The 144179-nt window shown below is 39.8% G+C and overlaps 1 protein-coding gene and 1 long non-coding RNA gene across 7 annotated transcripts; one reads left to right on the top strand and one right to left on the bottom strand.

Moving 5' to 3' along the window:
- The first annotated feature begins 12127 nt into the window (after window positions 1-12127).
- Window positions 12128-14707, top strand: LOC136790476 (uncharacterized). Its single transcript, XR_010830464.1, has 3 exons — window positions 12128-12233; window positions 12386-12444; window positions 12837-14707. It is a non-coding gene; the product is annotated as an uncharacterized lncRNA (long non-coding RNA).
- Window positions 14708-26479: 11772 nt separating this feature from the next.
- On the bottom strand, window positions 26480-78409 carry MAP3K7 (mitogen-activated protein kinase kinase kinase 7). Of its 6 annotated transcripts, none has more exons than XM_048049481.2 (17): window positions 77769-78409; window positions 66215-66325; window positions 64571-64636; window positions 63584-63629; window positions 62592-62730; window positions 61332-61456; window positions 57433-57561; window positions 55118-55248; window positions 54618-54699; window positions 53292-53443; window positions 52463-52622; window positions 49823-49903; window positions 42436-42503; window positions 36011-36119; window positions 33141-33202; window positions 32495-32610; window positions 26480-30133 (listed from the first exon to the last, which is right to left on the bottom strand). In XM_048049481.2, exons 1-17 carry the CDS (start codon window positions 77856-77858, stop codon window positions 29953-29955), a joined length of 1848 nt encoding a protein of 615 aa, XP_047905438.1. In that variant the 5' UTR covers window positions 77859-78409; the 3' UTR covers window positions 26480-29952. The 6 variants fall into 6 exon arrangements, with proteins under 6 accessions (XP_047905438.1, XP_047905439.1, XP_047905440.1 ...); XM_048049482.2 differs by having other exon boundaries at window positions 42436-42500; XM_048049483.2 differs by lacking the exon at window positions 49823-49903 and having other exon boundaries at window positions 77769-78408.
- Between the last annotated feature and the right edge of the window lie 65770 nt (window positions 78410-144179).

Genomic DNA, 144179 nt, shown 5'->3' with positions numbered 1-144179 from the left:
GGTAAGGGTAAATGTGATGACACTATGCATTTAGGGTTTTGTAAGACACGTGACTTCACTGCGCATGACACTGTGAAAATAAATGATAAATGCAAAGTCAAAAGAGCTCATAATGAACAGATTAAATGTTGCTTGTAAATGAGATTTTATCACCCTGGGGGATATTCCTTGCAGTGTCCCACAGGATTCCTTTCTGGTCTTTGTGGAAAGTCTGCAGAAAAACAGAAAAAAATGTTGAAGTGTGAGGGATAGGTTAGCTAGAAAAATTGATCTGGATTACTTGTTAAAGGAAGGTCAGTTAAATAGTATCCATTTTGACAGCCAAATGAAAATCCGTGAAGCTAGGGACAAATAAAAGCAGCTTTCCTACAGGAATGGGGGCTCTGTTTCAGAAAGTGGTGTTTTAGCAAAGGATTTAGGTGAATTGGCTAGTAATCAATCCTGTAGGCACTCTCAGGATAGCTCATAGCATAAAGGCCAATTTGGATCTCAAAGAAGAGCAGTGATATATTTAGCTGCCCTACTCAAGTGCTGGAGAAAGCTCAGACGAAAGCAACAAGACTGATCAGAAGTTTAGGAAATGTCAAGTTGGGGGGGAAAAACTGAACCATGAGAATGTGTCTAGTCTGAAAAAGACAAGACAACAACTTTCACACACATAAAAGGTAGCGGCAACAGAGACTGTAACGAAGTCTTGTCCATACCTTCTGGTGATAACACAAGAAGTACTGAGCTTAAATTGCACCAAGGAAGATTTATGCTGTCCTTCAGGAACTTTTTCTAGTGACAGACAACCGAGCACTGGAACATATTGCAGGTTACCATAGGATTAAGAACTGTTTGGGCCAGTGGTTTCCAATCTTTCTTTTGTACCTAATCTCAACTCAGAAAACCAGCAGCGTTCTGCCTCCCATTGTTAAGTGGTAAAATTGTTTTGTCTTAAAACAAAGAGCCTTAAAGGTTTTGGCGCACTGGAAATAATAGTGATGATGATGATGACACACACAAAAGACATTGCATGGGGAATTCACCAGCTTGATTAAAAACAAATGGAAAGTTAGCTTGGGATGTAGCCACGTTTCAGAATGGCCTTTAAGAGCAGGAAAATACTCGAAAGCTGGCTGGGGTGCACAGGAGCAGACGTGGTGGTAGAGACTGTGGGGCTGTGCAAGAGGAGTCATTGCAGACAGCTGCAATGAATCAGTCTTAAAGTAAGCAAGACATAACTGGGTTTGGGGATGAGTGGAAATGAAGGGAAACTGAAGACTCGGGGGGTGCCCATGGGTTACTGGCAGGCCACAGGGCTGGGAATGGAGAGGGCCAAGGTGAGGGACACAAGATAAGAATAAGGCAGAGGGCACAGACTGGGGCATGACTGACCCAGCCTCAGGTACTCAAGCAGATCTTTTTATGACTGCAAATACCTACTGAGCAATCTTTGTCAGATATACTGCACTTGCCAGCCAAAAAGTGATGCAGAGCTGCTGACAAAAAAAAAGGGGGACATCTTTCTGTTTTCTGTTTGTGTTGCTTAAACTGTCTGAAGCCTAAGGAAATGTACACTGAAGCAGATACGCTCACGAAATCAGGGAGACCCTGCTCAGCTGACCAGCGAGGAGTTGTGTGGATGGTGCCCTCAGGTATTCATTTCTCAGGAGCCGAAGGATGTGCCCTCAGGTCATGTCACTCATACCGCCCCATCTGGAATCCCTCATTTCTCATGTTTGGGAGCTAGAGTCACGATCTCAAATGTTGTCGCATTAGCTGGGTAGAGAATTGCCAGGCCTCCCACTAAGTATGCGTGGGCAGCCCCTTTCCTTCAATTAGTTCAGAATACTTTCCAACTGAAGTTAACCTTCACGACATGCTCAACATTATCCTCTATGTTACTGCTTGAGCCTGGAAAAAAAAGTGTGTTATTTCCTTCCCCCCCAGTATGTTGCTCTAACCATTAAAACACACTGCTAGGTATAGGGAAGAAGCCAATCGGAAATACAGTTCCTAAACAGTCTCCGTACATTTTAGAAGGCCTTACTGATACCATAAGTTCTGCCTGGATGGATCCCTACATCCTCTCTCACAGTTCCTGGCCTGGCGGGGACTTGAAATGAATGTCTGGCTGAAGTCACAAGCACTGCTCCAGCGCTGTATATACCAAAACTCCTCTTGGAGGGAGTCCCAGCCCACGCTCAGCACTCTGAGATTAAGAAATGTACAGAACTGTAAAAACACAAATCACAAACAAGCTCGGTGAATTTTGAAGAGCAGTTTTTGAACACCCCAGTGTGGACGGTAAACCACAACAACAGTAACAGGAAAAGCAGCACCACAAACGAAAACCCAGTACTCCATTTGAAACTAAATTCATTTAATAAACTAGAAGAAATTGCTCAGCAATGAAAAACTCCAGCACCACCACCCTGACCACATAAGATACATGAGAATAAACAGACTTGTGGGCACACCTCAAGCAAGCTTAAAACAGAAGCCTGCTTCAAAACAGTCTCCACACTAGCAAGGTGATCTCACTGTCTGGTAGAAATAACGCTCATCGGCCAACTGTAATCAATCAATTTCACAGGACTGCTTACTATATATAAAAATTGAGGTTGGTAAAAATGTACAGGACGTTTGTTCCAGACCACTGTCTTCTGACCTCGATGAGCAAACAAACTGAAAATATTTCTCACGGAAACTGGTTTTGGGTTACAGGTCAGGTAATCACTTGGGAACTTCAGCAAAGGACAAACAGCAGATCAGCAAAGCCTTCAGAGGACATTTGCGGTGACGCTTTTGATTTGCAAGTGAAACCCCACTTGGGGTCTGGTTTTCCAGAGGGGTCCAGGAAATGAGTTTTATTCTTGCTGATGCCTGGGCAAAACAACTTTGGAAGCTGAGTGACTCGTGCTGGAGAGGCAGGTTGTGGAGGGAGTGAAGGAAGGACAGCTTGCTGCAGTGGATAGCAGGTAACCAAGAGCTTCCTGATGCTCGGGCACAGGACTGGTTGATTGAGCAGGGAAAACATCTGACTTCTCCATCACAAACAAGACCGTATGTATAGACAAACACATATTCTGTGTCAGCAAATGGTATATTACAACTTTTCTTATTCCCCATGTGAAAGCTCATTTTTCCGTGATTTGTGTCAAGCAACCGTTGGGTGGATGTGGAAAGTCAATTAAAAGTATACAAATCATATCTTTTATTACAATTTTATAATAATAATAATAACAATAATAATAATCACCTGTTTCAAACGTGTTTTGTGGGGAAGGTTGGATAGAAGATACATCAAAACAGGTTTTGTACTTACATCTAACGGACATATTAAATAAGGGAAGTAGCAAATGTAGTTAATGAGCGGACAGGATGCTTCTGGTCACTGTGAACTCTATATTCAAAGATATAAAGTCTCATAAAGATAGAGAAAAGTGCTCTGTGCTGTTTCCCATAGCATCGCCCTGCTGCTTGCTATGGAAATCGGTGAGTCGTGCGAAGTGGGAACGGTACCTGCTTGAGCGGTTTGGAAAATCTCACCCCACTTCCTTCACATTTCTAAAATGAGTGTATCTTGACCTTGCCCACCTGTTTCTATTCACAGGCTGGAAGAGGAAATGAGCTTTGATGCTTCTTCCACTCCCGACTGATTTTTTAACTGTGAATGAACTTAGTCCAAATGAAGAAAGTGCGCTCTTCGCATCCATTAGCTAAACTGAAACCAAAAGTCAGTACTTGAAACACTTTTCTGCATAACAGAAACCAAAACTCTTTGCATTTAAAGAGGGTAAATACCCAGCAGAAAAAATATATATATATACAGATAACTGCATGATGTTTCAAACCAGTCTTAAGGGTTAATATCGTTTTCTCTTTTTCCTGTGACTTTACAGCTTGCCTTGAAAGTCACCGTTATCAGACTGGCAAATCAAGGGCAGCAATTGCTGGAGCTGAAGAGGAAGGTATGTCTCAAAGTGAGAAATCTCTGAGTTCACTGTGTGACCTCTTCTGCTGGGCAGGTCAGCCGGTCTCCACCCGAAAGCAGGGCTCGATGGCATTAGGTCTTCTCTGTACATACAAGAAGTAACGGAGAGTGCACATGGAAAGGCCAAAAGGAGAGGGAATGGAGAAAAAGAAGGATTCATGAGGTGCTGGCAGGTTAGGCGCCTTGTCCAGGGCCACACAAAAAATTCATGGCAGGCAGGTGAACCAGCTGCTGGCACCAAGAAGGGTATGTGATGGGTTAAGTGCTTCTTCCTCGAGAAGCTGCTAAGGAAACAATATGTGGATTATCAGCTGTCACCCAAGTGTTACTTCACAGTAATATTGTCATTCGTCAGCTCCTGAGATAAATAGGACAGATGGCATGAACTGCCCTATGGAGATGCCTGCTGCTCTCCTCTCAGTATAGAGAGCCTTGGGAGACCAGCTTGGACTTACGTGGCCACCTTCTCAGTGAGGAGACATAAATCCTCCCCCTGCTTTCATGGGCATACTTTGCACCATATCTGGCCCTGGGATGGAGGAGTGAGAGGTTCCTTGGGACCAGCAGAGGTAACTTGGGCCCTGCTGGACGCTGTGTGTAAAGAAGAGCTGTTCACCACAGCTCAGTCCATGTTCCTCTCTCTCTGCATGAAAAAGCTTACCCAACTGAGAAAATCAGCAAGGAAAATATGGTCGTTTATGCTAATTGATGTTCTGTTGTATTTTACACAATGCAGGAGTGTCCTGGTTCCAGTTAGGACAGAGTTAATTTTCCCTCCTAGTAGCTGGTAGGGTGCTATGTTTTGGATTAGGATGAGAAGAGCGCTGATAACATGCTGATGTTTTAATTGTTGCAGAGCAGTGTTTACACCAGGCCAAGGACTTTTCGGCTTCTCGCTCTGTCCTGCCAGCGAGCAGGCTGGGGGTGCAGCAGGAGCTGGGAGGGGACAGACCCAGGACAGCTGACCCAAACTGGCCAAAGGGGTATTCCATACCATCTGACGTCATGCTAAACAATACATAGGGGTGGCTGGCCGGGGTGGGGGGCCGGCTGCTCGGGGATAGGCTGGGCATCGGTCAGCGGGTAGTGAGCAAATGCATTGTGCATCACTTGTTTCTTACACATTATTATTATTAATACTATTATCATTATCGCTATTATTATTATTATTGTTATTATTATATTCCTGTCTTAATAAACTGTCTTTATCTCAACTCACAGGCTTCACTTTCCCGTTTCTCTCCCCCATCCCAGAGAGGGAGGGGGGAGGGTGAGCGAACGGCTGTGTGGTGTTTAGCTGCCAGCCGGGTTAAACCACAACAAGGAGGTACCAGAACTTCTAGCAAAAACTGGAACAACTGGAAGTCATGTAGTCACCTACTCACATCAAGCCATGTTCGAGACCCAGCCATAACTATTCCTCTCCAATTATTGACCAATTCATCCCAAACCAGGCACATGCAAGCTGCCAGACTTGATCAGAATTTGCAAGATTGGTGCTTAATGTGGTAGACAACTTAGCCTTTATGGTGGCAATCATTTGGCAGAAGATGCTGTAAATTACTCTATCTTGTGGTAGCTGCATAGGAAGGATTCTCTGCATTGACAGCAACTCTGCTATCAGGAGAGGACGCTATGAATCTTAGTGTAAGCAAAGACTACAACAATAGACCTAAATAAGTTTTAAGATACACAGAATACTTGTAAGCACAACTACTCTTGGGCAGTTGTTATCATCAGGTGGGGAAAATGAGGCAGAGAGTTACCTGGCTCTGCTAAGGACATGAACGTAGCACTGAACAGACGCCTGATCTTGTTCACAGAGATCCCCTAGGTTTCTTTCTATCTTCCCCACACAGACTCCACAGCATCCTTTAGGTGAACTTTGCGAAACAGTGAGCATCAGGCATTATTTTAGTGCTATCAGTGTTGAAGAGGGGAAACAGAGAATGAAAGAAAACGCAGTATCTTTTTCCCCAGAGAGGTAGGGCAGTGCTTACCAATGGAAAACAGTGGGTTTCCTTTTGCAACGTGCATAAATCTGGACTTCCTTCCCTCCTGGGAGCTTATGCTGCATTGTAGCTCCCTTGACATGTCCCTCTGAGCAGTGTGAGGCTTTCAGCCACGGTGTTTCTAGCTCTCTTTGGAATACAAACTTTGGGCTTCATTCAAGAAAGCACTTAGGCATGTGTAATTCCTTAAATTTCAATGTGACTATTCATGAGCATAGAGTTAGCACATATTTAATTGCCTTCCTGAATATGGGCCAAAATAGAGAGTATCCCAGGAGTGTTTGGGAAAGAGACTTAGTTTTCATTACTTTAATAAAGATAGCTGCTCCACTTCGAAATATTTCACAAATGGTTTGGAAAGGTTTGGGACTTCTTGCTAGCACATCTCAAGGGGGTGAGGCAGGCAACCAACCCTGCTGCAAATGAGATGAGGATTGTCTGTGTTTGCACCACCCCAAGGGAGAGGACCCACCTGAGAATTTATCTTTTCATGTTAATTTTTCCTAAATGGCAGCCCAGCAAGTGCTCAGATCCAATGTTCTCCACATCCGTTTGTGAACGCATCAGTTTTTATTACCATCATTTGGGAAAGAGCACTGGATTTAGAATATTCAACCGTGCAGGTAAAAATTACAGAGAAAACTCTTTAGTGTCTCATTTTCTAGAATCTGCTTTCCATTTTAAAAATGAGTGCAAGATGATAAGCAGAAAAACATGCTTTTTATGTTAGCTCTGATATGGTAACAAACTGAAGGTACGACACCAGTAAAGATGGTACATTTCATTAGTCTCATTAAAATTGCCACTCGGATTCCACAGACCGTGGCATTCATCCAAAATTGTTACTGAATGTGAAAAGCACCTAAATCTTCAGTATTTACAACCATTTCTTGACCAAGTAGTGCAGATACCCTCTTTATTTTTCAAAACCAGCTTTAAAACTTGATGTGGGTTGTTGGCGAGTATCGGCAGATTTCATTTAGCTTTTCAGTTGTAAACAGTCAACATCTGAAATTGCTGGAATTTCAAAATTGAAGCATTTTGCCCAAGACCTATATTCATTTATCCTCTTGCAGGTAATAACAGTGGAGGCCTCCACATCTGTGATGAGACTCATCTCACCTTAAAATAGACGTCTTTTTAAAAGAAGGGAAAGAAGTGTGTATTTCTTTTTCCATTGCCCAGAGAACTTTTAGCTGGTGAGCTCACATGTGCGCATCCACACTTCTGACACCTCTACAGAGGTGAGATGAGTCCTACCTCACACTGCTGATTTCTCCACTGACCTAATAACAGGTAATGGACACAACGGAGCCTATAGAGCTGCAGTGCGAGAGTACAGATAGAGGTTTCTTTTCTTTTCCTCCTGCAAACAACCTTGTTATTTTTTGGCTTGAGCATAACTATGAAAGGGGAGAAGGCAGAGGCTGAGAAATCATTTCTTAGTTTTCAGACCCCAGTTTGCAACATTGGCAGCTAGCAAGAAAAGCCTCCTTGGCCTGCAACTGTCATGACCCATATATACACCAAACTGTTTGGGTGATGCTGAAGATTAGCACACTGACCGCTGCTGCAAGCTTCGAGGGTTTTGGGTTGAGTCATATGTGGGTGGGGGTAAGGCTTTCTCCTTCCCAGGCAGCGTTGTTTTCACTGACAGCCTGGGCTAGATGAGGGAGGAAGGAGGTTAATGAAACAGCATGTGCGTCCTGCTTGTGGCAGCATCAAACACGGCTGCTCAGCGTTTTGGGGTTGAGGGCGGGTGTCCAGCCTCTGTGGTGGGGATGGTTTGGGGGCTCGGTGCAGTGTCTGGGTGCTGCCGGTGCCATCTCTCCTCCTGCCCTCTGTGCAGCTGAGCTGCTCTGAGTGGCACAAAGGCTCCTTCACCTGAAGGAGCCCGGGCCATTCCCAGTTTTGCAATGGCAGAGCTGCTTTGGGCTGTAGGGTGAAAGTAGACTGAGCCATGGTCTGTTCTTGCAGCATAGGAAATGGGGTTAGTATGCAGAGGCGCGTGTGGCTGAAGATGTTACGCAGCAGGGTACACTGCTGATAGTGCAGTACGCTTCTCTGCTCGAGGTGACACAGGAACATCCCCCGATGGAGGTGAGAGAAATGCTTTTGAAAGGCGTGTGAGAGATCTTCAAAGATAATTTCTGCTTTAGCCGCTCATGAGGACAAAGGGCCCAGAAAGGCAAAATAGAAGGGGATACTCATATTTACACACGAGTACTCACATTCTTGTGTAAAGATAGTGATCATACATGGAAACAGGCAACCGAAAGTTTCCCCGGTAAAAGTGTAATTCTTGTAAAGCGGGGCTGGTGTGTACAAAGATAGTGCACTCTCACTGAAAGGACTGTTTTAAAATTAGCAAAATGTGACCGGCCACTTTGCTTTATTTTAGATCTTATTTCGAAACATAAGGCCGTGCTTATAGTGGCATCTAGTGGCTGCTGTGCTTATGGAGGCCTCCTCCCCGACACCGCTGTCAGCACAGGACACAGGGAGCTAACAAGAGTTGTTTGCCTTTAGGTCTAAGACTCCAGCAGCATTTTTCTTGTGCTTCTATTGGAGCAGTGCAAAGGTCAGTACTGAAGTCAGAGGAGTCCCAGATGTTAGGGTGAATGTTGGCTAGAGCACCTTATAAATAGGTGAAGTTTTGGGTTCAGGGCTTTATTTTATTCCTGAATTGTAGAAAAGCCTAAAATTAAGGGTGCTTCCGATTGACAGCAGCTAGAGGTAGCTCAGACCCAAGTCTCGTTTCATGTGAAGTGTTGGTATTTCAGGTTCAGCAAAAGGGAAATGCACACTTCCAGGTTTACCAAAGGGAAAGAGAGCTGGGCTCTGCCCGTGTCTCTGTTCATGCTGTTTGGCACAGTGTGCTCACCTAGTGGGACAAAGTCAGGGCAATTGCTGAAAGACGGGGCATGAATTCTCCTGCTATTGGGCTTCCTAAAAGGGGACACTACTGTCAGGTTGCTGATAAGATGACCCATGAGCTCGTTCTCCATGATGTGGGCAACACTGATGGAAATCCTGGCGTGATGCTGTTTTTTTCCAGTGCAGGTGCCTCCTCCTTCTCATCTGCTGCTGTGTTAGTTGGTCTCTCCACCTTTGTTGACTTTTATACCAGGAATTTCAGCTCCTTTTCACCTGATCTGGCCTGTGCCCAGCTCTTTATCCACCCCATTCCCTGCTGCCCCTTTCTGCAGAACCCGGCAGGCTTTGCTAAGAAAAACAGTGAGATCCGCCGTGACCTATCTCTTCCGTTTGACCCACTCTTTCCTTTAGTCACAAGCACAGCTTTGACTAATAATGTTGTTCTGGGGACTACGGCTTCTGTGAAATTCAAACACAACAGCTATGCTACTGCTACAAGAATCAACAGGTCAAGGGAAAGGGCCTGAGCAGTGGCCTGTTGTTGTTGATGTAACTAATTAGCAAGGACCGGGCACATCCGTGCTCTCGTTAGTGTTGAGACCTAGCCTGGGACTACTCCTGACAGGCTGCAGAAAGGGGTTACCTGTGTGGTGTGAGCAATACCCTGCAGGTTTGTGTCAGACCTAAAAAGCAGTCTCAGGCCCATGTTACTTACTAAGGTAGATGCAATCAGTGTGATCTAAACTGTCGTGATGAGTGACTCATGGGCCAGAAGATGACAACAGTCCTCACTGAACACCACCTGGTCCTTCCCTCTCAGCAAGCAAGGGCTGAGCCCCAGCAGCTGTCCCGGCACCACCGTGCACCTCCCGTGAGACCTGCTCTTCCTTACTGCGTCTGTTGGAAAGCTGCAATGGATTTGGGAAGCGCTGAGATAAAGTCATGGCAGAAGGACCCACCGAGGGCCTTCAGACCCTTCATGGTTTCTTCAGAGTTTCCCCAAGCCCCAGGTAACTGCAAAGAGAGATGAGCTATGGCAGGAGGAGGATCACCTCATGCCGGCTCTGCTTCGTGCGTGGTTCCCTGAGCATCCCCACACATGCTGATCTTGGGGACGGGCTGGACCTGCCCTTGGTGTGAGCCAGGGTGTCCGTTCCTCTTTGTTTGACCTGTAAACAGAGACAAAAGTGAGCTCAAGGGCCAAAGGGTGGTGCTTCTTCAGTGTGAGGGCAGCCAGATTTACATACTGAATTTCTGTGTTAAAACAATTCAGGCAAAAGTATGGGGGAAGACCTAGAGAGCTCATGCTCTACAAAAACCCAGGGGAGCCTCTTCTTATGTGCATACCTTATATTGTAATGTATGAAATATTGTAGCTAATGAGTCCCATTTACCTGAGATGTTAATACATCCACATCCTGTACCACTTTTATCTTTTGACATTTTAGGTTTTTTTTTTTTTTTTTTGCAAGTGGTAATTTTCTTGAGTATATTATCATGAATTCATTTAAACACCTAAAAGCTTAGCTATAGCCTAATTGTGACATAGATATTGGTAATATGAAATCTGCTTTTGCAATGCAAATGCCTGTCTATTAGCAGAATCTTGTAAATTTGATTTTGAGTTGGGAGCAGCAGCTGTTTATTCAGTTCGCAGGTTTCTTGTGGTTTGTGGTTTCTTGTGGTTTAAACATTTGCAGGGTGTAGACACTAACGAGAGCACTGAATTGTTTATGGTGATCTTTGAAGCAGCATTGCAGATTTGTTATGAATTTTTGCCAGGCCAGCAGAAATGTATTAGCCTCTCCTTATGCAAAGTCCCACGTGCAGAGTAACCTCATTAATCCAACTCTTTGGGACCATGCCACCATGCAGGTTAGCGAAAACTTACCCTGCTACCATGTGGCAGTTGGTCACATCCTTTCTTCACATCTGTTATTTGGAGGATTGTCTCTTCCCCAAAATAGTGCACTTAGGCATAAATAAAAACAAAAAGAAAACTTATTTTATAGCTCCTGCAACAAAAGCCAACGTGAGAACAATGGACAAGGCATCAGGTTAGCAGTCATCTCGGTGGCTTGTGAACTAGCTCTCTAGTGCTGGGTCTGCACTGGGAGTGCATGAATGGGCTCTCCTAGTTGGAAACCCATCTCTTACGGCAACACTCTCTTACCAGAAACTGTGAAGCAGAGCTCCTTTCAGCATTTATTTGTTTATTTTTTTAACTTTTGCAGGTACTTCCACACAAGTTCTATCACTTCATGTTTTCCACTTCAGTACTCCGCAAAATGTATTTCCAGGAGCCTGGTCAGTTCATGCTGGTTAGTATGAGCTATAGGGCAAATGGGCTGTTTCTCCCAAACTCAGAGACCACGTGACCACATTTCTCCTAATAATGCCTAGCTTAATAAATACTAGTTGCAGAGTGGTCCATTAGATTGTTATCACCTCTTTAGGGAAAGAGATGAATTTAATTGAAGTAGGCTGGGCAAATCTCTGAAGAGATACACTTGCAGAAACAATATAAAACCATGGAGGAATAGGAAAATTAATCTCACAGTCCTTTCCCCCTAATTGTTCTTCATGATATATCATACTCCTTACGTAGATGGCAAAAGGGAGCCCTCTAGGGTAAGTATTATGTAGTAAGACCTCCGTTTTCAAGGTGCTTTGCAGCTGGTTTCATTTTGTATTTCAGCAGCAAGGAAGGTTCATGAAATATGGTGACTTACATTGCAAATTCTCCCTCAAAGAAAACCTACACTGCTGCTCACCCAAGCCCCGGAGACCTTGTGAGCAGAAAGATCTCTGTACCTATGCCCTGCCTCTCTGAGCATCTATCAAAGGTTGGATGGAAGGGCTGGAGGGCCTGCGTAATAGCTCAGACTGGCCATTCTCAGGCTCCCCAAAATAGGGTGTGAATGGTTGAATGGAGGCCATCCCTCTTACCAAAGTCCCATGCTGGCCTTCACATTTTTGCACTCCTATGGATGTTTCACAGCTGCCGAAGCCTCACATTAATGTACTGCCTCTCCTTGTCCCAGTGTTATCCCTCATCACACCGCTGCTCCCACTCTCCATTGCTTATGCACTGTCAGTACTGCCAGCCAGCGTGTCCTATCTGTCTACTTTTTCTGTAATTACCACATCTTTCCCTCCCACTGCTCTCAGACTCCTTCAGCAAGCAATCAGACCCATCCTGCTCCGCTCGTACACACTGCAGCGGGGCGAGGAGCACGGAAGGGCAGGAAGAGGAGAGCAGCGCCGTGTGGGGCAGAGATGAGGCAGGAAAAGGGACAGCTGGAAGGAGTAGGATTGTTTGTGATCTTTAAAAACACCAGGAGGTCTTCATACCTAGCAAGGTCAGTGGCTTCTGTGGTCTGTTTTATGCAGTGTCCTTTCCTTGCTATTGACTGAATGCAAGACCCCGTCCAGCCGTGGCTTGGAGGCACCGTGTCCGCCGTGCCCTGTGGCCTCATGCTGTTTTCTCAGTCAGGATTTACCGTCGTTTCAGGTCTAATGACACTCTCGGCCCTTCCTGCTGTTTTGCTGAAGCACACGGCTGTAGCTCAGGTAAGTTACAGGCCTGCAGCAGAAATGACTGGGTGTAACCGCCTGGCCTGCGTTGAAAGATTGACAGACCCCGGGACTGCGGAGCCTCCTCCTGAGCCTGAGAAACTATGAATTGGCTTGTGAAGCCTGCGGCTTCGCAGAGTACTACAAAGGCTTCTTTTTTTTTCAGTCCCTTTTGTTTACCACCCCAATGGCAGTGTTTTTACTGGCTCTGGCAGTTGCATAGCTAAAGGATCATATGACTATATATTTTGTGGTCTTTCCTTCTAATCCAGAAATACCACAGGCAGTAAGAAGTTCTTGTCCAGGAATTCCTGTCAGTGAGAAAGTGTAAAGCATTTTCATTTTTAATGGGATTTCTTGTTTCTTCTTTTTCAATTCTTATTCTGAAGAAATAGAAACAAGCAATTTTGCCTTGGGCGATGACCTGTGGTTGTTTCCTCTGCCATGCATAGCAGCTCAGCCTTGTGGTTCCACTGGGACTGTGTTTTTTGTACAGCTTCTGACTTCGGGCAACGAAATATGAGGTGAGAGAGTAAAGCTGTTTGTTTGGGTGAAAAGGCACAAAAATTGATGCTTTGCTGTGCCTGTTAATATTGGGCTAGAACAAGGGTAGCAACATCAAAATTCATTTCTGTTTCTTCCCTACTCAGGTGCCGTGGCAGTGGCAGGGATATAGTTATATCAAAACTTCCTTTCACACTTCACTACTGGCCTGGATTTTGATTTTAGATTTTTTAATTCCCCTATCCTACAAGGTTCATCCAATTTTGAATTGGCCTCATTTGGGTCAATTTCTATAATAATGAGCCCCTCTGCTGTCTGCTGGGCTGTCTGATGAGTGCTGTGGGCTAAGTTTGTTACGCTCTGCTCTCTGCAAGGATGCTTTTTTCTCCCTGCCCAGACTATGCCTTATCATTTCTTGCATCTGACTGAATTTCTAAGGCGCATCCTGGTGGCTGTGTGATCACAGAGGTGCTCCAGTGTGGGAACCTGGCTCATGGGAGCACTCTGCTTGGCGCAGCTCATGGTGAACTCCAACTGGATGAGAAAGCAAAGGCAGCACTCACCAGCAGGGCAAAAGGTTTGCAAGAGCTATCTGGTGTGCTGCCGTCACCTTGCCCTGATAGGCACAGCCTGTCTCCATCAGAGAGGCATGAAGGCTGTGTCTTGAGTCACCAGTTAGCATCTGTCTTCCAAATACCCTCCTGCTTCTAGTCCAAACCTAGTTAGTGCGCCAAGTGTATTCAATACCCAGTAAGTAGCACCAGAGTTTGGCTGTCAGAGATGCTGATTGCAAAAGGCTTCACCTGGTAAAGAATTGCTCAGTTAGTTCACTAGCTGTTTTGAAGTAACAGAGAATGGTGAAAGATCAAATATGGGACATAGGCTGCCTCCTCTGGAGTGACAAATTAGAGTCCAAAAGGCAGCACACAGTGTGTTACGTGATGTTTCCAGCCAGAGTCCTGGGTCTCTCAGCTAACAAGTGGAAGCGTCATGGGCTTTACCGCAGCAGAAGAGAAGGGGTGGAAACTCCAGGAGCTCCCTCAGGACAGCGTTTCTGTTGCCTGTTGAACTTGGGAGACTCAGCTCCCACGTGGAGGGACAGCTCCTAATGCCTCGCTAGGTAGCAATGATGTCTCCTCTTCATCCGTGTCATCCGCTGTATTACAGAGATTGGCTACCCAGATGCTCATACAGATGCTGTAGCTCCAGAGCATTTACAAGAGGCAAAGAGTGACTTAACAGCTTCAATTAGCTTCTAGAAAAGATTGCACAGTGCTTAAGGTATGCCAAAAAGGCAGTGTGTGACTCCTCTGACAAAGCAATGCTGCTGCTCCTTGTGATGCTTTAGCCTCCTGCAGTGCCAGATGTAGCTAGTGTTTTACTATTTCTTTCTTCAAATAGCAGTGCTCAGGGGGGATAAACTTTACTTAACCTAATTAATTTTAATCACAGCTTTCAAATCTCATACTGTGCAAAGAATTACAAATTGGAATACATTAATAGAACCCATGGTTTATGCTGCAAGCTAATCGGAAAGTGTGCATTTACATTTTCTGCATGAGTTTGCAATTACCATTAAAATAAAATTCAGTTATGTCCTTTTAAATTACTAAAATGTGAAGAACAGATTGAGCTGGTCCCATTTGTTGTAGAAAATGACTTGAAAATGGCCTACATTTCAAAGAATTAAATGATTCTTCCTGAATAAGAGGTTTTAGAAAATGACTTCCAGTTGTCTAGAGTTAAGGTGCTTCCAGGCATTCTGGTTTAAACAATCTTTCTTTTACAATAATGGATTGCTTAATGTTTCCTACCTGCTTCGGTACGGATTCATGGAAGGAACAAGGAGGGTTCTCTCACAAAGTCAGCAACGACTAACAACCTTTAGGTGTAAGCTGGAGAAATAACAACTCAAATGGCCACGTCCAGAACCCAATGCTGAGCACTGAGAAGCAGTTCAGAAAATTTACTTCCCAATGGAGGGGCTTCTCATCTGATGAATGTGAGGAGGAATATGCCCAAATCCTACAATCCAGCAGCTTTGGGGTTTCATTACGAACACAAAACTCCCCCAGGTGTACCATAATTTTGGTAGGGCCAGGTTGAAAATTTTATACATACCCAATGATTTGGAAGCCTGTGTCTCATTTAAAATTGGCAATGGTATACATAGGAAAGGTTAATCCCCTCAGCCAGTGGTGGTGACCTGAGCCCATTCCCCAGCACCTGGCTGTGGGATTTTTGGGCCACTCTTCTGCAAAGCCCACTTTTGTAACTATGTGATTATACAGGAAGGTTAGGTGCCATATTTCTGTGGCCCGTGTCACCTTGAGTCCAAGGGCTTCACTTTTGGGATGCCAGTGACTACAGAAGGAGTCAAAAAAGAAGTGGTCTTGGCCTTGCTCGCCCATGCCAAAACAGCAGATTTTTTTTTTTTTTTTTTTTTTTTTTTTTTTTAACGGGACTGTGATGCCACATCAAAATGATGTGGCTGACTATCTCCTATTCTCAAAAGCACTTTTGAACTTTTAGGAAACCAAGTCCCATTCACGTCAGTGGAAACCCAGGTTTCAAGGAGCCAAGAACCCCCCTGAGCATGCAACTCAGACACCTTATTCATTTGGCTCTTTTGAAAAAAATGTTACTTCAGTGGAAATGACCTCATTTTGAAGAAAAGTTGAATTGCTCCCGAAAGGATCATTGTCTTCAGGAACTGTAGTCTATGTTACAGTGTGACAGGGCCCCAAACAGTTTTTAATATAAAGTTTGACATTGTATTATAATGACAGTGTTCAAGACAGTACAGTAGTGTTTGTATTTGTTTTTCAGCACAATCCCCTGCAACTTATTTATTTATTTTTTTAAATTCAAAACCATGCAATGCAAGCGGTGCAAAAATAAAGAGGAAAACCACAGTCTCATAGTACTTTGTACAGACACAGAAACAGCTTACTCCTTTGTATAGCAAAAAGGTCAAAATGCATTGCTTTTGGGAAAACATAAGCAGATGTATATATTATAGATGATAACCTTTAGCTAAGTTGTAAGCCTAGTGCTTATTAAATAATTGATAGTACATCAGAGCTTCATGAAAGCCATGTTTTACATGCTGAGTTTGAATAAAATGCCTTGTGATAATGATTTTTGTAAAACATAATATGAAGTACAAATATTGACTCAGAGACCAGAGGATGAAACATTCCTTTTTTATTAAACAGGTTATTACATCTAAAATTGCACTGAACCTCACTGAAAACTCTGGAAGACGAAAATGAACTATGTTATCACTCTGAAATATCACTTCAAACTTGTATTTGCATCAGAAAGCACGTTGAGGGTTTCTTCTCTTTAAAAATGCAGCTGAAATGCTGCGTGGAGTGCTCATAACCACAGAACGATATAAGTAGCTTTAAAGGAAATGATGAGCTGATTCTTGACTGATGTAAATCACCAGAGCTCTGCTAGAGTACGTGGAAATCTACTCAATGGACAATTTTAATTTTAAATAAGATACAGACTGCGGATCCACCAAAATAAGTCTCCATGCACTTCCTTTAATCTGCAGTGAGAAGAGGAAAATTCACTTCTACACGCCTCTGGTGCCTGTAGGTGAGATCTGTGGGATCACATGCCCGTGTGGCAGAAGGAAATGCACAGACACACCTTGTCTTCCTTTCCGTCACGCTCAGGTAAACTCAGGGAGGTTGCACTGCTGCAGAACAGGCAGAGGGAGCGTGTAGCTACACCCAGAGCTGCCTTGTCCCAGGGCTGTCTGCATCTTTTATGCCAGGTAGGAGGATGAGAGCAGTGCGAATGCCCCTCTCCTGCCTCCAGCTGGGCACTGCCTGCTGCTGGAGCAGAAGCTGGGCTCTGTTTCTGAGTCATTTCAGAGTTGAAGGTAAGAAGCCAGTATGGTTTGAGGCCATGGTGGTAATGAATCCCTAAAGTACACTGGGAATTACCCAGGGCAGTCACTACCTGAGCAGAAGAGCGCTGAACTTGCCCTCCTTTTGTCTGCTAGCAGCTGCAAATACTGTGAGCATCCCGTGGCTGCTTGACTGATTTCAAATGCTGGTTTGGTAACTCATCTGGGATTTTTATGTACTGATATTATTTTTTAATATGGAAAAAAATGAAGTAGAAGTAGCATCCAAGTTTTTTTTTTTTTTTAAAGGCTAATTTCTGATTCTTCTAGTTTTACTGGTTGCTAACTGCCATAATCCAACTTCTCTGCAGCTGAGCCTGTCCAGCTCTCATCCAGGTCAGCTGTGGTTTTACGTAGGCTCTTTGCAATACCTGGAAACCTCAGCCTCTACCCAAGCTGACGTCTTCTTTGCTCTTAAATTATTAACTTTGTCTAATTTCAGGCATGAAACCACTTTGCACCCATTAGAGCAGCTCTGTGCATCGAATAAGACTATGCATGATGCTCCTCACAAATTCATATGAAAATGAGGAACCCACTGCAATTCCCAGTTCTAAGCCGTAAAACAGTTTTCAGCACCAACAGCTGATGACTTAACACGGTTTAATTAGCTTCAGAGCATTTCCAGGCCACTGTGTTGAAATGAAATGTGTGCACAACTTAAGGCTCGCTCATTGACAATCAAAATTTTTAACTTGCCAGGCCTGGGGAGTTTTCTCTGCAGAGCAGAGCTGCTTCTTCAAAAGCAGTGACGTTCCTCTGGAGGCTAGGGAAAAAAAGCCACATTTTTGCATAATCACAGCTTTCAGTAGTACAAAATTCACAGCTCTGTGAGAAATTACAAAACAAAAAGTCTAAGTACGAAGTCCTCACTGCACTGACATGTGAATGCAAGAGAAAATTGCCTTGCTCCAAAAAGTCCATGAGGGCTGTTTGGCACCGTTTTTCTCTTGCCTGGCCTTTATTCAGGTTCTTGTTGCAGTTACCACCTCTGAGCTGCAAACTGCTGCAAAGCTCCTTCTACCCAACCAATATACAAATATACAGGTTTGTGGAAACCTTGAGAACCTGAGTGCTGACAGCAGGTAGACAAAACAAATAGGTTTTGACCTATTTTGGTCAAAGGTTTGACAATCTCAAACTTGTTAACATAATCTCAACATTTTTGACAATTTACTTATCCTTGCTTGCCTGCTTTAAGTTTACAACACAGATAAAATGAAGAAAAAAGAAATGCACATGCCATAAGACCATTGAAGCATGCTGATAGGATCAAAACAATAGCCTAGATATTAAAAATGTCAGCTCTGTATGTGCCAAGCCACTTGGGAACTTGATAGTCCATCTCTTCTTCTAGCCTTCACAGTAAATGTTCTTCTCCTCCATGTGCTGAAAAAGCCTTTTAGTTGTTTAAAACTTAAACTCTCAGGCCTTAGCATTAGCTTAGCTCTTGCTCTCCCTCTGCTGAATAGGAGGAGCATTCTAGCATAACCATTTATATAAGAAGTGATTTTTAACAGTGAAAAATTTAAAAAGAAAAATGTGAAAAAAAATATTTTACACAATATCAAAAAATCTAGTCTGCGAGCTCTCAGGTGACACATATGATCCATTCATACCCAGGATGGAGGTTACAGCACGACATGATTTAGCCTCTACTGGCAGTCTCAGTATTTTTTTTCCATTTTTTTTTGGTGGTTTCTTGCAGATCCAGCCCTATTCCTACCTGCATAAATGCCCAGTCTTGCCTACTGCAAAGCTGACACAGAAAAATTGCAGAAAGACTGCATGTATTCATTACCACTCTCACGGTGAAAACATACTGCTTTTCTCCACTAGTATGCAAAATAAAGAGCAGAATAACACATTTTTCTATTTCATCTCACTTTAATTTAGAGGAAAATCTGTGCGTATAATGTATTTATTTCTATATCAGTATCTGTGTATGTATAAAAATCGCATATTTAGCAAAATCAGGAAATAAGCTCAATAATTAGTTTAGAACACATCCATGCGCATGCCCAGCCTTGCTATGGAGATGACAAGGCGAAGATGACTACACAAGATCTCCGTACTTGCCTAAATTTCAATAATGAGGGAAATGGAAAAAAAAAAAAAAAAAAAAAAAAGGCCAGGCACGAAGAAGCCACTGGTCAAAAAAAAAGACCAATCATTTCAAAGGGCATAATTTAGGGTAGTGGTGACCCACGTGTCCCGCATGTCCCTCCAGCTGGGCACTGGTGTTGGTGGGCTCCCTGGCTGGGGCTGAGTGAGAGCCCCAGCAGGGTACGGCCTCCCTGAGCTGGGCAGGTTCACAAGTTTCTGCGGGGTGCAGCGAGGTGTCTCCCCCAGAAAGATGACAAATCAGATCTTCAGTAAAACAGCAGTGGTACATGGAGAGCAAATACAGAACGAGATGCCTTTTTTTGTGCTGTGATGGCTTTTGGTTTTGCTCTTAGCTGCATTTTCTGGATTGGAAACTCTGCCTTTTTTTTTTTTTTTTTTAAGTTAAAGAGAGTTTGGTTGGTTTCTCAAGCCAAATAGGCTCCAGCTCTCTCAAAATGATGGGACCCCAGGGAGCCGAGAGCAACTGAGCTAAGTCAGGAGACTAGCAGAATTTACTCTTTTGTAGAGCTTTAGAGGTTTTCTCTAGATACCATGTGAAACAGGTATTTATTTTTCCTTCGCTCTTTCAGTGGTGTCACAAGAAAGTAATGTATTTTATTTATAGATTTGCAGTCAGTGCTGGATTTCATAAAAGGAAGATGAACTTGCATTTCCTGTGTTCTAAATAACAGAAAAAAAAAAAGAACGAACTTGTTGAGAAATTCTTTCTTCATATATGCATTACATGTGGAGACACAGCTTTAGGCACATTCTTCAATAATTGCACAGGATTTAAATGTAACAAAGTGCAATCACTTGTAAGGAGGATCCTGAAGTATATAACATAAATGCACCTCTGACAACTTCTTATTTCAACAAAAATTGATATCATGATTTTCAATGGTTTTACAGATTTTTTTTAGCAAGTAACAATTTTTTTTGGTTTCGAATATTTTGTTCTTGAATTATAAAGCTCCTTCAGGCATTTCCAGAAAGTTGTCTCTTAAGATTGTTTTATTTCGTCAATAGTTATGATTCTGAGCAAGATTAAGCAGAGTCAGTTAGTTTGTAGCAAGCCCCCAAACCACGGTCTTTTATTAAGACCTTCTTATGTAGGAGACATATCTCATGTTAATATGTAATTTCTTCACCCTGCTACGTCTCCAGGAGATATATTCATTCATTCATTGCTATCCCACTTCGGCAACAACAGTCAACCTGGTTTGCAAGTAGCTGATGAACTTCCATTCGTATCTGTCTAATCAACCTAGAAAAAAGGAGCGAAAAAAAAATGCCCCCAGTCCTTGCTGGCTTAAAGGATCTACTCTCCAGCAAAGCTAGATGTAGGCATCCTGCCCCAGATTGTGCTGCTTACCTGCTCTTTCATCAGGAACAGAATCGCTGGAGCCCACTAGTGAAACTCTTTGATGAACAGGCAGGAGGCTTGAACCTTACCCCCCCCCCCGTTGGGTACTGATCTTTCAGAAGCCCAGCTGCACTCCCTGTCTCTGTTGCCCTGTAACCCTGCTTGTCAGCTTTTTGGAAAGCTATTCAGGCAAGAACCACTCTGCAAGCATTACATATCATTGATAAGAGCAGGTCCGATGACCACATTCATATCTTTTTCCCCTAAAGGGCTCCCATGGGACCAGTCCCCGCCACCCCCCGAGACTGTCCTGCAGCCTCTTGCTGCTGTTTTTTCCTTATGAAGTGTCGTGAGATGGGCTCCAGTCACTGGGTTGTCATTACAGACCCGTGCTGGGACTTGTGCGCCTAAATAACCAATGGAAATCCAGTCATTACTGTAAATTTTCTTATTACTGATGCCCTATACATTGCCAAATAAGCTTTTGCCTTCTGGTTGCCACACTGACGTTTTGACGAGATGCTGCTGCCTGCGAGACCAGATGACAGTGCTAATGACCCATGTCCTTGTTCTCTGCTTCCCTCGCTTATGACTCTTGCTTCTCCACACTCAATTAAGGAAGGGAATTGAGGTTAATATTCCTGTCTCTGAAATTAAATCTATCCTTGCCCCACAGTGCAATTAATGAAAACAATTTGGATACAGAGCCTTTCGTCTCTAGGTCACGGGTTATTTAGTAGGGGTTGGTGATGACTCACGCCATTAATTTGTCTGCTGGGTGGCAAACATCGAGCAAATCGGCGACATTAGCCTAGATTAAAGACGTTCACCTTGCAAAACCACTGCCACAGCTTCGCATCCCCGCTGCTCTTTGAGGTGGAGTTGTGGTGGCTGCAAGACGTCTCGTACCGCAGTTCCTCCTGCAGCCCGCCTGGAGATGCGCTGAGGGCACACGTGGCTTTTGCTGCTCGTGGTACTCCTACTGCCAGCGACAATTAGAAAACACTGCCTCTTGTATCTCAAACCATGAACTGTGTTCAAAATAACAGGGTAAGTTATGCTGTGCACTCTTAAAGTGAAAACTGCAGGTCAGTTTTATGTTTGGCTATTTCAAGGCCCAGAACACATTCAGCATCACAAACACAACGGTTGGGTCAAAATGGGTGTATGTATCATCTCTGGTTTTATTCATTGGCAGATGGGGAATCTTGGGGTATTCCCAAATGCTAAGTTCAGACATCTGAGAGTAATCTCTCCCAGATCCATCTGTACAGCCGATAGTGAGGCTGAGGTGCAAGGCAGAGCATTCTTTGTTCTGCATCATTCACTTCAGGAGCCTAAATCAGGCTCATAATTTGAATTCCTGCCTTGCCAGGAAAGCAAGTGGGAGCTTGTGTCTTGGTGAATACTCCCAGCACCCCTCCATCCAAGGCTCATCTCTTCAAAAAGAGGTCAACATGGGAAGAATAGTCATATAGTGAGTACAGATAGCATCAACCCTCTGTAACCCTGATCCTTGTGGAGCATGCTGCACATCTTCAAGCTTCTTACAGGCGCTGCTGTCCTAGATACACTGCGGCAGGCTTTACAACCCTGTCAAGTACATACAACTCTTGAAATTAAAGAGAAACTTGTAGATTTCTTTTCCTTGTCTCTTCAGAACAAAACAAAAAAGATCCCCAGAATCATGGATTGTTTTTAATCATGTTGTAAAATTTTGAATTTTGCTGTGCCTGAAAGCAAGCAGAGCCAGCATTAGTGCATTATCATCACTCACACTGTAACGATTAGGTCTGAGCAGATACCAGGGGGCACATTAGTCCAAGTAAACGCCAGACATAGGATCATAAAGGTTCAGGAGAGCTCAAAGTGCTTAGTGTTCATCATCTGATTCTTAAGGGATTTGTACCAACGCCAAGTTCAGAAGTGAACAGCATAGCCTGTGATGCACTGCCATACTGTACAGCAGTATTTTTATGCAACTAACCACAGCGACACTGATGCTGCATTCAGCTTCTGACGTGCCTTGGGATGCAGCCACTTCTCTGAGTGCGCTCGGCTGGGCAGCAGGTCAGACCACGGAGCTGGTAGCAATGAGATTTGAGAGATCAGTTGTGATGATCTTGCAAAAATATTCACCACGTAGAGCGCTGCTGTGGTGGCTTGAGCACAGATGAATAAATGCCTCGCCTGAGCACCTCCGCACTTCAGGCAGATTTCGGAGCTGCTGCATGCTTGTCCATTACGCAGCAGGAGGGAGCACAGCGTAATCACTCAGCACTTCTAAGCACCTCTTAAAACATTCAGCTCATTCAGTCATCCTGAAAAGTAAAAGGCTCTCAGGAGTTGGCAACGCTGGCTGAGGGAAGGCTATGGTGGGTAATTTTATACTACGCTGCCAGCATAGAGATCTCTGCTGTTTTGTTTAACAAGTGATCTACACCTCAGATTTCTTAAATGCTTTATATATATATCTTTAATTCTAATATATATTTCTGAGGAGGGTAAGGGTGATAACCAATTGTGAAAAAAACCCACCTGTCTCTTGGTGCAAGAAGCTAACTCAAGGCAAGGAACCTTAAGCAGCAAGTTCCTTATCAGTATAATTATCACTATAAACCATTCATAAGAAACTCTTCCCATTGCAGATACGGCTGCTGTGAAGTTAGTGAGACTTTCCTGCAAACGCAGAGAAATAGGAAATACGGAAGATCACACACTCTCCCTTCTCCTGCATGCGCTGCTACGGATCAAGGACTGTGCTGTCTTGGGGGTCTGCTTTTTGCTGAAGAGCCTTGCAAACAGCAGGCAGCCGTGACGCTGTCTGTAGCCATGGCAGCGACAGGTTCTCAGCCCCTCAAGGTTTGTTGGAAAGTGACCGCCTCCCACCAACCGACTGCCTGTGTCCAACCAACACAGTTGGAAAAACCTAATTTTTAGGAACGTCATCCTGCTGCAGGTGTGAGGACAGTACCTCATTTGCTTCCCCGCTCAGTTTCAGACGTCTGGATTAACATGCCCATTTGACTGCAAATTCGTTTTTCTCATTGGCATTCTTTCCCTTTCTTGCAAATTTTTGAGATTTTGGCATTTTTATTGAGACTTTGCAGACTTGCTTCTTGTGAACCTGATATTCTGCTTGCCCCCCAGCAACTTCAGTTGACCAGACCAGAAGTAAGCACTTGGGGAAATGAAGACACAGTGATGCTTAAAACCTTGTAAATATGTAAATGCCTGCTGTTAGACTGACTCTCTCTCTTACTGATGGTAATCTGAAAATGACTCACTTCACTGTTACAAAACTGGTTTCCAAATAAATCAAGTACAGACTAAGGTTTTCTAGACTCATTTTCTTTTGCAATTAGATTTTACTGCATTCTTTAGTAACTATCTAGTCTCTATATGTGGGTCTCACTGGCAGGGACTAAATTTGTGGGAGCTGAAAAAGACACAGAAAGGTGTATTTGGTTATATCTTCTATATCTTCTGTGCTATTCTTCTAGCCCAGAGACTAGATATCAGGGAAAAAAAAAAACACAACACAAATATGAGCTCTTAAACAATTAAAACCCAAATCTGATTGTCACTGTTCATCCTCCTTTGCACCTTTCATGATTTGTCATAAGAGGATTATATTGAGATCAAGTTCTTAGCCTGAGGTTCTGCTCCAGAAGCAGCTAAACAGGCCGAAGACTTTTTCTGCCCCTCCACCTTGCTCAGGTCACTGAGCTGGCAACAAGAAGCTGTTGCTGCTGGTAGTGCTCACAAGAGTACACACCGCTGGCTCCATCCACCGTGAGCAAGGAATGGCCTCTTAGGCTGCGTCTGAGCAGAGCCAGCGAAGGCTGAGGGTTTGCCCAGGTGGTGCAGGCCCTAAAACATCAGAATTGCAACAGTCGAGACTGAAAACTCAGCTTGACCTACAGCACTTTTCTGGGGGATCAACTCAGCTCCCCAGCAGTGTTCGTAAGGCTTTTTACCCTTTCCTTTCAGTCCTGGGAAGTCACAGCACTCAGGAGGAGAGCAACCATGAAGTAAAACCAGGGCCTCCATTGTGCCACTTCTTGTTTCCCCATGCTGCTCCTTTGTCAGTGCTCTTGGAGCAGGACTCATGCCAGGGCTACAGGTGTATTTCCCTGATCGAGAGGCAAGACACAGTATGCTGGGGATCCTGGCCTATTTTTTTTTTTTTTTGGTAAGTCTTAACAAAAATCCCAGCTCCCTCCTCAGCCATCTTTTGGTACACAGTGCTTTTGATGAGCATGAGAAGACTGTCCCAATCCTCAAATTTTGCTACAGATTCAGTGTCTCCCAGCATTCACGGACACCTGGAGAAGTTTCTAAACCCCCCTAACAAAAATTACGAGCCCTCCTCTCCCCACCAAGGCTGCCAACATGCAGCTATTGTGCTTCACTCATTTAAAGCACAGCTGCCGTGATCAAAATGGCTCCTTGCACTGCCTCTGTCTTAGGTCCTATCTGCGCACTGGAGTGACAGAAATATTTTGTGCCTGGCAGCCCCACAGGGCCCAGGCTGAGCTCAGAGGACAAGCTAAATTAGCTTCACCTCCTACCTCCCAAACCATTCTCAGCTATGCTCTAGCCCCGCTGCCGCTGGTGATGTAAGAAACTTTAATAAGAGTCTGATTTGCACGTACCAGGTTTAACTTTTGGGAGGCAGCTGTCCGAGGAGCCCTCCGGCGACTGGCAAAGGCAGAGGCCTCTGGAGCCTTGTGAGAACAAAGACACCCGCAGCATCCCTTCTGCAGTGGTGGCTGGGTGAATACAGACGTCCTCACATCACGGGACAATGCAGTCCCTCCCTTAGGCTGGTGTTTGTAACTCTGCCCGTTTTCTGAATGGAATCTGAGCAGTCCTAAAGGCATATGGGGTTGGCACCAGTTATGCTGCAAAAAGGGCTCAGAGCAAACTATACTTGATAGGATTTGTTTTTCTTGGATTTTCTGCTGCAAGCTACAATTGTGACCCATCCTGTGTGCTGAGCCAATATGCTATATGAATGAATGCAAGTCACTCCTTGGTCCTCTGCCTAAATACCTCAGGAGAACAGCCTACACAAGCAGCTGCTCCACTGCCTCTCCCCTTTGACACTGCTGGGAGGAAAAAGAGTGGTTGGCAAAAGGCAAAATCCTTGCATTTCCCCTGGTTTGCATGCCAGTGTTAAGAGATTTGTATTTACACTGGGAACATCAACTGCTTAATAACAGGGAGAGGTCTGAGGGAAAACAGCGCTGAGTCTGGTAGGGGGATGGCACAGCTGGGGCACACTGCATCATGCCCCATCTTCTCCTGGCCCCAGCAAGGAGCTGCACTTTCACCCCAAAGAGGCAGGGGCTCCATCCTGCCCATCTCCAGCTCTGCCTCTACCACTGCCTTTTGCTTGATAAGAAGTTAGAAACCTATCCAGCCTTCATGCATCATTCTGCTCCTCTTTCCACCCATTAAAGGCAGCAGTTCCCAAAGCTGCCTTTAGCTAACCACCCTGCAAGCTGGAAAAGGGGTAATGGCAAAGCACGCCTAATGATGCGAACACTAACCTATTTTATCCTTTAAAGTATCGCAAGTTTTTAGCTACTTGATGTAAAGCACGCAGCTACGAATATTTTTTTTTTTCATTAATACTTGTTTAGGTTAAAGTGCTGGGATTAGCGGTGATTTTAAAGTATTTTAAGACAGCTTTTTATTACTAATTATAAATTATTTGGTTTAAATTCAGTTTTGCTCTTTCATTAATTATGCTCCCATGACTAGAGTCAGGGTACAGGTGTGAAGTCAAAATATTTGTAGCAAATCTCTCAAAGTGCAGTGGGAAATCTGAACTGTCCCTGCAAGCAGAAAAGGGTCACACAGGCACAGAAGATAATCAATGTATGTTCTTACATGCACAAATGTGTATGTATCTGTCTTTATGGAACTTTGTCCTCACAGGCAGAAAGTGCTGCTCATCTAGTGACATATTTAAAGTAAAAAAAAGGTAACTGCAGAAGGCTTACCTGTCTCAGCTCAGCAGATTTTGGAAATAAAAATAGATCTATCAATGTGGATTTGATGCTTGCAATTCTCCATACCTATACACATTAGCAGTATGCATAAATGCACATAAACATATACACGGACTTATTTTTTTAATGATTCTTCTCCTCAACCAGGTCAGCACATGGAAACATATTCTGAGGGGTCAAGTGGGTACCTGTAATGCCCAAGTTGTTCAAAGCAGCTTGGAACAGATCTGAAGCAAGATTTTGTCTTCTTCACAGGCAAGGAGACAGTTAACAGGTTGCATCCATCTGTGGTATGTCAAAAGAAACTCTTAAACAATAAAAGCCATTATGACTAGGATAGAGAAGTCCCAGGGAAAGGAATTCATCCATACTGAACAACAAGAGAAGATCGCGCTCATCTTTTTACAGAGCACCAGTATGAAAGATGTGGCATTCTTAAAATATCTTTATATTCTGTCATGACCAAGACTATTCATCCAACACCCTACTTCAGCACACAGGAAGGGAAGAGCTAATAACAGAAGAATTTTCTTTTGGTGGTGGGAACAACTGCATGATGATTATCCCCCACCCAGTGTGGGATTTCATCAGAGATCAAGGATGTCCTGGCAAGTGTTGGGGCACTATTACATGTTTGTGGAAGTCTCTCAGCTTTTATTAACTAGATTCCTGATAATGTAATAAAACCCTCCAGCAGAAAGCCACACTGCTCATTCCTGAATCATATGAAATCATTCACCATTTTATATACAAGTTTTGAATTACAATCTTCAACTTCTCATCAGAAAAAAAACACAAATAAGCCTAAAAAAGCATTTTTGGTAGAACTGCACAGTGTACAGAAGCATACTTTCAATTATACAATATCTTACAGAACACATACTTTAACAAAAAGCAGAGCCTGTTACTTTTTCTGAGAAGGCACTGCCCAGACAAAATTAGATGTTTCACCTCCATTATTAGAGGAATGGCTTTAACTGGACAAAAGAGTACATGAAAAACTTCCTGAACACTCCAGATAGTTTAACAGAAAAATAAAAGTACATTTGTAAACAACTTTCAAACAAGAGCCTTAAGAAAATAATAGAAGTCACTAGAAAATTAAGCTGTTAAACTCTTAGTAGCCCAAACTGCTATGTTCTACACTTTTTTTGATACACAAGTTTTGCCACACAGAACACCTCACTGAAAATTATAGGCAAATAATTAAAGAAAAGGTGCAATTAAGAAAGAGACATCTTGAAAGCCAAAGGTCAAACTCCAAATTCCCTTTGTAAATTGCAAGAACAGCAATATAACCTAAATATTGAATGGAGCCGAGTTCAACAGCGCACTGGTAGCACAGCACTTATTTTACAATCTGAGACCCTTTTTAATGTAAACTCTGAAAACTCATAAACAACTGTTAGAAGTGACATTTGTATTAGGTACCATAAAGCTAGCATTGCGTTCACTTCCATTATTCAGAATTTGCCATAAAATGACTTTTCATATGCAATGCTGATTTATTTTAAACAAATCTGTTTTATGATGAGGCAAACCATAAAAACTGTCCTGGGAAATGATTTTGTGTATGTGATGATTATCAACCAAGCATCTCAAGTCGAGCGTTGGTATTTATGCTGCCCTACTGAATGCTTAAGCATATGTTAAGCAAGCTGCTGAACATGGAGCGTGTCCATTTTGGTAGATGGACAGATGTATGCGAACAGCAATGCTTTGGATAACTTGTGCTATTCCTAATACTACAGTTATTTTCTCCACCAATTACATTTTGCTATAAATATGTGTGCCCTTAAGTTGATCCCAATATCAGTTTCAGCTAACTAATCAAATTATCTGCTAAGGTTTGGGGAATGATAACCCTTCCTTTATTTAAGTAAAAGAGGGAAGCACTTCTTACTCCCAAAGGTTTACCAACAGTAGATTTATTTTCAAGACAGAATGACACCATTCAGTAAACTGTCAGCTACTTTTGTTGTTGACAGATAGGTTTACAAGATGTTTATTATCAGGTAGGCAAGAAGGGGAAGAGAAAAATACTGTGATATTTTTACCGTGAATGTTTTTTCCAAGTTCTGCTAATGGGCTCCTACAAATAATTATTAATTTCAAGTACGCAGAAATCAAAGTTCAGATTACCTCTCATATTTTGAGGGCTCAGCAGCTAAATTACAATTTTCTATTTTGCCTTTGCAAAAGAATGTTAAAACCCTGCCCACAACTGAGTACACCAGGAGCTTATGTAAGGAATAATTTCCTATTATATTTAGAAATGCCTCATTTCTTTACCAGTTAGGAGTTAACTCATAAACCAAATAATCAATCTGCAATGTAAATGAGTAGTTATTTTCTCCCATGTAGAAATGGTAAATAATGAGACTGATAATTATATATTCCGCTTGAATTCATTAAATGCAATTCTTCAGTCACAAAGGCAGCAGGCATTCTGAGATGGACTTCAAAGGAACTATGTTCAGATGAGCGGAATAACTGAGATTCCTGATGAAGATTGAAGCCATTTCCCTCATTTTCTTAATAGCTTCTGCCATTTCCATACTTAACTCCATTGCATAATTTGATATTTAAAATAAATTCATTTCCCCGAGTCTCTTTCTTCCTATCCAAAACAAAGTTACTTGCATTTATGGCAAATACTTTTGAGGAAATAAGTTGTAAAGAAAAAAATATTCCAGTAAGTGGTATGAAGGAAATACTTAAAATCTTGTTTTAATTTGCTTTCTGAGTTTCCTTTTAAGAATGTTTCAGTGACAAAAGCTTTGAAGGTTTAAGACACTTTAGCACGTTTTTGTTTCCCTCTTTTATACAGGGGATAAACTTTGCCCAGTGAATCACATTCATAACTTCCGCCCAGTAACTAGATGGAACTGCATGGCATTCCCCCCAAGAAAGGAAAGAAAATACAGCCTTTTACTTCAAATATTTTATGAATGCAAGGTTACAACAAATATATTAGTCAAAATGCAGGGCTATCAAGCACTGAACCAAGGATGCTGGCATCAGTTTGACTATTATTTTGCATGTGGAAAAAATATACTACGTCTACAGGTAAAAGGCATCACTAATGCATCATGAATTACTCTGGTCAGCCAACATCACCTCTGCAGCTTGGTGCATGTTTATATCCTGAAAATAATCATCATTATAAATTTGAGATGAGACACTGGAACAAAACCATTCTTAAACAGGAAAGTTTTTGTTTTGCTCTTATCGAGGTAACACCAAAAACTAAAACCAAGATCTTACAATTTTGTAGCCTCTAACATTTGTTAGGCTAGCCTTCACACAAGGAGCATGCATACAGCCACTGTTCTTGCTTTAAATTGAGGGCTGTTGGTTAATTCAAGTCACTATTTTCTCACCTTATCTGATTAACCTGTTGAACTGGATGTCCACCATAGGAAAATGAAAAAAATTAAATGATGTTAAGTGTAGCAGACAAATACAGACCACACCAAGAAGCTTACACTCATGAGTTGTCATAATAAGGGATAATAATAACAATAAAAAAAAAATCAGTCTTTTCTGTGCATATTTTCCATTTGAAAGGTCCCAGGAAATCATGATGTGCCTGGCCGTTTCTGTTGCTGATTTCTGATGACCTCTAATTGTTTTTTGCATTGCTGATAGTAAGTTGAGAGACTCTTATTTTCATCTAAGAGCTTTTTATGTTCTTGTACCAGACGGGATGTGTTTTGCTGGTCTTTTTCATCCTGGTCCAGTTCTGCTATTAGTTCTTGTCTACAGTTAAAAAAAAAAAAAAGTAATTGTCATTTATAGTCTACTTCTATTTGTGCGTAGATGACTAAATATGCTTCAAATTTTTATTTGATTATCCGTCTGAATTCATGGCTGGTGATATCTTGTGCAATAAAATTAAGTTAACAAAAAATCTTATTCTTTACTGTATTCTGAGGAGAAATTCTCTTCCAAATCAAATCCACATTTAAACCTTAAAACAGCTGTAAACCATAGACTCAATCTCTACATTTTTCCTTTTTATAATAGCTTTCAGATGTAATTCTACAGGTCACAGCAGAGCGTCTAAGGATCCACACAGAAATTTATAAATTTTTTAGCTCTAACTTTGCTTAGCTGTATGTATATTCAAAGATTCAGTAGGCAACTTAAAAGGCAAAACAGCAATAACTTAGGTAAGGTTTTAGTGAAGTGCTGTTTTCTATTTGGAGTTGAACGTCTTGAAGGTGTGGAAAGCAGAATCAGGCAGATCATTTTTACAACTGTTATTTGCGCTAATTTTTGCAGTAACTGTTCAAAATGCTTTTAGCAACTACTTTTAGAGGAACATTCTCTACAACTGTATCTCTTAATTTCTATCAAGTATATTAATGTTACATAAAACATGAGATTGCAGTTTTGTTTTTTTCCAGCATACTAATTATTTACAGGCAGAGCATTAAAAAACAAAAACCTAAAACCCCCAAAACCTGGAGTTGCCCAAGCAATTCAGTTAATGTTTCATCGTGTAAAGTTCAAAGTTGCAGGAACACTGCTTTGTGCTTTACATACCCTTACAACCCAACTTCTTGCTAGAGCAGAATTTGACTCTTGGAAAAAACACTGCAGTAACTCTGGCAACTTTACACTGAAACACTGTTTTGTACTTTGAGCTGTATATTTTAAAGCAGTGCAAAACAGAATCAGGCAGATTATTTTTGTAACTGTCATTTCACTTAATTTACGCATTAAGAATTCAATATGTTTTTAAGCAACAATTTTAGATGAACAAATGCACTGATAAACTTGCTAAAAATTATCCTACAAAACTGATGTAGCTAAATAGAATGCAGTTTGTTTTACTATTTGTTTATGAGGTGACAAGAAGGCAAGCTGCCAACAATATTTTAGCAACAAAACAGTAGAGGAGAAAGTTCCTCATGATAATTAATTGTTGCCATATGGTTTGTAATTACAGCTAAAGAAAACTTCATTAGTTCAACCTTTATAGAGTAATTACTACCTCAAACAGCATTAAATACATCAATCACAGTACTATTTTTTGTTTCAAACCTAAGGGCAATTCTGTTCTAAGAAAAACCAACTTGGAAACAGAAGCTTATTTTTATATAATTTATTGATCTAGAGGGACTATAGAAACAAAAACACAGTTACGATCTTCATGCTAGTTTCAGCATCACCTCAACGAGGTCTAAAAATTCTAATCATACTTGAAAAAAATTCTTCTCAAGATACTAAGACAAAATGAATAGATGATGTAAGGTCAATCTTAAAGTAGCTTTTTCCACATTCTGTCTGTTATTTCTCAAGTAGAAGAGGTTTAGACACACATTTTTCTCATTGCCTGTTCCACAAACGCTGAGGCCTGCAGTATCTCAGACTCTGGTGGGTAACAAGCTGGTTACTTGGTCTAGAACATGAGTATGTAATGACCTCTCAGAACTGCTCCCCAGCATCAGGAAATAGAAATGAAGGGAAGCAGAACACGACAGAATGCATTGCAAACTGAAGTTCTGAATCAGCAATAACCTTGGCCCCAATCCAACAGTACATGCAAGCAGTTGCTTCACTTATATGTGTGCACAATGTGCACTAGAAATAATCTCTTTCCTCTTACGATAAGAAAGTATGTAACAGCTTTTATGTATTAGGTGCTAAAACCCTGGTAGAAAACCACAACACGTGTCTGGATAACACTGCTATAAATGTGATTATTAACAAAAGTCAGATATAAGATAAAAACCAAATGGTTATCTACAATTTACAATTGAAAGTCTTTTATTGGACAGTGCGTGAAACAGAATTGCAAAGTTCCTCAACATTCCAGGTCTTTCACTCGAGATGATACAAACATTACTACGATGGAATGTACGCAAAGCTGCCACACACTTTAATGTAGGACCTGTCCAGAAGAAAAGTCTTAATATTGCTTAAAACTTAAGTTATGGGCTCTGAATACCTCACCTGCGGTGACTACCTCGGTATCTCTACGAGATTAGGTCTTGAAAATAACCATGCTCTATGAAATTTTACTTCATAAAGCCTGAAACAGCAGTCACAGACTTAACTAGTGTAAAAGAAACATACAGAAGAACAGAAAAAGGTTTGAGACATTTCACTTACTTCCTCTGCAACAGCAATGCAATTTCTGTCTGAACTTTCATATACTCTTGTGCCATTTTGCAGTGCTGTTCAAACACAGCCATAGATTCTTTAGAGTTTGGACATGGTGCTAGAGGCTGAAAATAAATCAGACGTTAAAAACTAATGAACTAATGAAGTCTCTGCGGTGTATTTATAACATCTTTTAAAAAACAGTAGGCTTTTAAAAACAAGTGTCAAACCATGCCCTGGAAAACTTTACTGCACTGATGCCAAAGTTGCCTCAAACCTCCAATCTGCACTTATTAATCTGACAGTCACTTTGTCACAAGGATCAAAAATCAAACTAAGGTTTAAACACACACACCCCAAATAAAGCGAATGCAACAATTTGATGCAGTAATACTCAAGCAAAAAATATCTTATTTTGACAGTCAAACTCAAATTACATTTGGTTTTAGAGATCATGTTTCCCAGGGCTTGTTTTTAATAGCTTGATCAAATCTGAGTCAACCAATCTCAGATTACATAATATATTTTTTTTAGCCTTGGTCAAAAGTTAGACTATAAACACTGGTAAATATGTGGCACTATATTTTGCAGTCCCAAATTCACACATAAGAATGTAATGCAAAACAAACCATCTAATGACACATATATTTATTACCTGTAACTGATGATCTAATGTAAGATATGCCATTGGGATGGAGTTATCTGACCCATTGGTCTCTGTAACAACACCAAGAACATTTTAATGCATTTTTAAACACAGATAATTCTATCTTTATAGGACAAAAACGAGAAAACTACATCATTTCACAATACACAATCTGAATGTGAAAAGGCAAATGGAAATAGCAGTGTTCCAATCCCAAGGCAGATGACTCTTTTTGCTTTTCTGATAAAGTTAAGAACTTCAAAATTATGGTCTATAACAGCAAGAAGAAACAAATATTAAGGTTGTTATCCTACATTTCTAGAAGCCATGTATCCACATACACGTTCTTTAAAATATTATTTTTGTACAGTTTGCTATCATGTTCTGTTTATAAAAAAATTGCCATTTCATTCTTGTTTATGAAGGATCAGCCAGCCAGCCATGCATCTAATGATTTTAAAATTAGAAGCTGTGCAAACCAGCTCTGCCAAAATAAAATAAGCGCAACCTCCTGCTCAGTTTCAAAGCCTACTCCTGGTGAGGATTTTATGTATCTTCCTCACAACATGCTCTAGGGCATTTCCTTTACTCTGCAGAGACACTTTATGGGTAGCAAGGGACCCAATACCCAATCCATCTCCTGGGCCTGGCTGCTCTCTTCTTACACTGCAGTTACTCTGGATTTCTCTAGATCTTTAATCCACATTTAACATGTTTCTGAATTCTTACAGGTTATATCTTTTGGTATCCCAGAATCTGGGGATCACAAGGTTACTGTTAAGCTTTAAGAGACATAGGAGTAAAGACACATTGAGAAACTACTAATTTTATGAAACTACTGATTTCATAGCTGCATTATTGCTACTAGAGGATTATATGGAGGAGGGTAGGTGGGAAAAAAAAGGGGCTGCTTACCCATACCCCAAAAGCACCTGCCACAGAGTAGTCGTGGTAGAGAAACTAAGGTGTTGCCCTCAAAGACTATGCTATCTCCAAGAGCAGCTTCAAAAGGAAACAGAAATAAGAGGGTGGGAATGGAGAAAAAGTGGTTAAGTGTATGCTTGTAAGGAAACTGGAAGGTGGTAAAAATAAATAAAAATAACCAAAAAACTAAAACCAGAGAGACTTAATCACCACAGAGTCTTAAATCAGAACAATATAGAAGGCCTTCCCTACATTCAATTACTGCCATTTATGGAATACTGCTACAGCAAAGGAATTACTGCAACGTTTCAAATACATCAGTACATGCAAAATATTTCAGATTGCATTCCTTAGCTTTTGGCTGTGTCACAGAATTGTAACTTTTCCTGTGATTGATTAGATTCGGCTGTGTCCTCATTTTATCACTTTGCCCGATTAACTTAATGTATTTTCTTTTACAGAAAACTAAAATTATTTATCTGTTCAGAAATGCAAATAATCCTTTGTTAATGGACTGCATAAACCTATTAAGAAAAAAATATAGGTGTGGTATATTCTGTATTTACCTGAGTATAAGGTGAGGGATTTCTGCGAACAAGAAAGCCACCATAGTAACGGACCTTACTTTAGCTCTAGTGGTGTGCTGCGTTTAAGGCCAGAGATTTAGGACAAACTGTCTTTGCACTGGCATAAGATCAGCAGCTTTCAGTTCCCAATGAATTATCTATTTAACTAATGGGCAAGAGCTTGCTTCTGTGTGAAGCAGCAATTCCCCTAAGTGCTCACTGCCTAAAGAAATTTGGAACCCCAAGTTATACGAGAGAAGGAAGGCTGTGGCAGAGGACAAGGGCTTTGGGAATTTGTGTGTTACTAGGCATAGAGTGTGATTATGCAAAGTGACAATGGACAGAAAGAAGAAAGCACAGAAGCAAAGAATAAGAGTATGCTGCCCTCCCCTCCTGCTAAAGCAGGGCAAAAAAGAGAAGTACACATCTTACTTTCAGAATCACCTTATATTTGGTAAAATATGAGTACGCATATGTACGGATATATATATATGCTGGCACAAAATCAGTCCATATGTGAGTTTCCATTTTGCAGTTGATTACAGGAAAAGAATGGCAGAATCTAATCAGTCAAAGATGAAACGGATTACAAGCAAAAGATTTCAGAATTTAAGGCACTATGAAATACCAACTTGAGATTAAGTCTAAGATTTAACATGTACATTCTGGTAATGAAAATGTAATTCTTATGTTCTAAAAAGGAATTTGTGGGCATCCATTATTTATATGCAGTCCAGTATCGGTCCATTTCATAATGGTGTGCATTATGACTTTTAAGATTGAATTCAGCTATTAAATTATGTTTACTCAATCATATTTTGTAACAGAACAACAGCGATGCTTCAGTAGAAGTATTTACATTTCTGTAGACACACTTACATTTGTTCATTTAAGACCAGTAACTTTGTGTGCACATACACATTCTGCATAAGCAAAATTACAACACGCAGATAAAGAAAAATTAATGTATTCCAGCTGATACTCACCTAAGTAGCACTTCATTCCAGAAATCAGAGCAAGAAAGCTTTATCTGTGCATTCGTAATACAAATGCACAACACTAAAATGCTGCAAGATGCCCACTCCCCAACCACACATTACAGACAAAAACTGGTGCTCTCTTAAATAGAAGCAGCACTGCACACATACAACACTTTGTAACAAACAAAATTCTTACAAGCTTACGTAACTTAACATTACCAATATAAAAAGTTTTTAAAGCCGTTGTCAGAAACAAAGCAATAATGTAATGATTTAACCTAAGCAGCATTAAAATGGGATGACACTTTAACTGCCTAATTTTCTTTATATCTAGGCACATACCCCACAGCATAATCAAACATTTATTTATTTTTAAAGGCAAAAGGTTAACTAATGAACAAAGGATTACCTGCATCATCAGGTGTCCATGGATTACGAGTTGGCTTTTCAGAGGTTGGTCCCGAGGTAGTGATCATTCTCACACTAGGACTAGATGATCTACTGCTGTTTCTACTCTCCTGAAAAGATGCAGCAAAACAGAATGACAAGGAAAGTTAACATTTTTTTTTTTCAAAACGTTCATTTTACAAAAAGGTATTAAAATGAAAAAAAAAACCACAATGTGACAAAGCCTTAACCTATATTCCTCCCAAATACTCCCTGCAAACCTTTCTTCCTGAAAGCTTTCCAGATAGCTTTATGAACTCTGTATGCATTGCAGGAATTTCATCCTCATCTCTACCATAGAAAAAGAAATGGATATAATTTTGCTATTCAGCATAATAAAAAGCACTGTTCAACAATGCATTCAAGAACTTTATATGAGAAGCACAATACTACACCTGGTAATTTTCACAATACTGTTCAATGAAATCTATCAGCTCCATAAAATAAGGAAGGAATAAAGTTTTATTTCTGATATTTAGCTGATGAATGGAACTACATTCAACTAAAAGAATGCACCTTAGTAACTGCACTAGACTGCAATGTATTAATCTACAGTTTTTATTGTGGTTCCTATGTTAACTCGGAGGTTATACAGTCCATCCTCGGAAAACATGAAGAGGTATTTTAACAAAACAATCAATTAGAACAATCAATTAATTGATTAAAACAACGAAATTAAAAATCAGGAAATTCTCACTCAAAGCAAATTAAAAACTAAAAATTCTGTAGGAACCTCCTTTACACTGAAGGAGTACTTTTACTACTTAAATCCTTTTCCTTATCAAAGCACAGAATATCTGATACTGACTTCATTATTCTACCTAGCTTCTTTTTCAGAATACTTATTTAAAATATAAATTATTGTATGCCATACATCTTCTCACAGACATAAAAGTAACATAGTAAAGGACTTAAAAGTGTAGACCCCACCGTGTTTTACAGGAAAAAAAGTCAAAAGAAAAGATGCTATTTAAAAGACAATTATTTTCAATATGGTATGCTTTCTATGAAATTATTAGCTAAATGTCCCTATTTTTTAAAAGAACCACTCAAATATACATTACCTGGAAGCTGTATTTCTTTATGACCCTGATTTCCAAATATCGTATCTTAATTTAATTTTAAAAGCCAGGATTTCAGTCAGTCAAGCATCAATCCAAAGAGTAGTAAGATCCTACACACTGAAATACCCATTATTTCATCTGCATTACAATACGTTTCTCCGGTAATTGCTTCAGTTTAAGAGGCTAGGAAAACACGCTATTAGACTGCACACACGAGACCTATAACAGTAAATGCCCATACTTTCTAAAATGAAACATCTTTAAAACAGCAATAATTTAAGTCTACTGGGTAAAACAGGGAAGTCAGAAACATGGCTCAATTATTACCTTCTCAGAGCTTTAAAAATTGTTTAAAATGTAAACCTTATTTTGCAGCAGTTAACACTGTCCCTGTGCCAACACTGAACACTTCAGTCTTGCTTGCTTATGTAATGGAAAAATGTTTCCAAACAAAGTACACAGCTTCAGTACCAATAGTTATTAAAAACGATTTTTTTTGAAGTTTCCTTACATATTTGCTTAAGCTATCTATGTTTCTCAAATGATTTCAGTCTTCACATGCTGAGGAAACTCATATGTGAGTGCTGTCTGCCTTATCAAGGGAAATACATTCATAAATATAAAGTGACATGAAACTCTGTAAGAACAAAGAAATTGCCAAACTGGGACTGAAATTTATCCATTAGTCTTGTATTCCTTCTTTGACAGAGCCACCGCAAGCAACATGAAGAGGAGTAGCTTCATTTTTTTATTGACCGTTTTATGTTAGTAGCCAGAAAGTATCGTAGAAATAATCCAATGGAATGATATTATCGGGATGACCACATCAGATATTTTGAAAAAGCTTTTGTGTTGAAGTCTTTGTTGACATTATGAAGATTTAAGTGGCCTAGCTTACTGTTTACTGTCAGTGTGCTCGGATATGAATGAAAAATAAATATCAGAAGATAGAGCAAGCATTTTTAATGGGGTCTAAGTCCTTAAAGCAAAAAGAGATTTGTTGAGTACGTAGTTGACAGCAAGGGGGACCCAAGAAATGTTCTAGCTAGGGTAACTAGCAAACCATGCTATACGGGGGGTGCTTGCTGTACCGGATTGCTTTGGTCCATCAGCACAGTAAAACCACTTCCGCGATAACACTGTTTAGATGAAATTACTAGAGACAAAAGTGAAGGATTCCTATCTGGGGCACATTTTAAAAGCACCACAAAATCCAAGGGAAGTTCCCCAAACTGAATAGCTGCTAGATTACAGTGGTTGAGTGTGCTAAGTGAGATACTTCAGCTCTCCTGGCATCGCACTAGACCACAGCCACCTTCCCTGACACCAGCTTTGCTGACAGGTAAGCCAGTGACCGCTTTTCAGCAGCCGGTTTCTGTCATTCCCTCACGGATATCCTGCCATCGTTGCCTCCTCCAGGTATCACAGTATGCAAAACACACTTTCTGTAAGGTTTCTCTCAAACCATCTTTGCCAGGTGGCCAAACCTTTTAGCTTCTTAGTTACCATTTCTCAAAGGCTTAGCATCTTGAAAAGCTGACTTGCTCTAAGAAATAACATCTCCCCCTTCTCGGAACAGCATGTTTTTTTCTGAGTTTAATTGAAACAGGCAACCAAATTTAAAGAAATCAGCGGTACTAGCCCTTTCTCCTCATTTTCTGCAGACTCTATCTCCCTATGAAATGAGAGAAAAAAAGTGCGTCTGTGACCAATTGCACAATCTCATGGACAGAATGATTCATCTGTATGGTTTCAGATCCCATGAATTCTCACACTTGCATGCAGGCATGTATACTCAAACCCTGCCTCTCAACTGTTCAATATAGTACACACTTTTCTTTAACACATTAATTTTTTCCACTTCAAAGTAAACTGAAAGTAGAGAGGCCCAGTGACAGTTAAAAAAAAAAAACACATTTAAAAGAAGTATTTCTGATATTATGATGGCATTGTAAAGGATGATATATACCAATATGACCCCATAAAAATATATAGACAAGGATGTCTTACTGATATCTTATTGCAATATGCAGTTCTTTAACGATTATGTCAAATAAGTTCCTAAATCTACCTGTGTAAAATGCCAAATTTTGCAATGGAGACTCAATCCTGTATAAATAGCAGATTCGTTGTGTTCAATCTAGCCTCGCAAAGCTTTTTATGGCTGCAGTTCAGAGTCTGCACATCTATTTGTGTTACAAAGATGTTTAGGCAAGAGCAGTACTGGTAATGGACAGACACCGCATAGTCCTAAGGGGTTTTTAAAGTGCATGTACAGGCAAATGGAAAGGCAGAGGAATCAAGTCAGTGGAGAAAAAAAAGATTACATGCAAACATGAGTGGACCATCCCAATACATGTATAGAAACAAATGGGAATGGACATCAGACTGTAAGAAGATCGCACCAGCGCTGCTCATGTCACTTGGAGTCGAGTCTAAGGTCAGCAAGTACTAGAGCACAAGACTTTCATCAAGTTCTGTGAAGAACAGGGCTTTATAGACGTGATCTCAACAGCGAGCCCTTCCGATGGCTGGTCCAACTAGAACTTTACTATAATTATACTAAACCTTTGGTGTTGTGTATTTTCCTACCTAAGCTCTCAATGTAAAAGTGTAAGCTGAGTACTAAAATCAACTGCAAAGCATTATTACTGTCTGTTAATTTTGATAGCGTCAGTAAGACCATTACTGGAAAACATCCTAAATCTCTGAACACACACACACACACAAACACACAAAAAAAAGTATTCATCACCATACAAACCATACAAAGAATTCTTCTAGCACTACACAGAAAGAACAATCATAAAACATACAAGAAGGTTGGATGAGAACAGACCAGAAGCTAGGCAGGGAGTCTTGGTCTACCCTTGTCAGGCAAGCACCAGAAACTTTGGTACATTTGTTATTAAGTACAGTGTTTTCTTCCACCTTAACAGAAAATCCATTCCAAGTTGGAAAAACCTTCCCAATATAAACAAAGCAGAAAACATCAGAGAATCATTTTCTACTGACATGTTGGCAATTTCAAGAAAAAAACAAAAACACCACATTTAGTAAGAAGATTTCTCATCAGCCTTACAGTGTATCAGTCAAATGGTTTTAAATCATCGTCATAATAAAAAAGCAGTACCACAGCAAAATTTTGAGCAGGACAAGGGCTTAAAAGGACTGGGTGCGGGCGTGGAAGCACACAGTGCGGTGGCAGCTCAGTGAAGGCTACGCCAAAGGGTGGGTGTAAGAGAGAATGGAATGCAGGGAAGAAGGATGTTTGCAATGAAGAGAGGGAGGGGGAAAGGGATTTTCATGTTAGAAAGGATAACCTATATATGGTATGGTGCATATGGGGAGATACTATAAACTGCCCAGAGCTACACTAGTTACAGATGTGTTTTCTGCTTTGGCTTGTAGACTGCTTATACACATACCAGTTCAAGATTTTAGTAAGAATTCAAGGCAGTGAAGTCCAAAGCTATAGAATCCTAAAAAGAATACTTTTAGGTCTTCTCCTCTAACTACGTTGTGCTTGCTTTCTTAATTGTTTCCCAATTGAATTTTAATATGCGTATTTACATATATAAAAAGTTAGAAAAGGCTGCTGAAACCAGTGCTTTCTCTTCTCACACCAGAAAAAGGTTGTGTGTGAAAATTTATTATGCACTGTCCATATAAATAAATTTCTTCCGAAGTGCATTTTTCGTGCCTGTTAAAATGTTATGTTTTCCATGTCTTATCATAACCTTTCCAAAATGTGCAAGATAAAAGAAGGTAATTTTAATTCTTCCATTTACATTTCCAATATATATATGCTATCAGAAGGAAGAAAGCAAAATGTGATTCTGGTACTTCTACAGACCCTCATCAGAAACTGGGGAGGTAAACAAAACTTTTTTGTACCCTCCTGGCCACAAGGACAATTTAGCTAGAACATCTACATAAGCAGTAGAATAGCTTTCAAAGAAAGGTTTTCAAAAAGCTACTAATATTTGAAGTAAACTGGAAATTCTATATTTTCAAATATTAACTACTCATTAAAATGAACAGAATGAAGAACCTAAAATAAAAAATATAATTAAAAACATTCATACACCAAATCAGTTCAATTTGGTATAAATGTTGCACCATTTCTTCATTTTTTCCCCCAAGTCTTCCATAATTTTTGTTTTACTGTTAACCAAATAGGCTAATCAATTTCTTTACTAAATTTTGCAGATTCATTTCTTTCTAAAACACCTGCCTTCTCTGAAGATATTAAAATGTATTTAACAGTCATTCTATTATTTTCTAATAGATGTAAATTCTATCTTAGTAAATTAGCAGTAAATTCTACTAATAATATCTGTTATTTTTTATAATATCTATTTATGAGGTTTCTGTGGCTTTCACACTCTATGGAATTAAAGAAAGATCAAATGTTGATCGCTCTTAAAGTTGATCACCCCTAAAGTTACCACCCATTTTAGATTACTGCAGTATGTTGTTTAATATGGAAACTTGATTAACATGATGAACATGCTAAGCTCCCATTTTCCCAACATACAAACAATAATAGGAACCTCAAAATTGCTAATTCACACTAGTGATGAAGTATCCTTTCTGAATTACTGAAACAGACAAGGTAGCAATTAAAACACAAAATAAACACAAAATAAACACATCTGAATGAAGCATCAGCCGTACTTTTCTCATTTAAGATGTTCCTGGTATATTTTCAGTTATATATAGTATAACACTGTCTGTTACCATGGCACTTACAATACCAGATATGAAATTATAAAATGTCTTATTGAGATAGTTTTATTTTTTTGTAACATAACTTTGTGATAACACCTTCATAGAAAACTTTCACAAGAAATGGAAAGATACTACTCTAAGTTACTGTTTGGGGCTCAGAGATTCAATAATAAATATGCTTATAATATTAATGTGCATTTTTTTTTTATTTTTATGCAAGAAGTGAGTCTAATGTATGTATAACTGCTTCAGGCAATCATAAGTAGTTATTTCAATTGTTTTCTACACAGAAAGACGTAAGGGCTTTCCTGCGTAACACCTGCCCTGAGCCAAATTGAGTAGTACACACAAACGATTTGTACATAAAAATGATAAATACTGTATAAGCTATATAGAAATCACTAGTCATCTAGAGCTCATTCATAGATTATCCTCGTGGTATCGGGTTTAAATGCAATAAATGTCACTGCATTCAAGCTTCCACATGATTTCTACAGAAGTATCAAAGGTAGAGATTTCCAAACCAGTTTCTCTATACAGATACAGCATCAACTTCACTGAAAGATAAAGAGGAGATGAGAGACATTACCTGACTGGACTCTGTTCCAGCAACAGTAAGATCTTGAATGGATCTGCGCCTCTGCTGTCCGTTTCCTGCTGGGAAAAAACAAAACAAAACAAAAACAAAACAGTGAAATCTATTCAGAACAAAATAAGAAGGGTGCGACTGTTGCAGAGGAGCTTGGAATTTGTACAAATCCACAGAGAGAAAGGGAGAGAGGGGGAGAGAGAGACAGCTGCAGAATTTTAACTCAAAACATGCTGGCCTGTCAACAAAAAGTATCCCCCAATACAATAACCACTCCTACCACATGAATTGCTGCTGCACTCCACTCCACCATCTTCTGTCACATGTATTTGAACAGGCTCAGGACTCGGGGCAGGAGCTGATGACGACATCTATTTCGAGTGCGTTACGTTATGGGGATTTCTAAAAGCTAGACTGCGAAGATAACACGCTGCCAGCTTTAACCTGTTGCTCTTTGGTATGCTCAAGTAACATAGCAAGGACTTCTGCCTGTGTTTCGGTTCCCTCGCTAAAACCAAGAAGCGAAGGTGCTTCCTTCTGGGCAAAGTGAAAGCTCTCTCTCTCCTTCAGATAAAGGAAACTATGCCCTATTCTCATGCTCTGAAAAGTGTGAAAAGGGGACTGTTCAGCTAAATCACATCTTGCTATCAACCTCCTGAGCACAATGCTGTAATCTTTTCCTCTTCTCCTTCCACCTGTTAGCAATTATCTACTTGTGACAGCTACATAAAACAGTTTAAATTTTAACACTGACACTCAATCAAAGGCATTTCCAGGAAACAAAGTCTCCTTAAAAATAAAAGAGATTATGCAACGGAATCTCCCTAACTACTTTGATTTTTATTACTGTGATTGTTTATATTGTCTCTTGAGAGCAGGTCAGCTGTCCAAAAGGAAACACCAAAACGTCCTGAGTAACAGCTGACAATGCTCAAAATTCTTGGTCTTAGATCTGCATTACGTAACTTTTCTACTAGAGGGTAGCATCTCAAACATGTACTACAGCAGCGGCAGCCCCTAACCCATCAACCACGCACTCTGCAGCCAGCCAAATTCACTCAAAGTCCTGTAACAGGCACCTATTTTTTTTTAAACCTTTTAGATATTTATTCAACATAATTTCAGTATTACTTCACAGCCTATCTTAAGTGTTTTGATTCGCAATAGTTACAACAAAAATGTAAGACTATCTATGCAATATGAATCAATACATTTAAGGTATCAACTTAATAATTCATAAATCATTGTTAATAACTTAAATATAGGTACTATCGCATGTACGAACACATTACCACAAAGCAGCCATACCATATTGTCAGTGTCACTTCACCAATTTGTCATAACATTTTAGAATATAAAATTTCTAGGAAATACTATGAGAAACAAGCATATTCGAAATATCAAGAAAGATTCCAGAAAAGGAGTATATTCTTTACCCTGACTACAAATGAATTTTAATTGCAACTTTTTTGAGGTGTTGATCTTTTGCTTCTGAAATTCAAAGAATGTATATACTTACCTAAGCATCAATTACTATTATGTTTAATACTTTTCCATGAAGATACTAGGGATGAAGTGAATGACAAATCTATGTCAAATTTTTGAACTTGTTCATTTGTAGTGAACTTTTTTCCACTAGCTGACCATTTAGAAACATGTTTATACATTTAATAGAATTATGTACTGTAGATACTTCATCTGGCTGGCACAGCTGATCTCAATACTCAAGATACGGATGATCCACCCATGACTGACACAAAATTATGTGCACGTTTCATTCAACAACACTGTTCTAAAATTAGCTCAGCTGAAATAAGCTTGCAAAAATATCTGAAATTCTCATTTCAGATTAGCAACATTTGTGAATTTAAAGAACCCGGCACATGTGTTGCTGAAACATTAGAACATGGCTGCCAAAAAGTTAAAATAATCAGGGTGGGGTGAAAGAAAAGAAAATGCTTTGGGATGGGGAGGGGCCAAAACTACTGTGTTGCAATAAATGAATACCTTTAAATGAAATATCTCCAAGTTAGTAGCATGAGGGAAGAGCAAGCTCTACTAGGCAATGCCATTTTAATTAGTGTAACTACTGCAGACATCTGGCAAATAGCTTAGACAAAGCAGAAATAGACTACAAATCAACAAATACTTATTGCTCCAGATTCAAGATAAATTCAGTTGAAAAGTACACTATGTAACATGTAGTTTTTATTTGAAATTATTACTCCTACTTTTCTATGCCTTCCTTTCTCAATTTTAATCATGTTTTTACCTCTAAATTCATTTCAAACTCCTAATTTTTCCTCATTATAAAAACTATTTCGTAAGTGTGCAGAAGTTAACATGATGTACCATGTCAGTATTTTAACAGTTTACAGGACTGTAAGACTAGAAATCAATGAGCACTCAATTACACATCTGTTTTGAGAGCTTTAGTGAAAAAGCTCTGAATGCCTCATCACCACCTGAAATGCTGAAAGACCTTAATTTAATTAATTGCACCGAAAGAGAAATAGACCCATAAACTCATATGGCATTCATGGTTCAAGTGATTACTGTAACATAGTTCTAGAAGTTCCAAACAGTACCTGGGGACTTACGCTTTCAGGTTTTCTTAATATGCATAGCTTGCAGATGAGAGCTACAATTATTGGAATATCCGAGTTACATTCTGTCTAATAACATACGGATATATCAACTAAAAGGGCAAAATGAAAGTGAAAAAAACGAGGGGAGTAAGAACAGAGAAGAGGAAAGAGCAAAATGATGCTCAGAGGAAAGCAGCATTAATTGCTGAATTACCAAGTAGTCAACAAAATCAAGAGAAAATAAAGCAATCACTACATTCTCAAATTAGTTTCATGCCACAAAACATTTCATACAAACAGTAATTTAAAATTTGTTCACAACAAAAGATTTGCACTGGTAAAGTATACATTCTCTTCTCATTTCCTTTGCTTTGTCTCCATTTTCCCATTTCTTCCTCCAGCTCCTCCCTCCTTTCCTCTATTTCACCTTCCTCGTCTCATTTTCACTTCACACCATCTTCTCTTCCATCATCTTACTGCCTCCTACCTGCCTCAGAATTCTCATTAATCTCTCCTCACCAATATACTTGGCCTCAAAAAAAAAAAAATTCACACACTGTTGTTTGTTTTCTAAAATATAATTCAAAACATACAGAAAATTTCCAGCATGAGCTGCTCCACATGCTCTAGCGAAACCAGTTACAGCTTCCTGCTAAGGCTTTTGATCATCCCTCAAATATCCAAAGCAGCTACACACTCTTCTCCCTGCCCTATAGCAGATACTTGCTGTCTCCTTTTACACTTTCACAAACATACATGCTGCTTGTTCTCTTCTCTTTAAGGCAACAGTATTTTGTTTGTATATCTGCAGCCAAGTACAAACACACACTCCCTCTTCTTTCATCTCTCCTGTTTTCTCATTCAGACTCCCTCTTCTGCTCCTGCTCCCTTCTTTTTCAATTTTGTCCTCGGGGATCCTTCTCTCAGTTCCTCCCTGATCATGTTCTCCGAACCTTATTCATACACCGTACTCTCAAGAGCTTTCCTACAAGAACCAAACCTCCCTTACAGTACAGGATGATCAGAATTCAATAGCGTTAGAAGACAGTTTAAAGAAGTTAAAACTTTGATTTGGATTCCAGAAGAATTAAGTGATCTGGGGAGACAAGGGCAGGATTTCTGGCTTATACAGGCTTTGAGGTAGATGTAGAAACTACAGATTAAAGCATCTATGATTTCTATGATTCCTATTCTAAAGATATTCAACAAAATGTGTCTATCCTGAGTAATCGTTTATGCAGTGCCAATGCTATAAAAATATTTTAATGCTGTGGTACAATTTTAGATGACAAAATTAAAAAGCCAAATGCATTCATGCTGTATGCACGAGCTGTTTAACACTGCCAGTGAAGAAAAGGCATACTTTAAAGTATATACTTTATACTAAAGGCATACTTTAAAGTAAAGATACTGCTTGACTGGTTTGTATCCAAAAGGCGTTCTGATTATTTTTCTTGATCAGGTTAAAACTATATATCTTTTTTCTTTTACACACATAGCTATTTAAGCCTTTTGTACTTACTAGGGTTTTTATTTCTCACATATACATATGAAAAAAATAAAAAAAATATAAAAATACTGTTGCATATTATCTGTACTATACTATGTATTACGTATACAATAAAGGGAAAGAAAAGGATACTTTACCTGGCTATCTGGCTACAGTCTACCACCACTGAAAATTCATTTGCCAAGCTGTCACAATAAATTGGAACTTGCTGACCCATTTTTCAGTTTTTAAGTTTTGTAAACTAGTAACAAAAATAGAATCTTGAATCAAAGTAATTTCTGTTTATACTTACTCGAAAGTATTTAGAAACAAGAGCAAATGCATATTAAAAATTTCCCCTTCTGCAAACATGTTGCCCTCAACTGATAAAAATTTGTATTTTATAACCTTGGTAGCATACCAAGGTTCATGGATGCAATACTTGGTTGAACCAAGCATACTTGGTTCATGGACGAAAATCAGCCAAGGCAAAACCCATTACGAAAAAAACCCCAACAACAGCAGATGTAGTACTCATGCTTCTAAAATAGCCCAGCCCCAAAGCAGCTGACTCACGGTAACATGCCTGCCTGCCTGGTGCCCTCCCCTCTGCGGGAAGCAGCTGCTCAGCAGAAGCTCAGGCAGCAGCACGGACAGTGTCAGCACTCACTCTTCCCACAGACAGACGTGCCCAGGGAAGGTCGGACGAGCTGGGTACGTGGCAGAAGTGCTAAGGAACATAATGGGGTGGGATCCAGACAGAGGTGCCAGTTTGGAGAGCTTGGAAGTACGACTGGAAGGGGAGAAGTGTGCTAAGAGGCTAGGACTGATAGCCACGTACTGAAAGTGAAAGAGTAAGGAAAGGAATGAGGTGAGAAATAGGCCACCATATGTTGTCTTAATAAGAAAAAATAGAGCAACATGCTTTTGAGAAACCGCTTTGAGGATACAGACAAATATAGTTAGTTTATTAGGAAGCTGGTCATTTTCATGTCACGTAACAATTAAGCTCTGCTTTAATACTAGGGACATGTTCTTTTTTTTCCTGGCCCTGCAATTCTTCCTGGGAAGCTGTTCTGACTAAGAGACATCTTTTATTACACAGCCCAGACTTATTTGCATATTTACACCTTTTTTCTTAGTGCCAGTACTGTGTCTTCTAGCTTAAACGCTGCTCTCTTCCCAGTCTTTAGCTGCAGATCTGTCTACAGGAAATAAATTACGCATTTCTCGGCTTTCATTCTGTGGGCTAGAACAGCCGTGCTTTTCCACTTTCTTCTTCATACTTTTCATACGATCCAAGTAGCTTTTCTTGCTATTATTTCAGAGTTCACGTTTCTTTTATAGCTCAACACACTATTCTGGCTGCCCAGTATACTACGTTGAATTCCTCAGAGATCAGACCTCAACAAGGGCCTGTAAAATAGAATTAGTGCTTTTTAGTCTCTCTTGGAAATATACCTCTCAAAAGGAACTGTAAGCATTGTTTCAAATGCAGTGTATGACCCTGAATTTTACCCTAGTTCTGTGTCCCCATCTGCCCCCCCAGTCACAACACAATTCATCCTATGTGATACTCGAATCCTCCTATTTATTATTAGTCACTCTTGATAACAAAATTCGCTGTTAACACTTCATTGCTCATTTAGGGCTTATTGAATGCCTTAAGAGTGAACTTTGAGAAAATTAATTCCTATGCTTGCTCCAATCCTATACCTTCTTTCATTTCTACAGGTTGCTATTTCTCTTGTATCTATTCCAAATTTATGTTAGAATTCCCATCTTGCCAAGTTCAACTAAAATAGTCCAGGTGAAGGGCATCTAAATGACTTCCTTTTCCTAAATAAGCAAAACCTCAAAAAGGTATCTGATATGTTTGGAACAATCTATTTTGGGAAAGCCATATGATATGTTTTCACTGACCTTTTAATTATTCTTCTCTAAAAGTTTCAAAGTTTTTTTTTGAAGCCTTATGTGCTGCTGCAGACAGACAGTACATGCAGACGACAGGTGCCCTGTAAACTTTTAGAGCATGTTTGCTGAGCTCCCATCACTTATTGACACCGTGAAACTTGACAGATCCTTTCAGAATATTGCTTCACTTTCTCCTTCCATGTTCTCAAGATTTCTTTTATGCCGCAGAAGGCCAGGATTGTCTGAAAATTACAGTGGAAACCTAGTAAACTTACTAGGTGATTTGTTAGCCTCAGTGCTGAATAGCTTTTATTTTCACTGACTGTGCTATTTTTCCTTGGAAGCTACATTTTGACATTCTTTATTTTTCACGTAAGCTTCAATAAAACTATTTGAAACTTTTGTGCAGAACTATATCTTCTGCACTCAACTTTAAAATACCCCCCCCCCCCCCCAACATTTATATGGAAACCTCCTCAGATGACAAAAATTTAGAGTAGGGGTCCACAGGTTTTAGTGGAACTCTCGATTAGCAATAGATACTATTACTTGCAACTCCTGACAAATCACTTTGAAATGGCTTGCATACCACTAAGGGTATACCTGTCACAGTTTGGGATTGATTGTAATTATTTTTAGGCTTTAAGAAGTATAAAATGAACCACTTGGACTGGAAAAAATAAAAGATGGGAATGTAAAAGATATATTTCTAACTCAATGTAAATTTGAGATAGATTAGAATTATTCATTAAGGTACCAACAGAAATTACCAGCTATGGTGAGGATTATCCTGATCCTCTTCCTGTCAGAAGCTTGTCTTAATAATTTTAGTTTATTTTAAACACAACAGAAATACCTCATGCAAACACATTTTAGCTCTGGAAAACTGTAGTCAAATGTAAAAATTCCACAGATTAAGCTTTAATCTTGTTTAATCACATGTATTACACAGATTTGAAGTTCTGTACATAGTGTGTTTAAGTCTTTTGCTCTACTAATATTTGATTAGATTAAAACGGTTGCTCAAACACTACAAAGATCAGGGCAATATAATTATCCAGACAGTAATTTTTCAACTGATGTCCGTCTTTGCCAAATGATGTACTGTAATAAAGTTCTGCCTAGTTTTGTTCTATAATGAGAATCTAACATCAGGATCATAAAAGTACAAAGTTCTTTATTAGCAAATGTAAGTTAGACTAGAAGATCAAAACCTTCACTGATAGAAGTTAGTACTAAAAAGATCATGCTCCTCTTTACAGAGGCATTAAAAAAACCCATGTTGGGCTATTTCTAGGTCTGTCCTAGAGCAGCTGGAGCAAGAAGTATTTTTTAAGCAGTCTGATCATTATTCCAGCATCTTAACCAATTGACCCGTTCACCTGGTCTGCGATACCTGGTATGATGATCTCAGGGACATCCAGAATGTTGCCAAATGAAGCAGTTTTACGATGGCCTCGTTTAGGCTTGGAATAGGCTGAAAAAATACACATACACAATACACATGCAAAACACTAAAATGGCAACAGCAAAATTATTAAATTTGTAATATTGCATTTTTCATAAACTTTGTTAAACTGTAGTTCATGCAAAAATATTTCATGCAGAATAAACTGCATTGCCTTCCACTCATGCTTACACATAGTAAAGCAACTGTTAAAAAGCAAAAACACAGAACTAGCCATCAATACAACACCATGTAATTAGTTATAGTTAGCAACACAAAAGTCAAACACAGAAAGCAGCATGGCAACAAGAAGGGAAAACCAAATGTAATTATCCAAACAGAGAACAAAATAAATTATTTCAGATCACCTGTATATTCAGAATAAATTCTTGATTGCCTGAACTTATGTAACACTTCCTCTTTAGTGCTGGGCATAAGCTATTTTATAAACAAGATTAAAAGTTGGATACTTCTGTTTCTTTGAATCACCTCCTGTTAAAGCAAACCTAACCTGTCTCTGAAAAAAAATGCTTATTGTTACTACATTGCACAAACATTCCTGCCTTCCGTTATTTTGCCCTTTGAGTGAAGATTTTTTGTTTTGAAAACTGGATACCACTACAAACCTTTTCATTTCTGAATGATGTTCAAGAAACATACTATGCTTTGGAGTAAAATTTGTTTTTTTAATTATTATTCTACTGCTTCAGTAGCTACAGATAAAGTTTCCATTTAGTGAAAAGTCTAAATACAGCTCCCAAAGGCAGAATGTTGCAGCACGTTCATCTAAAACTGAACGTAGAATAGTGGCATGTATTATGTGATTTACTCTAAACACTTAATCTAGCAATAGATGGAACAAGAAAATTAAAAAAATCTTGACTATTTACTCTCAACAACAGCACAATTCTCACCCAGTCACAATTTTTTCCCCAAGTCACAACATATTATTTCTGTCACAGAGTTAACAAGATTAAAAAACAAAGCAAAAAAATCATACAACGCCATTTCAGCTCTTTCTGAAAAAGGTATGGTCAGATGGGTTTGACCCGATTTCTAGTAGTCTACTGCATGAAGTAATTAAAAGAAAAACAAATAAAAAACCCACCCCAAACTCTACTATATTCAATATATTCTTTTGTTTCAAGAAGAAACCTTACAGTCACAATGACAACAACAACAAAAAAAATATTCTGAAATAATGGTTACCATTCAAAACAATGTACTTAAGGAAGACAAACCAGGAAAATTAAAAACTCACACAAAAGGAAGGCCAGAGTTATCTTCGCTAATGTCAAAACTTTACATTGACTTTAGAGTGTCAGTGACTAAAGTGAGTCCTGACATTTTAAAATAAAAACGCATATTATTATTATCAGGTAAGTACACAGCTGCCGTCTGTGTTAGGAAACCTTTAGGGATATTCAGGGTGAGAAGTGTTGCACAATCATTCAGTCAAAGACTGACAATACAAAAGACAAATCTTGGAATAAGGCTTTAAAATAAGAACATAGAAGTAAAAAGTATATAGGGCAAGATAATATTAACCTATGAGTCTCTTCAGTATTTAATAAAACAAGATCCTGGAATAATCATAATATAATGAACAACAGTAAAATCATTGTTGTGCAAAAGAAATCAGGATATAATGCATATTTCCTTACTCCTTACAGTTCCTTGATTAATTATCAGATTGGTAGAGAAATATTAGATCAACTACATAACTCTGGACTAACCAAAGTAATTTTGTCTGATTATGGTATATAACCACAGATTTAAATAAAGAGTTCCAGATATGAAAAACTTAAAGCTCGCATAGATTAACAAACAATATCCTTGATGAAGAAAACAGACAAGAAAGTGTTTGCCAAGTATACACATTTTTATTAACTCAATCTTTTGGGAAGAACTAAGATTGCTTTCACCATAAAATTAAGTATTTATACTTGCGCATAAATTCTAATTCACTCAAGGACTCAAGGATTTAGATACAACAGTTTATAGCTACCTGAAATAAAGCATCTGAAGCTATTTATTACTATTTCTGAAACAAAAGATACCAATGCTTTGTTCATCTGATGAATAAAATGTTTATCTTTTTGAGATATGTCAAAGTGAATTTTAAAAGTTATTTGGGAACATGCTGAACTTTAAACCTACCTCTTCATTTTTAAGTACTAGAGGAATAACCTTGAAGAAAATGTTATTTTAGAAATAATTGTGATGGAACGAGATGGAAAAACATTATTTCAGATGCAAAGGATAAAGCTTGTGCATTTGGAACTAGACTGATATTTAGAAGTCTCACAATGATTTTAGAAAGGTGAAAGTCTAATTCGACAATAGTAATCTCTTCCCTGACCTTATAAGTACCTAATTAAAGTACTCAACCTGTCTGGCAGTTGAATATACAACAGTGAATGAAGTAACTTTCCCCCACAACTAATAAAGGACAATAAAGACTACATGAAAAGTTAAAGTATTTTCATATGGCTAATTTTATTAACCTTCTCTAAGATTGTCTTAAAAAAAATCCTACTTATTTTCTTCTTACCAATTCCTTACTCTGTCTCCCAAACGTAATTTTACCTGTGGTAGAAGGTATTCTTGCTTCTATTTCAGACATGTCAGCACTCATCCTTTTCGCTTCTCCTGAGACAAGGGCTGACTGTGGTCGCCCACGAACATCTGACAAGCTCTCCACACTGCTCCCACGAGATGGGGGTAAACTCAAACGGCCAGGTTCACCCTGTTTCAATAGTTACATTTTAAAGAGAAAGAAAAAAATTCTGCAGAAGCCCTTCCTTGATATGCTCAGTATGTAGGGTAAAATAATTTCTATAACATAGATATTTTCTATAACAGATTTTAAAAACAAGTCAAAAATTTAGAAAATTTTAGAAAACGTTAAAAACACAAAAATGTCATTTAAGAACCAAATATCTTGCATCTTGCAACTTTCAAAATAATTAACTTTAGTTGCATTCAAATTGAGGAGAATTAGGACAGTATTGTCACAAGATAATATTGTTTTTTTCCATCCTACTTGAAATAAAATAGTGTTTTCAAAATTCACATAGATGTCACACTAAACTTCTGGTTCTAACTTCAGACAATGATATGCAAATATACATATTTTTTAACCTAATGAATCCCCTTAAATGAACTGTTTTTGGATTTCATAGGAGATACCTTATTAGGGCCTTCCAGTTCATATTTTTGGAATCATTCAGTATTTTTCCATCCCCTTTCATGCTCTTTTCCTGTAAGTAACTGACTCCAATACTGTACTATACTTGAAAGAAAAGACTTTATAGCTTTAAAAGCTTAAAAAGACTAATGCTTTATAGCAGTTGCAACACTTTTGTCCATCTTTGTCCACTTCTATTGTGGCTCAAAACTGGAGACGTTTGCTTACCGGCTGCTTGGCTGTATTTTTCATTTGCTGTGCCAATTTTGATTCTAAACGTTTAATAGTGTCATTGGTAGAAGCTCCTTGGAAGTCACCTGGTTCCATGTTAGCATCACTCTTGTTGCTTGTGTTTGTAGAAGTGATGTCCATGAATGAACCTAGAAATCAGTAATAAGGTCAAATTTACATTAAAAATGCTAACGTGCATTTCTTCAAACATTCTCAGCAGCTTAACTTTGCCGTAGAGCAACTCTTTTGAAAGCTTTTAACAAAATGCAAGACTGCAACAGATCCACAAATAATAATAAAGTAAAATGGAGTGGGTGGAGGAAAGAACATGCAACTAAGTACTACAATGACATTTGAGGTCAGTCTTTAGCTTGTTCTGAAATTAGAGTAGATGGTAAATTAACAACACAACCAGCAACATCATTCACAACTATTGAAAAGGTCCATCATTTACTACAGAGGAGCACAAATACCTGAAAAATAACAAGCAATATTTCTTTGTAGTGTAAGGTAATAAATCATATCTTAAAATCATGTGCTGAAGGGTGGAGAACACAAGATAAAGTCAGTAAAATGCTATGGCTGAAAAGATTTTGTAATGTAATTTGCAGGTCACTGAGTTGCAAAGTAGCCAATGAAACTTCGTTCAAAATAACAGCAATTTGGAGATGGGAAAAAAAACAAATCAAGCAGCAAAAGGTGAAGACACTTTAGATTACTAACTACTGAAGTGGGAAAACTGTATTCTATAAAATCAGAGGACTGAACAATCTTATTGTCTACTAGCAAAAGGATTTCTCTGGGGCAAGGACTACTTGAAAGCCCAGCTTACATTTTGTTTTGCTCCCCTTTCTAGTGATTTCCTTGTGCTTCATTTAAACTTCTGTACTTACTGCAGCTGAACATAAAACAACTACAAATTTAAACTGTAGAGATCATAACTGAGAGCAGGTACAGCTTTCAAGAACAGTCAAAAATTTAAAGATGTCAGCTCCTACACATTACACATGACTGGAAGTGTCAATTGCTAGCAATCTTCATGGGAACAAAAAGGAGACCTTAAAGTTGGACGTTCTGAGCTAGCTTTTATTATATGCTTGTTTTCCAGTAAGACAACCTGTATGCTTCAGCAAAACTATTTGTCTGAGAACAATATAAATATGATGTCTTAACAAAGTCTTAACAAAAAAATGGATTCCTGCCAACACTTAAGATTTTGGAAAGGTTACCTTTCCTACTTTAATTTCAAAATCAACATAGAAGTGTGCTTTATAATCCATCTGTATCACTTTATGGTGCTTTCTTTTATTTATACAACTGTACCTGTACTAGTGGCAGAGTTGCTTTGGCCTTCATCTGAATACTGGCAAGGATACTGCAGAGGTTCATCAGCTCCTGGAAAGTACTGTGAAAAAAAGCAGTATTTTAATAATAATAAAAAGCGATTAAAATTGCTTTAAAATAATTCAATTAGTAGTTCATGAAATAATTCATAAATATAACAAATCATATATTATACACAATTACAAGTGTTTATATAGAAGTAAATCCAATTATTTTAAGTAATACATTAAAATACATCTATGACTCCTGTTATTAATTTCCACATATTTGTTATAAATGCAATACTATACACCTCCCATAAGGAAAGAAATAACTCTCTTTTTCTTTTACCACAATAATTTTTCTTTTTAATCAAAAAGAGAAGGAGAGAGAAAACATGAGCCTGCCTTTAAAGTGAGTTAAAAGGCATACCTGTTGTAATTCAACTTCCAAACCTAACAGGTTAAGAAATGATTAAGATACTAAAGTAAGTGTTATACCCGCATCAAGTGTGTCATTATTTTAACAATTTCCTCCATGGAAGGTCGTTGTGAGGGATCCTTGGACCAACAACGGGTCATTAAACTCTCAATTGGTTTAGGTAAGTTTTTGATCAGTGGTGGCCGAGTACCTATAATTGAAATTAGAAAAACAACAATTAATTTGTTAAGCAGACTGTAAGAAGACTGACAGTGAATAACCTCTGTCTGATATTTTGCTAAATAAATAGAAGAAAATGTATGGTTAGTTGTAGTCTGATGGAACTGGCCTGTACTTGATTTTTCTGTCTTTCAAACAAAGAACTGACAACAAAAGTTCAATTGTTTGCACCACATACAAGTTACAGGTACATACAAACAAGAAATAAAATGAAACTTTTCCTTCAATAGTGGTTTGAATAAATTCACTGACTGACCAAATACAATGTATTGCAGTGGTAGTTAAAATGACACATGAATATATTACAGCTTTCTGACGAGTAAAGCTCTAGTCCAAGCTAGGAAGCGTTTGATTTTTAATGCTGAACTCGCAACAAACAAACAAATAAATAAATAAAGTACTTTTAAGGCTGCTTTTGCTCATAAGAACTTCCTGAAAAATTAGTAAGCATTAATAAGTTTGACAGAAGCATCAATTTTGGATGACTTTTTCCACGGACTCTGCACGTTTTCAATTATATACTACACTTGAAGTAAAATATAATCTATTCATCTGGTTTTGGTTCCAATTTCTACCCTTTTTACTTTTCAGCAAGTACAATTAATAGACATCCAGTTGTGTTTAACACATGAGATGTAGCGACATTTTGCAAAGAAAGCAGTCAGTATTTAAAGATATATTAGCCATAGCTTTTCTCCCTTGTTTGTTCATTATTTCATTTGTAATTTTACGTAGCAGGAAATCATAGAATGGCTTTGGTTGGAAGGGACCCTGAAGATCACCTAGTTCCAACCCCCTGCCATGGGCAGGGATACCACCCACTAGATCAGGTTGGCCAAGGCCCCATCCAACCTGGCCTTGAAGACTTCCCGGGATGGGGCATCCACGGCTTCTCTGGGCAACCTGTGCCAGTGCCTCACCACCCTCTGAGCAAACAATTTCCTCCCAACATCTAATCTAAATCTCCCCTCTTTTAGTTTAAAACCATTCCCCCTTGTACTATCACTATCCATGTAAAAAGTCGCTTTCCATCTTTTTTGTAAGCCCCCTTTAAGTACTGAAAGGCTGCAATGAGGTCTCCCTGGAGCCTTTTCTTCTCCAGGCTGAAAATTATTAGGAACATTATTGTCTCAATATTAGGAAAAGGTTCTTCACTGAGAGGGTGGACAGGCACCGGAACAGGCTCCCTAGGTCACGGCACCATGCCTGCTGGAGTTCAAGAAACATTTGGACAATGCTCTCAGACACATAGTCTGATTTTTGGGTGGTCCTGTGCAGAGCCAGTTGGATCCAGTGATCCTTGTGGATCGCTTCCAACTCAGGATATTCTAGGAGCACCCCCAGCTCTCTCAGCCTTTCTTCTTATGAGAGGTACTCCAGCCCTCTGATCATCTTCATGACCTTCTTCTGGACCTCTCTAACAGCCCCACACCCTCCTCGTGCTGGAGGCCCCAGACCTGGACGCAGTACTCCAAGTGAGGCCTCACCAGGGCAGAGCAGAGGGGCACAATCAACTCCCTTCACCTGCTGGCCACTCCTCTGTTGATGCAGCCCAGGATGCAGTTGGCCTTCTGGGCTTCAAGCATGCGCTGCTGGCTCATGTCAATCTTTTTGTCCACCAGAACTCCCAACTCCTTCTCTGCAGGGCTGCTCTCAATGAGTTCTCTTCCCAGTCTGTCCTCATGTCTGGGATTGTCTCGACCCAGGTGCAGCACCTTGCACTTGGACTTGTTGAACCTCATTAAGTTCATGTGGGCCCACTTTTCTAGCCTGTCCAGGTTCCTTTGGATGGCATCTCTTCCTTCTGTTGTATCAACTGCACCACTTAGTTTGGTGTCATCTGCAAACTTGCTGAGGGTGCACCTGATCCTGTTGTCTATGTCACTGATCAAGATATTAAACAGTACCTGTCCCAAGACAGACCCCTGAGGGACACCACACTTCAATGCAAACATTGCAGCAGCCAAATAACACAGAAAACAGAACTGATACAAAAGCACCAGTGTCTTAATATTAAATCTTTACGACAAAAGTGCTTGCTTAATGAAATATAAAACTGAAAAACTAATAATTTAAATCTGCACACTTAAGAATGTTTAGCAAATTTATAGGTCAAATATACAACTTCAAATGCAGATAAAAATTTTCAACTCACCATTGTGAACTGCCCACATTATGCGGAAAGCTGGACCACCAATCTCATCAAAAGGTTTCCTACGGGTGATTACCTCCCAGAGAATAATACCCCAACTGAAAACGTCACATTTTTCACTGTAATTGCTACCTGAAAGAAATCAGCAATATAATCTGTCTCTTTTATATAGAGCACACTAAAAATAAGTACAATTTCAGATGAAAAACAGCCCTATATGCTTTTTTTTTTTTACCTCATATTTGCTTTCCTGAGGAAAAAAAAAATAAATCTAAAGCTGTTTAGAACTGCTTAAGCTGCTAACTTAAGACTGAAATCATATGACTGATCATTAAGAATGCCTCTCTTGAAATCAGTCCTTTTCACCCCGAAATTATAAAATGTGTCAGTTTTGTTATATAATATCATATGCAATTTGTTAAATTTCAAAGATCTCTTGAATTTAGAACTTAACTGATTATTATAAGTATTGCTGTTGAACTTGCTTCTTCCACATTAGTCATGTCAGCCAATAAAAATATCTGCCATATCCATCGCTCTTAACTAAACATCTTTAGCAGAACCAATGTTACCACATGAACAAATCAGCAGATTCCCCAGTTTTTCACAATCTTATCCTCCCTGTTTATTATTTTTACTCTTTTTGTCATGTCATTATTTAAATTAAGTTTTGATCACAAGTTGAATATTTCTTAGCTTCCTGTTATAAGTGCAGAAGACATACAGTTCATATAGAATAACAAATAAGAATGTTCATAGGCTACAAAGGAAGACTGTAACCCTACCTCATACAAATAAAACAAATGTGAATGATTAAGGATGTGATAGTACATGCATAAATACAAGTGATAGGGATTTTCTCATGTCTTCAAGCAAGGATCAAAATTGGCATTGAATGGCCAAGAATTTTTGTTGTTGTTGTTAATACATAATCAGAAAGCATCACTGAAACAAATCATTTCATAAGCAGCAGAATTAATGAATTCTAGTCTCCTGTGGATACCTATTTTGTAACACCCAGTTGCAACAGGCTCTACACTACCTATGAGCCATCCTCCTCTGGTCTGCAGACCTCTGACAAACTGTGCAAGGAAAGCAGCATGCTCTCAGATCAGTTCTTGCAGACTGACCAGTCTGGGAATGAAACAGAATGAACAGGCTGCAGCCATGTAACCAGAAGTCCTCTCTAAGCAGCACAACTAATTTGAACTTCTCACAGCTACTGATTTCACAAGACTCACAAGAACTTGGTATCTCTGAAAGCCTTTATACCTGTATCAAAGTAGCTGAAAGTGGCAAATTAATTTAAAAGTTACTGAAGGGGAATAACAACATTAGCTTCATCAGTCAGCTTTTTTTTTTTTCAAAAGGCAGCTGTTAACAATGGCAGTCTTTGTACCTGTGCAGCCACAGCACTTCCATCTGTCTACACATTCAACCCTGTCTTAGGCACTCTGTTTTTGCTAGTCATTCTCCCTAGCAATGGCAAGATGGGAGCCCAGCAAGAGCTTTAATACTGCTGTGTGGAGCAAAGCACTAAGGAGCTCACTCCCTCTCTCCTTTGTAGTCAAGACCTCTGCATGGCAAGAAGAAAGGGACAACTTTCAAGCTCCTTGTTGGACAGATCCGAAGATCAGATGAAGTCACTTTTCAGTGGAGACAGCCTTCTAAAGCAGAAAAAAGTTGCTTGGTCCCAATGAAGGAGTGAAGATCCCATGTGGCACACAGTGGGAGACAGACAGCCCACGACAGGGACGTAATGCTATTCTCCTGTTTAAACGCAGAAATTTTATTCTGTGGCTGAGAACTAATTCTGAAGTGATGGTCCAAAACCAGTATCATAGAGAGAGAACAATCTACAGTGTTTCATTACATAACAGAGCCAGGTAGGATAACAGTTGCATACCATCATTCCTCAATGTATCCAATTATCCCAAAGCATTTTAAAACAGTTTCTTGTAAAGGGAGTGAAGGGAGTGCAGAGATTGGAGTACTTGCTCTGTTTCACTTTATCCTGATCTAGATGACATTATTTTCATTTAGACTGTTTGATCTGTTATAAGGGTCCAGGTGCCCTAATCCTTAAAACTGGGGGAAAAATCATAATATTAGAGCATTACTTCAATGATCACTGACATCTATCTACAAGAGATACTTCTTGTGCCTTTATATTTCTCATCTAAAACTCAGTACTAAAACAACACTAAAATAATATCAGTGTTTATTTTGCTGATTTCTGATGCAGTAGTATATGCAAACAAGCTTAATGATTTTGACATAATTTTAGTACTGCTTAATCGCTGCCTCAAGAGTAATTTGATATGCTGCAACACAGAAATTACTAGATTCCTTTGTCTTTCCTTTTTACATATACTTGTATGAAGGGTTGTGGCATTATCAGTAAAAGCTTTCAGAAAAAAAAAGTACATAAAGCCAAATGTAAACTGAAGGCTTTTGCTGCCATCCAGCAATAAATCTGCAATACAAGATTTCTTTGTTCTGCCTTGTTGCATTCATATAACGGGAATTAGGATAAGCACTGTAAATCCCTACTACAATGTATTTATTTCAAAATCTGTTTTAGATTATTTTTTTCCACTCAAAAAAATCTAGCTTTAACACTGATAGTGCAGTTGATTACTTATAAAAGAATAAACATCTCTAATGTATATAATTTAATTTAATAATAAACTAGTGTTAAGAAATGAAGCATTTCTAGCTAGAGTTAAAGAAATACTGTAGGTTCCCTGATATAAAGTGATATAGTGGAAAATTTTTAGGCACCAAAGTGAAACAGAATCACCTTTAGGTGGGTCCTCTGAGTAACATCAGGAAGAATAAGGTACCTTCAAAACAAAAGCTCCAAAGGTGGTGCTCAGAAGGGAGCACCTTTGAAAACTGCTAACTGTTGACATGTATAATTTGCTGCTTCTCTCTAGAACAAGGACAGTAAAAGAAAAGAAGCCATTTGGATCCACAAATTGGGAAACCACTGCACCAGAGGCACTTGCAAAACGTAGCAAAACAGGACATCTGCTTCCTAAAACAGGAAGATGACACCTCCAGACCCCTCTGCGCTAATCACAATAATTTAAGGTATTGACTGGGTAAAATGTGTTTAATTTGCAATCTAACGATGACTGTATTATTTCTCTAATAATCATAAAACAATTATACCTATCTAATTATCAACTGTCATCTGTCTTCTCCAGCTTAAGAAATAGCTTACTTTCTTACTTAACTAAATTAATTGTTAATAACAAGCATGCAGGCAAGAGGAAGTACATCAAACCTCTAGAGACGAGCAAAACTAGGAAAGAAACATGAAGAAAACCAGACAAAGATGTAGTTACAATAAAGTGGAGGGTTGAAAATGAAGGCAATTATGTTCAATTTAGAGACACTAACAGGCAAATTCTAAAGATAAAAGCTGATCAGAATAGGGAATGAAAGTAATGACAGCATATTTAAATGTCAGAAGAGTTTGAAATTACTTATGAATCTCAGAAACAGCACAATCCTGGCGAAACAGCCCTCTGGGTATGTTTTATGTAGTTATAAAATAAGAAACAGCAGCTATCTGAAGGTATCCCTTATATAAGCCTTGGAAATGACACAAACAAAGGCCCCACATATTCACGTGATTAACTATTTAATGGTAACATGATAGTCTGTTTGGTGCTGCTCTTTGAAACTCTGCATAATTATTTGGCAGTATACAATCATAAAGATTTTAAAATAAAAGTTAGACTTCTACCAAGAGTCTTTCAGCTGTTTCAAACTTTAATACGCTGATTGAAATAGAAGTATAAATTAAAAGATGTTCTTATTTCCTATACAAATAAATTAAAAGTTGCATCCCTAGAAAGAATGCATAATAACGACATCATAATTATTGTTACCTTCAAAAACTTCAGGTGCCATCCATGCAGCACTTCCCTTATTGTTGGTCATGTGTGTTTGAATATCACAGGCTGTACCAAAATCACAGATTTTTAGAACTGTCCCCCCAGCTACCAAGAGCAAACTGTCAAGGGAAAAAAAAAAAAAAAAAGTAATGTAGGATGAAATAGTCTGGTAATAAAACACTGAATTTTTATCCCGATGGCTATCATTCTAATACAGTTGAATATCTAAGGCTGTGCTTCTCAATGCTCTCGTTTTTTAATTTGAGAAATAAGTAAAGTCACTTGTGCCTAATCTGAGCATACAAAATAGTTTTTAAATAACCAAATACACATTGTAATTTATTCATATTTCTATATGCTAGATTTTAAATATATATCTTTAGGCATAGCAATCCACTAAGCATACATTGACAAAATTAATCTTTCAGATGCCAGAGAGTAAAAAACAAGTACTTTAACAATTTTGGCATAAGAATGATGACCAAGACTCCCATTAATATCAGTCAATGTAGTTATTTAAATGAAAGAACTTGAAGCTACATTTTAACAGCTCTTTAAATCAAAAGTGGGTATACAGGACAGAATTCAAGATTCAAAGTGTGACTTCACATTACGGTTTTATCTGGTAAAACTGCTGGCTACTACCAAAAGTGATTCTGCAAATCTCTGTTTCCACTGAACCTGTAGAACCAGATCTGAAGCTGTCAGATGAATCAGATCAAAAAACTGACTGGATAGAAATCTATTCATTTTTGTTTTGGTGGAAAATGTTGAGAGATTCTGGCTAGGGGTAGTGAAATGGGCTGGAGGAAGGGGATAGAGAAGGATGATCACGACAGATTATGTATGATGATATCAGATTAAATACAGTATTAAAATCAACCAATCAAGCAATCCCCCACCTAATGTTCTCTTAGTGAACAGCACAACCCACTGTAAAACTGTGACATTTTAAATGACTTTGAATAGGAGACCTGTCCCTACTAAAATCCTCTTCTTTGAGGAAAGGCAGGAGCAGGATGTTTTTCCAGTTTCAGTTTAACTGAAAGCAAGTGATTAGTTTGTTTCCTGAACCATGCACCATCCCTCTGTAACTGCAGTTTCAAAGGCACAGCCTTCATTTAGAATACAGTACATCCAATACATTTAGTATCAATTAAAGGCATTTGTGTCATATATAATGAGATTATCAGAAATGACTTTCTACTCAAATTTTAAGAAAAAAAAAAAAAGAAATATAAGCCATAAACCTACTTTGGTGGTTTCAGGTCTCTGTGAATTAGAGCCTTTGGTTTCATACTGTGGAGATACGCCACTCCCTGGGAACACTGTAAACACCAACTCATTGCATGTGCAGCAGTATAATGAGGCAGAGGTTCAGCACCATGTAGCACTGCAAAACAAAGGCACAAACTAAAAAGAACTTTATTGCATATTACAACAGATACAATAGGGTTAACAACATACCAATCAGAAAGCTGTATGGCATCTAAGTAATTAACAATATTTCATCACTGAAGCTTTAACAGCTTGCAAAAGGATATTTTAATTTATGGAAATGTCAAAATAATGTCTAAGTTTTAGTATGTCATGTTTCATAATATTTTATGTTAGAATTCTAACACCCAGTAACAATATTTTACTTTTTACTTGGGCAGTTAATGCTAGCACAAGGGTAATGGCTTTAAACTAAGAGAGAGGAGATTTATATTAGATGTTGGGAGGAAATTCTTCACTCAGAAGGTGGGAAGGCACTGGAACAGGTTGCCCAGAGAACCTGCGGATGTCCCAGCTCTGCAGGTGTTCAAGGCCTGGCTGGATGGGGCCCTGGACAACCTGATCTGGTGGAAGGTGTCCCTGCCCACAGAAGGGGGGTAGGAACTTGACTAGTATCTTCATGGTCCCTTCCAACCCAAGCCATTCAATGATTCTATGAATATGAAAGATGTTGCCTGTTCTGGGCTATCCCTGCTAAAATCTATGTTAAACAACTACATAGGGAATTTACAAGGGAGAATCCTTTTCAGATGAAGTTTCCCAATGGAAAACCTTCAATGACTCGTACAAACAATAACAAACTGTTATCAAAAACACACTGACAGACTGAAAAGTATTTTTTAGAAGCACGTTTTCCCTTTAAAAATCTGTTAAGACATATGTATGAAACAACTTTATATTCTAGGTAATATTTTCACTAACACCAGTACTTCAGCTCCAGTAAGACATCATATTGAAATGATACTCACCATTGTACAGAGAACCTCCTTCAGCATACTCCATAACAAGACACACCTTTGTGAAGAGGGGACAAAAAATAGGGATGTTTAAATATAGGGGCAGAAAACAGATTTTATAACTTAAAGGAAAGCTTTTTTTTTTCTTTTAAAAAAAAAAAAGCAATGTGTCCACGCTTAAGGTAATGGAAAATTTATCTGTGACGTAGTCAGGGTTAATGGTAGACATTTACGTATAAGAAAAAGAAATTACCTTTATACTTAGCGCATTCTCTTGTTTCCTAACTTACAGTGGAAACTTTCTCCCTCCTGCTCCCATCCTGAAAATCAAATGCTGTCTTCAAAGTGTAATTCATTTGCCTTTACTATTTTTTTAGAGTGGCTTTCAACAGTTTTAAATATCACGTCAAAATAATTAGCTAGTTCTAAGAAAAAAAAAGATGTATCCTTATTTTAACCAATTATACATTCCACACTAGAATTAGTTATGCATATATCTGTCCTGTCACAGTATTTGCTCTTCTGCTTTCATAATTTGAGGGACTGTTTGCAGCTGTGGCATAGAGAGCAAATCCTGAAAACTGCACATATTAGAACAGGAACTGATTTACATGCTACGATTCATGTGTTGCTAATAAATTTTAGTTTTGCATTGCTGATTTGCAATTAATAGAACTGTAGTTCTGAATGACACTATGTATGTAAGATACCAGATGCCATTTTTACAAATTGAAATATAACCACTGTTTAGAAAGAGTTTTTGGGGTTTTCTTGAAATAGTTTATTTCTCGTAAGAGGACGGGAGGAGACACGAACCTGAAAATATCAACCAACCTACAGATCTGTATCTATATCTGTGTCAATAAGCATTATCGTGGCTTAAACATATCAAATATATACAAAACACCCTCTTTGTATATAAATTTCACATTTTGTGCATTGCTGCTTGCATATGGTAAGCTAGTCACCCTTTGTCTTACTGACAAAGCTATAACTTACTGGGTTTAGACAGGCTCCATATAACTTGACAATATTGGGATGGTTTACTCGTGACAGTTGTCGAAGCTGCAATACAAATCACACGTCATTTCAAACCATGGGAAAAAAAATGCTAACATTATATTCACATCTATAATTCATACACAACAACAGCAATTATAGTTTTATTTGTCTGCATAACCCTTGATAGCGATTTGAGAAATTACAAGACTAATGCCTCTGCTTGCATTTTAATTTATATAATTAGATTTGTGTCTAACTGGAACTGAATTCAAAAGAAATGTTAGAGAAATTAAATTTAATGATTTTTTTTTTCATGGTGTAGTAAGATCACTCAAATCATAAGCACTCTAACTCTGGCTTTTTAAAGGTTTTGTGCTCTTCCTGGAGCCCCCAGTGTTGGAATCCAGACTGTCTGACCTCATAAACAATCTGAACCATAATGGCTTTATTCATAATAAAGGAAGCTACTGTTCTGGGAAAAAAAAAAAAAGTGAAAAAAGCCACAAGCCTATAAAATATGCCATCGGGTTTAATATTAATGTGACAGTTTCCAAGAGCTTACTGCTGCTTGTACTAATTGATGGTGTTAAGCATGCCTGCTACAGAGACAAGACTATTTTGCACTGAATTCTTCTTTGCCCTAGACAGAAGAAAAAGCAGAAGGATTTTTTTTCCCCTTTACACAGACTTCTGAGGCAGCTTATGTTGTTTGTAGTCCACTCTAGGGAGCTAATGTTACTTTTTCTGTGCACTTCAGAAGTTCTAATAGAACTGAATGGAGCATTACATCTTAATCTTGCACTGTGTAGGGCTTCCTAAAACCCAATAATTATTAAAATATTTCTGTGATTCTCAGATCTCTTTCCAACACAAAAATGCTGAGAAAGCGATCTGATCTACTTGGTACTAAAGCAGCCAGATTAGTAACATTAAAAACATACAATAGTAATGAAGAGCATTTTTATGTAGGTAGGCCTATTACAAATATGCTTCCTTTACCCCTTAAAAGTTACATTTTTAATACATTTGTATACCTTGAACATCCCAGATTCTTACTAAGCAGCATAACACAATACACCTCATTTAAATTAGATAGCATTTAATTCTAACACATACTATGTATGGAAGCTTATCGGTGTATCTTAAGTGCTCAAGATCTTTCTAAAGAAGCAGACATTGAATATAAAAGTGATTTGCCCTTAAATGAGTGACACTCATTAATAACCTTACACTTAAAATAACAGAATTATTTAAACCGCTGAATATTTAAACATTTTTTTGAGTATGGACCTGAACTCTAGAAGCTCTAGCACCTGGAAGCATTAATTGGCCCCATGACTCTGCTGGGTATTTTGTCTGTGTCCCATCTCCACACTGGGACAGAAACCAGAAATTGGTGTTTTCCCCACTCCTTTTCCCCCTTATCTTCCAGGTTTTATGGGAGTGAACTAAAGGAGCAGCAGCACGCTCTGACAGGAGTCCTTTTCTGTATGACCTGGAGTCCAGGACTGTGCTGGGTACCACTGACCACATTTACTTTGCAATACAGACACAGTTTTAAATATTCTAAATGTCCCCATGAATTTGACACAAACAGAAAACTAGCTTTGCAAAAAACTGTGTTTACCAAACTTACTGTACCTCTACAATGAAGGCCTTTCTTTCAGATTCACTTTCTATTTGTTTAATGGCTACATCTTTAGCTCGCCATTTTGCCTTGCAGACCACACCAAAGGCTCCTCTTCCAACAACCTAGAATAACATAACATGAAATACTTAAGTTAAAACTCGGTATGGTTTCATTTTCTGACCAGAACTTCACAAATAGAAAATAAATTTAACTTGGAAAACTGAAGACACGCAAAATTGAGTTTTACAGCAGCAATTTAATATTATGCAGTTAAAGCATAACTCGTGCATACCTAAGCTTCCTCCAGAGATCTTTTACAGAAGAAATTCAATAACAGTATTCCAGAAAACCTTGATCTTATTTATTTCAAACAAGATCTGCTCAGAAGAAAATTAGGGGAATGATGGCAAATTTGTTTTTACAGATTTGACCAGTGAAATCATATTTTTACTTGCTCAATTATTTTTATGCTTGTGAGTAATATAGGAAGTCAAACTTCCGAAATGGAAGTGCATTGCCAAACAACTGTATGGAACTATGCTAAAGTCTGGGTGAGGTGTTCAGTTATCTTCCCACTTTCGCACAGGTGCCTGAATAGTGTGAGAACAGGAAATTTTTCCTGAGTCCTGAAAGCAAGCACAGTATCTGCATAACTATGCTTTCTCCATTTTTGTTGATCCCTGCTTTCTCCTGTGTTCGGAGTTCACATTGCCTAAAGATATACAAAGCAAGACAGGAGCCCTAAGTCTTCACTGTAACTTCACAGAAGCAGTAGTAGCAGCTTCTACATACTATAGTATTCAAGAATCCTTTAAAAACATCTGTTGTGAAGAAGGTTATCGTTCACCAGTTCTTTGAAACTCAGCATGAGAATGAAAGCAGGATATAGAGAAATGTCCTCTGTGAGGTTACTTTCAGTTATGGGCAAATTATAAAGTACTATAAATTGAAATTTCACTTTCCAGCAAACCAGCAACATACAGAAACAACAAAACATCCATGTGTAAATTTAAAGTTGAAACCAGACCATCACCAACAGTGACTCTAGCTGCTACAGGAAAGCACAGACAAGCTAGTAGTTACATATGCCTGAAAGAGAAAGGAAGGGAGGCTAAGGGGAGAACATGTAAGGCACAGAATGGCATAAAAGAAGCTAAGGGACAGGAGCCCCTCCAAGTCCAAAGGAATGCAAGGTGGAGCAGATGGGAAGGTTAAGGAAAGAAGAAAGGGACAATGGGCTTGGTATGTCGGTCTCTAATTCTGTATTTGGCTGTAGCAGCCTTCCTTCGCTGATGGTTTTAACAGCATTCTGTGCTCATGTTACTAGCCCTTAATTTTCAAGTATCTGCACACATCTAGAGAAACAAGGCAGACACTTCTAATCCAATGAATGCTTTTTTGGAGGATGAAGGAGAAGAGAAGAGAAAGGGAGTGGGCAGAGAAACCAGAGGGTGGAGTGGAAGCATTTACAAATGAGATTATAACAACAGTTTATTATTGCAGTTTAATTTTACTGTCTTCTTGAAATGGGTTAACGCGCACGCAAAATTACTATTTTGGATCGAGAAAAACACACTTCCCAATATTATCTTCACTAGAGTCTCTTTTTATTTATTACATTACCCAACCAAAGAGGGAAGAGATCTTTTGGAAACAACAGCAAAAGGAATATTCAAAATTAAAATATAGAGATGCCACATAATTAAAGGACCCACAAAACGTTCAAACATGGTATTGCATCCACATTATAAACATCACAACGATTCCTACAGACTTGGTAGTGAATTCACTCCTTAACCGGATGGTTTCTTACAAAAAAATGGAGTTTGGAGGAGTTCAGTGAGTAACTGCACATTGCCAGTGCTGAAACAATGCAAAGATAGTACCTGCCAGGCTCTGTGTCACAGCGACCTGACTATTGTGCACATAAACCATGCTCTGGTGAGGTGTATGCTACATGCTTTCATACCAAATAAACAGAGGCTGAGTTCTCCTGAGAACAGGGGTGGATAAAGCTGCAGGTACATAGATCAAGACCTGCTACAATTTCATGCTTAAAATCAGAAAGTCTACAAGAAAAGGCCCAATGTGAAGAAGAAAAAAAAATAAGCAAGATTTTTGCATTAAGAAAGATGAAAAGGGGAAGTACCCAAGATCTTTTTGAAAGGTCATGCACAGCTATAAGAGCCAGCTGCCCAGGAACGGTGATCAATGACATTTTCCTTTTCTGGTTTCCTTAATACACACAAAGAAATATTTTCTGTTCCACATTACAGCACACACTTTGCCTTCCAGGATGCCCTGGCTTCTCGCCCTTACCCACCACAACAGTGGCTCACAGACCAAGCCTACCACAAGACGGCCACAGCAGATCCACAACGTGCCAAGTTCTGCTCCTCACAAAAGGGACCTGTTGCTTGTACCCACTTTCTCCAGCTAGCGCAGGGCCACGACTCTTCTCTTGATGCAACAGACACCAACTCTTTTCTTGCAGTCCACAAGCAAGTTTGGAAATTCAGAGCCATATGAATGACAACTACATATGAATGACCTACATAGGTACAAATGGGAAACGGTGAACCACCTGAAGACCGAAAAGTACCAAAGTCTCTCTTGATATCTCCTCTTCTCACTTAGACCACATTTTGAATAAAAATGTCCAAATTCTCAGTGTTGGCAGGCCCCTACCTTCTTCTACCAGCATAAGAGAGCTGTCTATTACCGTGCCTCTAGCCACCCCTCACAATGCACAACCAGACTTAGAGTTTACAGAAAATCTCAATCTGTGGGTGCACTCTAAGTCTGCACTTTGCAGAAGTGCTGATTTACTATGCATGTAGAAAGAACCTACTGTGCAAGCACGTTTACCTTAGCAGCCTCCTTACATCCCCGAAACGCTAAGGAAATACCATTAAATAGAGAAGGATGCCACGGAGCAACTCATGCGGGATGAGCTGCACTGGCAGCAGCGATTCAGTTCCAGGTCTGCTGCTCCTCTACAACACAAAGAAACCCAAACTGATCAAGTAACTGGGAAGAACTTTCCTCCTGGCCTAGGGGAAGGGAATTGTGCATATAACGATTTGTCTTAGCAGAAGACAATTGACCTTGTGGTGGAAGGCTGAGTGAGGCTCCTTTTCTAAACGTACTCACACCCTTCATGCCTTTTGACTATGGCTCTGCTCCATTTAATCCAGTAACATGAGAGAAAACAAACAAACAACAGTTTATCATAAATCAGGTTTACTTTGGGGGACACTAGTTATATCTTTCCTTGCTGAAACGACTTGTATGTGTACATATCTACAAATATATTATGTATATATTACAGTTTCAATTTTGCTATTGCATTTGTGTAATATAAACGATATGCATATTAAATACATTTTTTTCATGAAGCGTATAAAGATAAAATTATATATATAACAAGGAAAAAAAGCCCAAGTATCTCTTGCATTTCATTTCACACTGTCAAAATCAGCACATAAGCCAATGCAACTGCATACTGTGCCCCAGAGATAAATCCATGACTTTTTGGTTTTACACCAAGAATCCATTAGTAAATACTAAGAATTAGATGCACTTCAGGAAGTACTGCCAAAGACTGTTTAAAAAAAAAAAAACAAAAAAGTTTACCAAGCAATCTAAATCTTAATTACATAATGGAAGGCTGTGAGAGATCATCAGATACATAAATTTTATGGCTGGTGAAAAGAGTTTGATAAATGACTATGCAGCCAAGGTTCCATACCAATTTATCAGTGGCTTGTGCCTGCTTGTGCAGAGGCTTGAACTTGAGGGGAGAACATGAACAAAACAAATATTTACCTGGGAGACAGGGAAAACAGAGAAGATTCAATTCTACATTAAAGCAGCTCAGCCTCCAGCACAACATATGAAGGAGCAACCGTCAGGAGGAATGATGGATTGGATACAACCTTAAAGTTGTATACCAAGTACGTATGGTATCCCCCTGTGTATTTCCTACTTAATCTGGAAAAAGTATCCTATTCATTGCAAAAAAACATTCTTTATAATCAACACAATGGATCTAGTGGTGGAATCCACTTCCATTTCATTTTCTTCCTTCTCAGTTTTCGCCAAACTTATTCTTTAAAGGAGCAAGTTTGGAATTTGTCAGAACAGTTTAACAAATGAACTAAGTAAAGTTTCCTTCAACACCGTGTACTGGAACTAAGTAACTTAATAGCACAGAAGGGAAGCGCTGCCTGAACTTTAGTTTCTTCATGCTCATTCCTTCTTGTCCCCTGCTATTGGTGCCACACCATATGTTTGGGCAGTAGCGCATATTCTGAATTATATGAAGCACAGTTAATGGAATTATTGACACAACAAATCAATAAACAGCAGTTGATCTGTAGCACTGTGTATGTTTGGAAAATGATCTAAAAATAAACACATTCTTTTGGTAAAAGGCCTTGGCCCTTTAAATATCTTATAAGAAGAAAAGGGAAATACAGGGCAGATGACAGGTTTAGAAATGGATAACACTGGTGCTTCTGCTACCCCACATAATAGAACTTGTAAAGAATCACTGAGTTAATACGTGACACTAACACATTTTAAACTGGCAGAAATGCTCAAAGAGCTTTATAGATTAAAAACTATGTATGAATGTATTCCTCTCCCTACAAAAGCCATACTAGTAAAGTTGCATTGTAACGTGTGATAAAACAACATTGCAAAAGAGATCACCATTTGTATTTAGATAATGTATTTAGAATCTTATTTAAAGAATATGAACCATACAAGATCCGTGGAACAAACATTACCTCTGCCCCTGTGTACAAATAGTATCAAATGCTGTACATAAACAAAGATACATGACACTGACTGGTAAGTATGTAGACTATACTGACTGGTAAGTATGTAGACTAGAAATCATGCAGGAAATAAGAGACTGCAGATATGTTAAGCTGTTAAGGATGTATTTTGTCCTAAGGGACATGAACAGTGGTCCCCCTACACTTTCCCAGTAAAACAAGAAAAATGCATCTAAGTTTATACTATAGGGGCACACTATTCCCCTATCAAATGTTGAAATTAATCCTTCCAGAGTTTCGATTTTGTATTAGCTGCAGAGGCCTTCTATTTACTCAAAAATATGAAGATACAGAAATAGTTTTTATCCCTCTCCATGAAGAGTCCATATCATTTAGCTCTGCATGTTGTATACTTAGTGCTTTTCTTTCTAAAAAGGCTTTGCTGGATATGCAAGGCAGGAATAAAATACAATAGCTCCCTGGATAGCATACGTAGTATTCTTTGGAGAATTGTCTTCATAATTTGCACTATCTACATGACATTTTTGTTTATGATTATAGGAAGAAAGACAAGCAGTTCAAAATTAACAAAACCAAACCAAACCTGTGCTTCCAAACAGAGAGCAGTCTCAAAATTATCTTTAGTATGTCTGTCCCTTTTGTTGCTGGCATATCTGGAAATGAAAGGTCCAGTGAAACTCATGGATCTTTCAAGCTTCAGACACAACGCATGATGGAGGGCAAAAAAAAAGTTTGACCGTGTTTTGTGAAAACAGGAACATTTTAAATGTGTTAACTTCTCTTTATCTACCAGTTGCAGCAGTACTAAAAACACACTAATATTTTTAGTTTTTCACACATCTGCCTGTACAACATATGGAAAAGGCACGCATAAAAAAGTGCCAAAAGAAGCCATGAACAACAGTTTAGAGCCCCTTAAATATATCCCTAAATTTTCTATCATTCCAGCCTCAAATTCCAGCTTTAGTTTCCCTGCATTTGCTATGCTTTATTAAGTAGGTTGAAGCAAATCGGCCCTGTGCCATAAATGACTGTGGCCAATATCCTGGCAGAACTTTTAGGAAGGAGTTCAGATCTGCCAATTCTTACAGCCGAGGTCTTTGGTTAAGTTTATTTTACTGGTGCTCAACCCAACTCAAAACGTTGCTTGCCCTTTCCAGGATTTATAAAGCAATGAAAAAAACTTCATACAAACCCTAAAAACACCATAAGCAATCCCACTAGCACCTAGATTTCATATCTAGTTTTAACTTCACTTTAATTTATACAAAACGTTGTAAGAAAAAAAAATTCTTAATGAAAAATCATTGATTAAAAAACAACTTTATTCTTAATAAACATACCTAAATTCTCTTTGCCACAAAGCGATACAGGCAGTCCTTATTCAAGGCATCATCTTCTGGAGTTGGACAACACTGTACTACTACTTAGTTCTGTTAAAAGAAATCTTTCAATTTCTTTTCAACTTCTGCAGAACATGCTTATAGAGTACTAAAGTACTGCCATACCTGTTCCGAATGTTATCACAGAATAGCTTGGGTTGGAAGGGACCTTAAAGATCATCTAACTCCAACCATCCTGCCATAGGCAGGGATGCCACCCACTAGATCAGGGTGTTTCCAGAATTTTTTTTTCACCTCTCCAAACATGCAACTCTCTGCACGTAGATAGCTCACTCCTTCTAGGAAATGCGTGCATCTCAAGCAAAGATAACAGTTACTTAGGTTACATTTTCATTCCAACTTTTTACATACTCATAGCCTTTTACGAGGCTGTCTCAAGATTTAAACTCATTTTAATTAACAATAATTTAACCATGTTAACAAAAGATTTGTCTGATGTTCTAGTATGAATCAGTTTATTCCATTACAGCGGCCCAGACAGGAGATTCTAGGTTTAGACACAAATTGCTGGATAATGAGACACTCAAGGTGAGGGACTCCAATATGAGTTTGGCTTGCTGGTCTGGCACAGTCTAACACTATTGGTCTTTGAAAAACAAATAATCATCCTACAGTTGGTAAAGCACTACTGGAATCCACTGGCTGGGATAAAAAAGGGTCACACAAAGTTTGTTTCATTGTTTAAGTTTTTATTCCACGGGGAAAGGCCTTCCCCCTCCCCTATTTCTGGTAGCAGTTACACTGTCGTTCACTTGTGGCCTTAGCTGCCACATTAGACATGGAACTTGGTTATTATCTCATAAATACTTGTCTTGCTTTCACCACTGGCATACAAGAGCCTGCGAGGTTTCTTTCCCAAGCGTTCTTACGAGAGGGAAATATCAGTATATTTCAGGGGATGCAAATTGATTCATTGAACATAGTTCTACATGTTGAAATAGATGTAAAGTCTTACATTAATGGTTTAACTAGACTGTTACTGATTTGTGAACGTTTTACTGCAAGCTAAATTTCATCCACATGAAATTGATGTTGTGTAACTTCTGCTATAAATTCACACTCTACACTTCAGCTAGTTTTTCATGTTGACGAATTAAGAGAACCTTCCACTGGTATAACTAAGCAAAATTTAAACGATGATTTGAATTAAATCATAAATGTACTTAGACTAAATCACAGAAATTCAGGCTTATGCTTTCACTATCTACTCAATTTTTGTCTTTGCTTCTGGATGTCCACGTTTGCACCTTAGAGGCTTACTTTCTGAAAAAAGATGAGAATCTGCAGACTGACTAACTTCAGATGGATTCCTAATTAGCACCCGTATCTCCTTAGAATCAAGCCTTTTGTGCCCAAGTCAGATATCCAAGAGTATTATTCAGATCTCAACTCACACTTGTAGTTTTTGTCAACACTCCTTCCAGTTGCGCAGGTTTTCAGAATAGGTATTCTACAACTGGATGCAATCCATCATGGATTGTTTCTATAAGAACAATGAAGTCTTACACAGAGGTAGTAACAAGGCCATGTTCAGCAGCAGTTTACACAATCCAGCGTTGCCTTGTAGTATAAGGGACATAACTGGTCACTGCATTTCATTTAAAGTTAACTAACTATAAAGAAAACCAAAGAGCAAAAAAAATTTGTCTCACTGAATTCCTCATATATTTGCCTCTGGACTTCTCTCCTCCATAATTTCAACGAACACGTACATAAATTTGAGCACACTTCTTTCACAGTTGATGAAATTATTCAACTGCTTCAAAAACATCTAATGTAGGTGAACTGACTAAAAATTGCATCTCTTTAGTTGCTGGCACCTTAAGTAGGTTTTCTAAAATAAATATTTAGAAAGCTTGCTTATTCATCTTAAAGAAAACATTCCCCTAAATCCCCTTAGAATTAACTGCTGTTCAAATAGATTGCTGAATACAAACTTCAGTGTATATCACAGTACACCAGGAGAGCATTAAACAACAGTTTTCAAGTAATTTACACACTCTGACACTTGCAACTTGGAACTTGCAACTCGGCAAATGAGGCAATGGTTTTCAACCTGTCTACACCATGCAGTGACTGGGCAGGGCCGCAGCATGCAAGACCAGACGTGCATCTTTTGGCTGTGCAATCTAAGGCACACACACATCATGTGATGAAGAGGTCTACGTTTTGGTCATGTATGGGACTGTTCTCAAGTTACATGATGGAGAAGGGCTGTGGATTTTCAGGAAAGAGCGGCAGGGAGCAAGTTGCTAGAACAACTCAAACCAAAGTCTGTCTGTTGCTTAGATGTGAAAGCTCCTCTGGGAAGAACAGCAAGCAATACTTAGGCTAGACTTAAGTACAAGATTTTTAAATAGACCTATTTGGCTTTTCATTGTTAACTTGATTTTAACTACATTAAGTTTTCAGATAAATTGTTAAGTTTTCCTTATTTGGTTTCTTAGTTTTACTTATCCGGTTTCTAGTGATTTGTTGATCCAGTACATGAAAACTTGAAAGGGCAGACACACAGTCAAAATTATGCATGGTAAAGTAGGGAACGTTTCTGTTGAACACAAATTTTAAGTTGTTTTTCCCCTTCTAGTTTTGAACACGCTCCCCGTGTCACATCAATCTTGACTTGACTCCAACTCATTCATAATTATCTCTGCATTTTACATCAGTCTAAGCACTTTAAAAAATGAGAAGGCAGCCTGAAGTTGGAGACATGCTTGACTTATGGGAAGTAATATTGCAGGATAGCTGCACTATACAGCCATATACATGGTAGCTAAAACAAAACATGGTATATTCTTGATATTATCCAGCAGTGTTCAGCTAAACCTAAATCAAAGTGCACTTATAGATCTCACATTTATTAGCAAGGACTCACTGCCTGCAAGTATTCCAGAACTTCAATATCTATTAATAAACCAGTGGCAGCGTGGAACTGCTATCTGCTGACAAGACAGCCTTGATAATACAACAGCAAAGCTATGATTATACAAGCATTCATTTGAGTTTCCACTGCAGATCTGTTGACACTCCATTTTGAAACGTCTGAAGTTTACCATTAAAATTTGACCATTTTGAATCCTTACAGTCAGTTAAAAATCCCTGAAAACTTCTGAATCTGCATTGAGCACAGAAAAGTTTTAGCAACAGTGTATGTTTTGTTATGATTGCAAAGTTGTCCATCTGCTCTGAAACTGTACCATGAATGAGAGGTTAACAACCACAGTTGAGGAAAGCTAGGTTTAAGCATGGCTCCCAGTTCACCTGTTTTATCGTAAGGTAGGTCTTAATTCTTTTACTGCACAATGACATTCAGACTGTTGAGCACTATGGTAGCCCCATCGCCTAATAAGAGTATCGGGTAGGACAGGTATATAAAGCATAACTCAAAACGCTACAACAGCTGTCATCAGCTTTCCTCGTGAAGAGGACAATTCATCAAAGCTTCCTTGCTCATATTACATGAGATTTGTCATCTCCAACACAGATACTACTTTGAGGACAACATAGCCATCACATTAAATAAGGCCTAACTTAATGCCTAAGCACTATCTCTACATACATTTTTGTGCACACATTCCTGTCTCCGCAGGTGCTAGGCAGGCATGTACGACACAGCCACGCTCTGGACACTAAGCTTTAGAATGACAAATTCTAGGTACGCCAATCACTTGCTTTGCAAGTCCACGTTTCCTACATGCAAAAAGGCAATACAGTCCTTGCTGACAGTCTTCCCAAGGGTGCTGTGAGGATAAAAAGTTTGTATATAGTGTTTTTTTTGTTCAAAGTGCTGTGTGCGGAGTGTATGTGCTACTCACTTTTATGAGCCATCACTGGGCACCTTTTTATTATGGTTAAATTCCTATGAACTTTATTTTCTTCTGTGGGTGAGGAAAGACACTTCTCCTGAAGAATGTGATTTGATCCCTGTCCATTAGTAAGTGTTGCAAAAATGTCAGTACATTATCAAACGCAAAAATACTTCCGGTTCCCAAACACCATAAAATTCTCTCATTTTACAACAGTTAAATGTATAAAGGGAAAAGAAAAGATCAGACAGAGTCAAAAAATCACCACCATTGCCGTATCCATACAAAGAAGAAAAGGCAACATTTCGGAAGATAGTATCTTCTGAAAGCTTCCAGTGTCTGCTATGGTGGAAGCTGAAGGCACCATGACACTATCTGAATACAGCAAAAGGTGTTCTGATGTTCTACTAAAATACCACAGATTTTATGTTCTGCGAACTCTCCCAGGCTATGTGAGCCCAGTCCGATAATTATGACCAAATCACTTTAATAGTTGTTATACCTATAAAAGCTACTATAAGAAGCTAAATTTACTCCCACATAAGTATTTTAGGAACAAAAGGGGAATTATTACCAAAAGAGATAGATGTTAATCAGCAAATAAAATCACAAAGCAGTCTTCGATGTCTGTTTGGACCAGACTCTACGAACTGGCCTGATCAAATTCAGTATGGATCTGCGCGAAGCAGCTTCGTGCCAGTAGAGACCTCACCAGAAGAGAAAGATCCAACAGAAATATTTTGTGTGTGTCTGCGATTCAAACACCACTGTGGTATACGCATACTAAGCTTTTCAGTAAAGTATGCAAACTTTACTAGCTTCATGGGAAATCCAGGAAAACAAAAAAGACCGTAAGAAATTCAGTACTTTACCCAAAGGATTTAAGGCAGTAATTCTACTGTGAAACTTCCTACGCATGAGGAAGAAATGCTTGCTTCCAACTATGTTACACTGAATGCCACTTCCTGGGTAACAGGCACGAGTCACAGATGAAGCGTTACAGATCCATGAGCGCAACATCACTAGCTTGTGTCAAAATAGATAAACAAATAAAAAGGATAGATGTGTGTCCTTACTGCTATCAGAGCTGTAAATTTGGGCAATAATCAACACTGGTTCGATGACTAAATATACAACGATTCAGTTAGGTGGCAGGGCAGGAGGGGAAAGCAGAGGCGTACAGAAATAAGGATTCCCAGGGCACACCAGAACTCGCAGTTCCCTCCTGTGCAAGCGTCTGACAACTGCGTTCACCACCCATCCCAAAACGGGTGGCGAAACTTTTAGGGAGCAGAAGGAGCCCACCGCGCTCGCGTCCCAGCGCCCGGCTCACGCGTGGGGGCTGGCACAAGCCGGCTCCCTGGCACCCAAACCCCTTTGTTCTCTGCTGCGGGGCCCCGGGGAGCCCCCCGGCTCTCGGGGGGGGGGGAGCCCCGCTCCGGGAGGGCAGAGGAGGGCGCCGGGAGGGCGGCCGTGGACGCCAGGCGCCGCTCGGGGCCGGTCCCTCCCCGAGGCCGCGGCGGGGGCGAGGCCGTGCTCCCTGCCACTCACCTCTTCCACTTCGATCTCCTTGTAGTCGATCTCCTCGAAGTTGAGCACCGGGGGGGTTTCAATCATGTCAGCGGAGGCGGCAGCGGACATCCCTCCTCTGTCACCTGGGGGACGAGAGCCCAGGGCAGGCCGGGGGGGCGCAGGGCCCGGGGCTACGCGGGGCTCCGCGCCGGCGGCTCCTGCCCTCCGCGGGGGCGCCGGGCGCCGAGGGCCTGGCCGGGGCGAGGCCGCATCCGCGGCGGCCGCGGGCCTCAGTGGCGGCGGGCGGAGGCCCCGGAGGCCGCGGCGGCGGCGGCGCCGCTGCGCATCCCGCGCCCTCCCGCACCCCCCCTAGGCCGCGGCCTCCCCGGAGCCCGGCAGCCGCCTACGGCCGCGCGTCCGCGGCGGAGGGAAGGGGGCGCCCCTGGGGCCGAGGCCGGCCCCGGGGGTGGCGGCGGCGGCGGCGGTGGTGGCGGCGGTGCGGGGGGGGGGGGAGCCGCTCAGAGCCGCGCCGCCGCCGCGGACATGGGAGCCGCTTCCTGCCGCCCCGGGCCGGGACGCGGGGGAGGGAGCGCAGGGGAAGGGGGCGGGAAAGGGAAAGGCGCCGGCAGCGGCCGCAGCTCCTCGGCCGGCCGCGGCGGGGCCACGGCCTGGCGGCGGCACACCCGCCCCCGCCGCGCCGCTCCGCCCCCCGCCCCGCCGCCCGCCGCCGGCAGGGGGAGCGACCGGCCCCGGCCCCGGCCCCGGCCCCGCTTCCTCTTCCTGCCCGCTCGGGGCCCCGGGGCTGTGGGGGTGCCGCCGCCATCTCGCGGCGGGCCGGGACCTGCCCCAGCCTCGTTCACCCCCCCCCGCCGCACGGTGCTCGCTGCGGGCACGGCCCCTGGTCGGAGCTGAGCCTTGCGGTTCGCCTCCGTAAGGCGAGGGGCAGAGGGCTGAGCTTTGAAATGTGCCTAACATACGTATGTGTATGTGTTTAGAGCATATATACGCGTACACAAGTTTATACATGGTGGACATGCGCCCTGGGCTTGTTTTCTCTGAAGGCAGAAGCACAGCACGCAGCAGCGCTCTGTCAAGAGGAAGTGTGTGTGGGAGGGTGGCTGAGCAGAGGGTAATTAAGGGAATGATGCACACATACAGCAGTACAAGGGGTAGGACTCGCGAGCAAGCACACCTTCACCACTCCCTTTCCTGTCCATAAGTTATGGCAACAGCCCACTCTTCTTAACAACTGTTGTGTCTGCTGGTGCTTCTGGCTTGAGCAACGCGTTTGGGGGTGACCTGCTGGAGAGCAGCTCTGCAGAGAGGGACCTGGGAGTCCTGGTGGGCAGCAGGCTGACCATGAGCCAGCAGTGTGCCCTTGTGGCCAAGAAGGCCAACGGTATCCTGGGCTGCATTCGGAAGAGGTGATCCTCCCCCTCTGCTCAGCCCTGGTGAGCCCACACCTGGAGCATTGTGTCCAGGTCTGGGCTCCCCAGTGAAAGAGGGACATGGAGCTACTGGAGTGAGTCCAGAGGAAGGCTACGAAGATGATTAGGGGACTGGAGCTCCCGTCGTACGAGGACAGGCTGAGAGAGGACAGGCTGTTTAGCCTGGGAAAGAGAAGACTGAGGGGAGACCTCATTAACATGTATAAATATCTGAGGGGAGGGTGTCAAGAGGATGGAGCTGGTCTCTTTTTGGTTGTGCCCAGCGATAGGACAAGAGGCAACAGGCACAAACTGAAGCACAGGAGGTTCTGGCTGAATATGAGGGGGCACTTCTTGACTGTGAGGGTGACAGAGCAGTGGGACAGGTTGCCCGGAGAGGCTGTGGAGTCTCCTTCTCTGGAGATACTCAAAACCCACGTGGCTGCCATCCTGTGCAACGTGCTCTAGGTGATCCTGCTTGGCAGAGGGGTTGGACTAGATGATCCTCAGAGGCCCCTTCCAACCCCACCCATTCTGTGATTCTGTGATCCCTGCTTTGGTGCTAGATCTCCTAGGTTTAGCATCTAGGGCTTCCCACAGTGTGAGATCAGTGCTGACATGGAGTGGATGTAGTTGCTGTCTCTCACTGAAACAGCTGTGCTTCATTTCCATATGTTTAGCCTCAGTGCTATATATAAAAAGTTATGTTATTGTAAAATACTATTAATGGCATGTAATTTCAGCAGCTCCAGTGAGCTTTCATAGATCTTGCTCACTAAAGTGCTAGCAAATGTTTGTACTTCACAGTGAAGTCTAGTAAATGGGAAAGAGAGCTGATTTACACAGCTAGCCTGAAAAAGCTGCTTAAGCAATTAACTGGGAAAATCAAGATAAGGAGGAACATGGGCAGTAACCTACCAACATGATGGCTCCAAATGTTGTTAGAAAAAGTGAAGTAAAAACACATATGTAGCTGTCACAGCTACGGCTTTTTGCAATAGATTGTCATTTTGGGTTGTTTGCTCCCTTTTTGCCTTTTCCTGTCAGTCCTGCCAGGAATACCAAATGTCCAGAACCCCCCAGACAAACTGTCCTGGTGCATGTACCAATTGACTGTGTCGCATGCAAGATTAAACTCGTCTCCAGAACAGGTTGGATCAGTGTGGTTACATTGTGCAAGTGACCTTTGTGTGCACGGGGAGCAGGCTTATGTCCTGAATACATGGAATTCCTGTTGCTTACTGGTTTTACAATACATTTTGGTCTAGAAAGATCTAAAGAGGCTTGTGTTAGAAATGGGAAGGTTTCCCTTACCACAAAATCTGGTTAATATCTGCTTGATCCTGAAATGGAATAATTAGGAGCCCCTGGTTTCTGAAAGGTATTTAGCTTTAGATGTTCATGCTGACCCTGGTGCTCTCCAGATGCATAGTCTCCGGATGATGCAGATCTAGCACCTGATATACCCAGGTGTGTTTCAGTTTTGCCTTCATGAAAGCTGCCATTAGTGCACACCTTTATCACAGAATCGCAGAATCATCTAGGTTGGAAGAGACCTCCAAGATCACCTAGTCCAACCTCTGACCTAACACTAACAAGTACTCCACTAAACCATATCACTAAGCTCAACATCTAAATGTCTCTTAAAGACCTCCAGGGATGGTGACTCCACCACTTCCCGGGGCAGCCCATTCCAATGCCTAACAACACTTTCAGTATAGAAGTTCTTCCTAATATCCAACCTAAACCTCCCCTGGCACACCTTTAGCCCATTCCCCCTTGTCCTGTCACCAGGCACGTGGGAGAATAGACCAACCCCTACCTTGCTACAGCCTCCTTTAAGGTACCTATAGAGAATGATGAGGTCGCCCGTGAGCCTCCTCTTCTCCAGGCTGAACAAGCCCAGCTCCCTCAGCCGCTCCTCGTAAGACTTGTTCTCCAGACCCCTCACCAGCTTCGTTGCCCTTCTCTGGACTCTCTCGAGCACCTCCATGTCCTTCTTGTAGCGAGGGGCCCAAAACTGAACACAGTACTCGAGGTGCGGCCTCACCAGAGCCGAGTACAGGGGGACAATCACTTCCCTAGACCTGCTGGCCACACTGCTTCTTATACAGGCCAGGATGCTGTTGGCCTTCTTGGCCACCTGAGCACACTGCAGGCTCATATTCAGCCGACTATCAACCAGTACTCCCAGGTCCTTCTCTGCCAGGCAGCTTTCCAACCACTCATCTCCCAGCCTGTAGCTCTGCTTGGGGTTGTTGTGCGCCAGGTGCAGGACCCGGCACTTGGCCTTGTTGAACTTCATACAGCTGACCTCAGCCCATCGCTCCAGCCTATCCAGATCCTCCTGCAAAGCCTTCCTTCCCTCGAGCAGATCGACACACGCACCTAACTTGGTGTCATCTGCAAACTTACTGAGGGTGCACTCGATCCCCTCATCCAGATCATCGATAAAGATATTAAAGAGGACCGGCCCCAGTACTGAGCCCTGGGGGACTCCACTAGTGACCGACCTCCAACTGGATTTGACTCCATTCACCACAACTCTTTGGGCCCGGCCATCCAGCCAGTTTTTAACCCAACGAAGTGTACGCCAGTCCAAGCCACGAGCAGCCAGTTTCTTGAGGAGAATGTTGTGGGAAACGGTATCAAAAGCCTTACTGAAGTCAAGGTAGACCACATCCACAGCCTTTCCCTCATCCACTAAGCGTGTCGCTTTGTGTGACATGGAGTGTCATACATCAGTATGACATGGAGTCAGAAAATAGGCACTTTTGTACCTGGACCTGATGACTTAAGGAAAAACTTACCACTGGTGTACAGGCAGCTGCTGCTACTATGTCAGGTGCTGAGCGTGCAATATTTTGGCTCTTGGAAGATGAAGAATATAGATTTCTGAGGTATTGAGAAATTAAGTTAGATAAAAAACAGACTCCTAACATTTAGACACTTCTCAGATAAATTTGTAGTGATGAATGGATTGCTTCAGTCCTGTAAATACTTGCACATGGAAAATAAGGAGGTGATTGGTGACAGCCAACATGGCTTCACTAAGGGCAGATCATGCCTGACAAGCCTGCTGGCCTTCTAGATGAGGTGACAGCATTGGTGGGTAGGGGAGGAACAACTGACATCATCTGCCTGGACTTGTGCAAAGTATTTGTCACTGTCCCCCATGATATCCTTGTCTCTAAGTTGGAGAGACATGGGTTCGATGGATCACCACTTGGTGAGTAAGGAATTGGCTGGATGGTCACACTCAAAGAGTTGTGGTTGATGGCTTGATGTCCAGGTGGAGATCAGTAAAGAGTGGTGTTCCTCAGGGTTGGTATTGGGACCGGCACTATTTAGCATCTTTGTTAGTGACATGGACAGTGAAATTGGGTGCAGCCCCAGCAAGTTTGTTGATGACACCAAGCTGTGTGGTGCAGTCAACACACAGGAGGAAAGGGACGCCATCCACAGGGACCTGGACAGGCCTGAGAGGTGGGCTTGTGTGAACCTCATGAGGTTCAACGAGGCCAAGTGCAAGGTCCTGCACCTGAGTTGGGGCAATCCCAAGTACAAATACAGGCTGGGTGGAGAATGGACTGAGAGCAGCCCTGAGGAGCAGGACCTGGGGGTGTTGATGAGAAGATTAATATGAGCCGTCAATATGTGCTTGCAGCCCAGAAAGCCAACCGTGTTCTGGGCTGCATCAAAAGCAGTGTGACCATCAGGTTGAGGGAGGTGATTCTTTCCCTCTGCTCTGCTCTTGTGACACCCCACCTGGAGCACTGCGTTGAGCTCTGGGTCCCCCAGCACAAGAAAGACATGGAAGTATTAGAAGGAGTCCAGAGGAGGGCCACAAGGATAATCAAAGGGCTGGAGCACCTCTCCTGTGAAGACAGGCTGAGGGAGTTGGGGTTGTTTTGGAAAGATGGCTGGTTGGGTGGTTGTACTTTAGATGGCAGTTGGTGATCTCTAGTAAATATAATTGAATGTTTGGCTTTCTGTTATGTTTCACAGAACTCTCTTGAGGATACACATCAGGCAAGTGACAGTTGCTGTCTTTTATATTTTAGCAGTGTGATTCTTCCATTACCTTTATTTGTTTTGTTGATGAGAATTAAGAGCACAGAGGACAGCATTCCAATTATAGTTGTTTGTAAGGTTCATTTCCTTTCTGAAATTGATGTAGAAATATGTATCTCAAAAATAATGAGTTCTCTCTTTTGTGAAAGTGGAGTCATCATCATTATCAAAATGTCACTGTTGTGAAGATCAGATAGGGTTTTAAGGAAGTGGTAATTTTGCTGTTACTTCTTTTTGTTTTCTGACTGACAGTCTTAATTAGCTGTGTGTTGGATTTGAGGACTGAGGATAACTTGTACGCTCCCAAAATAGAACACTTTAAATATTTATTCAACAAACACATTTGAAAGGTGAAGGAAAAGAAAAGCACTCCAGCTGCCTCCATCACGGGCTTTGTTTATCTGGGAGAAAAGCTTTGTTTAGAAGAAAAACCTAGAACTTGGGAAGCCAGTGTTCTTTCCCTCGATAGTTTATCTCTCACGTTGGAAAGAAATTACATTTCAGGGAAGGTCAGCACTTGAAGATTGTTTGAAATCTCAAGATAACATGTCAAATTTCAGGTTCCAGCTCCCTTAAAATTATCCCATGTAACAGCTGTAGGAGTTTTTTTTTTTTTTTTTTTTTTTTTAAGAAGAGCAAACCATCATTATTTTAATGTAAATGAGAAAAGAAAAAAAAATAATTTCTTTAAGAAGACTTCACCTCGTGTAATACTTTCAGTATATGCATTTTCTTTTCAGCTAGTTAAAATACCTAAGTTTAAGCAAGGGAAGAATGATGCTAGAGAGCAGTGGTGGAAGGTGTTGAATGGTGTCTTGTTCAGTATGGTGCAGTTCTTGCCTAATCCACTCTTCTCGTGTAGCTTCTTAGGCTCTTGTCATAAGATTTCCCGCATGGGTTGCAGCATTTAGGTATGTTGAATTTGACTGTGAATCTCAGTTGCAATCACAGAAGGCTGGCAGGGCCCTCTGTAAGGCCATCTGGTCCGACTCTCTGCTCAAGCAGGGCCACCCAGGCCCGTGTCCAGGAGGTTTTTGAAGATCTCCAAGGAGTATTGGATCAGTGTGGTTACATTGTGCAAGTGTTCTCTGTGTGCTTGGGGAGCAGACTTGTGTCCTGAATACACTGAATTCCTGTTGCTTCTTGCTCCTCCAAGAAGTCTCCACAACCTCTCTGGGCAACCCGTTATGTTACTTGGTCACCCTCGCTGTGAAAGAGTGTTTCTTGATGTTCAGATGGAACCTGAACCTGATTCCTCCCATGTTTCAGTTTGTGCGCATTGCTTCTTGTCCTGTCACTAGACACCACTGGAAAAAAAGACAGTTCTTTTTGTTTTGAAAACTCTGGCAAAACAGCATAAAGGTGTTTTTTTTTTTTTTTTTTCCCTGCAGAATACTTTGTGATAGCAGCTTCATGTTTTTTTTTTTTTTTTTTTTCCTTTTCCTTTCTGCACAGACTTCTCCACGCTATGTAAAATCTTCTGAAGGGCTGTGAGTTCATTCAAATACCTTCAGCTGAGGTATGCCTTATTACTTGAAATGAAAAGTATACATTTAAAAAAAAAAAAAAGCCTTGCAAAATAAGTATGTGAGCTGCTTTGTGAAATACCAAACACAGCTATATGCAAGGAACTGTGTTCGCTTTGGTAAAAGAAAAAGGAAGTTCTCTCATATGAATCTTGCAGTAACTCAGGTGGTCACAATTGTTTCTGAAGAGTACTCTGCCTCTTAATCTGCAGCATATGAGATCTCAAAGGTTTCCAGCAGCCCAAGCCACCCAGAGAGCAAGGAAATAGATGTAATGCAGCCACTGTGCACAAAGGGCAAAGTAAAGGTGAGAGATGATCTAGATGCAGTCCCAAAACTAAATTAACACTTTACCCCTGTTGCAGCTGGCAGCAACTGGGACTGGCTAAGTGGCTAATGGGAAAAGATACTAAAGAATTAGCACACGGAGAAGAAACTCATGGAAATAGACTGGCTGATCTTTAGCTGAGGCGTCTGAAAGACATGGTACATGAAGTTTCCAATAGGGGATATGTTAGGAAAAAGTAGAAGTGTTTTCAGGTAACTGTGAAATAACAAAAGTGATCTAGGCATCTAAACACAGTCTGCTCTCAGAAAGCTTTAAAGCAAGGCTTTAAAGCAAAGTTTGAAGGAGGGAATAATAAAGAGCATGGAGGTAAGTAGAATAAAATGTCACATCTCTTTTTTAATCAAGGGTAGATTATCTCAGATTAACAAAGGATCATTTTTGATAAATTTTGTGATATTTTTAGGCACAAGGAATGGAATAGAACTATTCAATTTTGATTGTATTTGATTTATTGCCTTGTGGGAAATTATTAATTAAGCTGGACATGATAAGAATCATTAAAAGAACTGAAAGTGGGTAAGGAGAGTATGGGAGCAGTCAGAAGACAGTGGGGACCATCAAAAGGGAAGTACTGGAATGGAAAGAAGTTACTAATAGATTTTTTTTTTTGAGATTGAGTTTTGAGATCAACCTTGTTAATCTTAATAATTCCATTAATGATGTTGACAAAAGAATCAGGAGAGTGGCTGATATTTTCTGGTGACACAAGTTTAGACAGAATCATTAATGGAGAGGAGGATAAGAATATCAAATGGGAAAAATTAGATGACTCTAAGGACAAGAGAAATAGAAGTGACTAATATTTAAAATATTAGAGTGCAAGTTTGTGAATTAACTTGAGGACTCATGGCATCTTCCTATAAGAGACTTATTTGGAACAGATGAAGAAGAATACAGCTTGCATGTTTTAACTTGTTTCAGGAGGACTATGAGTCTTGTAGGTAACGTGCCTAGAAAAAAGTCCAAGCTTGTATATATCCTGTATGATATACACGATAAAGCTATACAGGGTTATGTGAGACCTCATCTAAAAGCCTCTACAGTGCTGGTTATCAGTGTTTCAAGAAAAATAAATTGAGGCCAACCTAGTTGCAGAGAAAAGCTACTAAGATGGCCAAGATAAGAGAGGGCTTACCACAGAAGGGAAAATAAAACAACTTGGCATGCTTAACCCTGCAAAACAGAGAGGATATGTGTTGCCTCGTTTTACAGAGATTGGAAAGATAAAGATATTGGAAAGGTAAGCAGCACTGTTGAAAAAGTGATGTTCAGGCAAAAAGAAACTTCTTTTGGCACAACGCTGTTAATACATGCAAATTGGAAACCTGAAAAAGCTTTCTAGCCACCAGGGCCGAAGTTGCTTAGCTGCGTGGTGCCTGATCAGTGAAATCATTTATTTGACATAACTACCTGTGAGGGCAGAGTACTGTATTCATTGCCTAGGGAGATCTTTTCCAATCTTATGTTGGCCAAATGAGTGCTATTAAAAGTGTAAATAATATAATTAATTCTAATCATGGTCTTTTTTTTTGGCTGAGTATACATTTGTCCTGGTTCCAGTTAGGACAGAGTTAAGTAGCTCATAGTAGCTGGTAGGGTGCTATGTTTTGGATTAGGATGAGAAGAGCGCTGATAACATGCTGATGTTTTAATTGTTGCAGAGCAGTGTTTACACCAGGCCAAGGACTTTTCGGCTTCTTGCTCTGTCCTGCCAGCGAGCAGGCTGGGGGTGCAGCAGGAGCTGGGAGGGGACAGACCCAGGACAGCTGACCCAAACTGGCCAAAGGGGTATTCCATACCATCTGACGTCATGCTGAACAATATATAGGGGTGGCTGGCCGGGGTGGGGGGGCCGGCTGCTCGGGGATAGGCTGGGCATCGGTCAGCGGGTGGTGAGCAATTGCATTGTGCATCACTTGTTTTCTTACACATTATTATTGTTAATACTATTACCATTATCACTATTATTATTATTATTGTTATTATTATTTTCCTGTCTTAATAAACTGTCTTTATCTCAACTCACAGGCTTCACTTTCCCGTTTCTCTCCCCCATCCCAGAGAGGGAGGGGGGAGGGTGAGCGAACGGCTGTGTGGTGTTTAGCTGCCAGCCGGGTTAAACCACAACAACATTGAAATGAAATCGTATGTTCATTACTTGAAAAAATATTTTTTTGATAGATTTATGTGAGTAAGGCTTTGTTTTGAAGTACAAGATGAAGTTTGGAGGGACAATTTTAATATTTTTTCATTCCTGGAAAAGGATTATTGATCTCTTTTTTTACCATCTCTTTAAACTTCAGACTTATGAATTAGAAGAAGAGGAGGGAATTCTTGCATGTATGATTTTTAAGAGATACTAGAAAAGGGAGATGACAGCATTCTGTGTTTTAGGCAGGACACACGAATGTGGAATGCCACAAAGTGCGAGAATAATGGACTGGAAGCAAGAGGGGAAACCGCTCATGGTTTTAATCCTGTAATAAGAATAAAGACTAATGTCACCTCAGCACTTTTTCAGAAAGGCTTTTTAAAGTCAAGAACTCATCTTCAAAATGTTTCCATTTTCCTAGAAGATCTATTCTGCTATTTAAATTAGAAACAGGGATAGGTGCTCTGTGTACCTAGTTTCTGTTTTCATAACAGCCAGAACTGACAGCAGCAAGAATATGGAGAGCTGTAGGTGCTTCCGTCAAGTAAGCCAGCAGGTTAGAAACACCTCCACAGAAGGTTAGGGAAAGGCAGCCTGATTCTTGTGTGGTTTGCAGTATTGTAGCCTTTACTTCAACAGCCAGATCAATGGAATAAAGTGCTGAGCCAATTAACTTATGAAGGCCTAATTTTTGGCATCACCTCAACATTTTCTAGTATCTAAGCATGTAAATCTTCAGTGAGCACAAATACATCTTTCTCTTCGTATCAGACCAGTAGGTTGGATGTTAATGACACTTCAGAGGCTGCTACACCTACTAGTTTTACTAGTCATAAATTTGCTCCTTGTAACAAGGTTTAGTTTCTTTAAAATTTGAAAGAATTGTGAAATACAGGTGTCACATTCTAGTGGAGAATCCAGCCCTAAAGACACTGAGTGTTTTACATGGGTGGTGCTGTTAGTCATTGCTCTTTCACACCATGTGATCCACTTTTATTGGCACAAGGGAAGGAATCCAAACTATGTTGTTACTCCCTAGCTCAATTAATTTTTAAGTATTTTACATGAAGTGGAACAAGAGGCTGAAGAACACTCAGTGCAAATTACCCCAAAATGGTATTTAATGACATCTTTGGGAGATGAATGTTTTAGGATTGTTTGAATCCTCTTGGGCAAAGAGGTTTTGGACGGCGGTCTGTTGCACAGACTGAACAATTCAACAAGAAGGGCTCATACAGTGATACTTGGTTTTCTTTTATCTCCTGTTGGCCAGTCTAGCACAGAATTTTTTTCTTGCAAAAGCCTTAAACCAGAACATTAAAGATGAGCAATGAAAAAGCTGAAAATAGCACAGCATGCAGATGTTTCCATTTAGTGGCTGATTTGTTAAGTTGAGAAACTTGAACTATTTCATGTTGTGTGATGGAGGAGTGGAGTTGCAGCTGCAAAGCACCTGCACAAGCAGGTGAAGTGGTCAGCAGGTCAAGGGAGGTGATTCTCCCCTTCTACTCTGCTCTCATGAGACCCCACCTGGAGCACTGCATTCAGCTTTGGGGCCCCAAGCCCGAGAAGGGCATGGACCTATTACAATGAGTCTAGAGGAGGGCCACAAGAATGATCAAAGGGCTGGAGCACCTCTCCTACAAAGACAGGCTGAGGTAGTTAGGGTTGTTCAGCCTGGAGAAGAGAAGGCTCCAGGGAGACCTCATAGGGGCCTTCCAATGCCTAAAGGGGGCCTACAGGAAAGCTGGAGGACTCTTTGTCAGGGAGTGTAGTGATAGGACAAAGGGTAATGGCTTTAAACTAAAAGAGGGTAGATTTATGTTAGATAAAAGGAAGAAATTCTTTCCTATAAGGGTGGTGAGGCACTAGCACAGGTTGCCCAGAGAAGCTGTGGATGCCCCATCCCTGGAGGTATTCAAGGCCAGGCTGGATGGTGCTTTGGGCAACCTGATCTAGTGGGGGGTGTCCCTGCCCATGGTGGAAGCATGGAAATCTATGATCTTTAAGGTCTCTTCCAAACCAAGCCATTCTGTGATTCTATGATTCACCACTACGGTGGCTACATGGCACGCTACAGCTCTTCTCTTGCATCTAGGAAGTAGATGCACTGAAAAGCAAAGAAATACCGCTGCCTGAATCACTTCCTTCTGGGGTTGGGTAGTTCAAATTCTCAAAGCCATTTCATTATCTATTCATTTACATTGATGAGAACTAGAGGCCAGCACTCTCTAGGGAATCTAAATCTGTATCACTTGGACCCTACTTGTGAAGAGGATTTAAGTATGTGTATCTCGTCACTGTGGACAAAACCACCAAATATAACTGATATCTAAATTCACAGATGACCTGAAATGTTGACTATGAGACTTACATATTTCTCTGAGAAAGTCTCTTGGCCTGTATGCAGTACTGTACTGTGTCCAGTTCTGGGCTCCCTGGTACAAAAAAGACAGGGATCTCCTGGAAAGAGTCCAGCGGAGGGCCACAAAGATGATACGGGGCCTGGAGCATCTCCCTTGTGAGGAAAGGCTGTGAGACCTGGGTCTGTTCAGCCTTGAGAAGAGAAGACCGAGAGGAGATCTTATCAATGTTTATAAATACCTTAAGTGTGGGAGACAGAGGGATTTGGCCAACCTCCTTTCAGTGGTTTGTGGGATCAGGACAAGGGACAATGGCCACAAAATGGATCATGGGAAGTTCCACACCAACCTGTGAAAGAACTTCTTCATGGTGAGGGTGACAGAGCACTGGAACGGGCTGCCCAGGGAGGCTGTGGAGTCTCCTTCTCTGGAGATATTCAAGGCCCATCTGGACGCCTACCTGGGCAACATGCTCTAGGGAACCTGCTTTGGCAGGGAGGTTGGACCCAATGATCTCTTGAGGTCCCTTCCAACTCCTACAATTCTGTGATTCTGTGATTCCACAACATGAATGGAAATAGGTTTAAGCTTTCTTTTTATACAGCAAAAAATGAAAACAAAAATTCCCTCCACCCCCAAGACAGCATAAAATTAAAGACTATTCTACGTGCTTTGGCACTCTAAGTCTGGCTCAACTGGCAGAATCCAGTAAAGAGTACCCCGTAATTAAATGTCAGTAAGAGCTAATGGTAAAAAAGTGCTGCCTGTTGGTAAAATGCAGGAGGAAGCCTGCCTTTTGGTTTGGCCAAGACACAAACCACTTAGAAAAGAAAAAAAACTAGTTACTCTTCTTTATTAGGGGCGTTAAATTCAGAGATGCCTATAAGAAGTTATATTTAAAAGTGTGAAAATTACATTTAATAGAACTCTTAAAATATGACGACTGGGTGACTGTTTCTTCTGACAGCCAGCAATTACTTAATCATACAAATTTCTTTCACTGTATAAAAGAAATGGAGAAAAGCAGGTGATACTTCCCTTTGGGCATCCAAGGATTTGATAACCTTGTTTCTTCAAATGTACTCAGGAATCTTACTGCCCCTAATCTCTGCATTATTTACTGAAAAGCAATAAGAAAAGTCATCTCAAAGGTCCTGGCGTTAGTTTATGTCATAGCCTTTAATTTTATGAAGTGTTTGCAGGGGCAGAATTTGACATACCTGAGACAATTGTTCTCTTCATTCAGCGTAACCAGAGAAATAAATTTGCAGCAAATGGAAGTCAAGAAAAGAATCTGAGCAAATGTAAAAGGAGGCATTTTTCTTCCAGAAAGTTTTCACATTTAACTTATGAAAGATTTTGACTGGAATATGACTTCTTCAAACCAAGTAATTTGACGCTGGGAGAAATCATGCATCACATATGTTGCTGGTGCCTGGATCTATTTCATTCATCTTAGAATTTTATATTTATATTATAGGTGTTTCCTGAGACTAACTGCTCAGTGGAAGAAATCAGTGCTGAGGCTGTTTTTATTTCCCCACAAGGTGGTACTGTGGTACTGACTATAGAAGTCTTGTTCTGGCTACAGTTAATTTATTTCTGCAACCCTTCTGCAAATGTGTTAAAGGCAGATTTTTGTCTGTGAAGGAGACAGTTCTGGTGTTACAATCAAATTTATTAGCAGAATGGTCTTAAGGCTCTTTTTTGGTGTGCTTTCTTTTCCTAACTTTTTCTTTCTTTTTTTTTTTTTTTTTTTGGTCTCATTAAAAATAGATTTTCTCGCAAGTTAAGATTACCAGAAAAACTCCATTATTGCTGTTTGGACTTTTTCACCTTTTATTACATTTTTTAAATCTAATCAGGCCATTTCAGACTCCCTTATTTTTCAAACTAAACCAGCTCCTGTATGGTTATTCAGAAATTCATCTTTTTTTTTTTTTTTTTCTTTCCTTCTTCAGTTACATGTAAGTAAAACAGGCACCTACAATTAATTACAGAAATGAAAGAATAAATTAAAAACATTAAATATTCAGGAGAATGCATTTTTCCCCCCCTGGAAACAGACCTAACCACTATCAAACAGAGAAACGAAACATAATTAATTGCTTAAATTGAACTCTGCGGCAGTATGGGGTTCTTCCAGCTGCTTGCGGAGGCCTGTAGCTTCTGTCATGAACATTAGCACACCCACCATCACATTTGAGAAGCTGCATAATTTCCGTGGTTGTGTCTATATAGATACACCACCATAGTTTATATTAGAAAATCATGTAAGACTAGGGTAGAGGCCCGAGCACTAGTGTGGAGGCGTGCATGCTGTTAAATGGTCACCACAGCCCTTGGTCAAGGCCAAGGCCAGGACACCAAATACTCCCCCAGACAGAAATTGCTTGGGTTTGGCCGTACCTTGTGCTTTACTGTGAGGAGAGATGAGCTTTATATTGACATGGGCCATGCAGTGCCTATTGGTCCCGAGATCAGAGAACAGGCCCTGGTCCCTTTTATTAACCAGGATCGATGCAGCCATGAGGACCACCTGAGTAATGCACTTTTTCTGAGCTAAGCATGTACTTAGGTAGGTTTGGGACTGCTCAGTTTTAGAAAAGCAAATTTCCCTTTAGTGATTTAGCTTTTACATCCATCATTTTTCTGTGTGGTCTGTTTATATTCACCCCATGTACGTGGATATGCTATAGATAGCCTTAAAAAGCAAATACTCTGCATGTTCTGGCCTTACCAGATATGAAACATAATACATAATCTATAGTTAAGAGTGGGGGAAAGCATCAAAATGAGCTCTAGTTATATAAAGTTTTTTTTTTTTTCTTTTAAAGTGCATTTTCAGGCTCACATTTAACTTTTATTTTTAATATGATATTAGAAAACAGTGATCTATGCCTTATTTAGTGATATCTAACCACTTTTTAGAAAAAAAGTTACCTATTTTTCTACAGAGTTTTGGTATATTCCTCCTGAACTGATGAAACACATTTGAGAGCTGTATATGGCTATTATCTTTCAGACCGTCCTTGCAAGTAGCGTCCCACTTCAGATTCTTGTGCTTCGTGGCAGGCCAGGGACTATCACATACTTCAGGCAAGTGGTTGAGACCCCAGGCAAGTTGTGAATTAAGAAGGTGCATCCATGTGGCACTACATAATCCTTTATCAAGGCAGAGGGAATGTCTGAAGTCCACAAGCAATCTTGCAGGCATTGTTTGCCAAGGTCCACACCATCCCCTTTGTGGCCTTTAGGTCAGAGGATAGAGCTGGTCCTGCTGAGGTGAAAATGGGACACAAGATACTCCTTGTTTTCAGAATACGTGACTCTGAAAAACAGAGGTGAGTAAGTGGGAGGCATGGGAACAGCAGATGGATGCTAAAATAAGAGCTAAAGGAGCAGCTAAAGATCTAAAGTCCCCTGGCAAGTTCATGATTGCAAAGCAGATACACAGCTGTGGGATACAAGTCTCTGATATCAGTGGGGTGTCTTTTGTCAATATTGTGCTTGTATTATTATGCTAACATGGGAGCGGGATAGGAAGGGCTACACGAGGTATTTCTACTCAAACATTTTGCATGCTCTACAAAAGGGGTCGCTTTCTTTGTACATCAAATCCCAGGCAGAGGATTTCCCTATGGTTATGCCTTCTCAAAGCATAAAGCTAAGGTCTATTAAATGCCTATATACCCTATCTGGCTAACAACCTAACAGAACCATGCATCCTCAGTTTTTAGCTCAGCTTTTGTCTCAGCTGTTGGAGAATCTCCATCTATTACTCTTTCTTCCTACTACTTTTCTTCATTCCAAAGAAGTCTTCTGAATCCTGGGGCTTTCCTGCAAATGTAGATGCTTAAAATAACACTTTCTGTGGTTTCTTTTAGATTTTTTTTTCCTTGATGGAAGTAATTCAGAGTATTAATTCCATGTGGGGAAAAAAGCATATGCAATGCCCTGGAAAGGTGTTCTGGACTGTGAAGCAATGTCTCAAATGTGTTTGAATGAGGTCTATCTACAAAAAAAAAAAGAAAAAGAATAAGCATGTGTCTTAGGCAGGCTCTTGAGACTACTGGATGTGAGAAGTATGCTGGAAGGAATCATACTGAAGTGGTTTGCCAGTGGTACATAGATAGCATTGCTCGTAGGGATGTTTAGTAACATGGGTATGGTTCTTGTTTCCAGGACTTAGAGCTCATAAAAAGAAGGTGAAAAGTGATTAAATGCTTCTCTAACATCATTTTTTTCCATGTCAGAATTTGCTGTAGGTGCCACAAGTTATCTTTGCAGGGGGAAAAATGAGCTATATAGCTACAAGCAGGAAAAGGAGGTGCGTGTATGCCCTATAAAGTGGGAATCTTGTTTCCCATGACACTGGATCCTGGTAACAATATTGCTTTGTTATAAGAATGCACTTCAGAGATTGAACTGAAGCCATGCAAGACAACTTTAAGGATCTTACTTCCGAAATCAGGGGAATATCACACAAAGAAGAGCAACAGACACTGAAAATATTTTCCCTGTGGTTTCCAGCTTTGATTCTTGGTCTTAAATGCTCCTTCTCTGAATCCTAAGAAAAGTATTAAGCTGGACTCACCCCTTCATGGCCCAGACTTAGCTCACTGCACTCTGAAACATCTGCAGACTCTGACGTAAAGCAACCAGAAACCCCGTTGTTTTATGAGCCATTTTGGGCTTTAGGGAACCTTTGCTAAAGCACAGCTTTAGTATTATGGAAAGAAAATTAAAGGTCGCCTATTTGAGATGGCCACCAAAGGGGACTGCAGGATCAAGATTACAAGAAATCTTTTAGGAATGCGCTTAAGAGGTAATAGAGCTGAGAAAATGACCTTCTGAAAGTCTCTTATTCTGTAATTTGTTTGTCAGCTGTTTTTGCCAGGTACGTCTACAAGATGCTTGTGGGTGAAATAGCTGACCCTCAGAGCTTGGGAGTCCATATACTTTCAACTTCTATTGCTTTATTATTTTTTTTTTTTTTGGAAGAATTCAAACATACATTCTGAAGAATGGATGCTGGTTTATCTAATAAATGATATAAATTGCTGGTCTGTTCTATCTGGACAAAAGAAATGAAAAAGACCTCAGATAAAAGCCTTTCTTTATTAAAGAGCCAAAGACATTTTAGATCTCATTTGGCCTTCATGCCCTACGCATTCCTCCTCTCCTTATCTACTGGTGCTTTGCTAGTACAGTTATTATCCTTTTCAGCTACTCTAAACATCATATTAATTCTGCAGCTGGCTTTCTACCTCTAGCCCTTTTAGTAGTAAACTCACTAAAATCCTGTAAGGCTGTACACCCCAGGAACAACCTACATGTTTCTTATCTGAGTACACATACTCTGATTCCCTCTGAATGGCCCATTTGGGCCATCTTCTTGTTCTGTTTGTTCCCTTGTCTTCTACCTTCTCCTTACAGTGCTCCACTGTCTTTATCACTACTTTTCCTGTATCAGGAAAATGTCTGTCCTCATTTTATGGATGTTTTGCAAAAAATCAGGGAAATAGGAGGTTAGGCTTAGAACTGACTCCCAACTGCAAGAAGGGTTCATGACCTAGTCTGAGATATGCCAGTGAACGTCCATTTTGGTGTTACATCCTGTTTTTTTTGCATCATCTAAAATTGGTAGTCTATACTATTGTAATGATCATATTGGCTAGTTTTAAAATCCTTGGATTCATCTTTAGAGGCTCACTTAAATAACCCAACACTTCAAACAATTACTTCTCTCTTTCTGTCTTCATTAATAATCCCCTCACACTGTCTTTGCTACACTGTTGTTTCATCTTGTGTTTGTTTGTCCTAGCTAATTTAGATATTAAGTCCTTGGTGACTGACAATGTGTCTATCTATGCAAAGCACACTTAAATAAATAAATTTAATAATAATTGATAATAAATACTCCAGCTGAAAGCAATGCATCTGAGCTAGCAAGGACAACGCTGACATTGATGTACTCCATTTCAGCAGCAGCATTTGCTGTTCCCCTGCCACAGCTCCTTGAGTTAATGGCTGCTGCACTCTGAGTAGTGTCAGGCCCCCTCTTGCAGTCCTCCCCATCATAAGGCTGTTCCACCACCTCTGCCTTGCCCCTTGTCCCTGAACAGTTTGAAATCCAGCCCTCGGAGCTAGCACACTCTTCAAGGTGGCCAAAAAAAAAGAGGAGGGCATACAGTCTGTTTTGGGGGACAGGATCCTGCAAATCTCTGACATCTCCCCCAAATCACTATTCACAACTGGTACTAGTCCCTTATAGACAATTAAATTTTTACATCTTTATTCAATCACATTGTTCTGTGTCATGTGGGACAACCTATTTTTTAAATTATTTATTTATTTTCTCTTTTTGCTTCAGTTCCCTGTATTTAAAAGGCTTGCAAAGATAGTAAGCGCTTTCTTGAAACAGGCTATGTAAACAATCAGGCAGAATCATTGAAGCTGGCAGGAAAGAATTCATGCAGTGTGTGTTAGCAATTGTCTAAGCTAGGACACTATTTAATCTGTTATTCCTGGTGGGCACTACCTTGTAGAAAAATAATATTATTACAGATATAATCTTTCAGTTAGTAATAAAATCTCAGGAGTGGTCTTGCTTAGAAAACGGAGAACTGAGTCCTTTCTGAGCAGAGGTAAACTGGGCAAAAGCTGTCCTTCATATGTCTACCTGAAGAATTATGACTTCTGATAGAGGCAAGTTAGTCACAGCGTAGTTTGCCTTTGTATTTCATTAAGGGAGGAAGGAATTACTCTACATATACTTTCTCTGGTCCATCCAATAGCTGGAACTGCAATAGAAGTCAGGAAAAGAAGAGCTGAATAATATGAAGCAAAATGAGAAGTGTTATTGTAATTTACATGATTATTCATCCATCTGAACATAACAATTTTTATCAGAGATGGTAACATTTATAATGTGTCCACTATAGTAGTGGTTTTATTCCATATACTGCCATCAAAACCGTAATATTTGGGTGCTGTGCCCAAATGGCTACTGCCATGAGTGGCGTTTGTCATTTGGGGTTTATTCTCCCATTTCACCCCTGGGGAAGAGGAGTGAGTGGTCACATGCTTTGGTGTTTGTAGAATCCTTTTAATTTTACAAAGGCATAAAATGCACCTTGGAGGAGGAGGTGGGATGACCTGTGGGATCCAGGCACCACAGACTGGATCACAATGCAGTTCTTTCTCAGGCAGCTAACTTCTCTTCTTACGTGTAGAGATTCATTGCGAGAGAGCTTTCTGGGGTCCATGGAGTATTCTGAATATAAACACTGCAATCTTGAGCTGATTCAATACTTTACAGAATCAGTGGAGAAAGTAATATGATTTGTTCTCTGTAATCAGCTAGTAGGTGTCTCTGAAGGTCTGATTGCTTCACGTTCAAATAAAACGCACCGTTACAATCCAGATGGGAGTTAATGAAAGCATATATAACTAAGATGGACTTGGTTAGGATGGTGTCTTATAACCAATCAAAGATAAAAGAAAGCATTTATTGATGGCTACAGCTCCTTGGGAGCTCAGTGTGAATGAGAAATCCAAACCTAAATTAAATACTGTGGGCTTGCAGTGTCAAAGAAAGGTTATTACAGAGTGGCTCTAAACTTCCTGAAGTGTGCTCCACAGCCTCCAACATAACCTCTGTGTTTCTCAAGTTCTAGATTGTCCAGTGATTTTTCAAATATGAGCCACTTTTGGCTCATTTGGTGATGCTAGTGTATTTGCCCTCACTCTCTCCCCAGCTTTTCCCTTAACAGTAGTAAAGGTGTGGCCACTGACTGCATCTTTTATACTTTACAGTAATGTGTGGCTCACTACCAGTTTGGGGATTTGGTCGATAATGAAGGCTGTGCAGCGCTGCGTGCTGTCGCTGGATGGTTGGCATCTGAGTCTGTATCTGAGCTCCCCATTTCATGGCTGCATGTAGATGCTGACAAGGCTGTGGGAGAGGACTGTTCCTTGCAGGACTCTGTTTTTAAGGAGTCTGTTGATGGACAAGTGTTTTTCTTGTTACTACTTGTTAGGTGCTTCTAACCATGAAAGAAACAACTATTTTAACATGTTCGTCATGATGACTTTCTCATCCAAATGGGACAGCATTACCTGTCAGACCCATTCACAGGTTACAATTGCAGTTTGACAGCAGTATATCGAGTCAATGTGAATGAGACCCATCTGCTCAAACACTTCTGTCTGTAGCTGACCTAATCACCTTCCCTGATAAATTAGGGAAGAAAACTAAGTACTTCTAAGGTGCAATTTGTCTTATACCAAAGTTAATACCTCAAACATACCAGAAGTATTGAGGCCTGAGAGTCTCAAAAGTAGTGATCTGTTCAGGCCAGGGGACAGGCTATTCAGGCTTAGGGGACAACAGATGACTATTTACAGATTTATTTTTTATTATGAAGAGGAATCTCAGTAATGAACATTCTAATTTTTTGAAGTACTTAATAGGAATTTTATTTGTTATCATCTGTCTTTTTTTTCTTTTTTTTCTTTTTGGGAGAGGAGAGACAGGATTCCCTTCTTTCCAATTCAAGTGTGTCTTCCATCCATATCTTTTAAAAGGCAACTCTACACAGGGATCCATTACAGTGAATGAGCTGAAACAGAGAGATATTGTTACTTAAACAATACAACGGACTTAATACAGAACTAACTGCATGTTTTCTTATGAGCAATATAGGAGGTCAGATCAGATGATTCAGTAGTCCCTTCTAGCCTCAAAATCTATTAAAAAACCTGAACAAGTTCAATAAAAATGTAATAGCATTTTACAGAAATTACTCTAAATCCCCTAAGAATTAAACAATAGTCATTAATAGCCTTTTTATGATGTTTTCACTATATATTTCTGAAGCAACAAATCCTACAGAGAGGGATATATTTCTCTTTAAATTGATGATGTGATAGGGGAAAAAAAATCCTCACTTGAACAATCAGCCCTGGTATAACAAGAAAGCTTATTTCCTAGTGTGGATGCCTCATATGCATTTGTAAGTAGCAAGAGCAGTAATTTAGAAATGAGAGGGGGATTTCATTGGAACATAGATTTTCAAAGCACCACTATATGTATCATTTAGAAAACCCTTGGCTCTGACCGCTGTGTGCAAATGCATAAGCCAGTGTGTGTGGGCAGTGTGAGTCATTCAATTTTCCTACTATATAATAATAAAAAAACAAATGGTGTTGAAGCTAGCATTTAGGTCTAGAGAAGGAAGCTGTGATAATGCCATGAATCCTTGCACTCAGGGATCAGCAGTGATGGCATACAAAGCAGACACAATGACAGGCAGACTCTTACTTAAGGGATGTTGATCTGAGTCGCAGACATATTTATCCAATCTTATTTCTATCTCTCAGCTCCTGTACCTCAACTAATACCTTTAAGAAAATGAGTGGTGCTTTAAAACATTGTAACTTAGGCCTACAGGAATTAAACACACTTGAAAACAAGTTAATTCATCCTGGTTAATATCACAGATTTCTGGCCTTTCTTCCTTCCTCCTATTCCCCTCAGTTATATCTGTTTTACATTTTAATGTAATATATTGTACTGTAGAGACAGTAGTTTAAATTCATGCTAGTGAAAAAGAATAGAAACCAAAAAGTGCTGCAAAGCCATGTTCCTTCTGGGGATACCCATAGCCAAATGTGTCTGGAGAACTTCCTGTCATAGGATGTAGCTTCTGCAACATCCCTAGTAAGAGACATGATTAAATGTCCCTTAATGCAGTTAAGTAACTACTCTGCATACACAAACATGTTTGACATGGAAGAAAAATACTTTTTATTGCTTTTATTAGCATTATTGTGTGAGGACTGCGGTAAGAATTGTTTTTATAAATTTTATTTATGGTGAGACATGGGTATTTAAAGAAGATGAAGAGTGGAAAGAGAAGATGATTTCAATAATTTTAAATAATCAGACAATCAAATTCAAGTTTGCAGTCTGGTCGGAGATACTGTGATGGTCCAAATTAAGAGAATTGAGAATGATGACTGTCAGAAAGGGAGTCAGATAGGGAGAGTCAAGCCTCTAATGCCATTGCAATATTCACAGATAGAAAATAGCAAATTCAATGGCACATAAAACACTGACATGTTGACTCTAGAGGAACTTGTCGAGGCCGTTTGCATGACTAGAATGTTAATAGAATGTTAATTTTGATGGCAAAAAGTCTGTATGCAAAATTGGCTCAAGAAAGTGTTTCTGAACTGCTCAAGACTCAGAAAAAAATGGGCTTGAAGTGTTCTAAGGATGAAGCATTATTTTTAGGTGCTTATAACATGCTGAACTATGGAGACTCTAAATAATAGTAAAATGTAAGTATTTTTAGTAACGTGCTAGTGGTGATGCTTAGTGATACGAGAGAAATGTAGAAGTGCTGATATGATATTCAGGCATATTTTTTTTTTCTCTCTGTGTAGAAGGGACCATCAGAAGTGCAGACATGCCTTAGCAATGTCCACAGTTCCTTCCCACCTCTGCTGCAGTTGGAATGCCGTATATATTCCCATGAAATTTTGATCCAAAATGGAGCACAAATTATGGGAGGGCTGAAGACTGTTTATTGTTGCTGAAGCAGTAAGATACAAATTAATAAAGAAAGCAGCAGCAACAAAATGCTGCCGGTCACAATTTGTGATATAAAATTAAAGTAGACAGCCCAAAGGAACTAGTGACAATAAGTAAATAACATTTACAAATATGCTGGAGGAAGAAAAAAAAAAAGCAAGAGAAGCAGTCAGTCTCTTGATAGATGACAAGGGTATTAAAAAACAGAGGGATGTTGTTTTGCACAACTCTTATCTTTCTGTCCTTGTTCTCACTCATGCATCCTAAGCTGGAAATGGGATCCTCTCATGTCTAATGGGAAGGGATGTATAGTGTAAAGGACATAACAAGAACAGACATATTCCAGTGCCTTCACTGCAGCTTGTGTGAGCTTATCAATATGCAGGGATCACCAAACCTTCAACCCCTTAACAAAGCTCAGCCCAAATTTGTGGCAAGGCTCACAACACCAAGGGCAAATCCTGCCATTCCTGCATGGTCTTCAGATCTGTCCCATCCATCTTCCCATGGCACGTCCGTTCTGGTATAAATGAACTCACAGCTCTGTGTGGTGCTCCAGGACTGGACAGGTGAGGATGCAGTATCTCTCTGGCTTCTTTCTGCATCAACACTGGTTCCTCAGCTAAGGGTTTATCTGCTGTGTGAGCAGACACAAAGAGTTCACTTCTTACAGAAGTCACTGGCATAACATGCAATTACATGGTTACAGACTGTGGGGCTCCATATCGTAATCAAATCTTTTGTTTCTCTCCAAAGGTAACAGGGAAGAACATAAGTAAACCTGAAGTTTTGCCTTCCCTGGAGTTTTAATGGCCAAGACAGAGAGCAGCGCTCCTCACATCTAGCATTAGGCATCTGCCAGATCTTTGTAGAAAGGAAACCAAAAGGATTTATGGAAGGAAAGTAATGAGATCTTGACAAATAGGGGAATTGCCCCACAGAGAATCTCCGTGTTCATCAGATGGCCTTCCTCAGGGCTGGAGCACCACTTGCAGCTGAGGCTGTTCAAAGGGGACCTGCAAATACGAAGTGCTGCAGAAATGGGACAGATGGCACCAAATGTGCAACTGAGGTCTCCCTGGGTCTATCAGCTGAGTGGGATGGAAGGGCAATTTTAGGGGAACTCCAGGTGAAGGTGTTTGAGCTGGCTGTGTGCTGACTGCTGGCTCGGTGTTGAGGAAGAGCCTGGGGAGGCCATCAAGGTGCAAGGCTAGGCCTCAGCCTGCAGCCGGGCTCGGTGGGCTGGGTCAGGTCCTGCACCAGGGCTGGCTCCCCTCACGCTGTTGGGAGAGACCAGCTCAGAGTGTCCGGGTGAAGCCCCAGCAGCCACTATAAAGGAGGTGAACAGACCTGCCCACAGCCAGCCTGGGTGGAAACTTCAAGGGAAAACTTCAAGGAAACTTCAACTTAGCTGAGTTATCTGGAGTTACTCAGGCCCTTAATTTCCAAAGCTCAGTCCTCTTAGCTGCTTTGAGCCACATTGAGTTTGCCTGTGTTGTGGTCCAGGATATCCTTACAAACCTGCTCAGAGGGTGAAATTTAGGAGAACAGCAAGTGGCTGAGGCTGCTGGCTGCTCATGCTTGTGTGGTCTGATGTACTGTGGCCTCCCTTATCTTCACTTATTGAAAGCTTGAAGCAAGTAAAACTTGTAAAACCCTGCGGTAGATTAACTGATGGAAAGTGCTTTTCCACCTCAAATAGTGGTTACGAGCCATTCCTAATACTTCATTTAAATAAATTCATTTTTTTTTTCCATAAACATGCTGTACAAATACATATACAAATGCTCTAATTTGAAAATGCATTCTTGTTCTTTGATGATGTGTTCAGAACATGTGTCACATATGCATCACCTCTGTCTGTTTATAGAAAAAAGAAATGTAGTTAGAGAACTGTACTGAAATGCAATGAAGAATTTCATAAAGTGAAATTCCTACAGCAGTGTTGCTGAGCAGGACTTTAAACACATATTTAATATTAAAAACATTCAAACCCCACCCCACCCCAAAACAAAAAAACCAATCACCCACCCAAACAAACCCCACCCAAACCCAAACATGATGTATGTTTTATGAAACGTGGAATATAGTAAAGTCAATTTCTCACTTGGAATCTTAATTTTCTGTGTCTCTTGATTTTTGTGTGTTTAGCATTTTCAGACACTCTTTCCCATTACTTTACAACTGCTGTCTAGTTGCAAATACAAAGCACTGTTTTTATTTTGTTTGTTTACATTTTATTTACAGCATTTCTACTTTGCCAGAGGTGTGTTAAATTATTAACAGGTTGTGTCCATGTTCACAGAAAGCTAAATTGAATCCAGAACAATGTGGGCTTATTAAAAGACTGGCTAACAGATTCACTTTGCCCACAAAACTGTGCACTGTGGTCTGAAGTATTCCTTTTCCAATTAAAGCTATTTATTTATTTTGATTTCTAGCAGTTGTGGTGCGTTCTTGTCAGTGGTATTTTTTTTTCCACAGAAATGCTCTGTATTTTTGCAGGAGTAAAACTGCATGTTTAATTGGTTATTTTAACACCTTTAGTGCAATATCTCCATGCTTTAACAGGGCTATAATTTTTAAATGTAGGTCCATTATTTTCTATGGCCTGAACATTGGCAGACTTCTCAAGTGTCTTGCTTCTCACTGGTGTTTCTGATTTCACGTTAAAATCCCTCTTTGTCCCTCCTTAGTCCCCGCTGATGACCCTTATTAACCAGAAGGATTTCTAGAGCTGAAAAGCTTATCAGGTTAGAAAGGTGCATGTTACAAAAACGGGGTTTTGTCAGAACTTAAAGTAACCATTGGGATAAAGAAAGAAAAGCCTATTGTATTGTACTGGGCTGCATAAAAACAAAGATAAGTATGCCATAAGTTAGCTGATTTTTTGTTAGTATTTTTTTTCTGCTATGGTGGGATGAAGCATTAGGCAGAAGCATTTTCATTTAACTCCACTAAAGGGCATCTCCGTTATCATACTTACTTGGCTAAACCTTCAAGTTGGCAGGTCAAGTCTTGTAGGTGGTGACAAGCAGGTCATCTGCCTATTTTCTAGATGCATTTGGAGGAAACTTTTGAACCCTTGCTCCCGTTCTGCCCTATCTGGTGGAAGAGGATATGGTAGGTTCAGCGAGGAGTGGCTATACGAATGGCTGTAAAATACCTTGCTGTGCTTATGACCAAATCGTGAGCTGGTGTCAGCTGGTGCAATGCCATAGGTTGGCAAGGGGAACTGTGTTCACTGATGCCGGGTAGGATCTGGCTTTTCGAGGTGGGCCTCTTTAGGTAACAGACTTTAATTGATTTAATCAGAGGAACTTGTGTAGCTTTGCACAGCTTTCTGGGAGTAAAGTTAGAAAAACAGGGACAACTGTGGTAAGAAAAATCATGTATTGTATCCTAAAATGCACTTTGACTGAAAAAAGCTAGGGTTCATGATATGCTAACCAGTAAAGGGGGAATTCACTAGGAAGTGCTAAGGACAGAGGACAAACACCACTTTCAGGTGTTTGCAATGAATATCGAATATGAACAGGAAACCAGTATTCCACATTGTTCAGTGGCGAGGAGATATTTACTGGAATAATAATATATCAAGCATGAATACCTTCAAGGACACTGAAAAACAGGGAAACGTTACTATCAATGTCACAAATCTTTCACAAAGATTTACCAGAGCTAGTTTCAAGTCTATAAATATACCATAAATTTAGAGGTGTAAGAAGCTTGATGCATTTTTGATTCTCCAAGCGGAGATTAAGAAGTGAACTGATTATGAATTAAATAAGGAAGATATTTGTGGAGACAGGTCTTTAATGTAGTGGAAAAGCCATAATGTGATCCAACAGTCAGAAAATAAGCTGGACAAATAAGATGTGTTTTTAGTATTGAGGGTGATTAATCCACAAAACAATTTACCTTGGAATATGATGGCTTTTCAATTACCTGATGTCTTCAAATCAATAGTGGATATTTTTTTCAGAGATGGGCTCAAGCTCACTTAGATGTTGTAGTCTTGATGCAGGAGTCACTTAAAGGTCTGTGGGGAAAGTAAAGGTCAGGCTAAAAGATCATATCATAATATAATGTCATCATATCATATCATATCATAGCATACCGTGTAATTTTTGAATCAGTTATGTCACCTTGGCCAGCTGTATGTTTTGATTCCCAATTTTAGCTGACCTATGGTTGGGTATAGAAGCTTCATATACAATGGTTTGTAAAATCAGGGGAGTAACAGCAACATTCCTTGAGAAAACGTAACTGCTAATATTTCTGCATTTCCATATCAAAAAACATCAACTGTAAAGCAAATATACTTTGAAACCCTTCCTAGTGGCCTGACCAAGTGGTCATCTGGCATGTGATATCTGGGATTAGGGTCCACTGTCGCAACCTACGTAGCGGTGCAAAGAAGACATTTTAGCTCAACCTTGATCCCTATGAGCCTGAGCAGAATACACAAGAGCATTTGCTTTTCTTCTCTATTTAACACTACTTTTTTTTTAAAGTATGTCCCCCTTCAAACAATATTATAAGTGGAAATAGAAAAGACCAATCTTAAGAAGTGTTTTCTTCAGATCCACTTAAACCAAGAATGTAAGTGAGGAGGATAAAAGAGTCTGAACAAACAGAAGGCTGATATTCTGTAACTTCAGACATGAATAAAAGCACAATGAAAACAAGTCCTTTGCACAAGTATGTCATTACATTGCTTACACTATTGAAAACACTTGTTTCATTCAAAAGCCTTGTTATAAAACCTTCATGAGAGTGAAGAGATGGCTGGGAAGCAGTCCTCATAAGCCATAATTGGAGAAACATAAGTGTAACAATTATTATTCTGCTCTTGGAGTCTGAACAATTTCTTTCTCTCATCAAGGATTAAAATAATGAAAAAATTACAATCATGTTGTCAGAGCATGGTTCGTACTTTAATTCAAAGTTTGTCGGCTAATCCTGGCAGTGGTATAACTCTAGAGAAGTTTATTGAAGTTGCTCCACAGAGGGATTAGATGCTGTTTGTCTCCTGATGACTCTACTTTCTACTCTGATAATACACCCTTATATAATCAGTCAGGTTTTCAACCATGGGTGAAATATTGACTATGATATTGTTTTTATCACAGCAGGCTGCAACTTAATTTTTATTTTATTTCAGTAATATCTTTGTCATTTGACAACAAGCTGTGATGGGTATGATAAGTTTCTATTTAGGCTGCAAATGTGGGATGAATGTATACTCCCAGAGTAATCAGAAGCTGAACTCTAGTAATTATGATTAATACTGTTTGGAAATAAGTTGTGTTAATTTTAAGCTTAATGAAATTCCAATAGTCAATTTTACACTAAAAATTATGTCTGTAAGATCTTGAAGCAGCCCCCATCTGTGATGAATACATTCACATCAGAATGCTTTTATTTGTGAGGAAATCTTAGCTTCATTTTGCTGTGGGCTGCAATTTATGGCATGAAAATGTTACAGTGCAGAACTTTGCACCCCTCCTTTCCAAATAGCTGATACATGATTTTTGACTTGCAAGTAACCTGTTGCTTAAAATAAAAAGGAAAAACTGAAAAGAAGTGGGAGTATTTCTAATTCTAAGGGCTTTGTAATATTACCAGTGAAGAGAAGCAATATAGTGTTACACCCTGAGCACAGTGATATCTCCTGTGTCATCATGTTACAGAGGGATTACATGTATTTAGATATCCTTTATGGAATTTAAGAAGAAATGCAAGGCATATGTCATACTGATCTTAACCCTAAGATGTAGAGGCACCTAGAAAAGCCAGACCTATGGCTGTGTACATTTATATAAGCCTTCTGATATTTGGTCAGCTATGCAAAAGCACAGCACAGAGTGAGTTTCCTGGAAAACATTAATCAACCGAAATGTTACAGTAGCAGCAGAGTGTTTGTAAACCCTCTGAGGACTGTCTTCAGGAAGGAAAATGGCCTTTCTAGTGCTACATTGCAAGTATTTGCCTACCTCTGGGATCAGGTGCACAGTAAGCTCTCAGGGCGGAAAGGAGAGGGAAGGAATAGTACAGCCATCATGCTGGCCATTTATGTGTTACCTTCTCCTATAGGCCAAGCTGTAGGATGTCATAGCTATTTTTCTTGGAGCAGCTCTAGAGCACGTCAGCCAAGCAGGAAAGGGATCATTACCTAACCACAAAGGGATAGCAGTGATTAGTTCCTCCATCTTTTGTGGAGAAATATGATTTTTCCAAAGATCTTGGGAATCCAGTCATTAGTGGATGGAGATTTCCAGTTGTTTGAGACAATGTATTTCCTGGTCTATATAAATATCCTTTAGTTTTAACCTAAGGCAGGACCCAGTTTCATATTTGTAACTTCTCTTGCGGGAATTAAAGTAGTAATTTGGTATTTGAGTGTATAAAGCTCACCTCAGTGAATGGCCAAACTCTCCTGGGTGTCTGTAGGATCAGGTTATTGCCTCCTATTCTTCAGGTTTTCTGAGCTGTACATGGCTTTTATTTGCCTGTAAGGCAGCTTCCAGGCTCTGATGGCTGCTCAAATGGCTACTGAGCCTCCCCTACCCCAGCACCGCTTACCCTTCCTGCCTTATGTTCCCCTTGTCGCAAGCTCTTGACAATGCTGTCGCTTAGTGCAGATTTTGCGTGTACTGTCTTCTTTACCTCCCGTTGGAAAAAAGGGAAGGGCTTGGAATTTAAGTCCTCAGAAATGTGGTTTTGACAATATGAAAACCTTCATCTGATAAACTGTATGTAGAACAAAAATAAACTCAGTGCAGTAAATGAATAAGTGAAATTTTATGTCACCGGGGAAGCATTCTTTAAAAGCTGTTGCAAGGATGAGCAATATTTGTTTTATTTGTTCTCATGTTTCATAGTTTCTCAAACTGCAATGTCAAGAAGGTCTGTTAGGATCATCTAACCTGGACCCCTTCTGCATAAACAGAATTTCACCCGGTAATTTCTACATCAAGCCTGGTAATTTCTTTCTCTGAAGACGTATGCTTTTAGCAGCTTTGTGCTTCTTAATGGTTATTGATTTAAACATCCTCTATCCTGCTCCTAAAAATGCTTTGGCTAGGGGAGGTAAAATACACTTTTTTTTCTTGTCTGAACAAAATAAGCTTCTTTACTCAGCTTGACATTTCTTTCCTTTCTCTGTAACAAGAAACTTTTGCATAGCAGCTCAGAGCATTTCAGGGAATATTCTTGATTATCAGTGGAAAAACCCCGTTTATTCTACGTAAAAATAAGGGGGACAAAAAAGAAAGAAAAAAAGAGAAGAGAAAATGTGAATACCTCGTATAGGATTAGCAGATTCAGCAGCTTCAGTCACTTTTCTCTTTATAGACCAAAGGACAGGTTGATAGCATTCACTTACTTCTTCCAAAATAATTATACTGTCTATGTCAGCTTTGCTTACCTTCCTAAAACAGTTTGAAGAGCTGACTCCCTGAAATATTTTTTCTTTAGTCAAAAAGACAGGAAAAACTAGTGATGGTGGCATGCCAGGAGTTTTCAGAAAGGCATTGAATAAAGACGGTTGGGAAGTGAGAATACAGGACCTCCTGATGAAGGTAGGAAAAGGAGAGGGCATGTGTACTGGGGGCTTGACCTAAGGAGCCACAAAGGGAGTGATGCTCCAGCTAGAATGACTTTTTAGAAGGTTTTATAAATGCTACAGTCACACCAATCCTGTGAGACACTGTATACACCTGCAAAGTATTATTATTATTTTTTAAAGGCACTTTGCATACATTGATAAAAGGAGTGGAAATTAGGAAACATCATACCTAACAATGGCTCAGGACTGGTAGCACCAAGCTAATATGCTTCAGCAGTTGAAATATTTCAGGTCTGAGTTTTGCATTGAGGATTATTTTTGCTGCTGGTTCTCATTCACTTGGAGACTGGAGTTCTTCTGGTGAGGATGTGGACAAAATGGGAAGGACCACAGCTCTTGCTAAACAGTTTGAAAGAGAGTATAAGGAATTGAAAAGAAATGGAAAATGTCCATTTTGAATACTAGAGGCTTTTACAGTAGCATATGTTTTCATACAGTTCTTTACATTTCAACTCTCAGGTCTTATAATGGTCCAGATTAACCCTCTCTAGAGTTAAGGCAAAAGAAAATATAAAAACAAAGGAACAGAAAAGTAAACAGTGCATGTGGACAGCTGTACTGCTTATGTTGACCTTTGGTTTTACTTATTCAGTTACAAACAGAGAAAGAGAAAAGAACATAAGGGACAGCAGTTGGCATAAAGCATACTGTTCTCCATTCTTCATTGCATGTTTCCTATCTCCTGGGAAGGATGCAGCAGGCTTGATGGGTTCTGATAAGCAGGAGTACTACATAGCAAAGAAGCCTGTGATAATTTTCAGCACTGCATTTGTGATTTGATGTTAGTATATGCGCTATCATATTATGAAGCGAATGCTGTTCTGCAGATTTGTACTTAAAGTCCATGAAAGTAAATGGTTGCTGGTAAATACATCTTAAATTTGCAATAAATAAATTTGCAATTATTTATTACATTTAGAGTTTAATACAATCTATGTAAAGGACAAATGGTGGCTCTGTAGTGAAAATGAAATTTTATTTCTCTGGAAAGGCCCACTTAAGTCATAAACTCCAAACTCCCAGTGCAAGTGGTTTACGAATGGCAGCAAAGTTCTAGGAATGAGTTCATTTGTTTTCATTCTGGGGCCATCTGTTGTTATTTCTAATATAAACTTATTAGCTTTCACCTTTGATCTTTGCAGTTTCCAGGTTTTTAAACTTTTATAGTTCATGATTATATGTTTCAGTGATGTCAGTGAAAGTATATTATCACTTTCAGTGAATTAGAGGGGGCTTATTATTAGTTTGCTACCCTAAGAATTGCAAATAAATAAACCAGTAAGTAAATATTATGGAGAGATGTTTGTCTCTCCATAGTTAGAGGTTGTGACTAGCTCTGTGTTTCAAAGTTGATTATAATGTTCTCCCTCACAGGAAAGTTCACTAAAGCCAAAGCAAGACGCCTAGTAAATCAGACATGAAATGTTTTCTTGGAGGTCAACTCACTAGGAAAGCTTTGAGGATACTCAAAACAATGCTGAACTGGAGTCCAGCAGTAGTATTTCATCTCTTCATATACTTACCGAGTTTTCTTTTTTTAAATTGAACCCTTAAAATGTTTTTCTTGAGTAGAGCTAAATTTGTGCACATAAACTGAAGCTGAATGAGTCACTCTTGCAGTAGTGACTGGGCCACAAACAATTGGTGGGAGAGCAGTTAGCACTCAATTTTTTATTTTCCCTATTTGTCACTTCTCACACTTCATTATAAACAAGTCATATTCCTGAAATGAAAAACATACTTTCAAGGAAAGGACAAAGCAAAATAAAGTGGTATTTATCTGCCTATCATCCTTTCATTTTTCTTTCTTAGTTCCAGTCATCAGTAGAACATATCCTGATAGTCCCTTATCATTATAGTTTATCATTATATTCTCGTTCACATCGCTGTGCAAATCTAACGCTCCAAATATGCCTTTTTGCCGAACAACTCCATCTTGACCAAGCCCAACGCAGGTCACACCTACCCAGAAAACGTGCAGCCCAGGTGATCCTGTGCTGAGAGCACTTCCTTTTCTTCTCTAACCACTGCCTGGGTCAAAGCAAGTTTAGATTCACAGGATGATGCATCAGAACTTTCCTTCCTTAGCTCACTTCTCCCCAAATCCCGCTGAAAGGAGGCAGGGACCAGTCTGGAAGTCGAAGACATGCAGTAGGTGTGCTTCTGGGCACCTCTACGTAGCTGCAGCTCAGGTGTCTATGTCTGCATTAGCTGTGTAGTTTAGCTTTCTAGTCAATGGGAGGAAGCAGGCACATAGAAGTTAGTATTCATTTCATATTAAAACATGAAAAAACAAACCAGATGGCTCATGTCTGAAGGGTGTTGCTCCCTGAAGGGAGGCTGAGGCGACTAGCTTGTATGCACACAGCTGCTGTAGGAGTGACAATGCGCAGGGTCGCTGGTGTATAAATACAAAGCTCTGTGGCTCAGATCCTCTCTCATCCAGAACAAGGCAGAGGGCACTGCTTTACCATTACAATTTGGTGTGCCTCATCTTTGACTACTAGACAGTTCTGGCCTTGTGTTTCAAGAAGGATATAGGGGAGCTAGAGGAGATGCAGGGAAGGGTCAGTAATATAATTAATAGTATGGGGCAGCCTGATGAGGAGGCATTAACAGATGTGCGACACTTCAGCTGGAGAAGAGAAGGGTGAGGCAGGATATGACTGAGGTTTCCAAAGTCACTAAACTGCTGGATAAGGTAATGGCAGAACTGCTGCTCACCAAATCCTGCACTGCTGGAACTAGAGCACAGTGTTAGAGGCAGGAATGCATCTTCTAACATGCCTAGAGCCCAGCTATGGGTGCTGCGTGGTATGAAAAGAAGAAACTGTAGAAGGCAGCTTAGCTTGTGTTTTCTCCCTTAGTAGTGTCTCTCTTATTGTGCAAGTCAGAAGTACAGTACTAGGCTAGATGGATCACTGGTGAGACCCAGAGGTGAATGTCAAACATACCCCTCCGCTGGCTGTGTAAGAAATGAAGAGTATCTGTGCTCCTCATTTAATCTGTTGTATGCAGGTAATATTGTCTGGCATCAGTTCAAGGCTAGGCGCTCTGGAAGCAGCCGTTTCTGGTGTTGGTCTGACTTTCTGGAACCGCATGGGTCCACCAGGGGCCGCTTTTTTTCTAGTGAGGTTTTGTTCATCAGCCCAAATGACCTGGGAGAGAGCAAGTTCTTTCTCCTGTAATGAAATCAATGAGAATTATGGGCACTGAATGTATTCCAGCAGGTGTTCAGCATCCCACAAGGTCAGGCACTTGGTTAATAGACTGAAGCTGTATAAAATGGTGTATGCTATTAGCAGCTAGGGGAAAAATCAAAAGGTAGAAAAGGACATTGGGCAGAGCGGTCAATTGCATGTTGGAACAAGAAAAGAGAGAAACTGTCTGTAGTGCTTAAAGCAGAAGGTTTTAGGCAAAATAGGAAAAAAAAAGCTATTGTTTATTTGTATCAAATTTATTCTGCCTGTCAGAATACTAAGTATTTGTAGTAATTAAAAAAAATCTGCAGCTTTGAATGTACTAAAGAATCATCAATGCACAGTCAAATTGCTCAGTGATGCTGAATTCTAGCTTGTCTCTGAGTTTGAACATATTCATTCTCAGGTTAGCCTTACATATTTAGGTAAAGTTGATTTTATTGTGAATGTTTATCTGTACAAAATAAGCGAGTCCTAAATGCCTGGTCAATTCAGGTCAAAACAGCAGTCTAAACCTTTTGAAATGACTAAAGCAGCTTCATGGAGCTGGTAACCTCCATTTGACCATTCACCACACCAGTGATATTTGCTAAACTTAATTTATAGCATCTATACAAGCCTGTGTCTCACAGTATTGTGATTAAATTCAAAGAGGCTTGTCATACTTTTAACTTTGCGGCTGGGTGTAGCATTCAATAAATAATACCAATCTCATACCACAAATTGACTCTAATGCAAACAGATAAAAAAATCAAGTCTGTTCAGGAGAGGCTATTAGCCACATAATGGAAACAATAACTGAGTTAGAATTGCTCAGCTAATCAGCACATGTTTTATTATCCCATTACTTTTTCCTCCAAGTTCAAAGAGACCAAATCAGAGGTTAAGTTACCAAGTTCAGTTTAATTTTTCCCCAACAAAAGCTTCATCTCTGAAGGATTGCGGAGAACCATTCTATGCCTTTCAGTCTGGGCAGGGCTGCACGTTCCCTGTAATCAATAGGAGCTCAACGCGGTCAGCAGCTCACCGAGGTGCTCAGCGTCTAACAGCACTGGACCTCTCCTGGCAATATTGTTCTTTCAGAATCAATTACACGAGAAATTCTGGCAGTTAGTTAACACAGACCCTGTGGTAATGTCATAATTGGTTTGGTGAGATACTAGCATTGGTAAACTCGAAGTCCCTTAGTTAAGAGTGGCTGTGAAATGCTTCCACCTCTTGATCAGATCTCTAGTGTAGGCTCTGTGTTGGTCCACTCTTCTCCTGAGGGGGAAAGTTTTCCACCTGTCTCAAGCCCTCTGGGCCAAGAAAGATCGCTCTGAGTTCTCCTTCATTTTAACTCTTCACAGTACCTCCTTCCGTTGTGCTGTGGTAATGTAGCTTCGTAGTTTATCATGATCACAAAGGTATATCTCAAATTTGATTACTGAGCCTGTGAACACTTCAGGGCATGCAATATCCATTGCCCTAGCACAATGGTTTTCTCACCTGTGCTGAGGCTGCTGGCTGCTTCTGCAATAGGAAAAAGATTATATTTTTCCAGTTTTCTAATCATCTGATATTGCATTCTGGTATCAAAACTCCCCTGAAGTAATTGTTCATCCTTCTGATCCCTAATTGCATTTATCAACTCAGTATGAAACCTATTGCTACCTGGAGCTTTGTCTTCCTTTATCCAAATATTTCCTCACAACTATTTTCATAATCTGCAAAAGCACCTACAAAATATATCCTCACAGGAGGGACTGTTAGCATTCTTCTTAACAAGTATAGAGAAAAAAAGTCATTGAGTTTTTGTGTTACATTCAAAATTACTGTGAATATGAAGGAATCTTTTTTTCAGCATGCTAAATCCCATGCAGCACTATAGGTTGTGAGATAAAAATTGTTTGTATGTTATTAAGTTCACACTGTTTTGAACTGCAGAATCACTTCGGTAATATTTTTCTTGGAAAATCAATTATATATGAAATTGAGTAGCAATTTAGTAACAAAGCCAGGTAATAATATAATTAAAAAGAAAATATTTACTTGCTGCACAGGGTATTTTGTATGCATCTTAATTATGTACCTTTGCTTGCTACCTTATGTTTTTAACCTTTGAGTTGATTTAGCATTAGGCAGATATGAAAATAATAAAAGCTGATACCATTGTCAGACTTGAGTTGTAATTTCAAAAATGATTGGTATCTATTTATTTGCTGCCCATGGCACCGTGAATTAGGAAACCAGGTAGAAAAAATATTCCTCAGCATGTAAATCTGATGTATGAGGAATCAGCCCCTAAGTATCCAACTGCCCATTGTTTAAGTGCTTTTGGCCAGACTAGTCTATTTTTAACTGTGCAGAAGTAGTGTAAGTGGTTTGACTCTAGCAGAGTCAAATTCTTCATATTATTTCCCTGCAGTAAGTCAGCTCTGAATTTCATCCTTTGTTTTATTGTTCATTCTAATGAAAAGCACTTTGGGAAATATTCTTCCCAGATATCTTAATACTGTAGACATGTACAAGAGATTTCATTTTCCTGCATTTATCAGAAGTTATTTCTTTGGTTTATATAATGGAAAGATCTTTATACATCTCTTCTCTTGGACTAGCTGTTTTATTAGGAGCTGAAGATGATGAAATCACCAGTCATTCTTAGCGTCACTGAAATAAATGAAACAAGACTTAGCCAGCTAGCCAAGTGAGGATCCCAGGCTGATATATCAATATTCATCAAAATATTTACAGACTTTTGGTGTCTTTAATTAGCTATTGCATGTTGAAGATTCAGTTCAGTGAAGACAAACAGACTGTATTCCCTTCAAAAGCTGGATGAGGTTTACTGCAGCCGTAGTTTAAGGATTTGTTCTGTGTTGCAAAACAAATCAAGCACATTGTGATTATAGATCCCCATTAATCACTTTCCGCATTGTTTCCTTACCAGTCTTAATGGGCTTTTTTTTTCTCTAGGACTTATAAAACCTAAAATCCCTCAAGAGGACATGTCTCCACTACACAGCGAGCTAGGCCACTTTCTACTTTCTTCAAGAGAACTGTTTCACTCATTTTGCCTGACTTTAGATGGGGATGTTCACCACTGGGTAGATGTCTAGCTTTCTGCTGTGGCCACTGCAGATCTAGCCCTTACTGTCAATGGAGTTTATTTATATGACCAAACAAGTTGCTTTCTGGACTCCACTGATATATTTAGATGTGCACATCTATGCTGTAGAGGCTAAATATGAAATAAATGCCATTCCTGTTGCCTTAAATGTAGGTGGAAGTCAGATACCCAAGTTAGGTAAACTTGATCTTTTCACTTCAGCATTATAAGAGGTAGCCTGTTGTTCAGGAATATATCATGAATACCTCATGTGACAGAGATGCATCTCAGGTATTGGGGGAGTTTGCTGGTGTTGTCACATGCCCTTCTACTCATTTTGAACCCTTTTAAAATTCTGTAAAGATGATGCATTATAGTTTCCATCCCGAAGACTGACAAGCCCTGATGCTATCATGACATTCATGTTTTCTTCACTATATTTCTCCAGTCACATATCCTGATATGCATCTCCAAGACAAGAAATACCAAGGTTTGCTCTTTGGTTCCCTGCCTTTGGGAAAAGAGAGGTAAAGGAGAACCTTTTTTTCATGACCCACGGTTTAACTCTTTTTTCTCTGCTCTGCTGTTGTCCTGGCCCTAAACATATAGAACCAGAGCCCTTATGGTGTGAGGCTGCTGAAGCACTACTCATAGTGAGTTTTTGTGTTACATTCAAAATTACTGTGAATATGAAGGAATCTCAGAGGCATTCCTCAGAGACAGGATTCCGCCATATTTAGTCATTTCCTTCTGGAGAGAGCTTTTACTGTACCTAGTGGAGGCCTTCCAGCAGTAACACAATCTCCCCTAGAACCTGTTTTTTCTATAATTGAATTCAACTCAAGGTCTCCATGCTGCTAGAAGCCAATGTCCATTAGGCACTATTCTATATTTATACTCAGCTGAAGTCGGTGTCAAATGCTGTATCTGGGCAACTGCCAGGGTTGGCAAGTCCTTCTTTTCTGTGGAGAGTCCCATGTATGGTTGTCATTTATCAGAATGACAAAGAGCTTCTTCTGCAAGTAGCGTTGGATTTCTTAAATTCTCAAAATGATGGCTCCTCATATAGTAATGAGTAACCCAATTTGTTTTTTACCAAGAATATCTAACTGGCTGTTCTCTGACACCCATCATGTTGTGTAACTGCTCTTACATCTAGCAAAAACAAACAAACACAAAATCAAGGGAGAAGATGAACAGTTAGCTTTAAAATAAGCAGGGGTTTGAAGACTTTTTTTTTTTGTCCCCCCCCCCCCCCCCCCCCCCCGAGTCCTGGAAAACATTAATCTTTTTCACTGCTTAACACAAAGGCTCTAAAATGCTGGCTCAGTTTGGAGATATCTGTGATTACAATTTAGTAGACATCAATTATCATTATTGTGGGGCTAGAAGTTGTTCATGTGCTGTGACATTGAATGATCCAAAATCTTCCTTCATTTCTCCATATTGGGCCCAAAGACACTACTTCACTACATATGCTGAAAGAGAAGTGTTTTCTTGTTTGCAGGAACTCCTGCTGCCTCTAATCTGTAAACGCCTTTCTGTGTTTTGACAAAATTTTAGCCAGTTTCACCACCACAGGGAAAAACTTGTGGTGGAAGTAGACACAAAAGAGGGAGACGATCTGGTCTACATCCTATTGTGACTGTGTAGGGTATTGTTTTGTTGGCTGGTTCAAGGTCTTTGGGGGAACACAAAGGACAGGCTGTTTGTGGAGCTGTGGCTGGTGGTGTGGTTCTGTCAAAAAGCTGCATTGAAGTAACCTCCTTTTTTTTTTTTTTGCCTAATGCACTTTTTCAGGCTATACATTTTCGCTGATAATGTAGGCAATTGGTCCTGCTTTCTTTTATTTACATGTACCTCTATCACTGTGGTGTGATGTGTCTAATTTGAGGAATTTCTTCCAGTTTTATTCTGACTCGTGCTACCTGTCTCTTCCTAATAGGTGTTGACTTTTGCTGTGGTCTGATGTATTTTTCTTTATGCTTTCATATTTGAAAGGACTAAGTAGAGCTTTGATTTCCTGGATACGTTTTCTGTTGGAGCTATTGCAAGATATTCTTTACCCAGCAGTCTCACTCTTGCTTTGGTTTGATATTATGTCTTCACCTAGGAGAATGTATCAACCTTAATATTTACCTTCAGTAGTACTATTTAATTCTATTTTTAAGTAGATATTATTGAGTTTCCGCCCCCCCCCCCCCCCCCCCCCCCCCCCATTTTCCACTTGTGTACATACTTATGTTCTTTCTTCTAAGTGTCTTATTCCATTTTGAAAGTCACATAATTGCTGGGTTATTTTTTCTTTTCCTCCTTTGATCAGCATTAAGGTACTCTTTAAGTTCTATATTTGAATTAAGTAAGAAGGAAGGGAGACTGAAAGGAAAATACTCGCTACTGCAACATTTTGGGTAGGTGAGTTTCCCTCATGAAGACCACCTAAAATACAGCCTCTCTGTCCTTACTCTCATAAGCTTTTCTAGAACAGCGAGATTGGCTAACCAATTGCATACATTTAAAGAAAAAATATGACGTCCACCCTTATATAAAAAGGCGGAGAGATACTACATTTTGCAAAGAGTAGTTTTAAATGTCTACTTTGACACTACAACCTATTAGAAAAGGTAGTTGGTAACTGACTTCTGAACAAGATAACTGAGCGTACAAAAATATTCCTTATCTCTTTGCATCCACAGTCACAAATACATATTTAAAGATAATAAGAAAGCTTCATATAACCACCTACAACAACATAAACTTGCTTTCTGGCCAGTAGAAAAGTAATTTATTTTCATGACCCAAAGTAAAGAAGAAAGAATTAATGCAACCAAGGCAGATACCAGTTAAAACTCCAGGACATCATTTTAAAGCCTGTCAAACCATTAAACTTCTTTGGATGCCACTGAATAAGAAGAGTATGGTGATAACCTTTTCCTCTGACCTAAACTAGGATGCAAAAAACTGCAAATTCACCTGTGTGCCCCCATTTTCTGTCTGCATGGGCGAACAGGTGTTGAATGTGCTTCAAGCATTTCTCCGGTTTCAGGCGGTTGTGCAACCCAGTGCGAAATCACAAAATTAGGTAAACATGATAGATTGATGCTGAAGACATTTAGGGTGAATGAGATCTTCTAGTTTATACATGAGACCGCCAGGTAAATTAATACAGGAAATTGACAATCATTTATACATGCCAGCATCAGCAGGCGTCTCAGCAAAACTGCTGGCGAGAGGTCACAGCTCATCTGCCATTGAGACGACCAGCAGTGAGGCTAAAAATTATTCATTTTCAGACGTTGTTTAGGTACTTTGTTCACTGTGGAAGCAGAAGATCTTCTTTTTCTTCTTCTCTCTCTCTCTCTTTTCTTTTTTCTTTTTTTTTTTTTTTTAACTAGGCAGAAGCAATAAATCAGCTAGTTTAAGAAGACCCGGCTAGCCCAACAGAGATTGATTTCACAGGGAAGTCGATGGGTTGCTAATAGAATTACAACTACCTGTCAAAATAGGGAAAATATATCTGCGACAGTGACAAAGAGCAAATCAATTGAAGAAGTGTTGTGGACTCTTATTTTTTTTTTTTGAGACATACATGCAAAGTACCTGTGTGTCTTTCAAAGCCTGCAACAGTGAAAAACAGAAATATTTATCCCCTTACAGGAGCCATTCCTGAAATACTTAATTATGTGATCAGTTTAGTTCTACTGCAATCACTAGATTACTCCCATGAGATAAAGCTAAAGACCCAAATCCAGAGCTATTTGAGCATTTTCTCATGTTATGAAATCCATTTAAATGGGTTTATTAACAGCTGTAATAATTTGCTCCAGGTGAAGAACCTTGGCACATTTTGTTTACCACAAACTGTTTTTTTCAATTACACACACAAGCTTGCCAGTTTCAGGTGGTTTTTAGTGTTTGTACAGCTCAAGCAGAAAATCAGTTACAACAATGTTGTTGGCTCAGAAATTATGTTATAATTTGTGATAATTAGATAAAAATTGAGTTATTGAACAGTGGAAAGTTGCCATTGTGCAGCAACATTACTCTGCTACCTGTATCATGTATATAACTTGTGTCATTTATACATGCAATACATTTATGTTGGAGATTGGAAAGGTTATTTGCAGTTAAAAATATAACTAAAATGTATACATACCTGTTGATGCAACAGTTTGTGATGGGCCTGCAGATGTCATGACTGAGCACTGAAGCTGTGATATATTTACCAAGTCATACCAGCACAGACTTATGCTCTGCTGGTACAGCTCTGAAATAGTGATAATAAATTAACAGTACAAAATAATACTACAGTAAAACAAGCTACATGACAAGTGACATAATACCCACAACTGTAAATAAGGAGTATAACAGTTCCCTGGTCCAGTTGTGGCTCTGGCAGGGTGCTGAGAGAGAACCTTTTCCTTGCAGAGGGAAGTATCACAGTGCAGCAAAGTCAGTTATCAGACACTTTTTGCCCTTTTCCCTCTCCAGCAGGCAGAAATATGTGAAACCAGGAGACAATGGAGGGATAAGGCAAAAGGATGCTGTGGGGCATAGTCACTTCCACTCCTTGTTTTCCTTCCACTTATACTGTTCCTGGGTCTAAAGCTGCTGCTGGCACTTCCATTCCTTGCCTGAGAGGGTCCTTCAAACTATGGTGTGTCCACTATGACTGCAGAAAGGGCAGCTCACAGTGGGAACCTGGTTTGGTGTATCCCTTGGAACTCAAAAATATATTATGCAGACTCATACTGGACAGATTTCCATCTCATGGCATGAGATATGGACTCCCATGTGTGCCATCCACAAGTAATATTATTTTGTTCCACTTCATCTTTTACAGCTTTTAACACCAACGACGTGATTTAACCAGGTATGTTCCTTCTCCACAGTGCTTTTAAACAACTGACTCAATTGACCAAGAATGGTCCTGGCAGCGTATTATTACTAGTGCAGAAAAAGCCATAGAGAGACACTGAACAGTCTGAAGTAAAGGTAGTTATTCTTTAAGATAAAATAAGCTCTTGCCATAGAGGAGACCACATATCTTTATGAATTTTGTATATATGTATGAATGAGAACTTGGAACAAAACTGTAATCAAAATTAATTATCTGGGAATCTTCCTTTTATCCCATTACTTGGGTATATAAACCAAAGAGTTAGAAGGACTTTTATTTCATTTCTTTGTTCATACCAGTTTGGATAATGATTTGGTGCCAGAAAGGTGTTCTGCCAAAATTAAAAAAAAACAAAGAACTTTATTCTCCAAAATTTACTCACGTACTCTCTTTCAAATAAATGTATAAACAAACACGTACATATCCACACTCATATGAACACACATAAGTAAAGAAAGTGGCATTTAGAGCTATACTGCCTTGATAAACAGTCTGAAAAACAGCTGAGATATATTTTGCAGTACTACCCACATAGAGTCCCAGATTATGATGATTTGAGGCATAACTATGTTCCAGTCTCATCTACAACTGACCTAGAGACACTTCTTTGAAGTCAATTGAAGTTACATTTAAATAGACAATACAACTTACATTGACTCCCAATGAAAACAGTGTTTCATGCAGTGCAATTAAACCAAACTGTAAGAGGAACCAGGGTCAAAATTCTCAGACCTGGATATCTTGTTTTTCTTGCATTTCTTTGCTTGCTCTGCCTAATCAGTGCCCAGCTGTGCTCTTTATCATATTGTGCAACTTTTGTTGACTTTGTTGGGTCCTTCAGGCTTACATGAGCATGGCAACAACGTCTCTGGAGGCAGAGATGTGTTTTAAATTCTTTGGAGCAAGGAATAAACCATAACATTAATCTTTTTGTAGAGCGTTCCATGCATTTTTAACACTGTGATTTTTAATAGATAGTAATAATAGCAATTTTGAAGTATCCCGCAGATTCTAGTAAAGGACTTTCCTTCAGAAACACTGTCCCCTGCTGCTAGTTTGCAAATCTTCTAATTTATTGCCACATGGAGTGTCCTATCTGTGCAACATTTTTTTTTTTTTTTTAAAACTTCAAAATAGATAAAACTGTAAATTTTATCAACAAAGGTTCCCAGCAGCATGTTACCATCTCTCCTGTGTGGGACTGCAGCTACTTTAAATCATTTCCAAATGATGGCAGTGGATAGTTTAAAGATCATGAATAAGTCATTTATTTAAATTAAGCATTTAGATTATCTATCTATATTTCAAATCTTATGGATCAGCTCTAAACCAGTATATTTCTCCTGAATAGTGTTTTCTTGATGTGGGTTATTCAATAAGTCTCAAAAAGTCGCATCATCTTTCAGTTATATATCTGTGAGACATTTCTTCCTATCCCTGACATGATGTGGATGTGGATCTTTGTGCTATGTAGACCTCGGGAGCCCAGCGGGGAGTGACTGGGCTGGTGGTTCACAGCTCCTACAGCACAGAAAACAACGGGGAAGCTATTGCTGAAGCTCTCAGAACAAAAGGTATGAAGTTAGATCCAAGCACTGACTGATGACAGAGTAAGTGTCTCTCCACCATCGACCGTGGCTGTTGCTGGAGGCTTACTCACTTCAAAAGTAGTGGGAAAACTCCAGGAAAGAGGGCAGATCTTCCCGTTAGTTTCAAACAGATATATAAAAAGCTGGGTAGCCAAAAGAGTTTAACAGCAGCTTTGTGATGAAACTCAGAAAAGATAAAGTGGCTAGGGCTTTGTCATCATGGCTTCGGAGTGCATAAACATGGAGCACAATTTGAATTGCTTATGGCACTCTAAGTTCGATTTATGTTTTATAAAATAAAACTTATAACTTAAAGCCTCAGGTGGAAGAGTCACCATGGACTTCTAATGTCTCACAAGTAAAACAGCTTGAGTGAGGGTCTCTCCATAAGTGCCAGAGAACCCAATTTTATGTGTTTAAGGAAAAAGCATGGAGAATGGGTCAGAGAAACAGCCAATCTTAAAATACCGGCGCAACAAATTCCCTGCCACTGCAGGGCTGTGCCTTAAAAACTGACATCTTTGTGCCTGGCTGTACCTGGGAGAGAAAGCTAACTGGGAACAGAAAGTGTAATCACTGCTTTCTACAAAGCACTGAATCCCTCTCATGGTTATGTTTGTCCCACTTTTGTAAACTACATGTTTTAATATGCATTATGGACATTCCACTAACAAAGGTATTTGCTTTACTTAAATAGAATTTCAGTGAAATATGTCTTGGGAGGATATATGACCCTTTTAAGGCAGGAGCAACTATTAGTTACTATAGAAGCCCAGAAAATATTTGTTCAGTGCTCTCTTAAGCATGCAGCCTGAATGCCTCACAAAGACCGTGTCACTATTATAAATCGAGCAGAGACAAAGAGCCTGACTGTCTTCTGTTGTTCCAGTTTGATACACAAAGTTCTGAGAAGTCCAGGGCTTGTCAGTAGTATCACGTCAGTGTAACACAGTGGCAAATCAGATTGGAGGAGTATTTCTGGTTAGTTTCTAAGCACTTTTGAAGAAAGGTCATCCTTCTGAGAATTGTGCTTACTAGGCACTGTTTTAAAAGAGCTAAAATTTTCTTGTTTTGCCCTAGTATATACAGCATAGAGTGACAATACTCCAAAATATGAGGGAGTAAAACCTTGGGTCAGAGATCCTTGGAGCCCATTCTCCACCATTCAAGCCCCAGAAGTACTCAAGGAGTGTCTCATTCTCTGAGATCTCAACACTCACGGTGCAGTGCTAGAGAAGCTGCAGTGTCCACTGAATTTTAAAGGAGCTGAAGAGCTCGGTGTCTCAGCATTGTCATTTGACAGGTGATCTAAAATGACCCTAACAGTTAAATAATGCAAAAAATATTTGAAGGGTTTTAGGAGGATTCTTCTTCCCTTCCCTTCCCTTCCCTTCCCTTCCCTTCCCTTCCCTTCCCTTCCCTTCCCTTCCCTTCCCTTCCCTTCCCTTCCCTTCCCTTCCCTTCCCTTCCCTTCCCTTCCCTTCCCTTCCCTTCCCTTCCCTTCCCTTCCCTTCCCTTCCCTTCCCTTCCCTTCCCTTCCCTTCCCTTCCCTTCCCTTCCCTTCCCTTCCCTTCCCTTCCCTTCCCTTCCCTTCCCTTCCCTTCCCTTCCCTTCCCTTCCCTTCCCTTCCCTTCCCTTCCCTTCCCTTCCCTTCCCTTCCCTTCCCTTCCCTTTCCCTTTCCCTTTCCCCCCTTTCCCCTTTCCCCTTTCCCCCTTTCCCCTTTCCCCTTTCCCCTTTCCCCTTTCCCCTTTCCCCTTTCCCCTTTCCCCTTTCCCCTTTCCCCTTTCCCCTTTCCCCTTTCCCCTTTCCCTTTCCCCTTTCCCCCTTTCCCTTTCCCCCCTTTCCCCTTTCCCCTTTCCCCTTTCCCCTTTCCCCTTTCCCCTTTCCCCTTTCCCCTTTCCCCTTTCCCCTTTCCCCTCCCCCCCCTTTCCCTTTTCCCTTTTCCCTTTTCCCTTTTCCCTTTTCCCTTTTCCCTTTTCCCTTTTTTTCTCTACTTTTCCTCTGCGTGTTCAGCTTCTGGTAATTTTGTTGCAATTTTCAGGTGGAAAGAAAAGTAAAGAAGATGAAGGCAAATGAGGGAAACATTAGTTACTATATTATTCAGTTTCAGCGTGACTATGAAAAAAAACAACTTTAATGAAATAAGATCTAAAACAAGCAAAAGACTATGAAAATTTGAACAAAAGTGAAGTGTTCCCTCCAAAAACAAAACAAAAACAAAAGCAAGCAAAAAAACCACCAAAAACCAAAACCAAACCATAAACCCAAGCCACAGGAAAGTCATTTAAATTAATATAGTTTAAGTCCTACCCACAATATGGAGGGTTTATCTTCTACAAAGCTTTCACTCCAATTCATTAGTTACTTCATAGAATTATAAACTGCATTAACTCTCCTGTGCAGAAATCAGCACTGTTACTGAGCTCTTGAGCAGATGTGATACAAGAGAGCCTTTTGATTTTTTTAAACTCAAAGAGTAATGACACTGCAATATCATGTGGTGAAGGAGCAATAATTTGATAAACATTGTCTTTCCATTAGATTAGAGCAATTAATCTGATTCTAATTTAGCTGAAACATTACCATACTGGAATCCCTAGAGCCCTATGAATAATCTCTAAACACATTGACACACTCAGCAGACAAACATTATCTCCACTCATACTGTTATTCCATATGGTCTCCTCCCATTCTGATGGAGGGCACCCTGCTGTTTCAATCAAATAAATGTCAATTATCTGAGATAGATTTTTAGTTCACAAGCACAGGCTTACAATTCAGCAACTGAGGCTTTGGAACAATTGTCTGCAGTTCTCCCCTGATTGCCACTGCCTCCTTTTTCAGCTGCAGACCTTGCTGTATTGTTGTTGAACTTTGTTGCATCATATAAAGTTTCAAAGGCTATCTCTTGAAAATTGTAGGTAAAGAAAATCATTTGTACCTGGGGAGAAGGCAGCAAAGGATAGAAGAAGTGGCAGAAGAGTTTACCGTATAGACTTCTGTACCCTATTTGTTGGGATAGCTATTTCTTGTCTTTTCTATTTGTTGATCTAGCAGGGTGCCAAAACTTCATGAGACTAGGGACTGCTTAGACAATTTGATAGGATCTTACTCTTCTTAGGCAATGACTCCCAAGCCTTTTTCTTCAAGGATTATGGTGATGCTTCACTTCTCACAGGCTGCCTTACACTTTTAGTTGAAACACTGTGAAAGAAGGCAGGCTGCCAACAGCAAACCCTTGCAAGCCACAGTTTTGACCACTGCTACGAGGTTCAAAACTTATCCAAAATATCCCTTTGGCATGTTACTCTGACTACTTCGTATATTTTCCTAATGTATGCCTTGTGATTGCTCCGATGTCTAACACTGAAGGAGTGATGTACAATTAGATTGCTTACTGCCTAGTGCCATCAGTAGAAACAGCCAGAGCACCCAAGGTAGGTCCCTCTCAGTGGTGACCTGAACACGGTGCTTTGCAGGCCCAAACCAGTGTTACATTACATCATGTATGACCCCTGTTATGTAGGGTAACCGCTTTCTTCTCTGAATGTGAGATGTTAGGCAGATGGGGAGGAAAGATGGAGATGGAAGATTTTACTGAACTGTGCTTTTTCCTGGCTGCAGTTCTTTGGATGCTAAAAGTAATGTGGCAGAAGATACTTTCTTTTCATCATAGCGCCTTAAAATTTGTCAGACAATCTTATCACCACTGCCCGAAGGTATGCGGCACTATTTGATTGACCATGTTTGTTTATATAGATATTCTGCCTTAGAGAGAGCAACTGTATTTCTGTGTTAGAAAGATCCCTTGGCAATTCGACAGAGAGAAAGTGTAAAAAAGTGAAATTTCTACATTACTTTAATGATGCTTGGCATTTAGCTTGACCTAAATGACATGGCCATCGTTGAAAAAAGGTTTGTTGAATTGGGTCTGTGATCTGTGTAGGAAACTGCTCCTTTGAGCATACATGTGAGGGTCAGTATGGCATTCCTACGGCTGAGAGAAACCTTGGTTTGAATAAGTCCTTAAGTCCTGTAGGCTGGGATAGTCGGTACAGTGTGAATGGCTTCTCAGCAGCTTTAAATCTCTGAATCTGGTGTAATTTGACTCTTGAGGCATAATATACCTCTTTTGATATATATTGTATTATATCAAAATATTATATATAATATAAGGACCTTCTTGGTAAAACCAAAATATTATATATAATATTTTGATATATATAACACATATTATATTATATACCATATATATAACAATAATCTGATATATAATATATATGAGAGAAGCCTGCTTCACTCTTCCCAGCTCTTGCCTTCCTCACCAGGTTCTCCTTAGCATTCATCACATAGACCTGAAGTGCTGTAATATCTTATTGCTTAGAGGAAGTCTCGTTTTTCAAGATGTGGAGTACCATCCCCCCTTCCTAAGAGCAAACGAACTCCCAGGTACTTCCATACTTCAGGAGCAAATTCATTCATTCCATTTCCACCAGGTATTCCTCTTCCCTGGCACAGGCAGCTGGAAACAGAGTCTGTCAATAAAGTGGGGTGATTTGCGTGCAGCAGTTATCCATTCGTTTCAACAGGAGATAGGGCTTTCAAGCAGAGCCATATGGTTATTGGTTTCCAATCTAGAATTTTAGGCTATCTGTAATAGTAAATTGTAGAAATAAAAAGTGTCTCTTAGTGAATGGATTTGGACATTCAGTCACCATTAATGTGCTAATAAAGGCTTTGCTTGAGGACATTGTGGAACAACACACTTCTGTTAACATTGCTCAATAAAACTATTAATACGATCAATTTGATTTGAAATGTCTCTTGTCTTGTAAAGTATCAGATCATTAACTTTAACAATGTCAGAGAGTTCTGGCTATCAAATTCAACTAAATTAATGTCCAAGGAATAGCTAAGAGCTCATTTTGCATAGTGGAAAGTATTAATGTGCCATAATGGAAAGTATTAATGTGCTACTAGATGTAAATAAACTGAGCAACCTTCAAATGTTTCAGGAAGGATGTAGGCTTGCACTAGTACATGCCATAAAAAACTGACAATGAGAGAAAGGAGGAACAGAAAGAAACAGTAATAATTCTTGAACTGAAGTTATGTGCTAAAGAAAAATGGTATCAAACACTTGAAAATCACTTGTAATCATAGGAATACATTCAATACATTCCATGCATTCAAATACTAATCTTCCCAGTTTACAGTACTTCAGCTCACACTGTTAAAGTCTTGGAATGCATGAAAGTAAACTGAAAGATGTGGTCCGAGCTTTCACCTAATTTGCTCTGTTTCATAGAATCATACAATATCCAAGTTGGAAGGGACCCACAAGGATCATCGAGTCCAAATCCTGGGTCTCCAAAGGACCACTCAAGTCCACAGAAACAGACTAGGGCTAGTCAGAAATAAAATGCCCTGAAATTCATCTAAAGTGTAGGTTAAAACCTCCATACTGACTATTTCACTCAACAAGTCCACTTCTATTGGGCTGATCTGCTTGCTTGTGTGGCCATAATAAGTGAAATACACTGGAGACTCCTTCCCCTGCCCAAAACATATGCTTTCACACAAACACACTATAATTATATGCATAAATTTTGACGAATCCAAGAGCAATTTTCCTAATTACATTTAGAAAAGTCGTAATTTTAAGCTTGTTCTTAAAAGCATCTGTGGATTCTCTTTTACTGGGAATTCCAACAGCCAAATTTAATAATAACATGGAGCAAAGCCTAGTGTGAGCAATGTGAGGACTGGAAGGGAAGCTAAGGGGATAATGGGAACTGAACGGGTTATTTCCAAATTCCTGTGGATGCACAGTGCTTTGTTTTTTCCACCTTGCTCTAGTCCAGTGCTTCAAATAAACTCACACAGCACTAATCCTGGCAACTGACAGCCTGAGAGGCAACTCTGCTGAAAAAAGGACCGGGTGGATGCCAAACTGAACGCGAGCCAACAGTGTACTTACTCTTGTTGCAAGTGAGGTACATGTGTATAAGGAAGAGCATGTCCAGTGGACTGAAGGAAGTTACTCTTCCCCAGTCTGTATAGGTGAGGTTGTACCTAGAATAGCTTGAAGGCCAGTCACACAGATGACAAAACTGTGGCTCTTCACAGTAGTGGTAGGTGATACAAGGGGCAATGGTCAGAAACTGTGTTCATGTTGGTCATTAAGAAAATGTTTTTGCTCTGAGTGCAGCACTGGATCAAGTTACACAGATTTCTAGTGTCTAATGTTGGATATTTTAAAGACATGGCTGGGCACAGCTCATCTAGTGCTTGTGGTGGACCTGTTTTAAGTGGGATGTTGGATGAGGTGACCTCCAGAGGTCCCTTCTAACCAACACTCATGACAGTACATGTCTCTGAATCAAACTTGATTGAATATTAGGGGAACAACAAGATGAGTAGTTTTGTTAATTAGAATACTTGGCCTGGTCTGATCACAGGTAGCTTAAGCTATACCACTCACTGGGACACCAGCAGTCATTAGCGGTTACCTGGGAAGAGTATGTCTGTTTTCTTCTAAGATTTCGTAGTAAGGAGAGGTAAAAAAAAGGCAGAGAAAATAAAGGAAGAGCTTTGGAGAGCACTGAAGAGCCTGACTTACTATTGCTCAGACAGAGAGGGGGAGGGAGAGGAACAGCAGCTGCTTCTTGTACGATGGCCCTCATTCTCCGACCCAGAAGTAACAGCTGCCCTGCACATTTCCAGCTGCAGTGAGAGCAATGGCTGATTTCCACCCCAGCAACCTGCAGCCTGAGGCAGCTGCCTACATCACCTTGCCTTGATGCTTAGCTCTGATCGGGTCTTACAAATTTGCTCCAGGGAACAGAGCAGCTGCACTCAAAATATTGAGCAGATATCCTCACGTCCACCTCAGTACTGAAGGCTTGCCTGTTCCTCCCCATGGGGTGGCTCAGAGGAACAGGTTAGGAGCAGAGCCAGGTGTCAGCATGGCCTTAGTCAGAAATCTCAATTTTCATAACTTTACTGAGATATGGGGAGATAAAGCCACAAGCCAGCCTCAGAAATGTCACACATATGGAATGGCAACTGGATATTACCCACAGAGGCATATCTGAGCAGGTGTCTGCTTAAAAAGCAGCTGCCTGTGTGATGGCTTCTCTTCATTGTCTATGTCAGTTTTCTCATCCAAAGTCAATGGGATCAGTGGCATTGAAATTACTGAGTACATCATTTCAGATCTGATTTTAAAATTACTTTTTCTTTCAAAATACAGCTTTTCTTTCCAGTTTGACTTTTATCGATGATATTTTTGGTTAACATCACACTTTAGATTATTTTTTCTTAGAAATCAGTGCCTTCATTCTGTTTTTCAGTTCCTTTCTGATAGTTTTAGTGGTGCAAAGGCAACTTTCTGTGTTATGGAACTGAAGAAGCAGGCTCCACTCACGACATGACAGTCTGTTAGAGAATGGTAAATATGACCTATGCCTGTAAGAGTCTAAATGGATTTTTCCGCTTCTCTGTTTTCAAGATGTGACAAAATTACTAGGTAGGTTATGTACCCGAAGTCAGAAATACACTAGGAGCAGAATACTGTCAACAATACTAGAGAAACCTGATTTTAGCTCCATCACAACACAGCAGAGTTATGCTTTTATGGTGCATTAATTCAACACCTGCAGGCGCTCTCATTCCTTGCTCAAATTACAGGCTGTCTTGTGAGTAGTTAAGGCTTTGGACTGGAGTGTGGAGTAAAGTCATGTGGGTTTTATTGATTTGCACAAGGCTGGGTCCTAATACAGTATATAAGTTGCAGATAGATGCTCACTCGTTGCCTAAAATGGAGACAAAGAATGCAATATATTTGAGATGCTTTACTGACATGTCCAGTTTTTAGAGTTTTTCTCCTCTAGTAAGTCACCTTTAAAATAGTGACTTCTTTAAATGCAAAATAAAAAAAGATACTGACAAATGATCAGTATTCAAATCTGTATATTTTCTTATCAGTTGAAATGATAATTTAAAAGACACTTCAAACTCTCAAAAATATTTTGAAGTGCAGGATCACATGAATTAGAAAAAAAAAGCCTTGATTTTGTTGTTTGTATTAATACATTAAATTAGAAGAATTAGGGAAGCTTGACATGATTTGAAAGTAGGCAGCTGAAAGTATTGTTAGGATGTTGGACTATTGAACTGCTCTGGTTCCTGTGCTGGGACTGGAAGTAACAGAGAGGCTGGAGGGGAGGCCATGGATGAAAAATACATTTATTTCTGTATCTTGGGTAAATGTTTAACAGGCATAATGAGACTGCTGTGGGGCATGTTACTATGCTCCAATAGGCAATGTGTGATTGTTGTTTCTCTGGTTTCCTTAACATGGCAGTTTCTTTATAAGGTCTCTGCCCTGCAGAGTAGAAAACAGGGGTGTTTCTGAACTGAGCAGAGAGCAGCAGCTGCTGCTTCACACCCAGGAAAGATACTGCTCCTCTCCTGCATTTGGAGCAATGGTGCTCCTGAGTTCCTGAAGTGCCTTGCACTGATCTACCTCTCCAGGCTGGCTTCTTGCCTTTAGGCAAACAGTAGCTCTCAAGCCACTTTTGCCTCACCAGAGCTTTGAAGTGAGAGCTGCTCTGTCACCAGGAGCAGATGGTTGGTGGTGGATGATCCTGCTGAATGAATGCCTGCTGGTATTCACAATGGGACAGTTACTGACAATTAAGTCTTGGTACCATTCAATTTACTAAAGGAGGTGTGCATGTGTCAGTATATGCTATTCCACTCTTATAAGACACCGCCAACTGCAGTATTAGGACTGCTAACTTATGCAGTGTCGAATCAATGGTGAACATCTTGCCTGGATTTAATGGGTACTAGTCATATGTTGTAAAGTTAATATACAAAACCACAAACTATAACAGCAATGAAAAGACTTGTACCACATGGCTCTCTAGTGCTTTGTCCTGTCCCTGGTGATGGTCAAAAGGAGATGCCTAGGAAAGAGTACAAGAACAGGGTGCATAACACATGATACTTCTCTGGATGCTTTCCCTGCTTCCAACCATTTGCAGCTCGGAGGCTTCCTGACCTGGAGATGTTTTCTTTGAATGTATACTCTGAAAATACTTCTGGTCTGCGAAGTTGCCCAGCCTCTCCTTGAATCCATGTAAGCTTTTAGCTTCTGCAGAGTCCTGTAGCATGCAGTTCATCAAATGCATGTGCTTTTCTAAGGTCATAGACTCATAGACTCAGAGATCAGTCTGATTCCTCATGTCAACAGGATTCAGTCCCCCATTGCCATCACAGCAGGATTGGGTTTCAAAAAAGATCTTCTTCAGTACCCTCCCTCTGTACCTGTTAATACACGGTAATATTGATTAATGCACTCACCACATATGGTGTAGGCACTTGTCTTACTCCCCATCCACCCTGGATACACATTAATCAACACTACAGTATGCTATAGTATGTCATGTCTCATTGCTTAGACATTTTCCTACTCCCTTATGTTGTTATTAAATTGAAGAAAACTAAGCGTTCAGACAGAAGTAATAGATCAACATAACTGGATTTGTCTTAATACACCCCAGATGAAATTGCCAAGAAGAGATTCATGGAAAATATTTTTGGGCATAGAAAATCTTTTTTGAGGAGTTAAATCACAAAGGATTGTTTTCTCCAACTGCAGTAAAAAACAAACAAACAGGCCTTTTTTTCTTTTATTCTCCCATGTGTCCCACAAGATAAAGATATTATTTCTTATTGCCCCCTCCCTCCCCCCTCCCACCCCCCCATTTTAAAAAGAAAATCAGATTATGGTTTCAGAAAGACATCATTTCAGCCTCATATATTTTTTTTTCTTCTGTAAAATAGGGTCCTGTTAATAGATTATAGGATAGCTACAACTTTGCTGTAGCTTAGTTTAAGCCCAGTGGTGGTGGTCTTTGATTTCCCTAATGTTAGCTGCAAGAAGTTAAGTGCCTTTTCTGAGCGTCCAGCTCTGGAGTTGACACAGAGGGATGGATGTCTCCTGAGAAAGGCTTATTTTGTCGATGGTAGGTTTTTAAAATCAGCCTCTAGAGATGTTACTCCTTCTTTATTGGTTAGAGGCTATTGACTCATTGTGGTCTAGCTCAGACTACACACTTCCTTTGGGAAAAGTTAGGGCCTGGAAGATGGAGGTGGTAATTGCACTTAGAGAAAAAGCAGCATGACAGAGTATGATTACAGTTGTATTTGATATAACAGGCTTCAAATATATACAAATTAATATACAGTAGACATAAATAATGGAAAAAATATGTTTTCATAGAAGCATAAAGTAGAGAACACAAGCAGAAAGGACTAGTGGAGCAGACTGCAGGTCCTTCTGGTGTGAATAGTTACTGGTGTGAATTGCTCTGTTATAGGCCATACGATTAATTCATATCTTTAACTTATCACTAAATCAATATGGTTGCTGATCTTAATGTAGTGTGAGGAGCTACTTTCCAAGAGCAGGAAGTGGCACAAACTATCCCATAATCTATACGTTTACTTGGTGTGCCAGTGACAATAATGGTAAAGCAAAGGAGCTGATGATGGTAACTAGAAGTTTTGCACTCAGTTTTGTGCTCTCTGACCTGCCTCTAGGGTACAAAAAGTTTCTTTGACATTTGTTTCTGAGATTATGGGCACAACTGTGTCTTTTAATAAGAAATTTCTGAGTTTATAAGCAGCCTAGTAATTGTATGCTGTGCTTTAATGCGCTTACACAAAATGATCAGGATATTGTTGCTCGTGCAATCCTTACCATACCATTTTATCACTTCTGAATTCAAGTTCCATGACCCACTAACATAATTTTTGTTTGAAATTCTCTTAAATAAGCCCATGGCTTCCTTAGCATTTTTTTCTTCTAGAAGTGTGAAGACCATTATCAATATGCCTTGAAGGTTATTGGTACTATATGAACACCATGTAGAAACTATAATGTTCCTACATTCACCACATATCAGCTACTCTGAAATAAAAGACATTCAGAGCATTGCGAAGATACTAATAAGAAGAATAAGTCCAGAAGAACTTTGATGCAGGAAGGATTTTGATGCATAATTGAGAGCTTTATTCATGGAATGATATTTTCCAGAGTATTTATGCAGTGTCTTACATCTTTAAGCAACTGTATAAACAATAAATAATCCTTCTCATCAGTGTCACTATATCCTATTGAATAAGTCCCCAGGGCACTATAAATAAAGGTTATCTTGCAGCCATCAACAACAAGCAGAAGAAGGATTTCCCCAATGACATTTATGAAGTTTTCAGTAGTGTTTTGATTTGATTCAGCATTTTTGATAGCAGCTTAGTGTTTGCCTGCTTGAAATGTTCAAAGGCAAGTAAGTCTGTTAGGTTCATAAATCCCTCAAGTCCCTGAAGGACTTCAGGATCTTGCTGGGAAATCTCACTTCAATCCACTGCTCACCAGGGTGCACGTGAAACTTCACTTGTGTTGAAAGCTGTGTCAGGACTGTCCCTAGGTATGCCTATAGGATGAAAAAAGGCAAACCTGCTCTTGCTCCAGCCAAAGTTTATTACTTCAGGTTCAGGGCAGCTTGTATGTCTTATAGCCAAGCTCAGGGTATTAGGCAGCATAAATTTGCATCTTGTTACTCTCACCTACTTAGACACCCAGTGTCTCTAGATAAATATACAAGCTCTCATCAATGTGTCATATGTGCAACTCCAAATGTTAAGCTATTGTTCACTGCAAGGTCCCCAAGAGGTAAGAAACTCCTGTCATCCTAATTTTACAGGTGAGAAACTGAAGCTCAGTGGCAAGATTGTTAAAGATACCTTTATAGTCTTTTGATTTCCATAGAAAAGGGGTCTTCTCAATACTAATGAAACTCTTATGCGAAAAGGTGTACTTAATTCCACTTGAAGGGGCCTGTTCAGCAATGTCAGGGATTGATCACTCCTTACTAGGTATCTGAGATCAAATATATTATCCATTATTTTTTGCCTTCAGATTAAATCAAGTGGAAAAAAGGGAAAACTAGTTTAGTAAGAATAAATAAATAAATAAAAATTATAAATCTGTTACTATTCCTCTCAGCTTACCTTTTTCTTTTATCTGAGGACTTACCAGTGAAAGAGATGAGAACTGACTGTCTCCTGTGAACACCTTTGGATTTCAGTGTGGGGGTGATACAGGATATGGAAGCAATTTTCAGGAATGAATCAGGAACTCTGGACTCACATCACATGGGCCTTCCAGGTGCTTAATTCACTTTGGAAATGAGACTTGGGGTACAGATGTCAAATGCAATGGGCCACTTGTTGCTCTTTCAGGCCTTTTTGAGTTTACCACTTCCGTGACATTGATAGGTCAATTGCATGCTAATCAACTCAAACCTGCCTTAGCTTCCAGACACATATATCTAAATGAGCTAAAATTAGGCATTTGCTTTGACAATCCACAGGAGCTTTTCAGCAGCAATCCTGGCAATGAACATAGCATCCATAGCAATAAAGGTTATAATCTACCTCTGTGAATAGCACCACTGACTCTAAACCAGCTTCCAGTCACTTTGGTGATCAATTCTTCTGAGCCTGAGCCTTGTGTATTTTTGAAAATGTCGAAATGTGACAACTAAGAGTGTAAGGGAGGATAGGAAGTGCTTGATCTGTCCACCAAGAGGTGCATGGTGCAGATTCATGCTATCAGAACAAGAGTCAAGTCAGAGTTGACCAAATCTATCAAATTAGTTTGGCATGAGCTAATGAGGTGTGCTAACATTTTGAGATCACCAGTTTATGTGCAGCACATAATGTGACCAAAACAGATTAATTTGGACCAAAGGTGCATTTTTGTTTTAGGCATTTGTTTTGGGCACTCTAGCTGAGCTGCACGCAGTCAGCAAGAGCTCTCCACCTTTTCTCCTTTTCTTTCCTCCCCACCCAGGAAAAGAGAATATTCCTTATCCCTGGAGCTACAGATGATAAAAGGTGTGTCTTTTATGCCTCCTTAGTGAGTAAATGCAAAGGGCTGAAATTCAAAGTTTCTAGAAGATTGAGTAATTTCCCAGTCATAGTTGCAAATATTTTTCACCTGTCCTGATTTCCTTACCAAGGGATTTGTTTCTGTCAGATTTCCAAGTAAACACAATTTAGCTTTGGAAAGTAATGAAAATGCTGATTTCTCCAGGAAAATGGGTTGTGAAGTTTCTGTAAGTCCCGGCTCCAGATGTGGCTGAGGTAGTGATTGTTAAGAATAAATATTCCTGTGGCTCACTCAGTGACTGGTGAGGAAGCCAGTTATTACATTGGTCTTAAATTGCAGTTTGGCTTTTTAAGATCATTCCCACTGGTGGTTTATATAAAAGGCATTCTGTGGTCCTAACCTGCCCAGTGACTTTTAGGTGCTATGGTTGGATCTCTTACTTGGGCACAGCAGAATGCTCTGAGCAATGCTTGGCCATTCCTGTCACTGGGGCACAGTACTTGCTCCGTTTCCTTTTTCTTTTTATGTTCCTTGTTATGGAGTATTTTGTTTCTCATCTGCAGCACAAGCAAGTGATACTCAAAGCCCAACCAAAGGAGAAAATTGAAAAAACACTCGCTGATATCAATCAGAGAAGACATGAGTTGCCTGGAGAAGAGAAGAGCTGTAGATTTCCACTTTCAGAGGACATTCCTTGCCTTGTACCTTTCAAACTTGTTAGTGCAGTTGCTGATCCAAGCAGTATTTCTGGCAATTCTCATTAGGGCTCCCCTGCCCAAAGTCAATGACCTGCCTATACCATGTAGCAATCCACACTGCCCAGGTCCTTACATTTACTTGGTCATGGGTTTGATAGAAAAGAGGCTACTCTTATTCCTCTTATACACTTGCTATTGTTGCTATTATTATCATTATCATTTGCACTGTTTCTTCTCTATACAGTATTAAACACTATGTACTGAGATGGTCATCACAATCAGAAATCATGCACCGTGGAAAGTTTGATGCTGGTTTCAGAACAACAGATGCTTGCATTTGTACAAATTGCACCTGAGCAGATAAGCAAAAAAATATTTTTTTCTCCTTCTTTTTGAGCTGATTTTCCCCTTTTGGTATAACATAATGAAACTATCTCAATTTTCAAACCAGACTGACTTGTCCCTGGAAATCACCTTTATTTTCATTTACATTTCTGTTGAAATATGTTACTGAAAAAAACATTGAGAACTGTGTATATTTTCAGTTACGTTTTTACATGCATTTTGCATTCCTTATTACAGTGACAGTAGAACTGTCAGCTATCACCATTTATCCAGACATAGTGCATAATCACTGGGTTGAGCTGTTGGTAACTCAGAGCTACTGAGTCACCTCTACCAGAAAAAGGTGCTGAGGCCCTCAGGGTGAGCAGGGACAAAAAGGGATTTGAGATTGTGAGGGCTGGAATCAAATGCAGTGTGGCAAGCAAAGACTCAGCTCAGATCTTAATCTTACAACATTCCCAGGGTTAATCTAAAGAGAAAAAGCGAGTGAAAAGTAAGCTCAGTGTTTGGACTTGACATTATCAATATTCATAGGATGTAATTGTAATTGGATGATGAAAAAGCTAAACAGTAGAAGAAGATACAAGATACAAAGTCCTTAAAAGTGTTGTGTGGGAAATATCCATAAGAAGCGACTGTCATTTTATGGGCAATAGTGGGAAGGAGGTGAAGATAGTTTCTGATAGAAAAATCCATGGTAGCTAATCCTACATCTTTGGGTTCATACTTATTGCTGGCCTGCCTGCAAGGTTTCCCTAGAAACATTCTTTCTGGAAAATGGAAGGGCATATGACATATTATGATGGATGACTGGTTGTCTGAGATGGTGTAAATATCCCCTTTAGGAAGCAGAATTGCAACCAGATACTTTGACAAGTTCCTGCCTCTTCTGGAAAGGAGCAGAGAGAAAAAAGACCGCAGTGTAAACTGCTATTAGAGAGCTCTAAATAGCTTGATCAGCAAAATAGCATGGGGAGGACACAGCCTGATAATGAACTCCTTCTATGAACTTTCCGTTATGAAAATCTGGTACTTGTGAGAGGAACAATCCAAGATGTTTCACAAACATTTTTAATAATTAGTAAGAAGCATAACTTTTCAGTGGTTCTAAACATCAGCCAGTCTCATTGACTTTTATTACCTCCTAAAGAGAATTTTGTAGTAGGCTTTTACATATGACTTGATAATGTTTTTCAAGAGAAAACAAAACATAACAAGAACAGCAACACTGGGCCTGGAAATATTTTGATTTGTTGCAACAGCAAGGATCTCATATGCTTTAGCAAAGGCCCATGTTGAGCTGATATGCTCCATGCTTTTGTCACACTTTTTCTCACTCTGTTTAAATTAAATCCCCAAACTACCATCGGGTTGATTTCTGGTAGATCAACAGTGGTATAAAACTAGTTTTTCTTGGTTGATAAAATCTGTTCCCTCTGCAATGGCGCTTTTTATTTTTTATTTTTATTTTTTAAAAAATAAACAGTGATCTATATTAGCAAAGTAAGAAATGTGAGGGTAGATCCAATTGCCACACCAGAGAGCCTACGCATGTTTAAGAAACCAGCCTGGTTCTCATAACAACACTACAATACACTGTGAATAATTTTTGTTCTAATTTTATGGCAGTGTGAGCTCTGCTCCCCATATACAATACAGTACTCTTTGTACAGACAAAGTGGAAATGACATTTATCCAAATACACTGGCTCAATGAACCTTGGTTTTGATGACCTTATGCCTTTTTGGTCTTCTGGTTTAACTGTGTTACTTTTATTGTTGGCTTTAAAGCAATTAAATGTAGCCTGAAAGCCTTTTCTTATTTCCTGTTTCTTTTTTTTTTTTTTCCTCTTTCTTTTCTCATTGTAGAAAAAATACCGACTATGTCAAGAACAGACACTTAGGTTATGGATTTTTTTCTTTTCTATTACTATTTTTTATTACAAGCAGCCCTAAAGACCTTTTAATTCTCTTGATTGTTTAAAGAGGCTTCGTGAAAACATGACATCTCAGATGTGGAGATAGGTATAATTGAGTGCAAAAGTCTGTTTGCCAGGACTCTACTACAGTAAGATCCTAAGGAATTCAACAAAAAGGAAGGGGTCAATAAGGGTTTAGTGGAATTTGATAGGAGGCCCCATACAAATATCCACATGAAACTATAGCCAATTATTCTGTGCTGAATATTATGCCCTGATGAAAATAAAATACCTGAGTTTAATCTTTCATTCAGAGTAAAGATTTGTAGTATAATGACCTGATTTAGCTGAAAAAGGGAAAGAATAAGCAAGTCTGACAGCTGAGAACAGAAGGGGGATTAATCTCAAAAGTTGCTAGTCTAGAATGCTAGTTGTTTCCCATCCTTTCATTATTATGCAATCAGAGCAACGAAGAGCTAGCTGCTCTGACACAGCTCCAATTGCATTGCTTGGAGAAAGGGGGAAGCCTGGTGGAGAGAGATTTTCCATTACTTACAGACAGAGGAATTGACAAGAAAACTGAGAGAAATGGAGCCAGTTGGCCCATCTCAGTCTGCCTGGGGCCTAGGGCAAAAGCAGGCTAACAGTGCCTGTGTTCAGCAGCAGGCACAGCAAGGGCAGCTGTAGGTAGGTACATCAGGGTGGCACATCTCACAAGGTGCAGTTAGCCCACTGAATGCATAATTATCATTCTTTTCAGTTTTACATTTGACCTCTTGAATGTCTGGCAAAAGGACTAATGGACTATGTTGCAGCATACGTTAATGTTATCTGCTCTTCTGATCTGTCTGACAATGCCTCTTCTCAACGTATGACATGATGCCAGCTCTCATTCATCTTGTGAACATTTATTGCCACCAGCTTATTGCCATCCACAATGCACCATTAAATGTCAGTGGTTGTTGCAAGGCACTGCGGTGCATCTAATCACTCCAGCTGACCAGAGTTTTACTTGAAGATGCCACAATGTACCTTGTATTTTTTATACCAGCTATTAGAGCTAATGCTTTTAGTAATCGTATTCTCAATAATCACCATGTTAAAGTAACAAGGGACATAAAGGCTAGCAAGAAAACATCCCATAAGTATATTAGAAGCAAGAGAAAGACCAAGGAGAAAAATGGATTCACTATTAAACAAATAATAAATAAGCTACCAAAAGATAAGGTTGAGAAGGCTGACATGTTTAGTGACTTTTTTTGTGTGTCAGTCTTCACTAAAATGGTCATCTGTGCTCATAAATTTAACAAAGTTAATCTCAAAAGCAAGTAATAAGGAAGGAGATAGGCCAAAGAGGGAGTATTTAGAACTTGGATGTTTTCAGGAACAAAACAGGTTTCATGTCTCAGTAAATTCACTGTAATATGAAGCCTGGAAAATGTAATCTTAGAGCTATTTGTGGTCATCTTTGATAATTCTAGGAGCACAGATAGGCTTCCAGAAGATTGGAAGGGAGAAAGCATTGTGTCTACTTTTGAAAAGGGGGTGACAGGAGGAACTAAAAGTCCTAGAGTGGTTTTTTTAGCTTTGATTTCTGGAATAAAGTTGCAACAAATATTCAAAGTATTTGTAAACACATGGAAAGTAATAAGGAAAGAAGTTAGTAATCATCATAGATTTGCCAAGAACAAATTAAGTCAAACATCTAATTTCCTTCTGTAACTAAATAATACCTGCCCTTATGGATAGGAAAGAAACCGTCAATGACATACTGTTTTCTCCTGATAACAGCTGATATTATCTCTCATGGCATTTTATGTACTAGCTAAGGAAGCACTCTATAGATTTAATTAACATAAGAATAGAGTGAAACTCTTTGGAAACATGTATTTAGAAAATAGATATCAAAACCTCAGTATCAGTCTGTCAGGTGTTACACTTTTCAATATTTTCATGATTTTTTGGATGATGCCAATATGTAAGGAGCATACTGAATGACAGGATTGGATTTTAGAAGGAGTTTGAACAGTTAAAGGTGGAGTCTAAGGCAGCACAATGTAGGTCAACAATAAGATATTCTTAGGCTCGGACAGAAATAATATTACATCAACACAGATTGGGGAGTAAGAGGCTAGGTTGGATCTTGGGTGACCATGAATCACAAATAGAACAATATTAAAAATGCAATTTTGTTGTGAATTAATAGGATAGTTACACAGGTGTATTACTTGTAGTGTATATGTAATCATTTCCCCCTCTTTTCAGTTTTGTTAAAGTCTCACTAGGAAAATTATGTCCAGGTTTGGGTACTAATTTTGAGAAAGATGTGGCTTAGCTGGAGCCATTTCTGCAAACAGAACTTGTGGCAGTAGAAAACATTACTTAGGAAGAAAGGCTTAAGAAATTAGAACTGTTAAGTAAAGAAGGAGAATATTGGAGGGAAACATAAGTTTTGCACAACTTAAAGTAAGGAGGAAACTGTTCCCTTTGTGTTCTGTTGACAGAACAAGAGACAAGAGGCTTTAATCGGAACAAAGAAGACTCAAGTTGGAAATTAGGAATAATGTTATGAGAGCAAAGACAGGAAAACCATAGCACAAACTGTGAGAGACAAAACACAAACTGTTGTGGGATCTCCACCTAAGGAAATCCTCTGTCTGGCATAACTTGGGAACAGTTCAGTGGGGAGAAGGATTAGACACACTATGGAAGTCACTTCCAGTCCTATTTTCTATAATTTTTGGTGAGTATATTTTTATTTTCTTTCCAAGATGAAGTTCATCCTTAAGAGTGACTGTGAAGTAAAATACATTATTCAGAAAAAAAAAAAAAAAAGCCAAATTGACTTGGTATCCACTTGAGTGCTCATATATGTGCTTGTGACCACTTGCAAGCTTAAAATGGGCTTTTTGCACTCTGCGTGAGATGGGGTACTGGACAAACCTAGGAGGTAGATTTCAAAATACTCCTGGTGTACTTGTAAATGCACAATAAGTGACGAGTATTACTGTATATATAAGACAGTTCTCAGTGAGTTAGAAGTTAGCCTTACATTTTTCAAAAATGTTCACCATTTTAGAAAGCCGCAGGCTTTGTCTCATTTTGAGACACCCAGTTGTCTTAAGCTGGGCTCTAGAGCAGAATGGTGCATGGAATTGGTTGCCACTTTGGTAAATGCTGGCTTTGCTCACTGTAGTACAGTTTCCAAAACAAAACCTTAGCTGTCCTCACTGTAACCTTCTTACTCTTAGAGTTGTAGGCTATGAATACATTGACACCCAATCTATGATCCCAAAGGTTTTCTTGTTAATAAGTTTTCTTGTTAAATTTCAGGGTTGTAAGGTCAGGCTCCAAACACTTGAGAGTTTTTCTGTTTCATCAGAAGACTCTGAGCTCCTCTATTAGGATTGTTGATTTTGGCTTGTATTTGCAATCAAAAGTGAATAATTAAAAAAAGCAGCAGTGGTTCAAAATAATTGCCAGTTATAATTACAAACCAAAATCAACAATCCTACAGCCTACTGGCTCCGTCTGTTTATTTTTTTTTTTCTTTTTTTTTTTTTCCCCTGCTCACTGCAGCTATATCTCCCCTATTTCCTCTTCTCACTCAGCTCTGGCCACCTTCCATTTGCTGCTGGACCCCCTGGCAGGGTCAAGGGCAGGGCTGCTGTTAGGACAGTGCCTCCTATTACGGGCATTCTCTTCCCATGTAGGGGCTTTGTTATCTCTTCTCCCAAGAACCTGTCATGTGAAGAATGCTTCTTGTTGAAGGAAACATCAAGTAGCCAACTGAATTGATTAAAAACTTTTATTATTGTTTGTTGAACTGACAGCTGGAAAATTGATTCTCAGTTAACAGTTCTAATTTCTATGACTGTGTATCTAACTCTTTGAAAAGAATTCAGATTTCTCATTTAATAACTTAAATATATTCTTTTTGCCTATGTGTCATACCCTGGATTTGCATAATGAGATTTGAAAGCATGTCCAGAGGTAAAGAACCCCTAAAATAACCTAGATTATGTTGAAGGAGACAAGGAGACATTAACATAGAAGCCACAAGAGCGTGAAGAATAGCTTTTTCAAGCTGTTAAATATTCCTTAAGTTTACAGTATCATCTAATATGACATTTCATCACAGGCTACAAAGGCAAAACAATTATCGCATAGGACTTTACAAATAAATGAGCTCAAAGAATAAATGAGAAGAAGCAAAACAGAAGACAGTTTCAAATATTATCGTTCACACTGGTCAGAGACCATAGTAAACCACCTTCAGCTACCCCAGTATCCTATTTCTAGACCTGAACCTAATTTCAGGTTCAGTTTTCTGCCTTCTGAGGAAGAAAATTGCACTGTTTACCAGAGATTTTTCCCTAACTCTAGTGATGAGAGAGGAAATATGTACTTCCTATTTTGTTTAAATTCCTGCAGAAATGTTCAGGAGAATGAAGTGATTGGAAAAACTCTTAGATTTTCTGACATTTCAGCCTCATTAACTTCGGCACTATTTATAAAGAAGCTTCTCACTAGTCAAGAGTTCCCTCTCAGGAAAAAGGTAAATAAAAGGCTTGTTGTTCAATATAATCTACAGAGAGAGAAGACTTTACCTGTAACATATTTTAGTTTGAAAGTGAAGAAGTGACTTCCTGAAGATTACCCGATCCAAGCTGCGAGGCTCCAGGTTGCACTGGAAATCATTTTCTTAAGATGGAAATGAACTACAGAACCAAGACACTTATGGGGTAAAAGGAACATCAACTCTTGTGGTGTACAGAATTTAGGTGGCATTTTTCATAATCTTTCATGAAATATCTAATGGTACTACCTGCTATCAAGTGACCAAACACCAGGCAGAGCATGAATACAGAATCACAGAATAGTTTGGGTTGGAAGGGACCTTAAAGATTATCTAGTTCCAACCCCCTGCCATGGGCAGGGACACCTCCCACCAGACCAGGTTGCCCAAAGCCCCATCCAGCCTGGACTTGAGCACCTCCAGGGATGGGGCATCCACAGCTTCTCTGGGCAACCTGTGCCAGTGCCCAATAACCCTCTGAGTATTTTTCTGCCGAATATCTAATCTCTATCTACCCTCTTTTAGTTTAAAGCCATTACTCCTTGTCCTATCCCTACACTCCCTGACAAAGAGTCCCTCCCCAGCTTTTCTGTAGGTCCCCTTTAGTTAATGGAAAGCCACTATAAGGTCTCCCTGGAGCCTTCTCCTCTCCAGGCTGAACATCCCCAGCTCTCAGCCTCTCTTCATAGGAGAGGTGCTCCAGCACATTGATCATCTTTGTGGCCCTCCTCTGGACCTGCTCTAACATGTCCATGTCCTTCTTGCGCTAGGGAACCCCAGAACAGAGGGGGAGAATCACCTCCCTCGACCTGTTGGCCACGCTGCTTTTTATGCAGCCCAGGATTTGGTTGGCCTCCTGTGCCGCAAAGCGCACACTGCTGGCTCATGTCGAGCTTTTCATCCACCAGTACCCCCAAGTCCTTCTCTGCAGGGCTGCTCTCTATGCACCCATCGTCCAACCTGTATTAATGTTTGGGATTGCCCTGACCCAGGTTCGTATGTATATAAACAAACCTGACAAATTGGGGTATATTTAGTGAACACAATTATGTGTGTTTCAGCTATGCCACATTCCTGTTGTGTAAACAGAAATTAATACAATACTTTCTTATATTCTTTTTTGGATTCCCTTTTGTTATATGTTAGGAATCTGAACATTATTCTTAAAAGCCCATATTAAAGAAATAGCCTAATAATTTTAATAACATAATAGAGACTAATTTATGTGATATGTTCTGTGGTACTTTGTAGTCAAATATTTGCATAGCGAAGTATTTTCGCCAGTGTTTGCTTTTGTGAGAAGTCAAAAGGGGTGTGCTGCACTTGTGAACACAATGTTCTTTTCTTTGTGCATGCTTTATATTTGATGTGATATGGAAGAAACAACAATAATGAGATTAGATTTGATTATTTCACATAAAATGATGAAAAGGAGCCCACATACTTTCAAAATAAAACTGATTGAAATTCATTCTAGTTGGTTCCCATTAATCTTAATTGTAATTCCATATTTCACTTTAATAGGCTAGTAAATTTTAGGAAGCTGTTCTATTGTTCTTATAAACTTGTTTAATTTTTAACTCACAAAGTTGTTCTGACTCTGCACCTGGAAAGGAATGCCAACATTTTTATTTTCCATCTGGGTGTTTATATGCCAAGCAGCATCGCTCTTATTCAAAGCAGCCACAGAGAATACAGAAAGTTCTGTTTAAAGGCAGATTTTGGTACCTGAGATAAATTTGATGGAAGGCTTTGTTTTGTAGTTCAGCTTTTAAAACTAAAGTAAATCTTGCAGTCCACTAGGAACAGGGAACTAGTAAAACAAACCGACAATACAGCACATGTATTTCTTTGGAAAACCGTGCTCAATTTTTTAATGTCCAGAAGGAAGATCTGGCATTTGTAACACAGTACCCAGGAGGAAAAAATTCTCAAACTTTCTGTATTCACTGACTTCAAGGAGAGCTGAGTGTTCTCCACACCTTGCTGGATTGAATCCTTTGTAAACTTTCTCATGATTAATATATGATATGAATATCTATTAAATGTTACAGTAGGTTGATAACACCCAACCATATCACTCATTTATTAAAAGAAACTGTTCAGTCACAGTCTGAACAGGGGGGTGAGAGAGCAGCTCAGCTGCAGTTAGATTGATGACACTTCTAAAAATTGTCCAAGCATGTGTGCAAGAACCTGTCAAAATAAGAGTTTTATAAATGAGAAAGTGAAGGACAGGTAACTTTCCCAATATACAAAAGTTGTGCACATGCATGTGCATGCTTCATTTATTCCCCACTCTCTAACAGGTAAACAATGCAGAAAGAGAGCATGTTTGCCATTTTTGAGATAGACCGTCTGGAAAAGAAATTTGCCAAGTCAGTTATTGCTGGGGTTACAGCCGCATGCAACATGGTATTGCTGAAGAGCATTTTCACATCAGCAAATTTCTACCGAGTTCAGTGCAGTGGTTCTTTCCCGTTGCCCCAAGAGCCAGCTCAGGTCTTCTGGGCAGCGTTGGCAAAGCAGTCTTTGCCCCCTGGGAGGAAGGGTTGCTTCTGCAGAGAGGATGGGGATAGCAGGGTGAGGAAGCAGGTGGAGATGCAGACCTGAGGCAGGGATGGGGCAGCAATTGCTGCTATGAAGTTGCCTAGTTCAGGCCACCCTGTCTTGGCAAGAGCATCAGTCCTTTTGTAGGCAAAGGCAGCAGGGAACTCATAAGAAATGTGCATTTTTCAGAGGTCTGTTGCACAAGGCAATCGCTCATTTTGCTGAAGCTGTCTCCATTTACATCACAATTAATGAAGTACCATGGTACTATAAAACTTTCAAAGACAACAGGAAATGTGACATTTCAAAGCATTTCCTTCCTTCCACAAACACAGGGGTGTTTGTGGTGAATATCTGGAAAGCTAAATGAAGAATTAATTTTGAAAAACAATGTATCTAAATATAGGGATTGAAAGCTACATTTAGGCACTTACCTGCTGTGGAACAGACACCATCATTTTTAGGACAATATAAAACTCTCAGAGATG

This window comes from Anser cygnoides, chromosome 3 (assembly GCF_040182565.1).
Source record: "Anser cygnoides isolate HZ-2024a breed goose chromosome 3, Taihu_goose_T2T_genome, whole genome shotgun sequence".
In the NCBI taxonomy this organism is placed as follows: Eukaryota; Metazoa; Chordata; class Aves; order Anseriformes; family Anatidae; genus Anser; species Anser cygnoides.
This window is presented reverse-complemented; position numbering and strand designations above follow the sequence as displayed.

What these genes read in the sequence shown, in the direction of transcription:
- MAP3K7 (XM_048049481.2), bottom strand. Translation starts at nt 77,858, where the DNA reads ATGTCCGCTGCCGCCTCCGCTGACATGATTGAAACCCCCCCGGTGCTC. An exon ending in AGGAGATCGAAGTGGAAGAG is followed by an intron (nt 66,326 to 77,768) that starts GTGAGTGGCAGG and finishes ATGTTATTCTAG; the next exon opens with GTTGTTGGAAGAGGAGCCTT. An exon ending in ATGGACACCTGATGATGCAG is followed by an intron (nt 33,203 to 36,010) that starts GTAATCCTTTGT and finishes GTGTTGTTACAG; the next exon opens with AGACCAATGGGTCAGATAAC.